Source organism: Perissodus microlepis, chromosome 9, assembly GCF_051167445.1.
Source record: "Perissodus microlepis isolate ML-2025 ecotype Zambia chromosome 9, ASM5116744v1, whole genome shotgun sequence".
Classification (NCBI taxonomy): domain Eukaryota; kingdom Metazoa; phylum Chordata; class Actinopteri; order Cichliformes; family Cichlidae; genus Perissodus; species Perissodus microlepis.
The window spans coordinates 5,144,154-5,250,277 of record NC_140469.1 but is presented as its reverse complement, the minus strand read 5'-3'; the positions used below and the strand labels follow the sequence as shown (position 1 = coordinate 5,250,277).

Below are 106,124 nucleotides of genomic sequence, written 5' to 3'. Positions count from 1 at the left end.
CTGCCATCTATGTTACTTTGACACGTACCACTTGCCGAAGCATTGTTGCAAATCATGTACACCCTTTCATGGAAACAGTACTCAGTGATGGCTGTGGCATCTTCCAGCAGGATAATGCAGCCTGCCACAAAACAAAAAGGGTTCAGAATTGGTTTGAGAAGCACAACAATGAGTTTGAAGTGTGGACTTGGCTCCAAATTCCCCAGATCTCAACCCAATCGAGTAACTGTGGGACTGTGCTGGAAAAACATGGAGACCCCACCTCACAACTTACAGGACTTAAAGGATCTGTCGCAAACATCTTGGTGCAGATACCACAGCACACCTTCAGGGGTCTAGTGGAGTCCATGCCTCGATGGGTCAGGGCTGTTTTAGCAACAAAAGGGGAACCAACAAAATATTAGGCATAGGGCATCGTGTTATGTCTAACTAGAAGACTGCCCAGAGAGCACATGCTCCGTCGATGTGAGTGCTCACTTGTGCTGTTTCCCAAAGAATAATCCAGCTTGGTGTTTCTTCCTCAAAGACAAACAGACAAAAGCACAACACGTGATGATCACATCCAGCGCTTACTATAAGGACAGTTTTTAAAATCTAAGCTTTACATTTTTTTGTTTTCATTTGCATCTGTAAAACTTTACTTCAAGTCTGAGCTGAACACATGCATGTACAAGTCCAATTTTATAACATCACAGCTAGCTTGGAAGCCAGTCGTAATCCAGAAAGCAACTTAAATAAACTCCCAGCGACACATCCACCTACTGATACCATATCGGACAGATTATTGTTCAAAGCAAAGTATTTTTAAATGTTTTAAAAGATGTCTGGAGGGGATCTTTAATGCGCGCCGCTCACCTCAGTCTAAATGGAGACATCCTGTTTCACAGGAAGGTGTCACTCACAAATTATACAGCTCGCAGTAATCAGGAATCGGGCCAGCACCAGCATCCTCCAGAACAGATCTTCTTTTTTTTCCCTTTTTTTTTTGAATCTCACTCTTTCTGTAAAACAGTGTGTATACGTGTGTTTTGACACCTTCTACTAATTTATGCATTTGTTATTAGAGCTGTCCATCAGTGTGTAATTAGACGTTAGCCCTGAGAAAGATCTGATGATACATCGTATACCATAAATACTATGCTGTCATGTTATGAAGGGAATAAGTCACGGGGATACATTTCCACAAACATGTCAGTCAGTAGAAAAGCTGTTTAATGAAAGATGACAGAGAGAACTCCTCAGGCAAAAGAAGCAATAGCATACCCAAATTAACATAAGCATCATTCCAGTTGTCAAGCTCGCTCCCCACTTTACTGGTATTTTTAAGTCAGGATAAACCTGAGGAATGGAACAACCATTAAAACAAACACTGATTCTGTTTTCTCTGGCACCGGGCTGCATTTCACAGGGAGGGAGAAGAAAAAGAGAAGAGAAAAGAGGGGGAAAGAAAACAACCACGGCTGCTTTTCTGGCAGGAGCATGAGATGCGGTGGTAGAGAGCCGAGAGCGGCGTCTCGTGCCAGCACATCCACATGTCATTTCTGTTTAGACACACCTTGGAGAATGTGACCTCTTTCCAAGCCTGGCCTGGCAAGGGGTCTGCGGTGGAGGGGAGGCAGAGCCCCGGATTGTGGTGAACCTGTGCCAGACAGCTGCCTCCCACCATGTGAATACATGCGTGTGCGCACTCATGACTCACTACATGCAAGGTATGTGTGCACTGCAACTTTGCAGCTCAGTGACGTTGGTTCTGGCACGCCAGCCGCTCACTGGCTCCACCGCTCGTCTGTGATCTGTTGGTTGGCCCCGTTGGTGTCGCCACCACAATCTCAGCTCAAAAATCCCTCCTCCGTGCCAACGTACACTAGGTTTCAGCTTTTACTGAGCTTGTTTGGGGGCAGAGTTGGCGAGAGTGAACACACCACATAGATCACGGCTGTAGGGGTACAATAACAGGTGGCCGAACCCTCCCTTGCATCGGCTACTACGGTGTATCAAGGTGGACACAAGGACCAGCCGACCTCAAAGTTGATGGGTAATTTATTTATCGTGACTTCATAGAAATCTGATCAGTTTGACTTGCTGATGAAAAAAAAAAATCAACATTTTATTGCTGTGTCTACAAAGCTTACTTAAATAGTAAAATGACAATACATTAATATTGCTGTTACACAATGTAAATCCCTATATGAAAAGACCCTGTTCTGAACTGGGCCTCATTTACTCTACGTCTTAAAAAATGGATAAGTCAGACCTGAGCAGTTTCTTTTTTCTCAGACTTTGTGCTCGTCTCTCTAAAGCTGAATTCCGACTCACTCCTAATCAGTTTCTGACTCTTTTTCGCCTTCATCTTCTTCTTTAAACCTTCACTCATTTGCACCTTATTAACTTACTCTTTGATTCTGTCTCCACTGTTGCATCCCGAGTTTCTCCCTCTCAGCCCTTCTTTCACTGTCTGAGATCATAAAACTACTCTTTTTTTCTTTTTAAGTCTCGCACGGCATCGAGAAGTCCCGGTATAGTGTGATTAGGAGCCAAAAAGTTAATATGCTTTAAAGTTAATTTGAAACAGGTCAGCAGCAATAACAGGTCTAATCAACCGAATGGATAAAATAATGATGTGCCAAAATAAGTCACCGAAGCGCTCAGGAATACAATCTTTCCCAAAAGAACATCATGTTTAATAGGAACTGAAACTAGTGATTGAGACCATAAACTCATCAGGAAAGTGTTTACTGAGATCATGAATCAAAAGAGACACGAGCTTTTCCCACAGACTTCTAAACATCCAGACATCTTTCACAGTACTCGTAATTAGAAAGAATCCAGGATACTGCACTTCCTCACTGGTGTCACTTATACATCTTTGTGATGTTATAGACAGGAGATATTCCCAATATGGTCGTCTCAGGGACATATTATAACATTAGGAACAAGTCAATGTAGCACATCCATGGACAGAGCCTGATCAGTGCTTTGTTTATGGCTTATTTATAGTGAGTCACAAATAGATTACGAGTTTGACAATTTTACTACCGTTTACATTCCCTCCCCCCATCTTGGATTGAATTGTTAACTCGGGATTGGTGGGTTTTCTTTTGGCTTTCCGAGTACAAATTCCTAGTTGAAAGGGCTTGAAAATTCCGACCAGGAACTGGAACAAACCAATAGTTCAGAACTGGGAGTACAGAACCCCGACCAATAAGAATAAAGATTAAAGCTGGCGTAACTAGAGAGCGACCCAGAGGGAGAGAAGCTAAAATGGCATGTTTTAAATTTAAATGGAAAGGCCTAGACCAAAGAACAGTATAAGGCAGGATTATTCTGAACTGGGAATCATGCAAAGCTACTCTAGCTGTTCTAAAATCAGGCTGTGTTTGACATGCAAAATAAACCGTTTGACAGGAGGTTGTCATGTAAGGAATTAATATACGATTGAAAGCCACACAGGGAAGAAAAAGCTTTAAAAAAAGAAACCATTAGTGTGCTGAAGAACAAAGGAGTTAACAGAGAAGGACAATGTTTTCCCCAATTTGTTCAGTACTGCTTCCATAGTATTAATGTGTTTGTGTATTTTGACTCTGTCATAATTTTTAAATAAAGTTGGATTGGATTATTTAGGTAGCAATAGGGCCCTTTTAGGGTGTTTTTATGAATACAAACACTTTTGTAGAGTTTCTATTCATCAGTGGCATCAGTTTTCGCCCTGATGCCAACGGTAATATTCCTAAGGGGAAGCGTGTCACACATTACCCGTCACAATAGTGGATTTAAGGCGGCAGCTTAGCAGCGAGGGGGCACCCAGGTTGTGTCGAGGTTGTGTGGAGACAGGGAGGGGGGATGTGGAGGGGTTGAGTAGACAGGCATGCAAAAAGACACTCACCTATGTACGGCAGGGATAAGCAAGCCGACAGCCACACAAAGCACAGACACAGCAGAATCCTACTCCCTGCTCGCCATTTGGCCTCCGGCAGTGAGGGGTAACTGAATTACAGCAGCAGCAAAAAAGCTAATCTCACTTCCTCTGTGGGGGTCGCGCGCGTGTGCACTTGTACGCCTGTCTGTGGGGTGTCGCGAGCGTTCATTTGTGGGTCCACGCCCATTCGTTCAGACTCAGCATGCATTTTGGAAAGCGTGTCATCCCGACAGTGAGAGTGTATGTTTACTAGATGAAGATGAAGGCCCACATCCAACTGTCCTGCAGGCACCAGAAGGTGAGCCGTAACAGAGGTGAGGAGCGTGCGAGCATGCTTATATGTGTGTGACAACTCGAGTATGCATGAAGCTTGTTTACATCGTCTGAGCATGTGTCCACTTGTTAAAGACACCCGTACCCCGCCCCCGACACTCAACTTGAGAAGCTATCGTCTAACATCAGGCAGATACAACCAGTATTTGCAAAGCCTCCGCAGACTCCCAGGAAACAGATGGAAAACCTGAAAAACGGATTAAAATAGTGATTTCGAGCAGGCTCTGTTTGCTTTGAGCCGACTAACATACTCTTGTTGTTGGCTGCTAAGTTCACAAGTTAAATGTTTTTTGGCAGGCAGGAGCAAAAAGCAATGACAGAGTGTACAGTTACACCAGCTGACACAGCTGATAACACCAACTTGAAGCACCTGTTTAATGAGTTATTTTGTTATAGCGAGTGCTGAAAACAAAGTACAGCAGAGGTTGATGAGAACAGAATGTTAATAAGAATCAATTTTCTTAAAAGCTTATCCAGCTTAGAGTGTGGGTGGCTGGAGTCTGTCCCTGTTGTCACAGAGCGAGAGGCAGAGTACACCTGCGACAAGTCACCAGCCCGTCACGGATCTAAGAAATCAAGACACATGGCCCCACACTCTCACATCCTTAGCTACACTCAATGTAGACTCACCAGTTAACCTAAGATGTATGCTTTTGTACTGTGGGTGGACACTCATACAAGCACAGGCAGAAGTTACAATCTCCCCAACCTGATGAATGGCATTAATTTAGCTAATCAAGCACCAAAGTAACCTTTGTTAGCCTCATGGACATTTCTTTAAAAAAGCCTTCAAAATCAGTAGGACTCATTCTCAAAGGACTACAACGCCCTCTTGCATAGTCTCATGGTTAATGGGTATGGAGCTAAAGTTTTAAAAATTACAAAAATTTGTGCATAACACATCCCACACCTGTGCGATTTAGCAACAGCATGGGGCCGTTTCGAATGGAGAAACAAATAATAGTGTCCATCCGTCCTCTTCCACTTATCCTCGTCAGGGTCGCAGGGGGACTGGATCCTACCCCAGCTACCATAGAGCGAGAGGCAGGGTACATTCTGGACAGGTCGCCAGTCTGTCACGGGGCTAACACATAGAGACAGACAACCATTCACACCTATTATCAATGAACCTATCCCCACTAACTGCATGTATTTGGACTGTGGGAGGAAGCCAGAGTACCCGGAGAGAACCCACACAAACACGGGGAGAACATGCAACCTCCACACAGAAAGGCCCCACCAGGTGGTGGAATCAAACTCAGGACCTTCTTGCTGTGAGGCAACAGTGGTCATAATCGCACCACCGTGCTGCGCCAAATAATGATGTATTGTTTCTTTGGTGTTAAGTTTATTTTGGGGGCAATTTCCTTTTATTCGACTGTTTGGTAATGAAGAGCAGACAGGAATGAGAGGGAGAGAGCAGTAGAAGACACAGAGCCCAGCACCACACTTTAGACTCAAAGCTTGGCTGCTGTACTTCAGCCATGTGGCACATGGACACCTACTCAACCAGTGAGCTAAAGTTGCATCCTGTTAAACGCATTTAAACATTAATTATAAAGGGGAAAAGAAGGGAAACGTAAGAGTCCACCAGGGTTTAAACCTTAATGAATTACTGCTACTTTTGTACCGAGGCCTTGCTAATGTATCTCCTGCCAAATAATTAACTAGGAAATAAATAAAAGCCTTAATAATCCAATCCAGTGAAAGTTTTGTTCATAGTTAAGAAGTCTACTCATTCCAGTGCTAAACATCCTGCCCAGTATTTAAACGGCACTTTGAAACCACTCTATGTACTTATATTTACCTCTACTAACACCCATTTTAGAGCCAGCAGCACAGTCTTATGTACTAACCCAGCGGACCCCAACTCCGGGCCATGGACCGGTACTGGGCGACTCAGTTGAGAGTTGAGTTGTTATTTGTAAATCATTTTTATCGTTAACTTGGTTTCCTTGGGTCTTTTCGTGTGTGTTATGAATAAATCTTTTTTTTTTTTGGTACCGGTACTGGTTTTATTTTGTTGTATTTATCTGCGACACCTTAAAGGCCGGTCCGTGAAAATAATGTCGGACATAAACCGGTCCGTGGTGCAAAAAATGTAGGGGACTAACCTGTACCTATACACTGATACACAGACTTGTATTATTGTAGGATCTTTACCCTACAATGTAAAGTGCCTTGAGGCAACTTTTGCTGTGATTTGTTGTAACTAAAATTGAATTGAATGCATCGGCCTGAGCAATGACAGCAGAAACAGGAGAACTAAACCTGGATGGCTTTAGATAGAAAACATGTTGTTTTGCAATTTGCACAGTCTTAGTGCACACAGAAACCTGAATGGTTATCATGTCCTAGTGTCAGATAAAAAACAAAGTGGATAGAAATACATTTTCATCCAATCTGCAGTTTCAGGTTGAGGCCAGCACAGTTTCACTATCAGCTTTTCTCAGAAATAAGAAAGAAGTAAGCCTAACAGTATTTTGTATTGGTTTAGAAATGAGAAGAAAAAAAAAGAAAAACACCTAGACATCTAAACCAAACAAAACGTTCCCCTGAAATATATTTATCATTTGAGGTCCAGCTACAGCCTCAACCACTAATTCTCTCAATCATCTTCACCTTTCGGAGCTCTTTGTAACACACATGAACGTAAATAAATAAAGTCTACTGCGCCTTAGTCACCGTCGGTCAGCGGGATTGAACTGACTCACAGAGGTGAACGAGTTACACGTCACTCAGAGTAACGTTGTTTTCTCTGGGTGTATTACAAAACAGAACTAAAACAGAACAATACGCCTGAGGCATGACTGGCTGACTAAAAACTTTGCATCCTTCCACTGGTGTGTAGCTGCACGCTGGATACCTTTCATCACCCTTTCTCGGGCATCCAGTCTAGGAGCCATGACAGCCAGTTGTGTTGCCGTTTCCCCGTCTTCCTCCAACAGCATGTTCAGAACCGGCGGACCGGGTTAGGCTGGAGCCCAGGTTCTCTTCCAAGAGCCTGAAAAGCATAGCGTGAGTGTGCGCCGTTCCACTACAATCCTTGCAGTAGTTTTATCTTGGCTTTAGTGTGTGATGTGGTTGCGATGCAGAGGTGGAACACAGAGAGCCCGTGTTTATCTATGCTTGAATGCTTTCTTGTGCATGTTTACATTTGTGTGAACATTCTAACATGTGATGTTTGCTGCTAAATGTCAGCAGCTGGCGGATTGCAGACAGCAGCGAACACCACCTGCACTCCAAACCATCTGACTGGCAGGGATACAGTTGGCCAATGATTTGATGCCAATTAACAAAAATTACACTGTTGTAGCACAAATGTGACAAGGACTAGTTACAGGTTACTTCTGAATAAATAAATGAAAATACAACAAGTTGAAGTCAGTTTACTCTAACGGGGAGCTGACGCCCCAGTTTGTAGCCTGCATTAGAACTTTGAGGGTTAGTGTTTGATGCTTTGCCTCTTTTTTCCAAGTACGTACGGTGGCCCTGAAAGGTCAAATGCACTGCAACTTAAGAAAACAGCAGCAAATAGAAAAATGCTTCACACAAAATAGAGTGGAAGTTGAATAAAACACAATAGAAATTAAAAACAAAATGCCACAAAGGCTCACAAAGACTGTAAAGTGATTGACCAGCTGAGAAAGTGACAAGCTAATAGTAAACAGCTGACTGCAAACAGGTATCTACAGTATTTTACACAACACAGATGACTCAGTGCAATCCTCTGCGTGTTCTGGTTTTTGTCACTCACGCAGCTGTTCTGTCAAAAACACGCATCCCCTGTGTTTTGTGAGTTTTTTCCTACTTCTGTTTTGTTTTTTGTGCTTTTGCAGCATTTTTTTTTATAAAGTTGCAGTTTATTTGACCTCTCCTACATCAGTTGCTCTGGATGCACTCGGAGGGGCCAAAACGTTAAGCTCTGTCCCAAGGCCAAACAACAAAAGTACACGTATTAGGACAAAAAGAAAAAACAGTCCCTCTTTTTGGTTTTTTTAAACTGAAAGGTGAATCTTTGTCGGGGGAAACGTCGCATCATGATTTAATGCTGGGCCAAAAGTGCGGCAAAGTCTTCCTGGAGGTGAGCTTGTATTTATGAACCCGCTGGGTAGATTTTTTTTTTTTAATGCCACACACACACATTGCGTTTACACTGGCTACCATCCCACACTATCCCATGTGTTTTACCTTATCCATATCCAGATACAGATCTCTTGGAGAACACGGAGCTGGATCTGAGTCTACATAAACAGGGCTCAGATTCACTGAACTGAACAATTAAACAGTCTGCAGAGGTAATAATATAGCAAGACTCAACTAAAGCATGTTGCAGACTCTTAAACAGTTTTAATTTTTGCTACATCTGACATTTTGGGCCAATTAATTAAAAGGGGGTTATAAAAAAAATCACACTAATCATGTAGACGTCTCAAACAGGGTTAAGCAGTAAAAAATGCCCATGAGCCCTCAGCACTGTGAGCCTCTAATGGGAAGCAAAAAGGCCACATTCACTTACTGTTGAAAGCAGTTTCCTTGCCTGGGTTTTCATGCATAGAAAACACAGACGTTGACCTCCAGTCTCCTCATCAGCAGGATCAGACCGCTTATCATATGCTTCCACCTGAGTCATGCTTGTTTGCACTGCTGGTCATTTGGACAGAGTCACAGATCTCCAATCTGTTCGACCCATTCTCAGGCCAGAAGGTGAAACTAATGCTTGCGGATCAACACTACATGTTTCTCAGAATTAATTTCATGTGCATGAGAGGCTGTGGCAGATATTATTTAACAACTATGATTTCAGACTTTAGAAGACACCAAATAATAATAATGGTGCATCTACTGTATATGAATTTAATAAAGAGCATCCTCAAAACTGAGTGTAAATACTGGGTAAACTGTGTGATGGAATGTATCTGAAATGACACAAATACACACTGGAAGGATGTATTTGTGTCATTTTTATTTGTCTCCATGCTATAGATGTAGTGTTTCCATTCAGTTTTGTGTACCATGTCACTCTTAGCAGCAACTGCTTTTCACAACATACAAATAGTTACCGAGAGCTGCTTTATATTTTCTTCTGATTCTCATATTAAATCTTACAATCTAATTTTATTCATTTCTCCTTTTTTTAAGATAAAACAGTTTTTACATTCGCACTTCCCTTCTCGCCGGTTGATAGTGGGCTTGGAGTGCCGCTCACAACCTCCTGTGCGTTTCAAACAGCCAGACTGAAGGCAGTGAAATCACCAGAGGAAGAGAGAGCTAAATCCTGCACGATAAAAACGTCCTCTTAATCTTACCTTGAAAGCCACGACAGAGGGGAGCCTCCCCTCGGAAGGAAAAACAGGCGGATTATTTCCATTTGAAAGAACATGCCAAATTACACAAACGTGTTTTCAGCCGCTCTTTTCAAAAGTGGCAACAGATGGAGGCCGGTCGGCGTTGCGAGCGGGTTGGAGTTGACGGTCTGCCGCCGCTGCGTTTCCTGTGTGTTCTGGAGTTTATCAGCACACACAGGTAGCCCATTATACAGAGCACAGATCTTATTCAGAGGCACTCTAAAAAGAAACGCCTGCCCAGGTGTGTGCTGTCTTTCAGATTTTTTTTCTTCCTGTTTTGAATGCAGACTATCAAGTTAAAATGTAGCAGCTGCTGCATAACTTATCTCTACAGGAGTTTGGAACAAAGTGCACCGAGTGATTAGACGACTGAGGAAGGAAGTTGGGAGCTAGGTGAGTGCTGCAGGAGATAAATGGAAGCTGGAGGTTTATTTTAGCTGTTGTCAGATGGCCAAAACATGGGAATCTGAGAGCTCGGGTGCAATACTGACTGAGAACAGTGCTGTTTCCTTTTTCTCTTCTTTTTTTAAACTGACAAATCCTCCAAATGCTTGGACACCCCTAGGTATAGATTTTTAAAGCAAAAAGGAATAAATACAAGGTCTGCAGCAAACACACGCCAAGGGTATTGTGATGTTGGGTTTTCTGTGAAGTGTTTATCAGACAAAATCCAGCCATAGAAAAAGAACAGTACAGCACTGTACTGAAATTGTTAAAATACATATTTACCAATGAAAGCATTATGATGTTGACATTGTCTATACATAGGCTAGAGTGGCTCTTACAAAGTGAGAGATACAGATCAGATTATTACACTGAAGAAACTCAATTCATCTGTCTTTTAATCAGTACATGTTAATGTTTAACATTCACACTCCACATTAGAAAGCAACCTAGGGTTCAGTGTCTTGCCCAAAGAAACTCGCCCACGCAGACTGGAGCAACTATTCGTAAATAGCAGATACTCTGTACCTCCCGAGCCAAAACCACCCGAAACAGGCATGAACAGGCAGCCTCACTGAGGCTTCTCCACATACCCAGACCTGTTTGTAAAACAGTAACCAGCACTTTTAAGCCATTTACATTTATGTATATCTAGAATTCTCATTTGTTTATATGGTGAACTTCATTGTCAGACTGTTATAAATATTGCTTCTCTGTTCCTGATGTCAGCATCATAAACCCAGTGGTGGCACTAGCCAAACATGAAGCTAATTAGCTCAACTATGACTGAAAATGTAGAGAAAAAGACCACCAGGGGAGGATACAAACACTGAAATGTTTGCTTGGGCTCTAAAACCCCATGGAAATACTTTGTCTGCCAAAATCCACAGGATGTGACGACTGAGCTTGTTCCCCGTTGCATTCCCTCGACATCTGTCCTCCACTTCCAGTGACAACAGTTAGCATAAATAAGTTTGTTCCAAACGTTAGCAACAAAGCAGTTGAAATCATTAACAGCAGTGGTCGTTTGAGGTTAGGCAGAGCTCCTTTAAATGAATTTTAGACAGGTCCTAAATGTTCTTACTCGTGTTACTTCAACTACATATCTACATCTTTATACACTCTTCCTCACAGCAAGACAGTCCTGGGTTTTAATCCTACTTGGACTGTTTTTATGCGGCGCTCTGTGTGGGTTTTGCATGTTCTCCCTGTGCCTGCATGGCATGAAGATGTGCATGCTATGTTAGTATTTATATATATCAATACAAAGCTGACGGGACAAAGGAAACAGGAAAACCAGCACAAAGAGACTTTAAAGTGGTCGCCACGGCAATTCTACTTTAGAAATATGAACAAGTAGAAACAGAAGCTGCAGTCTGACTCCTTCAGCAGGTAACAGTTTGTTACCTGTTGAAGTTCAGAGTCTGCCTGCTGCAGTTTTGATGTCTATTTCTATAACAAGTTTAGCCTTAAGACCTTGTAAAAATCTGAACTTGAACTTGCTAATACCCATGGACACTCAGGGGACAGTGAGGGACACGGCAAAAGCTTCAGCGGCATGTGTTTCTGGAAATAGCAGAAGGTGGACTTTGAGATTTGCCCTTAGATCACTATTTGGCGCTAGAAGCCAAGAAACCAGGTAAAATTTCTATGTAATAACTTTTCCATGTAGACCCTCTTGGTCCATCAGTGCTGCGCAGTGGAACCTCTACTCCTGTGTCAGCTGAACCTTCCTGCAGCTCCTCTGCAGTCATATTCAGGGTTTTCCACCTTTCTGCCAAGCAGATACAAACTTTCTTGCTGTTCCAAAGATTATATCTTCACTCCTACATTTCCCTTCACTACTTGCACTACATATCCAAAAATCTGGAAATGTCTGTGAACATCACGTAGTCAGCCAAGAAAGTGCAATTGAAAAGAAGGGTTGGCTTCTGCAACACGAAAATGATCCAAAGCAGGCTTTGAAATGCACCATCAACTACTCCCACAACAACACAAGCTGAAGTATCTGGAATGACCTCCACAGTCCTCTGACTTGAATATCACGAAAAGAAAAACAAATAGCTAAAGATCTTAACCATAATTTATTTGTGAGTCTACCTAAAATAAGTTGAAGCTGAAAAATGATCCATCAAAAACTAAGACAAACTGGTGGTTCACCAGTCAGGACAAGATGCTGAAACCTCAATTGCCCACTATGCATCCATCGAAGTGTGTGTGTTTGTAAAAGCACTTGGGTATAGAAAAAAGTGCTTGTATGAATATGAACTTGTAGTAAAAAGTGTGTAGAAAAGTACCATTTACCATTTAAATTAGACTTAGCAGGGGTTCCCACCAACAACCAGACACGTTCAGGGGCTTTTTCTATTGTAAAGATTACAGACAGAAGTATTCTTCACTTCAATGAAGACCTCATCTGTGCTTCACATCTGTGCTTATTTGATCTTTGGGCATGTGACTTCCTCTTTGTGATGAACTCTGCTTCCCATCATTGTTCAAGCCAACTTTTCCACCTCTAAGTATTCTACCTTTGCATGGTGTCATCATAGTCTACACACTGCTGGCTTGTTGGAAGACTGCAATTGTAACTCTGTAGCCTTTGTGTGGGTTGATTCCCCACAGTTCTGCTCTCTCTGCTACACACACACACCTACACAAATGGATACTAACATGAGACCTATATGTAATGAGAAATAAAATGACTTTAGGGAAAAATTTATATATATATATATATATGTGTGTGTGTGTGTGTGTGTGTGTGTGTGTGTGTGTGTGTGTGTGTGTGTGTATGTGTGTATGTATGTTATGCATATATAATTATGTATATATAATGGTAAAGCCCTCATAATACTGTATCACCCCAATGGAGCCCTTCGCTTTCAGACTGCAGGCTTACTTGATCAAGCTTATAGTTCAGACTGAATCAGGTGACCCTGAACTCTCCTTTAGCGATGCTGCAATAGGCCTAGGCTTCCTGTAATGCACTGAATGTTTCTCCTTCATTTGTCTCTTTTCACTAAGTGTTTATAAAAAAAATGTGCATTTAATTATTAGTTATTATTAATCTCAGGTTCTCTTCCACAGTGTGTCTTTTATCCTGTTTCCCTCCTCTTACCCTGATCCAGGTTCTGTTGAAGGTTTCTTCCTGCTAAAAGGGAGTTTGTCCTTCCCACTGTTGCCAAAGCGCTTGCTCATAGGGGGTCATATGATTGTTGGGTTTTTCTCTCTATTGTTGTAGGGTGTTTACCTTACAATATAAAGAACCTCAAGGCGGCTGTTGTGATTTGGCGCTACACAAATAAAATTTAATTGAAATGAATCATTCATTATAACTATATTTTTATTGCTATATTGCTGCGAAAAGAGAAAAAAAACAGCTAACAAACTTGTCTGGCTCTGGCAGGCCAGTCATAAGGAGGGAACGTCTGCTGCAGATGCCTCTTTGCACCTTCTGGTTTTAATTATTCCAGGCACTCTCATGCAGCTCCCTCTTCTTTGCCCTCGATCCATTCTCCTCGCCATCTCGGATGAAGGGTGGTAATCACGAGCTGCTGGCAGACAAGAGGCCATTTACTCAGGTGAGAAGTGGCGAGATGGGGCCCACTTCAGGAGATGCAAAGCCTTGCCCAAGGGTGCCACTTAATCATCTCCAATCAGGAACAACCCCCCACCCCACCCAAGAGGTCTCAGAGAAACATACAGCGCCCATGTCCAATGTGTCTTTTTTTCCCTAAGGTAAGGAGACATGGAAGAACGCACCGAGGGTGCATTTTTATTCACAAAGCTTGTTTTCAGTATTGCCAACAGAGCCGCAGCAACAGCACCGCAGCAACAGCACCAGACCATGCTGATGAAGATACAATCCTGGAGAGGCCTCTGTTTCTCTAACTCTCTCTCTTTGCTATCCTCCTCTCACTGTGCTATTGCCTGTAGAGGAAAGGAGAAGAAGACGAAGGGGGCATGACACATGCTGAAGTAGATCCCTCTGAATAAAGCAGCCTCTGAATCCAATTTCAGTGAAAAGAGACAGAGTCAGCACGAGGGTGGTGCCGTGAAGAGGCAGGTACAGACAGATTAATCAGGAAGAGGAGAAGCCTTGGGTTGGAGAGATCAAAGATAGTGCAGAAAAGGAGACGAAGGAGAGGCTGTTGAATTATTTTGGAGGTGTTTGAGGGGTATTTTCCATGTAGCGTGTCTAACCTCAGAGGGGCATGTTCTGCCAGCTCTCACCGCATCACACAGAGGCAGTAACACACACACAAAAGAGCTTTAGCTTCTAAGTCTCATTTGCATCAATCTTCTGGAAGACTTTACCTTTCTCTTTGCAGCAAGTCAAATTTCCTGGATGGTGGCAAAGAAGGCTTTTCTCCGAGCCTTTTGAAAGCTCGTTTGACACGCACTTCTTTTGGCTGTAGTCTCTGAACGTTACAATAAATAGTGCAGTCAAATCAAAGCGCGCTGTATACCGACAGTGGGATGGGAGCAGGGTAGGGTGTGTCTGGTTATAGCTTGCTAAATGTGTCTAATCTAATGTTAATGAGAAATGAGGCCCCTCTGAACCCTGAGTGGAGGTGGTGATCCACGACGACCATGTGGCTCCACAAAACACCTATGACCCCGTAGAAGACACAGCCAGCCATCATGACTTCCTGAGTCTGTGTGTGTGTGTGTGCAAACAGACTAACTGTAACAGCTGTCTTCTGCAGAGTGCTCTGGGTAATGGCTGACCTTATGCCTTTCAGGTGGCTTCAGCTCAATTTTGTCATCACTCCCCTCTGCAGGGTGATTGAAGCTGTTACCCCTTTTTCTTTTCTTTTTTTAAGTTAAGCATAAAACACAGGTGGCACAGTAAAAGCAGCAGTCTGCTGCCCACAGTATACAGTGTACTAGTATACATAAATGTGCACTGTGTGTATACATTCACGAGCAAGGGCCACAACCCCCAGCCATGTTTAAGCAATGTTTTTTAAGATGGAAATGGTGGCAGACAAATAAATGAATAGCCCTGGGGAAGACTTCACTGTGGATCAGCAGCACCTCTCAGGACAGCTGGATCAGATGATACCTATAAGACACAGAGAAAGAAGGAGGAAAGCCGGGGCCTGGAAACAAAGGGTTCACCAGTGTGTTAACATTTTTTGTACTGGTCTGAGTGAGTGCATAACCAGTTCTGTAATGGACCTTTTTGCAGAACTAGTCCACCTTTCTAGCTGGTTTGAGAAATAAAAGTTACATAGTCTGCAGATCAGTCACATTAGATGGCTACCCCTCCCTGAGCATCATTCTGCCGGAGCTCTTTTCCTATTAAGAGGGAGTTTTTCCTTGCCACTGTCGCCAAGTGCTTGTTCACTGACTTTTGATGTGTATTGGTGCTAATATCTACATAACACAAGTTGACACCTAACGAGGTCAATGTTGAGATCTTTCCATCACTTCATGCATTATAACCACCATCTTTCATCTTTTTCAGGTGCTGGCAGACCAGCATGATTTAACAAAAAGTAAAATTCACTCAAAACATTCCAGTTTCCAAAGCACAGATGCTTTCTTCTAATTCAATATGAAAAAAATCAAAGATAATTTATAACATGGGGCTGTGGCTTAATTAGACAGAACTGGATATGCTTTGTAAATATATTTTACTAAACATACTTGTGCATCGCCTCCACAGGGTGTCTCTGTGGTGCAGCCTGAAGAAGCTAACTGTAATCTTCGTCATCACAGCTCACAGGCTGTCCATCAAACAGAACACAAAGGGTTAACTGGATGAAAACTGTATGTACTTATCTTGGGGCTGCGACAAAAGAAAAAAAGGCCGGGGATAGAGGTGCTTTGTTTTTGATTCTCAAGTGTGATTTGGGAAAGGGATCCAGTTTCCCAGCCTGGTAGAAAACAGGTGCTCACGCCAGTTGTTCTTTTGTCCCATTACGCAGATTGAAAGCAGAGCTAGCACCTGTTAGCATTCCTCAGCAGTTGTGAAAAAAGACACTGCGATGAAATACAAATGTTTCACACAGGAAGTGACATTCCACAAATCCAATTAAAGAAAAGTTGTTATGAGAATTTTTTTAAAACCTCTTGAAACCTGTTACAACTGAGTTTACTTTGGTCACTAAAAAAGGTTCCTGATTGGCTTACACTGTTAAATTTGATCTTTCGAGACTGGACAGTCTCCTTCAGCCAAAAACAGCAGGATTAGCTAATCGGCAGTTTTCAGTCAAGTAGAATGCAACCATTTACTTACTCTTTTAAAAGCCAGCATTTACCTCTACCATTTTTGTTTTTCAAAACATGTTAAAGAACTGCTTTGATTACACAAAAAGTCAGAAAACAAGGGTTTAAATCAGCTCCACCGATGTTTGGGGATAGCATGGATGGGGTGGATCCTGGGTGTTGCTCAGCTCCACTCTGGCCACAGCTGTGCACGGCTGTCAAGAGGCTCTGATGTCATGTATAATGGGAGTCCACAGGGATGCAGGAATAGAGGGATGGAGGGAAGAGTGAGGTGAGGTGAGGTGAGGGGGGGATGAAACCAGATCCTTGCACTGCGCTTTTGCTGCGCTCCTCAGACTACGGGGCGAGGGTTAATGTGGAGCCACCTGCTGCAAGTACTGCACATCTGATACTGTCCTGCAAACGGAGACAGACGAGGGAAAAAAATTGCGTGTGCTGCTGGATTTCTTTACAGTTTGCATGCAGCAAATGGCAGTTGAATTGAAGTAAATGAAGTGTGCACGCTAATGTGTGAGTGCAGGGGAAAGGAAGGAAGAAGGCTGACAGTTACGGTGACTTAATACCACATGATATTTCATGGCTGGGGTAATGTGGCGGCACTCCCTGCTTTATGGAGCTGGCCTGGATTATTTAGTTGGATGAAGTCCTGCCCAGAGGAACAGCTGAATGATGTCATGCACAAGTATTTTTTTTCTTGTTAAATCAAGCGCTGGATTCGGATTTGAAGGGTTCTGGTTTGCAGAGTGGGATGTTGGGCAATTGGAAAGGTGAGCAGAGTAACCGAGGGTGGGCCTGGGTTGATTTCACAGAGATGGGGGGCAGATGTGTGTTTGGAAAAAGAGATGAGCTATTGAGGTGGGTACCAGTAAGCTGACCTCACAGGGCATATGGCTCTACAGATGTGTGTGTGTGTGTGTGTGTGTGTGTGTGTGTGTGTGTGTGTGTGTGTGTGTGTGTGTGTATGTTTGTTCCATCTGGCCTCATTCTAAATGGCTAGAACAAGGTTCTCCTCTCCTCTCCGCTGCTCAGAGAGGAGTGTGTTAGCATGCAAGACCCTCTCTTCTCTCCTCCTTATAAGAACCTAAATATGGAAACAGTGATTGGAAATTGTTTAGACAACCTGAAATGGTTTATCTTGGGGCTGTGCACAGCTCACAGATCAAAGCAGAGGAAACATGAATCATACAGAGTTTCTGTAGGGAAACAAACCCTTTCTTCCTCCTGACACACACACACTGGCACAAATAAGAACGTTAAGGAAAACAAAGGAAAAAGAGGCAAAGGCATGAGAGAAAAAGCCTGCCTTTCCGAGTTCACACTCACTGACTTTTTCTTTGATCATACTGTACCTGACATCATGTTGCCTGCAACTTCACTCCCCCCCAGTAAATTGCCACGCATTAATAAAGAGTGCAACGTCACCCAGAGCCACTTCTGAAAGCAGCGGAGGAAAATCTCAGGAGAGGAAACTCTTCACATGCCTGTTTTTTCTTTTTCTTTACCTCCTATTCTTTCTTTCCCTCCTCTCCCTAAAGATCAGTTCCACTGCTATTCCAGGGAGCAGCATCTATCACAGGCTCTGCCTGCTCAGCTTTCTAAAAGATCCATCGTCTAAAGAGCATCACTCTCCTCCAGCCATCTCTACTTACTCTCTCTGGGGAAGGGCCAGGAGAAGTAAAGCCCAGCAAGGATTACAAACCACCAAATGACAAGCCCTTCGTAGACGATTCTATGTGACCACACAGTCTGACAAACTACCTAAATGCTGTCTTTCCCTTAAAGGGCTTTGATTAAAATAAAATAAAAAAACAAGTGGAATCACCTTTTTGTCTATGGTGGTGAGGTCCCCTGCCGAGCTCCTTTTTCTAGGCTCAGTCTCTTTGATCTTCTACCTTTAGTTTGATCAGCCACAGTAATCTTTATCTTGCAGGAAAGAGAATGAGGGAAAGGACTAATTGTACACATTTTCAATTCTGATCAACTTTATTTAAATTATTAAAATACTCCTGAATTCAAAGTGAGGGTGCAGCGAAAAACATCCAGTGTTCAATCTCACCGAGCTTGAAAGCATTTCTAAAGGGCACACATATTTGCATCTTAGTTGTTCCTCCTCTTCTTCATCTTCTGCTTTTCCTCTCCCTCCTCTCTGTCAAGCGGACAGGAGCGGCTGACTCACCATTTTCAGGGAGGCAAAGCTGTGCTGATGTCATCCTGTCAGCCAGAGCAGTCCAGTAAACACGGCAGAGATGGCGTCAGACCTCGGACGCGTCACTCTCGGATGACAGAGGTGCAAGGTTGATGTCAGCGTGTGATGAAATCATGATGTGGGCACGGCCCTGGCGTGACTGAGCGCTGTGGAACGTCACAGAAAAATGGAGTAAACCTTGGAAACACATGATGTAAATATCTTCACACCCACCTGTTTAAGTGGTTGTGGAGTTGTAAAAAGACCTCCACCTTCACCCCGACATACACACCCAAATTGTACCAAGAAATAACTAGATAAATGACTGCAGTGAGGCTGAACTTCTATTTAACTTGATTCCAATGCAACATGTTTGATCACTAACCTTTGCACTGGAACATAGTGCAAAGGTTGTTATTAATATTTCCATCCATCCATCCATCTTCTGCTTATCCGGGGCCGGGTCACGGGGGCAGCAGCCTAAGCAGAGAAGCCCAGACCTGAATCTCCCCAGCCACCTCCTCCAGCTTGTCCAAGGTGTTCCCAGGCCACCCGAGAGACATAATCTCTCCAGAGTGTCCTGGGTCTGCCCTGGGGCCTCCTCCCGGTGGGTCAGGCCCGGAACACCTCACCCAGGAGGTGCCCAGGGGGCATCCTTATTAGATACCCGAACCACCTCAAGTGGCTCCTTTCAATGTGGAGGAGAAGCAGCTCTACTCTCAACAACAACAATCCTCAAGGCACTTTATATTGTACAATATTCTACAATAACAGAGAGAAGACTCCAAAAATCTCTTATGAGCAAGCACTTGGCAACAGCGGGAAGGAAAAACTCCCTTTTAACAGGAAGAAACCTCCACCAGAATGAGGCTCTGGTTGGGGTGAGTCAGTGATCCAATATATGGCCCTTCACCAGTCTTTCAACAGCTGGTCCAGTGCTCATATTGCTGAAGACACACCCATCAAACATTAGGTGTTCCAGATGTCCATTAGGATAAACTATGGGAGATAAAACAATCAGCTGTCATACACAATGCCAATTTTCATTCTAAACTTAAATCAGACCTCCTTTATGTCATCCAGGCCATAATTGGATCGATACTATACAGAGAGATTATGAAGAAAAAACACCCTCTTTTTGGGTGGGAAACTGCAGTCTGAGTCACATGTGGTTTCACTTTAACTTTCACTTTCAATCACTGTTTACTTGCGCTTTAGGCACAAAGACGATTTGGACAAGGTTAAGAAAAGATTATGTTTTGGGTTAAAGTACATTCTTTTATAATGTTGACATGGTTAAAAAGCACCACCCTCCAGCTTTCCTGGGTTCCACCCCACCTACAGGTGATGACAGCAAAGGACACATTACATGCGAGTGTTGGAGATCCCTTAACTTTAGAATGAAACTATAGTTTGTTGTAACAGCTGCTTGCACATACAACCTGTCTGTTCATTTTCTGGCGATGGACAGTCTCAGTAACCAGTCTCCTTCTAAATTAGACCAAAAAATATACTGTTTAATTAATTTGCACACATTTATCCAAATCACACATTTAACATGACAGTAGCTCTTTTGGAAGGCTATCCCAGTACCAACTACATAAACCAGCACCTTTCAAAATCTGTAAAATAAATGAAATATGGCTTTTGTGCCAATAAACAGAGCAGATACCTTCGGTTTGTAGTTACTGCTAATATCAGGCTGCACCTCGTGGATGGGCTCTCTCTTTGAGCATATCAGGTGTCGCTTTAAATATACCTCTGCGGATGGTTCATTTCATGGTCACTTGAACATACAAGGCATGCAGGGTTTAGCGCCCGATTGTGTCACTTCCCGTGTTGCTCAACTGAAGCAGGTTGAGCTCTAACCGGCTTAACATGGAGGAGAATTTCTCCTTTGTCTCCTCACGCCTGGCGTCTGGATGTAGCTGAGACCTACTGAGGCTCAACTCTGACCCTGGACAGGTGCGTAGGCTGCCCAACCCAACCCTCCACAGTCACACACTTATTCACACACCTACTACACGCGCACACATGCTGTACATATTCACTTTAGAGGTGCTCAAGTTGCCCTGAAATAAGAGACTGGCAAAAGATCTATCAACAGAAAAATCACAAGGTAATGACATACTTAACTCCCCTGTGTGCAGCTATGTGTGTGTCTGTGTGAGTGTGTGTGCTGGCACATTCTCGTGTGAACTCACTCATATTTCACATGTGCACAAAATGCAGCCGGGGCAGCCCCCCTCCATCCCTCTTCTCCTCCAACCACTCGGCAACTTTTACCTCGCCTCATTTGCTTCACGGTGAAGGGGCTGATTAAATATTTAAAGTATGGAGTACTTTCCATTGGCATCAGGTGTAACTCACTTCTGTAATCTCAGATAGCCTGCTGCACGGTGCAGTAATTATAGTCGAGTTAACAGTGTGAGGCTGAGAGAGGCTCAGCGACAGGCACAGCTTTGTTGTTTATGCCTGCTTACCATTTTATAGGCCTGTTTCTGCTTTCACTCGCTCCACTGTGCAGACATGGGGCCCTTTTTACATTAATTCTTGTAGGAGTAACTGTATGCCTTCCAAGGAGTAAGAGGGTGTAAACGCTGTGTTAATGTTAGGAAAAGATGAGATTCTGTATATTTTAACGAACAAGAACAGTAACTTGTTCGTTACTGTTTATAATGTCGTGCAGAACCAGTGACCCTGAACTGAATTGAACTGAATTTTTATTTCACCCCAAATGCTGATTTGTGAAATACCTCTTTTGTATTTAAATATGCACATTGAACTATATCATAACCTGAAAGTTACTTGCTGAAAAGAAAATCACAACATCAGACAAGGAAAGAATACAGACCTAATGTGTGGAAGCATTTTAAAGTCAAAAGCACTATTATTAGTGAAGTCAGGCAACACAATGAATAAAAATTTAATCCATAATATGTTTAAATAATACAATTTTATGAATTTAAACAAATGACACCCTGAATTTTTTCTTCTTTTCAAATGCTAGATACTAGAATAGCTAAGTAAGCTAGCGTATCTCATTAGCTTAATGTTGCCATTACCTGCTATGAGAACTAAGCAAAAAAGATTAAACCAGTCAAGTGTAATAACTTCATACTTTTTTTATCTGTTCAGTTTGTAACTGTTCACTTGTTTCCCCTCATTGCAGGTTACAGTAAATAATCTTTAACATACATGAAAAGGTTAGCAGAGAGTTGATGCTGTCATTGATATAGTCTACATGTAAGTAAATACTTTAAAAGGCCTTTCTGTCAAGTTTATAGTCTTAAATGTGGTCCAGAATCTTTACTACCTGTTCTTTCCCCACAACAAAGTGGCTAAAGGAGCCATTTGAGTATTCATTCTGATGGACTGAAAGCTAGCTAAAAAGGAAGCTAAATTAGCTTGTCGCTGGACTGAAAAAGATACGGTGAAACAAATTCAGAGCGCTCAGAATGCTATGAAGCTAAAAGAACACAAATTTTGTCTTTGACCTTTCTAAATTTATTTAATGATTACTTATCTCTTAATAAAATGCGCTTACATTAAAAGAAATAAATAAGCAGTGGCTTTTTTGTTTACTATTATGCCCCTTTTCCACTAGCACCTACTTGGCTTGACTCGACTTAACTCAATGTGGTTTTTAGTCATTCCCATTTGGTGGTAGTACCTGGTACCAGGTACTTTTTATACCTACTCAGCCTTGCACTCAAAAAATAACTCTTTGAATGAACATTTAAAAAAATCATGGAAGGAATTTCCAAGTGATTAAATTGCTTCTGTTATTCCAACTTACTGTACTTTAGTTAGACCGACCTAATTAATTAATGATGACGCAACTTATTCATCTCCAGTTGAGTCGAACTTAATTTAATTGAGTTGATCCAACCCATGCAAATTACGTTAGTCCTTAAAAAAAAAACACTTAATGCTAATAGAAAGCCATTTATTAATGTGGAAATCCTTTCCATTCCGTTTATTTAAAGAGTTATTTTTTGGAGTGTTCAACAAAGTGTAGAGTCTGGTAAAAATACCCTTACCATGGTTGCAGGGAGGCTGGGGCCTATCCCAGACATGATGCACCCTGAACAGTTTGCCAGTCTATCGCAGGACTAACAGAGAGACAGACAACCATTAGCACTCACGGGTAATTTAGAAACACCAGTTAACCTAACCCTAATAACTGTATGACTTTAAACTGTGGGAGTTTAAAGTTATACAGCAGTCATACATTAATGTGAATGTGAATATAAACAATAGGGTTTTGTTTTTTTTTTGGAAAATGACTGAAATTGAGTAGAGTTGAATTGAGCTGAGTAGGTGCTACTGGAAAAGAGAACGGAAATCACTTTAACGATCTACTGGAAATGAAAACTACATCTTTATAAAAATGTTTCTTTCAAACGTTGCATTTTGGAGATAACTTGACATTTACAGGAGCCTGTAATGTATGCACAATTAAATATATATATATATATATATATATATATAATAAGAAACTCATAAAATCCTAAACTCCCAGGAAAAAGAAAGAAAAGAAAAACTTTAAGACACATACGAGGTGTCGTGTCAAACAAAAGCACTTTTACAAAACATATACCCTGAGCTGTGAGGCCTCGTGGACAGCCTCTTTTAATCTGTAAAAACAATGCACTACCAACAGTTCTGCAGAAGCACAGAGCCTTTAGAGGAAGAACAATAGGTGGCAGTCTTAGGCACCTCCAAACGTCTGAGCCTAAGCTATGCTGAACAGACAATTCAGCAGCTGGAAGAAAGTCACAGTGGGCGGCTGGTTGAACATCAAAGCATCCAGTCACAAAGATACAGTGAAGAGGATATATGCCTAAATGTCTGTTTATACAAGGACTGAATTGTGACTTTAATCCATTTAGGTGCGTACCTCCTCCAAAAAAGATGCCTTGAATGTGAGATGAGTAATAAAGCAAAAAGAAGCCGCATCCGTGCTTTACCTTAATCCCACACACTCTCATTTTGTCACTAATCTGACAGATTTACACCCTTTTATTACCTGAATATGCCGCCCTCTACATCTTTCACCTCATGGAGAATCCTGTTTGAGAATGTTTAAGTTGTAGGAGCATTTCTTCATGGTTTCTGAGAACGTGTTATCTCAAACAACAGCTGAATAGGCTCTGAAGAAGAAAGGTGAAACTGACTTTGAACTTTCGGTCATGAAGGCTGCTAAAGCGCAGTCCTAAATAAAGTTTCCTGGATACAGTTATTATTTCGTGTGCGTGAATGGGTGGATGACAGGTTGTGTAAAGCGCTTTGGGGTCCTTAGGGACTAGAAAAGCGCTATACAAATACAGGCCATTTACCATTTACCATTTCACAAGGAACTGAAATGCAAGACCTATAATTATAGTATCCTTCAGCTAATATCGTGACTTTAGGGAAGATGACAGTAATAACCTGCATAAAGAATATGAGAGAGTGACAAATTGTGTTCGTGGACCCCTTCGTGCGGGTGTTTAGATCTTGCGTTTCCATTACACAACACGGATCGTCCTTCTCTCTGTCTTTGCTGTTCTTGTTCTGTGGACTGATTTGTTAATCTGCACCGTTGCCAAGGATATTTATGAGTTTTTGGCCGGTGATGCATTCAAATAAACAAACTCCCTCACTGTTTCCACAGCAGGGAAAGTGCAGCTCGACAGCGTACTGTAATGATCAATGAGGGTTTCTGACCAAACCCAAGGCCTCGTCATGTAGAAGCTGGGCTGCGAGGCCCCTCCAAAACACGGCTCGTGTGGTCGTGTTTGGAAACCCTCTGATTTCTTACATGTGTCTACCAGGGTGTGAATTGACAAACTGTGATTCTTGCTGGCTTGCCTGCTGCAGCTTTTATCTTAGGGATTGATGAACTGATTTTAAGGGAATGAATCCGCAAAGCCGAGATGCTTCAGTGATGTAAGTGTTTGACTCGGGTTCTTTCCAGTGGGAGCGATGAAGAAGCTTTCACTCATCATGTTAGTTTCACCCTCACTTTCTGCATCGCCTCATATGCACTCAGAGGTGTTTTTTTTTTTTTTTTTACATGTGCTTCGAAAAGATGATAGAAAATCTCCCTGGTTGTATCGAGTGGGCGGAGGTGAGTTTTCATGAAACGGCTGTGTGAGAAGTGCTTGTTTTCCCTCAAGTCTCCAGGGGATTCCCCTCTCATCTCTCTGCTGTAAACCAGCATCACCGCACCGCTGATGGACGTCTCTGTTTGGCAGGTGCTCATATACTTGGCGCCTACTGTTGCCCACAGCAATGAGGCTGTCAGGGCAGAATGCCTTCCAAGAGTGCAGGGGAACATTATATTTCACATTATCTCAGAACAATAGGTCATTTCCTGCTCGCTGCAGGCCAGAGAGGCTGATCAGAGGCTGCCAAGCTCCAGGAAGGGAGCACAGACTGCAAGAGAGGTTGGCGTCTAAAGGGGGGAAATGTATGAAGTTGATGAATTGTTAGGTAGGTGGTTCCAGAGTAGGTGCAAGCAGAACTAACCTGCCAGTTACTGTGAGTAAGAACAGCCCAAGTGTAGTTCAGGTATGACTTGAATAGAAACATGTGTCCAAAACTTAACTGCCAGTAGTGTTTTTTTCTTTCTTTTGTGGGGGGGCAGCCCAGGGAAAAATGTCTCAACAACTCCAACTTATAAAGTGGTGTGAGATCCAACAAAGTACAATGAGTATAACACCTAATGACTTAGGTGACCTCAGCTTCTTGTGCCACCCGCAAGCAAAAATTCCCCTAATATTTGTAGTTTTCTGTTAGATACATGAGCATGAAGTTTGTTTAGATATTCACGATAGGCTTGTAATTGGGTGTTTCACAATTGTACAGTTTTTGACAATGCGTTTTAAAAACTGAAGTGCCAATCTTTATTTTATTAATGCCCATTTAAAAAAATAAAAATAATCCAACGGCAGTAATAATCCTAGCACCGAAATACTGAGTGCCTGAAAAGTTAAGCTAGTAGAGGTTCAGACAGTCCTGTAGAAAGAGTTTTTCTTCTTCCACTTATCCAATTCCTGCTCTATTGCAGGGCTAACAGACAGATAAACCATTTGTTATTATTTTGGCTGTTATAATGGTATAATGAAAGTAGGGTATTGTGGCAGCCCTGCTTTAGCCCCTCTATCAGCCATAAGAAGCTAAACTCTGTGATAAATAATACATGTTAATCACCTCTTTAACATGCTAACAGAAAAGATGTCACAGCGTCACATCACATCCTTACAGAGCCACAGTGGTCCTTCTTCGACCTGGGATTGGTTGGAAGTAGTTAATGTACTGCTGTCGCTTTTGGAGCAGCTGAACAAATTGTTAAATGCATAGATTACAACACACTGTTATTCCATGAAAAACAACTCTGAGGGTCAGTTTAGGTCACTTGCTAACCCTAAACCCCACCCAGATCTATCCAGCTACTTGACTCGGGTGCCAAATGCTTCGCAACCTCTGGAAATACCTTCTCACTGAGTGCTCCTTCTCTCCCTCTCAACCCTTTCTTTGGGTTGCGTAACAGCTCTTGTGTTGTATTATTGAAACGTTTGGCTCTGATTAGTGCAGCAGATGAAACGGCTAAATGCTAATGTGTGATTTCCCAGGGGGCCGCCCAGCTTCATGGGCTGCAGGTGTTTGGAGAGCAGGAGGAGGAGGAGGGCTTTTAAAGCGCATCAGTGCCAATTACACCTTGCATTGTTTGTATTTTATGTTACTCATCGGGGCAGGTAAACACTCCAGGTTTGCTTCTGAGGTATTTTAGGTGTCGACAGATGCCAGCTGATATCAGACCCCTCCTCCATCCCCCCCTGCCCACGAGGAGTGTAAGCTATTAAAATCAGCCAGGCATTAAATATGAGAAATGTAGGGAGCACCAGAACCCCTTCTTGGCTCTGCTCTAGAGAATAACATGGTATTGATTATCTTGATGGACACAAACCCTCCCACATATCAGCCCCAGGTCACATTTCTGTTGTTTTCTTCTCTACAAGACCTGTAATACCTGAGTATTTATTTCAGCAGCAGAGCTTAACATGTCTAAGGTGATGCTGCTTTGCATTGATGTTGAAAGATGTTTTTACAGTTCTTGCTCAAGGGGCGTGCTGAGGGCTTCCAGCTGTATGATACCCTGTGAGCAAACTCAGCTGCCTTTAGAATCGTGCATCCAGTGTCCAAGGTGAGTAACTCTCTTTTACTGTCCTGTTTCACTCTGCCACACCTAACCACCCCCACTCCCCATCTCCATCCTTCTGCGAAAGCCTGTGCTTTTTTCCCCATTGTGCTGAGCAGGCAGGCAGTAGCACAGAGCCTCCCGGCTTCCTTTCTCTTCTCCTTCATTTAATTTTTTTCTACAGTACATCACTGCAGATTTATCACCTTGTGCTGTTTTCCTCCCAAAAGCGTTGGAAAAGCAGGGGAATTATTCCTCGGCCCTGACAGGATGGGGGGCCTCAGGGTGGTGGATGGGGGTGGACGTTGTTAAGAAAGAATGGAAGTAGATGCTCTAGATGGGGTCTGAAAAATGTGAGTCATGTAAACGCTGCTGAGGAGGAAAAAGGGAGCTGAGGATAATTGATTCTGACGACCCGAGTCAGACGGCGCTCCACCCCAAGGGGGAGATGGTGAGCAGATCCCAGACATAGTCTTCAATGTGAAGCTGGGGACAAGGGGATGAGCTGGAGAGGAGGTGGAGGTGTGTTTTCTACACAGATTGTTGATTTGGAAGTCACTTCACCTACAATACAACACTTGCTTTCCACTTAATGTTTAACCCTCTCAGGCTCAAATTAAACTTTTTGTTGCTAATGCACAACCAAGTCCTGCAGTGGTACTCCTGAGTAAAAAAAACTCATAAAATATGTATGTGGGGTAATCAGGTTGTTAGTTTTTAACTGTTGCAAATCGGCAACGCCTGCCTCGAGAGGGTTAATGCCACCTTCTTTAATCAGGCCAAATGCATATTACATTACATATGCTTGGACTAATCAACCTATCAGGTCAGTAATGCAGATTTCCCCATTTCTTGTTCTTACCTATCTTAACTGTAGGCAGGACAGAATAAAAACAATGTGAGGATGATAACTCTAAAGCAAAATTTCTCTTTTCCTCACATGCACGACACTCTGCAGAAGAACCCCCTTCCTCTTATTAGCCCACGCCCACGGCTCCTTGGAGCCAGACTAAATAAATTCATTACAGATTCAGATGCCTGCTTACTCGCTAACCTTGTTAGCTTTTGCGCTCCAGCAAACAGAGTCCTACTTGTTTGAGTGTGTGCGTCTGGAATGTTTGTATTGATGATTGTTGTATCTGTGTGTGCGTGCTCATATAAAGCCCTGATTCATTTAACCTTATGTGTAAGAATGCTCAGTAAATGTAGGTTACAGCTCAGGCAAACATAATTCCCCAAAGGCAAAGAGCAGCATTAGCATCCGGCTGTTTCGCCACATTCCCTGGAGCTAAGATGACTCCGGAAAGATGCTCTATGTCTTGTTTGAATCCTTTCGGACGCACACACTTAACTCTGCCACACACTCGCATAGCAGAAATAGAAGCTGATGTGAGGGTGAGAAATGAGGACAAGACACAGGTAAAAAAAAAAGGCATATTGTTACAGTATAAAGACAACCATGGAAAAATACTAGATGGGACGGAATCTGACCTTTATCCTTTATCTGTGTCTTTACATTCACTGCGTTGAGGCCTAGAGAGTTGGAGTTATATGAGAAGATAGGGGAGGATCAGAACAGATGGCACAAGTCCCCCTGGGCAAATGCCGCCTACCCTGCTGAACACTGGGAGCTCTTGACCATCTGGACCAAGAGGCAATGAGTAGAATCCCCCTAGCAGATTCCCCATCGAAGCGACATGGAAAAGTAGAGGCGGACTCACTTGGAGCAATGTCACCAATATGGTTTCCAATCAGCTCCATGTCGGAATAAAGTGTCCCACATTTGGAAGTCAGTGACCAGATAGACCTGCTGTGTAGGGATATAGCAGAGTAGTGTGTTGCGCTTCCTCTGCAGACATTAATGAAATGCCTGCTGAGTTCAAAGTTGCAATAAAATGCATTTGTTATCCCGAGAAAAGAAGTCTGTCTTGAAGTCCAGGTAGCGTGTATGTAAATCATGGAGGGAAAGGTCCTGTATTTCTAAAGAAGGGAATGTACAGGGAGGCTAGAGATTTCTTAAAACTTTATGAGCTGTCCATCCTTCGTGTAGACAGTTTCTGGACCAAACTGCATGCAGTCAGAAAGGTTGGCTAACCCTGCCTCCCTGGCAGAATAATGTCTCTTCTACAAATCAAAAGCATATTTTTGGTTTGGCTTGATACGCTGTGCAGTCATCTCTCCTGCTGAAGAGTATGAGACTATTGGATCCAGACTGGTAATGGAATAGGAGAGTTGGGCAAGTTCTACATTTAGTTACTGAACTCTGAGCAGGAAAAAAAAAAATGGATTTCAGAAGAAGATTGCAGCATTAATGGGTCTTAAGGTGGCTAACTCCACTAGAAGGAAAGTGATATCCCTGAATCTCTCATACATGAGATCAACGAGCTAAGAGGGAAGTACACAAAGGAAAAGACTAGCAGTATTGACCAGACACCATGGAATTCCAGTGATATTTGGTGACACGTAGAAATGACAAGTAAAATAACCATAGGCAGTACTGACAGTCAGCTATGAGGACTGAAACACGTATCAGTGTTAGGAATACCACTCATTGACTGATAGGTTGGGAAATATACAAGAAGGTTGCCTCCATATCATGAAACTTTGTGTCGGAGCAACATGTTACTGGAGGCAGGGAACATCAGTAGTTTTCCGAATCTGGATGCATGTCACATATTTTTACTTTTAGCATCAGAATCCGTGTTCCAAAAGAAAACTAAACCCTTTAAGCAGAGTTGCTCTATACTGTACTTATCCAATACATCTGTGGTTTGCATCCTGAGGGATTAAAGATTCAAATCTATGTTGTAACTGAGTACATGAACAGTGGAGAAGAAAAGCATAATGGAAACAAACCCCTCCAGAAATGAAGGCAATCCGATAATGCTGCAGCTGCTTGTGTCACAATATAAAGGTTTTTAGCCCTACTTAATTCGGCCTAGCTACACTGGATAGCTCAAGAAAGAGCAGTCACTGTTGTTGTTGTTGTTGGGCTTTTTTGTTTTGTTTTTTGAACTGCCTTAGAGTGAAAGTCAAAATCAGATGCTATCATTTCCTTCCTTAGTAAAACAAGACAAAAAGGAATATATAGGCAAAGTAAACTTTGCAGAGTTTTGTATGTCTGTCGGGTAGTTTAGCAAATCTGAAACTGCCTACAGCACCTGATCTAATAATTCCTAATAGTAATTAAAGTTTTTGTTTTTACACCGAGCCAAAAAGACACCATGAAATTTCAAATTTGTCAGATGCAAATTTGTTGTGTAATATTATTAATTGCATTGCAATTTTGCAAAAAATTTGTCCTCAAAAATGCTCTACAAGACTAGTCTTACTAGATCATTTGTTCAGATGTGACAAATCAGGAAAATTGAAAATACTGAGCATGATCCCAGAAAATAAATCTGTCTGGTAGGTATGAACAGCTGCATAAAGAACAGGTGGGTCCAAAAAATATTTTTAACACACAACATATTTGCATGAATTTTATATATTCTGGTGTGTAAAGGCCTTTGGTCTTTAGTTTATGAGGAAGAATAGCAGCCATCAAAGCAACTGTACGCTCAAAGCTCGAGGAGCTGCTGGCACATTTCAGTCCTTTGCACACACAGGGGTGGCGGTTCTAAGAACAACACTCAACAACAAGATCAGACTGGAGGTTGAGTGGCTCAGGGAAGCTATCACCCCCCAAAAAACTTTGGTGGTTGCTATAAAAAAATTTTGACCTCTTGCCATACCTCCATTCGCCTTGTTGTTAGCTCAGGAAGAGGAAGGAGAAACTGATGAATTGGGCTTCAGTCACCTTCTGTCCCAGCAATGTTCCTCTGAGTTTTCATTACATGACCTCACCCAACATTTGTTATCAGTCATTAACAATAAAAAATGATCTATGCTGAGTTTTAATGTAATAAAGGTCAGCGCGATAGCATCAGCAAAACCTTTTTGGTTTGTTTTCCTCTATAAGTCATTTTCATTGAACTTAGTTTAACACCCTCCCCTCCCTGATCATGCATGAGCCCACTAACAGTGAAGATCTACTGTGGCAACTGGTATTCAAGTACATCTCTTACGGTTATCATCTGCATGCTGCAGCAGTGCAGGTATTTTTATACCTGCACTGCTGCGAGGTGGAATTTATTTACTGTTAAGGTTATAATGGAACCCCCATAATTTTAATGGGTAAGTTATAAAATAATCCACCCTCTGTACTGTCACCATGAATGAAAAAATAGGTACAGAGACCAAAAGTGTTTCTTGTACCGGGCTGTAAACTACATTGGACATTTTAACTTGCTAGTTTAGTCGGATTTGCTCGCTTTGGGTGCCAGCCTCAAGTGGCCATTAGAGGTAATGCACTTTTTGGCACTTCTACAATCTTTTTAAATCAGTTCTTTGTGTTCTAACAGATCTATTGCAATGCTAATAATTAAATAAATTAAAGCCTACTTATAAGGAAGAGGCCTCCCTTACTACATTTATTTATATTCTATTATCTGTATAGCACTTTAGAGCACACCTTTCACTTTATCAAAAGCACCTTATCAAGCATTTTATTCAGCATCACACTTTAAGCATGGATTTGCACAGTAAAACATTTGCACACAAGAAGTTTAATTATTTATTGAATATTTATTGGGAATCAGTTGTTAGCCTTGTTTCAGATCCTGCACAGCTGCTCCTCATCAAGCAATGTGTTGGTTGTCTGTGAGGAGAAAAGAATGGTGATTGAGATTGTGATTAAGGTTTACCAGTAAGGAAAACTAACGCAAATGTGTGTGGGAAATCTAGGACTACAAGTGGTGCAAATAAGTGTTTGTAAGCTATGATTACTCACTTTTCTTGCCTGTGTCCTCTTCAAAGTGTTTGGGTAAATGTTTCCCTGGGGGGTTCAGACACCATATAAAGGTTCCAGGAGAGACCATGGGCTGAAAGTGTGGTGAATCTTTTTATGCTTGGGTTTTTATAATATTGGGTTTGGTGTAAAATTAAAGTGTGAAATATTTATTAATATAAAAATGTGCAATGTATTTATGTATTTATTTATTCAAATTGATATATTGTATACTGTGAGTGGAATAATGGTTTAGTCTGTGACCGGTTGTCATTAGATAGGGTTGATTGTGCTGTGAAGAAGCTTGACGAGTGAATTCTTTGTAAGGGGAGCTGTATGGCAAATAAATACTTTTTGTTCCACTACACTTGCCTTGGTCCATCTCACTGTGATTCCAGCCGCTAAGGGCCGCCCTGTTACACTACTGCAACAATGAGATTATAAATTTCAGTGGAGGTATTATTGTAATCAAAGGCTTTACCTCAGTATTATCACAAATTCACATTCAGAGGTTTTATCAAGATTTATCAAGTTGGTCTTCCTACAAACTTTGTTGTCCAGAAGTGGCTCTTTAGCCTTTTCCTATTTGTGAATCAGGCAAGAATACTGAATCTACATCCTAATCAACTGAGCACAGAGTGTTGCAGTGGTGTACCTGCGCCTGCTTATCCTCCTGAGGTGTCTCCTTCCCTGTTCCATTTAGAGCCACAGCCCAGCTCGGATCGATCCCTTTCTCCAGCCGCCCGTCATCAATTATTCACCTGATCAGCACTGCTGCTCATTAGATGACTAATCTGGGAGGAGTGAAGAGAGATGAGGTGCTTTGAAACCTGAGACCAAGAGGCAGCAGGGAAGGAGGGGAAGGGTTGGGTCACATCTCCACATCGAGAGGAGAGAGATGGAGGGAGAGTTCATAGATGTGGGATTATCAATTTGTTCGCCTAAGTCCTGACATCCAGGAGAGTTTATAAATCTTTGATGAAACCATAGAATCACTTTGATGAACGTGCACATGGATCACCAACACGGCACACGTGCTGACAGAAGCTTCACGGGTGTTGGCTTATTGAGACAGAGTGGCAGCAGAGCGTGCGTCGACACTGAAAACTGAGAAAGTGGGAGTGGAGCCGGCCAGAAAGATTGCATGTTGCCCTGTCATTACACCCCACCTTAGCTGTTCACGAGAACATCTGTGGTCAGCGTGGGTCACATTTTTACTGTCCTATAAATCTCCCTCAGCTTTCTCCCGGTGACGCCAGTTGTTATTCCAAGTCTTCCTGCCTGTTGTTTTGTGCTCTTGTTTCGACCCAGCCAGGCATGCACATCAGGGTCAGATGGAAGAGAAACAGGTACACACACCAACTAAGTACATAAGTGGATCAACGTGTCCAATATGAATAGGATTGAAAAAGCGATGTTTAGAAGCTGCTCAACCTCAACACTTCCAGGATTGTTAACGGAGGTTTTGCTCAAAGGCCCGAAGAAAGAAAGAAAGAAAGAAAGAAAGAAAGAAAGAAAGAAAGAGGCAGCCCCCAGCTCTCCTCCTTTCCCACTGATCATATACAAGCAAGGTTGGGGTAGGTGTGTGTGTGTGTGTGTGTGTTGTGGGAGGCGGGGGGTCGTGGGGAGGGGGTGGCTTTGATCTCCCCTGTCCCCCTGAGAGCCACAGTGAGGTGGGAGTGCGGCGTGATGGCTGTGGTGTGCGTTTGATTAAAGGGAAATATGCATCAGCGTACAGCGCTTTCCTTTTTATCTGCGCCTGCGATGTGGTGCGATGGTGACGATAATGTAGCAATGTCGCAGCTCTATCAGGCTGAAATCCACCTGAAGTCAAGTGCTTGTAAAGCAGTTTGGAGAAGTTGAGGCACCAATACAAAACCTGACAGAGGCTGTCGTTGTTTTGTGTTGTTTGTTTGAGTTCGTAGCGGCCGAATCAATTAGAGCCCAGGACCTGCATTCCACACCGGTGTGGCAATGGGTAGCATGGCTAGGTCCCAGGACACATCAGAGACAGTTTGAGCCTGACAGCATGGAAACTACTATAACGTCAGCATCTCTGTGTTGTGTGTGAATTTGTCGTCTAACAAAGCAGGCAAAGGGGTAAAAGATGGAGATCAATACTCATGACTGGAAGTCCAAAAGCTAGAAGCGTTTGCACACATGTATCTGTAGAGTACATCAAGACTCTAAAACAGACAGATGGAGAGTCTGCTGGGAGGGGAGGAGCACTGAGGTAAGGCATATGCAGGCTCACAAACGCCTTTTGGGTAACCCACTTTACTTGACCTTTATATCCATACATACGTGCACATTTCCAAAGAGAAATATCAATTAATGTCATTGTCTAAATCTCTTCTGGTGAGAATCCTGCAATGCCTCTCTTCTGTTTTTGCTCCAGTGCATTCCTGCAGAATGGTTTCAGGCAATTAAAATCAGTTTCATTATTTATGTGATCATCTTTGCAAAACTTTTGACATTCCCATCAGTGTCAGTTTTAGTTTGGGATTAGTGCTAATTAGCAAATATTAGCATGTCAACACATGTAAGATTGTGACAATAGTAAACATGCATGCAAAACAGCACGTTAGCATATCGATGGCAGTTCTGAGCACTGAGCCCGTGTCATGCATGACTATCTTGTCACCAGTGCCGATGTCTTTCACGTGCAGCCGGCTGCTGGTGAGGTGCCAGAGGTAGGAGCTTAGCAAAATGAACAATGTCTTTTCCAAACAAGTGGTTTCAAACAAAATCAATCATGACCTTTCTAAAGCTGAGATTTTGGGTTCTGTTTTCAATGATAACCCCGGTAATCATGTCAGGGTTTAGAGCTTTTCAATTCAATTCAGTTTTATTTATACATTGTAAGGTAAAGACCCTGCAATAATACAGAGAAAACCCCAATGATCAGATGACCGCTTATGAGCAAGCACTTGGCGACAGTGGGAAGGAAAAACTCCTTTTTAACAGGAAGAACCTCCAGCAGAACCAGACTCAGGGATGAACTGTCAGCTATGACTGTTTGAGGGTGATTGGAGGGAGACGGGACAAGAGACATGGTGTGGAAGCAGGGTTTTAATAGTTTTGCAATTTTCATTAGTTTTTATTTTTATTTAGTTTTGACTTCAGATTTTCAATTTTATATCAGTTTTAATTAGTTTTTACCAATTGTTTGCTAGTTTAGTTTAGTTTTTATTTTTTTTAAAAAAAACCTTAGTTTCAGTTTAGTTTTGATTAGTTTCAGTTATAGTTTTAGTTTTGTTTGCAATAATTAAGTGTAACAAAATCCCAGTTTCATCATATCAGTCATTCTCTTCTGCTTATCCTTGGGTATGTTGCTATTCCAGCTACCATACCCTGCACCCTGGACAGGTCGCCTGTCTGTCGCAGGACTAACACGCAGAGACAGACAACTCACATTCCCACCTATGGGTTCTTTAAATAAATAAATAAATAAATAAAGGCAGATGAACAACCATTGATACCAGGCAACTATAAAATGTATATCTTGGCCCCAATGAGACTATTAACTCTTGCAGCACCGGGTGTTCGTAATTTTGGTTCAAGTGAATTGATACTTTTTGAAGGCAATTGACTCACACAGTTGTGTAGATATCCCAGTCCTGTTGTCTCGGGATGCATCACGCTGCCTTGCCTGGGGTTAGCTTCTGTTTCTGGGGATGAGGGTTGAGTGTGCTCCCTTACCTTCTCAAGGTAAGCTAGATTAGCCTTCTTGTGTGAGCTTTTCAAGTGCACTTTAAGGTTTGTGGGATTTTTTTCCCTTTAGAAATGTCCCTCATAATTTGTCTCTTTCCACTACAAGACACTTGCTTTATCCAAAACACAGTCATATTCAAAGTAATCCCAAATTGGACTCTGGCGCTTTCTCCCGACTTTTCCTGACATGATTCTGCGCGAGGACGGAGCAGCAACACAGACGACTCGACTAACGTACTGCCACCTGCTGGCATAATGAGACAGCAAGAAATAAATCTGGAAACTAAACTTCATTTTCACCCTTGACTATTGTATGACACACACACATCAACGAAAACTAAACACATTTTTGCTATAAATTCAGTTAATTTTAGTTAGTTTTGTGAACACTCATTACAGTTTTAGTTAGTTTTCCTTTTTTCGTAAAGTCTCGTTTTTATTTTTATTTCCGTTAACGAAAATGTTTTTTCACTTCTAGTTTTCGTCATTTCGTTAGTTTTCGTTAACGATAATAACCTTGTGTGGAAGACAGTCAGAGATTAATAATAACTAATGATTATTAGTGATTGTTATTCTTTATTGATATAAATAATGCAAGTTATGTATCAGCCACACCCAACCACTCAGCGTCATTACATAAATGAAGTAATGCAAACTTCTTTTTAATAAATCCTGTCCTGTGTGGAAGCTTTTGCAATCAGAACTGTGATCTGAATGCATTTTGGTGCCGAACACATTTTGCTTTTGCAAGAACAGCCGCACAGAATCTCTACAGGCTCCTCTTGTTCAGCTTTTATGTTTATTTATTCGTTTCTTTTTGTGTTCATTTTGATATTACATTGTAAGTGGAATAGTATGAAGATGTCTAAGGCAAGACAGGCAAGAGAAACAAGCTAGAAATGGTTGATGGAAACAAATAGAAATGCACAATGTATCGCCAAGTACTGCACCAGGAACCCGACACTCCCCTAGTGGCCAACCCAAGCCACCAGGGGAGCGGGCCAATGACCACACTAGAACATCCAGCCACGCACCTCAGAAACAACAAGAACCCCAATCCCAGGGAGGGGCAGAAGCGTCCAGACGGGAGCAGTGACCATGTCCCATCTTAAACAAGGCCCAGCAAGCCCCAGCCCCATTATTGTAAAGAGCTAATGTTAAACCTTCACAGTGGGTGGCATAATGGCGGCTCTGTCCATTGTTTTCAAATACAGTCTATGCTTCCTACAAGTTTAGCATTCTGAACTTTAACTTTTCCTGAGTTACTGACTCTTTAGTTAAAAAAAGAAGAAGAAAAAAAACATCCACACACACACACACAGTGTCCTGAACAAAGCATATCTTTATTCTCATAAACATCAGGTTCTTCAGGTACATAAACAGCCACAAGCACGAACACTTTCAGTCTTTTGTTATTTTTTTTGTTTCTGACAGCCAACATATCATGTGAGCCAAACACATTACATCGCCTAATGTGAGATTTTTCACTTTCTGACTTTTGCTGACAGTCATACACGCACGTATCTGAGGAGAGAAGAGACTGACCCTTAAGCCTGCCACTTCCTGGTTTGCGTTGAGGGCTTGAAAGCGAAGAACAAGTCACTGATGAACACCCAGACACATCAGATTACTCTCTCAGTGCTTTGGCCTTCATTCAGTCCCCTGTTTGTGTCAGACACATAAGGACAGCTCTACATGGCTTTTTGTTGCCAGTGCTGGCAATGATATATGCATCTTGTTTCCCCTCCTTCACTGACAGAACAAAGCAGCTGATTCACTAGTTACTCTATGTAAATATATATATATATATATTTATTCTCATTATATCTATATATTCTATCTATAGAATAAGTCTATGTAGCATATATATACTTTTGGTAGGTCTTAAAAGATTCAGGTACATTCACTTGACCCTGTGATTTTTTTCTTTTCTTCTTCATATGAAAGATACAGACAGACAGACGTTAACAGAGCTACTGTGCCCCCCAACCAAGAGCAAGACATTTAAGCACCCCCACCCCCAAAAAAGAAGCAAACACAACAAATGTCTCAGTGCTGGTTCTTTAAGGACCAATAACAAGCATAAATATTCTCAGAGACCTCTTTAATAATCTATATAGTATAAAATAGCATATTTTCTGGACTTGACAACAGTTTATATTAACTCTATTCAGAGTCTAGGTGCACACAATTCCACAGGTGCGTACATGAGCTGGCAACAACAGGTAGGCGATTCAATGGTTTTCCTTTGCGTATTTACTAAACCGATGGTATTCTGTCAGTGGTTGAAAAAGCTTCAATGCAAACCTCACTTCTACAATCACAAGTGTGAATAGACCCTTGGCATATCACAGAATACACATATAGGCATTAATCGACAAGTCAAGAAGATAGAACTCGGCTTACTGAGGACCATACCAATGATAAGTCACGTTACGCATGAACACCAACATTTTTTTCCGTTTATTTTTTTTTCTCAGAAGGCCACAAGGATGTCACTTGGGTGCTGGTTAAGAAAAGTGTTCCTTCATGGGTCCAGGTGGATAATGAACCCCAATACCGCCCTTAATCGGACTCTGTTACACGAGCAATACTACACTGAGGATTGTACAGTTACAGAACACTTTTAAACTGTTATGACGCAAAGGCCAGTGGTTAAATTGTCAGCCACTGAGATGGTACCCAATGAACTACTTTTAATTCAGCCGTCCCCGAATAAAATGATCTCCTCAATGCTCTGTTGTAGTATCTAGCCATGCAGACCTGGTAGCTTGAGTCATCTTTAAGATGTCTGACTCTATCTGATAAATGGAGGTGACTAGAATTAGTTTGTGCTCACATTTTACATATCCACAGTAATGTTTTGCTCATAAAAATAGCAAAATGAATGGGAAATAATGAGTAGGAAGCTGCAGGAGCTATTGTGACTTATGAACAACAAACTTGGAGCTACAGCAGTTGACTGCTAAACTTTTGTCCTCTGAAAAATGTGCCTGGTGTTACATGGAAAGGATGATCTGGCTACAAAAAAATGTTTTGCTTTTAAACATTTGATCGTGTGTGGTGTCACTTTTCGTTTTGGTTCGGCACGTTTTAAAAAAAAAGAAAAAGATAAGAAAATCTGATCTTATCTGCATGGCTAGATATATTAAAGGGTGAAATGACCCCTCGACTATTTCAGTTGGGTCATGGATGACCTCTAATAACTTTTAAATAAACAATAGATAGAAAATAATCATTTGCATTTCCAACGAGATATTAAATACATACTTCCAAACAAAACAAAGTCCAAAAACAGAACAGTGCAATCAAAATAACATGAAAAATGATATTGTGTATAAAACTGGATTCTCTGACCTAGCGAGAGCATCTCTTGCAAATCTTAACACAAAGATCACTTTTCACCACAGGCTTGATTTTATCTTTACTGTTTTTCCTCTTTTGCACAAGGTCAGATTTCTCCAGTGGTGAAAGATGAAACTAGTGCTATAAGAGAACATCTCTATCCCTGTGCTGCTGATTGTTAGAACTGAGTGTGTATGAGGAGGAGCCCACGCCAACCCAAAGGGCCAGTCGGCTAACGCGGGCTTGGAGCGGGAGTTTCCAGATCCCGGTCGGCCTCGCCCTCTTCCTGGCCAGAGTATGAGCTCAGGGCATCCCACAGCAGGCTCGGACGCTCACAGTGGTGGTGACACCTCCAGTGCTCCATGACCAGCTCTTTAGTGTCTAGCACCTCACTGCAAAGCACACAGTTAAAAACTGCACCTGTGGCAAGAATGCCGAGGCCTCCGCTGCTTTCTGGTGATGGGAGGACCCCGCTGTCATCTCCTTCCCTTCCTCGGTGGTGGGACATGATGTGCTTCTTAAGCTTGGAGAAAGAAAAGAATTCTTCGTCGCAGCTTCCACACTTGACCAGATTGCGCTTCTCATTTAACTGTCGCCAGTAGTGGGCAGCGTGCTTTACCAGTTCGTTCTCGGCCTCACGGCCTCCCCTTGGGGGTTGGCCCTCACAGAGTTGAATGTGGACCTCCTCCCCGTGCACATATCGCAAATGCATCTTCATGTCTGCAAAGGTGGGAGTGATTGCCTGACAGCGGCCACATTTGATCTGCAGCTCCACAGGATCTTCACAATCCTGTTCATCTGATGGTTCCGGCAAGCTGCCCCTGCAGAGAAATAAAAGGAATAAGGTGCAGTCAGTCAGTATCTTTGGCTGTTTAATTCACCTTGCTAGAAGTTAAAGATCAAAAATGAGGTTGCAGCATATATTCATTAGTTATCTCAATCGCTAATAATCTTACCCCTCTACAAGCACGTCTTCCTCATGATGACTGACTGACGGCTCCACGGTTAGCACCACCTTATGGACCTCTCTCAGATGACTGAAGTATACCCCAACATATCCAAAGGCCTTTTCGCAGAACTCGCAGGATAGAGAACGACGTGGCCGTACCTCAGAGTGATGAAGCTTCTTGTGGGTGCTCAGGCTGCTTGAGTGAGCATACGTCTTGCGGCAGATGGGGCAGATGTGCGGCCGATTGTTGGCGTGACTGTTCATGTGGCTCTGAAGGTGATGCTTGAATTTGAAGCAGCGGCTGCAGGTGGGGCAGCGGTGGGGCGGTCGGCTTCCTATGAACACTCTAGGATGGGAGCCCCCTCTGAGGTGGAGGGTTACCGGGGTTGGCTGAGGTGGACAGTCCAATGCTTTTGTTGTGGTAGAGGTGGAGAGCTGATGACCAAGTATGAGCTCCTGTTCTTGGCCATCTGGCGTAATAGCAGGCAGACTAACCAACTGGGGAACTGTCTCCATCACCAACATGGGCTTGGGTCGAATGCTGCGGTATTTTTTTGAAATATCAACTTCCTTTTGTTTGGATCCTGGAACAACTGCCGGCTGTTTCTCCGGGACCCTTCTACGGAAGAAGGATAAAGACCTTTTCTTGCGGGCTTCAAAAGCTAAGATGTCTTCCATTGTTTTTCTCTTCCTTCCTCTCTTCTTGCCAGGTGGCTTCTGGAGTGTTCCTACAACAGGCATTAATGTGGGCTGGGCCTGAGGCTCTAGACTGGAGTTAGGCACCCGGTTGTGACTCAAGGTTTCAGCTGTGTCGTGGGACTTGGATGTAGAATCTAAAGGGCTGGTGAGTCCTTTCAGGCCAGGTAAACTTTTCTTTTCTGGAGATAAATTATTGAGCTTGGCAGCTGGGATGAGGGTGCTCTTCATTTTAGAGTAGGGCAAAATGGGTAATTTCCCCTTAGGTGGGGATGGGATAATCTGGACTGCTTTACTGAAGATAGCTGGAGAAAGGACAGTGATACTGCCCTGGGTCTGGGCTGCAGCCAGCTTAGATTGGCACACTCTCACTGTAGTCTTATTGTCCTCCGGTGATTTGCTCTGGGAGCTTTTGATGGAAGCAGGGGGGCACTGCAGGTTCTGAATGAGACCAGTGGTGGTAGGTCGTTCTGAGCCATCTGGTACTCGCTCCAACTGAGAACCCGGGTAGAGGACAGCATTATCTGGTAGAAGAGCAGTAACAGAGATGTCAGAGGAGGCTGGGTCTATTAGAATTAGCTGCTCTGAAGGCTCTTCTTTGGGCACTAGGGTTTCCTTTGTGTGCTTGGTCTCTTGTAGATTCTTCTTAATAGCTGTTGATGCTCCACAACCCACTGATTTGGTCTGTGCTAAGTCAGAAACTCTGGAGGCTGTTTTCACCCTGGCAGGTAGTGGAGGAGATTTGACCTTATCTGTGGTCCCCTTGCTCCTCATTGGCTGGTATCTGGGAATGGGTAGTTTAAGGTTCTTCTGATGCTGCGGCGACTGAGAAGAAACAGAAGGTGGGAGCGCCACCAGGGAGAATGTGCCATCTTGACCTGCTATTTGCATGAGTGCATAGTTTTGGGTGGGCACAATGATGGACTTGGGGCTTGAGGCAGTGGTAGCCTCAGGCAGAGCAGATGAGGGCTGACAGGACTGGACCGCAGGGGAAGGAGAGGGCACCACAGCCGGGGCCTTGGGGGCAATGCTCCGAAACTGAAGGCTCTTCATCTGATGGTCTGCAGTCACTACCAACTGAAACACAAGCATAAAAAACATGCATATAAGTTCATGCACTGAGGGCCTTCAGCTTTTCCAGTGTTAAATCCCCCTTAAACCCCGAACAGGCAACCCATCAGCTAGCCTGCATGCTGATGCTCTGACAGGAACAGCCAATAACGAACATCAAGGTCAAGACGTCCTGATCGTATTTACAAATGCAGATATACTTTAAAAATCTCATAAAAACTAAATCGTTTTCCTACTTCTACGTGAAATACTTACCAGCATGCTGCCAAAATGTGCATTGCTGGTGACTAGAACTTGAACTAATAGTCCTTTCAAGTATCACATTTACAAAGCAAAGACGTCTTTGCTTTGTGTCTAGGTGTTCATCAGTGACTTCAAGTATTGTAAATCTTGCCCCGTGGATGCAGATTTTGTCTATGAACGAGGCAAGATTTTTCCTCATGAACAATGAAAGTCAACACTGCAACACGTAGCACGTGCGCAGGCTTAAACTGGTTTGGTCTACAGACGGCAACAAGATGTGGTCAGAATGGGCGGGAGATATATTTTGGATGCATTTTTTACTCCTCATGCAAGAACAATTTTCAGAAGCCAAAATTTAAGAATTCTCACTGCACTGTTAGTGAGAACTGGTTAGAGTTCATGTCATTGTGGTTGATAGTTCGGACCTTAATATAAATGCAACCCCTCTGCATACGGTCTCCTTTTCTTTCTTTCTTTTTTTGTGGTGTCGCTACTTTGCAACCCAAGCAAGACAGCAGCAACGTGCAGTGTGTAAAATGCAGGCATATGCACAAGTGTGACAAGCTGTCCTATTGCCCATGTCTCTCTAGACCCAAACAGCAGACTCTCTCTCCCCCAGGCTACGGACAGAGTGCCCCCTTTGATATGGGCTCAGCATGTAGTCAAGGTACATGCTGAGGATCTGTGGTGAAGGAACTCCTTTTACCCCCCCACTTCCTGTAAGGATCAGTCAATGGAGCGTGAAAGCTGCTCCCTACTCAACCTGGCCAAAGGCAACGAGGATGTCCCTGAAAAAAAAAAAGACCTGGGTTTATTTTATCATCCCTTGTTCACAAATAACAATTCATGGTAGCCCAGTGGGGATGAGGCTTTGCACTCCGTGTTTCACCTTTCTGACTATGTTGATACAGTGGGGGAAACTATAACCTCAGAGTGAGGTTTTAAGCAAGTCTTTATTATCTCAATCTACCATAGCGTTTCCATCCATCAATCAAAAGCCACAGGTATGGTTTTAAAAACAAAGGCAGAATTCCCTTCATTTATATCAATACTCTATCTTTATATCAAAAGCAGGGACAGATTACACTGGAATGCTTCAAAAGGCCTAACTGTAAACAGACTCTGGGATTTCAATTTCACATTATGACCTGAACCTTAATAGCACCGTTTGATACAGGCAATGTTCCAGCTCCACTCTGTAATACCAAACAGCATAAAGTGCAACAATCTGGAGGTGTTACAAAAGGCAAATATTTAAACAAAACAATTTCTCCATACAAAACCCCCTGCCTGCTTTCACGCTCAAAGCCCTGCACACTCAAAAGGAGGAGAGGAAAAGAAAAACGGCAAAGGGCATATTGTTTAACAGCTGGAAGTGTTTCTGTGCACAGATTATTTATACAGTACCCCTACCGCATTACGACTCCATAAAGCTGGAGATATTCCTCCTCTGTGTGGATAGTTGATTTCAATTTGACTGTGACTTTGGCAGAACACAGAGTGGAATAAAACTGTGGGATGTGCGTTCCTCTGGGTGCTTTATGTAGGTATAAAAAGTGAGAGAATAGACTTGAGGCAATACCTGTTGATTAATTCTGCAATGTGTACATTAATTAAGTTTCTATCTGTGGTGTTATTGCGTTGCTGTGTTTTATAAGACCATATTCACTGCAGGAAGAAGAAGTAGGAACAGAAAGAAAGGGGGAAACTTCCTCATGATTTTTGTTCAGGGAATTTATCCTTGGGCAACTTTGTACACAAAGAAAGGAGAAGGCTCAACCTATGTAGGCAGCTGAAGCACAACTGCACAGTCACTAGGCAAACAGAGCAGCGCCAGCGGTGGGAGATCAGGAGGGTTATGAAAACTGTCCTGGTGTAAGATGGCCCCAGTGAGTCGAGCTGAAAGTTGATGACCACCGTTTATGTTCATAAGCTTAAAACAGTATAAATTTACACTCTAAAAATTACCTATCCAAAACCTGAAAACTGAATACCTACCTAACGATCAGCCACCTGATCGTTAGGTAGGTATATATGAATGTTTTCCAGAGCTGCCATTGTCACTTAGCATGCTAACTTTCACTCATTTGTGGGACTCATTTTAGCTCATTTCAGGATTTAATCTCTGACTGTTTCTTTTGTCCAGACTCCCTCTCCACATCAAACGGCTGTCCCTCCCTGAGTCTTGTTCAGCTGGAGGTTTCTTCCTGTTAAAAGGGGAGTTTTTCCTCCCCACTGTCACCAATTTGCTTGCTCGTATGGGATGATCTAATTGTTGAAGTTTTCTCTGTATTATTATAGTGTCTTTAACTTACAATATCATCTGGAGGCCATGATAAAACCATATTAAACTGAACTGAATGTACTGTTATCACAATTAAGACTTGTTCTCATTTTAAGAGGCCCTAAAGACAACACTTTAAAAAAAAACAACTTTCGGGCCACATCTGCTAATTCACTTCACTGAATGGGTCAATGACACAACACAGACCCCTTTACTGTTGCACAGAAGGCAATACAGATATATGTCAAAGTGCTACTTTTAAACTTCCAGCTATTTTTGTAACCCTTCTACAGTTTGTTAATTTCCCTCTGTGTGTTCCTGCTCATAATTTGATTCAGGTCTCAGTATGTGCCTCTATCTACATAACCTGCATTTTAAAAACTCACTTCTTCCACTTCAGGCACATTGGAGAGGGAAGAGACAAAAATGATGAGAAATTCAATTCAATTCAATTCAATTTTATTTATATAGCGCCAAATCACAACAAAAGTCGCCTCAAGGCGCTTCATAGATACAGAGAAAAACCCAACAATCATATGACCCCCTATGAGCAAGCACTTTGGCGACAGTGGGAAGGAAAAACTCCCTTTTAACAGGAAGAAACCTCCGGCAGAACCAGGCTCAGGGAGGGGCGGGGCCATCTGCTGCGACCGGTTGGGGTGAGAGAAGGAAGACAGGATAAAAGACATGCTGTGGAAGAGAGACAGAGGTTAATAACAGATATGATTCAATGCAGAGAGGTCTATTAATACATAGTGAGTGAGAAAGGTGACTGGAAAGGAAAAACTCAATGCATCATGGGAATCCCCCGGCAGCCTACGTCTATTGCAGCATAACTAAGGGAGGATTCAGGGTCACCTGGTCCAGCCCTAACTATATGCTTTAGCAAAAAGGAAAGTTTTAAGCCTAATCTTAAAAGTAGAGATAGTGTCTGTCTCCCGAATCCAAACTGGAAGCTGGTTCCACAGAAGAGGGGCCTGAAAACTGAAGGCTCTGCCTCCCATTCTACTTTTAAATACTCTAGGAACAACAAGTAGGCCTGCAGAGTGAGAGCGAAGTGCTCTAATAGGGTGATATGGTACTACAAGGTCATTAAGATAAGATGGGGCCTGATTATTTAAGACCTTGTATGTGAGGAGCAGGATTTTGAATTCAATTCTGGACTTAACAGGAAGCCAATGAAGGGAAGCCAAAACAGGAGAAATATGCTCTCTCCTTCTAGTCCCTGTCAGGACTCTTGCTGCAGCATTTTGGATTAGCTGAAGGCTTTTCAGTGAGTTTTTTGGACTTCCTGATAATAATGAATTACAGTAGTCCAGCCTGGAAGTAATAAATGCATGAACTAGTTTTTCAGCGTCACTCTGAGACAGGATATTTCTAATTTTAGAGATGTTGCGCAAATGGAAGAAAGCAGTCTTACATATTTGTTTAATATGTGCGTTGAAGGACATGTCCTGGTCAAAAATGACTCCAAGGTTCCTCACAGCGTTACTGGAGGCCAAGGTAATACCATCCAGAGTATGAATCTGGTTAGATACCATATTTCTAAGATTTTCAGGGCCGAGTACAATAACCTCAGTTTTATCTGAATTAAGAAGCAGAAAGTTAGCGGCCATCCAGGTCTTTATGTCTTTAAGACATTCCTGCAGTTTAACTAATTGGTGTGTGTTATCTGGCTTCATGGACAGATAGAGCTGGGTGTCATCTGCATAGCAGTGAAAATGTATGCTATGTCTTCTAATGATGCTGCCTAAGGGAAGCATGTATAATGTAAACAGAATTGGTCCTAGCACTGAACCCTGTGGAACTCCATAATTAACCTCAGTGTGTGAAGAGGACTCTCCATTTACATGCACAAATTGGAGTCTATTAGATAGATATGATACAAACCACTGCAGTGCAGTACCTGTAATACCTACAGCATGTTCTAATCGCTCTAATAGGATATTATGGTCAACAGTATCGAACGCTGCACTGAGGTCTAGCAGGACAAGCACAGAGATGAGTCCACTGTCAGAGGCCATAAGAAGATCATTTGTAACCTTCACTAAAGCTGTTTCTGTGCTGTGATGAGCTCTGAAACCTGACTGAAACTCTTCAAATAAACCATTCCTCTGCAGATGATCTGTTAGCTGTTTGACAACTACTCTTTCAAGGATGTTTGATATGAAAGGAAGGTTGGAGATTGGCCTATAATTAGCTAAGACTGCTGGGTCTAGAGATGGCTTTTTGAGTAAAGGTTTAACTACAGCCAGCTTGAAGGCCTGTGGTACATAGCCGACCATTAGAGATAGGTTGATCATATTTAAGATCGAAGAATTAATTAATGGCAGGACTTCTTTGAGCAGTTTTGTAGGAATGGGGTCTAAAAGACACGTTGATGGTTTGGAGGAAGTAATTATTGAAGTTAACTCAGAAAGATCAATTGGAGAAAAAGAGTCTAAATTAACATCAATGGTACTAAGAGTAGCTGTAGATAATATTACATCTGTGGGATGATTACTGGTAATTTTTTCTCTAATGATAAAAATTTTATTTGTGAAGAAGTTCATGAAGTCATTACTAGTTAACGTTAAAGGGATGGTTGTCTCAACAGAGCTCTGACTCTTTGTCAGCCTGGCTACAGAGCTGAAGAGAAACCTGGGGTTGTTCTTATTTTCTTCAATCAGTGATGAATAGTAAGATGTTCTGGCTTTGCGGAGGGCTTTCTTATAAAGCAGCAAACTATTTCTCCAGGCTAAATGATGATCCTCTAAATTTGTGACACGCCATTTCCTCTCCAGATTACGAGTCATCTGCTTTAGGGTACGTGTTTGAGAATTATACCACGGAGTCAGGTACTTCTGATTAGAGACCTTAGTTTTCACTGGAGCTACAGTATCCAGAGTCGTACGTAGTGAGGAGGTGAAATTATTAACAAGATAATCGACCTCTGTTGGGGTAGCGTTCAGATAGCTGCTCTGCTCTGTGTTGGTACAGGGCATTGAAGATGATAACAGTGGGTGGATTATATTCTTAAACTTAGTTACAGCGCTTTCAGAAAGACATCTACTTTGATAAAATCTACTCTCCACCGCTGTGTAATCAATTATTGTAAATGTAAATGTTATCAGGAAATGATCAGACAGGAGAGGGTTTTCAGGAAACACTGTTAAATGTTCAGTTTCTATGCCATATGTTAAAACAAGATCTAGAGTGTGATTAAAGTGGTGGGTGGGTTCTTTTACATTTTGAGAGAAGCCAATTGAGTCTAATAACAGACTAAATGCCATGTTGAGGCTGTCATTTTTAGCATCTACATGGATGTTAAAATCACCCACAATAATTATTTTATTTGAGCTCAGAACTAAATTAGATATAAAGTCTGAGAAATCAGACAGAAACTCTGTGTAAGGCCCAGGTGGACGATAGATGATAACAAGTAAGACTGGTTTCTGAGTTTCACAGCTGGGGTGGACAATGTTAAGCATCAGGCTTTCAAATGAATTAAAAGTCTGTCTTGGTCTTTCATTAATTAATAGGCTGGTGTGAAAAATTGCTGCCACACCGCCCCCTCGGCCTGTGCTTCGAGGTTTCTGGTAGTTAGAATGACTCGGGGGTGTTGATTCATTTAAACTAACATAATCATCCTGCTGCAACCAGGTTTCTGTAAGGCAGAGTAAATCAATTTGTTGATCAATTATTAAGTCATGTACTAACAGAGACTTGGAGGAGAGAGACCTAATATTTAATAATCCACATTTCACTGTTTTACTCTTTGGTTCAGATGTGGATACTGTATTGTTCTTTCTTTTTGATTGTTTATGTTTAAGTTGTTTGTTGCTGGTTTTTAGTTTGTTTTTTGTCTTTTTGGAAGCTGACACAGTCTCTATGGAGATGGGTTTTTGGGGGGGTAGCAGGAGGAGAGAAGCTGCAGAGAGGCGTGTAAGACTGCAACTCTGCTTCCTGGTCCCAACTCTGGATAGTCATATTTTGGGGGTTTAATAAATTTGTCCATATTTCTAGAAATGAGAGCTGCTCCATCCAAAGTGGGATGGATGCCGTCTCTCCTAACAAGACCAGGTTTCCTCCAGAAGGTTTGCCAATTATCTATGAAGCCCACATCGTTTCTGGGACACCACTCAGACAGCCAGCAATTTAAGGAGAACATGCGGCTAAACATGTCACTCCTGGTCTGATTGGGGAGGGGACCAGAGAAAACTACAGAGTCCGACATTGTTTTAGCAAAGTTGCACATCGATTCAATATTGATTTTAGTGACCTCCGATTGGCGTAACCGGGTGTCATTACTGCCGACGTGAATTATGATTTTACTGAATTTACGTTTACCCTTAGCCAGCAGTTTTAAATTTCCTTCAATGTCGCCTGCTCTGGCCCCTGGAAGACAATTGACTATGGTTGCCGGTGTCTCTAGCTTCACATGTCTGAGAACAGAATCACCAATTACCAGAGTTTGACCCCCAGCGGGTGTGTCACCGAGTGGGGAAAAACGGTTAGACACATGAACGGGTTGGTGGTGTACCTGGGGCTTCTGTTTAGGACTATGCTTCCTCCTCACCGTGACCCAGCCGCCCTCTTTCCCCAGCTGCTTGGGGTCTGCCGGGGAACAGCTAGCGGGGCCTACGCTATCTTCGGCTGCACCAGCTACAGGGGCCTGGCTAGCTACGGGTGAATGAAGGGTGCGAAGCCGAGTCTCCAATTCAGTAATCCTGGCCTCCAGAGCTGCAAATATGCTACATTTGTTACAGATATCATTACTGCTAAAGGAGGCCGAGGAGTAACTAAACATCTGACACAATGAGCAAGAAAGTGCAGGAGGGACAGGTGAAGTAGCCATGGTGCTAACGAGTCGGCTACGAGCTAAGCTAAGCTAGCGAAACAGTACAGAGACAGTGAGTGAATACTTTGGCTATAAATTAGGTAGTGAGTACACAGAAAGTGTGCTTCGGATGAAGCACGTGAAGATTATACTAGTGGGCAAGGGTTTGATTTCTTGTTGATGTAACAGCAGCGGTCAACTTGCCCTGTCATCATTCTCTATTCTCCCCAGAAGGTTATTTTGGTGTTCAAACACAAAAAGACACCAAATGAACAGAAATCAAGAGCAACGGTTGTTTAAAAGCTAGACCTGCAGCCCTTTGCAATGTCCAGTTACAATCAAGCACAAGCTATAATAAAATCCAGCTAGTGTAACTAGAATTTTTAATAGTTTTGTTGTTGTTGTTTTCTGTTTCACAGGTCAAAGCATTTCAAGGCTCAACATCTGATCAAAGAAGACAACAGAATGCAAGGAGAAGTCTGTCATTTTCAGTAGCCACACAAATGATAGCCAAAGCTTTCAGATACCTTTAGTTGTTATTTTACACATGACAGGATGATGCTGGCACCAGCGTACTTAACCAAATATCCCATTAGGCCCAGTGATGAGCAGTATCTGGATCCTGCCAGATTTTGTCTGTCCACTCTAGGTCTGATCAGCTATGAGTTTTTGAGATGGCTGCTCTGCTTACAGTTTCTCCAGACTAGTGGAGCTCTGCAACAAATGGAGATGGTGTTTCTTGACCATTTTATTGGTGAAAGCCTTTTTCAGTCTGGTTACATCACTTTGTTTGGCCATCTGCCTTGGATCTTTGAGGGATGATTAGAAAAATCCTAACAGAAAGATGGATCTTAATTCAAGGATGATCCTGCTACGTGCCCACTCTTTGTCTACGTATAGAGAATGGATAAACTCCAACAAAGCACAGGCTACAGAAGTGCACTTATGTGCAGTCCTCCAAAAAAAAAGGAAAGAAAAAGGAGGAGTTGGGTGATTATGCCATATGTAAATTGGAAAGATAATATTTTTTAATATGTTATTTTTTGGGCCTTTCCTTTTTATAGACAGTGGAGAGTGGACAGGAAAGTCGGAGAAGATGAACAGCAGAGGGCTTTGGATCGGTCGCTCCATTTCACCTTTGCGCCATGTTCGCCTGCTAATCATGTGATCTAAGCTAGCATCAATGTAAACCAGACTCACCTCAGTAAAGCTCAGATTAGTGTGCCGTGACAAAGATTGCTCATTAAATAAAATTCACAGTAATTACAAAGAAGTCTTTGCTTTGTAAATGTGATTTTTTTGTGTGCAGAAAAATAAGCAAGAAGTGCATTTAATTCATAAAACGTGAAGGGCCTGTGAACACTTTCCGAAATAACTCATCCACACACTGATGGCCGACATGCTCCCGTAAAGAAAAATGTCTTCGAATGCGAACCCCATTCACTTTAACTGTTACGCAGCTTTGACTCGAGGGGGCATAACACAACAAAGCTAAGAGACAAATGTGCAAGCAGGTCACTGATGCTACTCAAACTGCTGCTGGATTCAAAACGCCAACTGCTCCGATCTGACTGGGGTCAGAGGTCACTGCTAGGGTGATGCAGAAATCTGGTTTCTGGAGAGAATGTAAGAAACTAAGGAAGAAAGAAGAAAAACGATAGTGTGTGTGTGAGAAAGAGGGGGGTTGCTCCACAGAGACAGATTATCAGGTAAAGCCAGAGGGGTGAGAGGTGAGGATCTGGTGTTTATGCTGGAAACAGGTCAGGGGTGAGCAGCAGGGCAGAGTGGGGACGGGCCAGGCATCCACCTGGAATGGAATGACATGGTATGAACTGCAGACGCTTTACTCACACACACAAAAACGTCAGCTCACGCTCTCAAAGCTGAACGTTGGTCACATGAAGATCTGGTCCAGCCAAGACCGACTGGCCGACCAGCCAAAACAACCCACCTATTGTTAGGCAGTAATGCAATTTAGTGAGAGCTGAAAGCGCCACTTTGTTCAGTGTCAAAACATGAAGAGCACCGTGTTTGGGGAGCATCCCCGATGCGTTCTGTGATTCTGCTTTGTCTCGCTTTTAGCCAAACAACTACTGTTTAAAACTGCAGAGTGCAGCATTTTGCTTCCTATCTATGAAGGCGGTGGCAAGGACCCAAACATAACAACAACCACATCTAGAAAAAAGAAAAAAAAACATTAAAAAAAAACAATTCTCACATGAAAACGAAGCAGACAATAAGGAAGGGAGAAAGGGGAGGTAATTTCTTTTTTTTTTCCCCTCACAGTGAGTTTTGAAGAAATCAAATCTGAAGTATTTTGGGGAAAGGAGAGCAGAGGAGTGTGAGGTTTGTTATCTCTTCTTGTAGGTGAGAGCAATGCTCATCTGGGACTCACAGATAGAGTCTGGAGATGGAGGGGGTCTGGAATGAGACTGCGTGTGTGTGTGTGTGTGTGTGTGTGTGTGTGTGAGAGTGTGAGTGAGAGAGAGAGAGAAGACTTAAAAAACAGCAGAGGCCAAGCTCCCCCAGGTTTTAGCCCAGATGAAAGGCCAGGATCTGGACTAGATAAGAGAGTAGATCATGGGGGGTCGGGGCCAGTCGGCTGTGAGAAGCCATGTCCAGCGGCCATCTCTCAGCAGCCCCCTCTCTCTTGCACGCACACACACACACATTATGTGTGGGATAAGTAAATGTGAGAGAGTTAGTTAAAAAGATAAACCTTTCTTGCCTTTGTTAAGATGCAAAAACATAAAAAAAAAAAAAAAAAAAAATGCATCCAAGAGGAAATGACATCATTCCCTCCTGTGTAAAGTTATCTGTGCTCCATTGCTTCTGCCTGCATGCATGCTAACTACTCATTTTTGCGCACCAGCTTGTATATGCATGTGTGTGTGGGTGAAAGCATGAAAGCAGTCATGGGGTAATGAAGTCAGTGTTCTTGCTTTATCTCAGAGTGCTGCTGAATGAGAGAGCCAAAGAAGAGGCGCACACGCTGCCAACATCCAGCTGCTCCTTTTCACCTCTTCACCGGACAACAAACAGCGAAAGGTGTTGTAAGACAGAACATCAGAACACCATATGGTATTCAGCGCACGCACACACACATATGTCATCCACTGTCACCTGAGCAAATCAATGCAAGAGAGAAATCCATTCCAATTAGGATCCGGCTGCTCTGCCCTGCATGTGGATGTAGATTAATCAATAAAGAAATCCCACCACTGATCTGCCATTCACCGTACAGAACACACTGAACTCAGACTCTGGGTGTTTTGCTTTCATTCACTTGCAAAATAAGGAAGTGTACGCACTCGTCCTTTTTATATGAATCCAAATAATTTTCTATTCAAAGGATTCCAAAGTGGTCAGTAAAAAAATGGAGGTCCTGCCCTTTAAAAGCAGGATCCTGTAAACCCCCGACAGCCAGCGACCTGTGACCCGATGTCCACAGCGAGGCCATGCGTCATTCCCCGGGAAGCCATAGTGTCCTCAATCATCCGTGCTTGCAGATGACCCAAATGAGCGTACGAGCACACATAAACAGACGCGGCCACGTGCACGCAGCTGATGTGGCTCCCGGCTCTGAGCTGAGTGACGTCGACACGGATGCGAGGTGACAGCAGTGTGTCAAAGTGCATGTAATTGTGTAGAGGTAGGTGTGTGTGTATTCAAGGTCGGAAGTGTTAACGTGGCCCTCCTCCCCCGCCTCGACGCCCTCGGGCATCCAGCGCTGTGTTAGCCATCCAGACTTTGCTCAGCACTAAAACCTTTACCTGACCTTTCCCTCTGCTGTGACATTTGGGCCCTTCTGAGCAGGTCAAACAGCACTAAACAGTGGTGGAAAAGCAGAGGGGAGCTGGAGGAGAAAAGGAAAGAAGAGAGGGATGAGAGCTGTCAGAGATGACAAGACGTGTTACAGGACAGCCACTTGGGACCATTTTAGTTAAGAAACTGCCATCCAAGACTGTACATAACTGCACTATTTGCACTGACATCCACAAAGAAGAACCGGCATTGACGAGATCTCTTAGCTTTGTTTACCTGGTAGTAGGCACAGGTACAGTAGGTTAAACACATAAAAGTATTGATACTCGTAGATGTACAACAGCAGAAGCTGCCTTCACCAGTAAGGAAGCAAACCAGGATTTGGCAAGCCCCACTGTGGACACCAATCTCCAACAAGTATACAGGGTGGGCCATTTATATGGATACACCGTAATAACATGGGAATGGTTGGTGATATTAAAGTCCTGTTTGTGGCACATTAGTATATGTGAGGGGGCAAACTCCTCAAGATGGGTGGTGACCATGGTGGCCATTTAGAAGTCGGCCATCTTGGATACAACTTTTGTTTTTCCAATAGGAAGAGGGCCATGTGACACATCAAACTTATTGGTAATGTCACAAGAAAAACAATGGTGTGCTTGGTTTCAATGTAACTTTATTCTTTCATGAGTTATTTACAAGTTTCTCTGTGTTCACAGCCATTGACATGTCGAAGAGGTTAACACGTGAGGAGCGGATCGAAATTGTGTTGATATCTGGTGAACGCAGTAACCGGGTCATTGCAGCAGATTTCAATGCAAGACACCCTACGAGACCACCCATCTCCCATGCTACAGTTAGCAAACTGCTTGCTAAGTTTCGTGAAACTGGTTCAGTGTTGGATTTGCCAAAATGTGAACGCAAGAAAACTGTCACTAATGAAAAAACATCAGTGGCTGTCCTAGCTTCATTCAGCAAGAGCCCACAGCGCCACTCGCCGCATGTCACTGGAGAGTGGCATTAGTTGAACATCCCTTCAGCGGATATTAGCTACTCACAAATGGCACCCTTACAAACTCCAGCTACTGCAGCATCTCAACGAGGATGACCCAGATCAGCGTACAGAATTTGCAGAATGGGCAAAACAAAAATTGGAACAGGACCCTCAGTTCACGCAGAAGATTTTGTTCAGTGATGAGGCAAACTTGTATGTGAATGGTGAAGTTAACAAACAAAACCACCGCTATTGGTCTGACACTAACCCACATTGGATGGATCCCTCCAAGACTGTTGGAACAACAAAAGTGATGGTTTGGTGTGGTATATGGGGTACAATGATAGTGGGTCCATTCTTCATCAATGGAAACCTCAAGGCCACTGGATATTTGAAATTGCTACATGATGATGTGTTTCCCTCTTTATGCACTGAAGCTGGCACATTCCCTGAGTTTTTCCAGCAAGATGGTGCACCACCACATTATGGGTGCCAGGTCCGAGCATTCCTAGATGAACAGTTTCCTGGAAAGTGGATTGGTCGTCGTGGGCCAGTTAAATGGCCCCCAAGGTCTCCCAATCTGACCCCCTTAGACTTTTATCTTTGGGGTCATCTGAAGGCAATTGTCTATGGTGTGAAGATACAAGATGTGCAAGTAGTCCTGAAACTACGGATACTGGATGCCTGTGCTGGCATTTCTCCTGCGGTTTTGCTATCAGTGTGTGAAGAGTGGGAGGAGAGGGTTGCATTGACAATCCAACACAATGGGCAGCACATTGAACACATTTTATAAGTGGTCAGAAACTTGTAAATAACTCATGAAAGAATAAAGTTATGTTGAAACCAAGCACACCATTGTTTTTCTTGTGACATTACCAATAAGTTTGATGTGTCACATGGCCCTCTTCCTATTGAAAAAACAAAAGTTGTATCCAAGATGGCCGACTTCTAAATGGCCACCATGGTCACCACCCATCTTGAGGAGTTTGCCCCCTCACATATACTAATGTGCCACAAACAGGACTTTAATATTACCAACCATTCCCATGTTATTACGGTGTATCCATATAAATGGCCCACCCTGTACTAGAAGGTCGCCTAGGTGGCTGCTGTGGCATCAGATCTCTCTTTTGCTTACTCTGAGTCGTCTAGTTTGAAATAGAAATTAGATAAACTGTTGTTCTGTGACACCAGAAAATTGACCTGCAACATTCAAGAAAAAAAGATTTGAAAAGTGCTTAAAAAAACCTCTATACATTGAATGCATCCTCAGGTAAGTGTGCACAAAGATGAACTATTCTCTCTAGTCTTTGTACTAAGGAGACGGCCGGTTAAAGACTGTTTAGTGTCCAGTGGAACATTTGTGTTGCCACATGCACCTCTGTTGGGTAAGTCCAATAAAAGTTCAGGGATGTAGCGTGAAAGCGGCTTTAGTCATGCAACAAAGAGCCAGCTGGAACTGGTGCAACTGAGGCCGCAGTGTTCGAAATTTCAAAATCGCTAAGCTGCACAGTCAAGTAGGTTTACAGTGAATCGGGCACAAGCAAAAACAGACGTCCAGCGAAGTGGGTGTCAAATCCTTTAACCTTCACCTGGTGACCTCGCAACACCACAATCATACCCAGTGCCTGGCAGACTGCAAAGACTTGTTAAAGCATGAAGGCTTTGAACTTTGAGCTTTCTTTTTTTTATCTAATTCTTTTTAAAAGGAAAGACTACCCATCTTGTGAGATTATGTACAATCCAGTCAATTTAAGCAGCAATCTGAGCCCTGACATCTCACAGATATTCACTGGCGGATGGATAACGGTGCACGACACAGAGCATTAAGGGGTAGGGTAACATGACCAAAGAACAAGACACTGAGTGCAAGATTTGTACAACCGCCTGATTGTCAAACACATAGATGTTCAAACAACAAGGCCTGTCCAGTTCTATCTATTCTCTGCTGATCCTTTGTCCATTGTTTATTAATATGCTCCTCCATCCTTGCTGACAGACTGAGTGATGTTCATAACTCACAAGGAGAAAGCTCAAACACTCCTGCAAATGAAGACTGCACAGAGTTTTTGCTCACGCTGGCCCCGATGAAGAAAAGTGATGCCACTGCAGCCTTGACTGGGGTACTAAGAAAACACCTGCACTCCCAGACCCACCTTAATGATCACTCGACGCAATGGGAGAACTTTAATGGGGCCCTGGAAGGGAGGAAGGAAGGAAGCTGCCAGCTTGCTAATTTTAGGCACTCTGCATCTCAGATGAAACACTGGAAATGGCAGAGAGGAGGCGTGGAGAGGCGGGAAAGATTTCTGTCTCTCACTTTTGACTTTCTGCATCACGTCTCTCTAACCATCATTACTCCATGCATCCGGTATGAGAGAGTCTCAGAGCTCTTTGATTCTCTGAATCATTTCTCCCTCTCTTCCTGTTTCCTAGCCCTCTCTTTCCCTCCCTCACTTCCCAGCTTTCTCTGCCTCATCCTTCCTTTTTCCAACTCTCCCTTTCATTCGCACCTCCCTCCCCTTCTGCCAGTACCTGAGTAAATAAACAGTGTTGTGTGGGATGCTAATTAGAGCAGGTTCAGGGACGCGAAGAGCCCAGAGATGGATAAATAGCAAGGTGGGGAGGAGAAGAGATGAGATGGAGGGGGTGGAGGTGGAGGTAACCCACCCCAAGGGCAACACAACACACGAACACGTCAGATTAGCGGTGAAGGACAGACAAGAATGGTTTTGGCTTTCAACCCAACTGAAGCACTGAAGCAAAGGGAGCGTAGCAAAGCAGAGGACTTTAAGGGGCTTGCAGGGGAGTAAAGGGCACTGCCAGAGAAGGGTTCACATACTGGAGCTTTGGCCATGTTGAGAGGAAGAAAAAATGTTGTGTAAACCTTCTTAATGACGCCTGCTCCTAGAGACCCAGTGTGAGATCAAAAGAAATGCAGATGAATCCAACAGTTAAAACAAAAACAGGTCAATGTGAGGCAGCTTTTCCATATTTAACGTTGAATTGTCTTTCTGGTCGGGGGGAGGGGGGGGTAAGCTGCAGGATGTGTAGGTAAGAAGGTAATGTTACAAAGGAGAGGTAAACGCAAACAAGTACACTCACACAAGTGATGAATGTACCTCATTCATCACTTAAAACATTGCATCCCAACCTTTGGGATTCAACAAACACGTCACATGGGCTCAGGAACGCTGTTACTAACAACAACTGTGACTTTCAAATGTGCTCATTATAAACTGGATCCAGCCTACTGTCCGCTTTCCATTTACAGTTACAAATTAGGAATAAATAAAGAAACTGCCTTTTAGTTACTGCTACATATAACAGGTAATCTTTGTCTGTAGGGACCATTCGCGGCACACCTTTGCATCATTTGCAACCAGAAGTTGTAACAATTCATCCATTCATCTTGTTAGCCAGGTCCACTATTTGATGCTTAGCTGGCAAATGTAACCATTTATACTTTTAGCTAGCCAAACACACTTTATGCTAATAATTCCAGTTTATCCTCTTTGTTCGGCTGATAATTCATTTTTTTATCCACATTAAAGCTAACAAATTGACCTGCATCCTTTAAAATTTAAACTTCTATTATATTATTTTACGTACAGTAACTACTAGCATATAACAGAAACCAAATGGAACCATTTATAAAAGGGACCTGATCTTAAATAAATCTCTAAGTGACCTTTAAAACACAGTATGTGCATTGCTGACTTGTGACTATTGTTTTGTATGAAACCGTCTAATCCAAGGTGAGACAGATCAATGGGTGAATCTGAGTTCTGGTCAGTAGCTTTACTCCCACTGAAAGCTCCTTCTTACAGAAAGGTTCATGATTTTGCTAACAGCAATTGTGACGGAGGTGCCCAAGATTTGATGTCCAACAGACTGAGAAGCCAAAGCAGCCTTTGCAGTCCATTTCTACACAGGCAGGGGGAAAAAACTGAGGTAACTTTATTCTATAGGAAGTTTGATGTCGGAATTCTAATCAGCCTAATGCTTGTTATGTTGGCACACAACTGCATACAGCAACCCACACAGTCATTTTTCAGATTGCTCCGCTGCATGTGATAATTGTTTGTGTGCTATCAGCGCTTGTGCCAGACACTGGGCTTTGTGTTTGCTGTGGGTGCTTTTGTTATGAAATGACAGCGTGTTTGCTTAATCAATCACAATCATCGGCAGCAGCACCCTCCCCTGCAAGAACATTATGGATCATGTTCTGTGGAGACACTATTCCAGAATTTCTGATAGCATGGAATAAAAAAACTGGGATATAAAAATGTTTTTATACTTTCTTATGGACATTTCATGAACTTGTCGAGGTTTTGCATTTTTTTTAAAGCCTCTGAGATAAACCATTTCCTCCTCTGTACTCAGGCTGTGTGGATAATGTGTGTGTGCGTGTAGAAAGCGTGAATGTATGGGCGTACAGTTAATGTAAAACTGAAACCTGAAATGATTTCAAAATACTCAGAATGAGGCGTTTTTAAAAATTCAAAAGGAAAATCATTATTTAATCAACACTACTCGAAACTCAAAGCAGCCAGAGATCCACGAGGAGAAAAGAAGATCTTTCTGTCTGCAAAAAGCTACTGCGCTCGAACATCAGCTCAGATTTCATTCTTCGACCTATGATTGTGTGTTTTAAAGCTTAGCATTCAGATTCAAAGTGACAGACTTTGTGACAAAAGACTTACTAGATAAGGTTCATATTTCCTAAGTTTGTTAAACTGTTTGATTTCTTTATTACACACACTCTTTAAGTGTTAAATGCACCAGAAATTAGTTTCCTGAGAAACAGTAATTTTGCAATGTTTAAGTACACTATAACTCTGTTTCTAAAAAAAAATAACAAACTGTAGAACAAAGTGATTTGTAATCATTTGCACTCTAATTATTATTCCTGCAGTAGCCTAAGCTGCTCCAGCAGAGTGGCTCAGTGGCTGACAGTGCTGTGCTCGAACAAACATCTCCCACTGGTGACCGTGTTTAACTGTGAGCTTTACTAAACCTCAGCAGGAATGGTCAAATCGCCTTTATCTCCATGTATGATGTCTTCAGAAATTGTCTGTCTATCTCAGTCTTTGTTCACAGTCCATAAATCGAGCATCTGCTAAGGAGTCTCTGTTGGATTATAAAACCCAACTAAGACAAATGCTGTCTGGCAGGATCAAAGGCGAACTCGGACTGTAATAATCACTGATGCTGCTGTTAAATTAACCAGACGCTGCTCACTCCAGTGGGAGGGATTCCTCTCTTCTGGCAGAGCAGGCGGTGGACCAGGTAAAAGAAAAGACAGGAAGTCTGTGGAAAAACGTCAAAACAGCTTGGAATCTCTACCCTACCAAGAAGCAGCGTTAACTGATTATGTAATACGCAATCTTTAATGTTGCTCTGAGATGTTGCATGATTAAAAGACATCCCTGGATTAGGGACACATCACTAATGACAGGGGAAGGAAACCTTGGCGTTACACGGACTTGCATAAGCTTTTAATCTCACGTTAAGTCCACCTCAAACACTGATGAAGAGATGAGAAAGAGGAAGGTAGGGAGGACTGCCACGTATCTAAGAGGCCGAGGAAGAGAGGGGAAATGTGGGATATGTGATGGCTGGATGGACGAGCTATTTTTATAATGAGGTCAGTGTGAGCTGGGGGATTTCATTCCCCTGGGATGGACACACACACATACACACACACACAAGAACTGTGGTGCTGTGATGCTTCTGCTGAGTGAGACCGTCTCTGTCCACAGGAAGATGAGGAGGAGGAAACCCAGAGCTACCCAGGTCTTTCAGGGATTTTTGCCATACCCTGATTAATCCATCTCTGCTACTAGAATGAGAGCCGATCTTTAATTATGGAACATGACTGACATTTTCTGATATCTCTAAAATGTTTTAAAATCCTAACATAATGACAGTAAACCCTGCTCTCTACAGCCATCACATAATTTCATTCTCTAGTCCAATTTTTAATTCTAACTTTCCTTAACTTCTTAGTGTTTTTAATTCATCGGCTGAAAGCAGCAGGTACAATGTTTTGCTGTGTGCTGGTGTAGCACTTCAATGTCTCTGCATGGGGTCAATAAAGTTTATCTTAAAACAACTGACGTAGACTTGAGGTGTTTACCGATTGGATGATCTTTCCTTCCTTTTCAGCTGCTCACTTTCTGGTTGGTGCCCAGGTTGTGGTCCCCTCCCCCCCAGTCTCCGCACTCCTCCTGTGAAGACACATCAACCCTTTCACTCATTTTTTTCCCAAATAGTCAAAGTCAAAGCAATCACAAAATTTTGGTAAACGCTGACACAGATGTGGTGGATTATGGAGTCCCAAAGGGATCAAAATTATAATGTGGGATAAAAATAATAAAAATAACAGGAAATAAAGAATAAAGTTTAAAGAATTATTTTTAAAAAATAAAATAAAATGAGAAAAATAAGCCAATCAACAATTAATAATAATAATTACCCCACCTAATAACACAGTAGTTCAGAATATGCTAACTGGCAAGCTAACTAGCAAGGTCGAAACTGTATTATTACTCTGCATCAAAAATAAAGAACCCATCTTAGCAGACAGCTAATTCAGTTTTGCTGTAGTACCAGTACCCTGCTAACTAGCAGGGTTGAAACTGTCTTAGCTTTAAAATATTTTAATTAGCATTAAAACAAACACAACAATCACCCTTCTTGTTTCTAATCTGTGATTATGGTGTAAAAAAAAAAAAAAAAAAAAAAGTTATTATATCTAGAGACAATAAAAATAATTAGTGAGAATACCTTGAGTAAAATTAATCTATAAATTGCAATTATTTTAATTACTTTAACTTATTTTAACTACTAAAAAAAAATACATGAAATATTTAAAATCCCATTGATTTAATTTAATGTTGAAAAAGCATAAATGTATTCCATTAATCACCTGGAGAAATGTTGAGGTAGCTGATCAGAAATTTAAAGAGCAAACTGGTGTGATAACAGACTGTACAGGAGTGACAAGGTTTACACCCTAGCATGGCTCTGCATGACCTGTTTCAGAAGTTTGCGCGCACACACACACACACACACTATATCAACAAATTCTCTCTTGCAACCCCTCGCTCACTCTAAACGCCTGTCGCTTTGACCCTCCATTAAGCTGAGCGAGGGCTCGTTTAGCCAACAGTGTCTCAGCAGTTGGGGACGCAGGCTGCCCACTCAGTCAGATCCAGCCGTATTAAATAAATAAGGAGCGCTCTTCTGTGTAAATTATTCATTTAACACGCCTTATCCTCCTCCAACAACCTTGTTAGAGCAACTCAGGAGTCGGAGGGGGGGAATGGGGCAGGGGTGGGGCAAAAGGAGGAGGAGGGGAGCAGACACCGCGGCTCATGTGCGACTCAGCAGAACCTGTGGTGCATCTCTAAGCTCTCTGGGCGTTCAGTTGTAGGGGGGCTAATTCGCTCTGACACCTCCTTTGTTTCAGGCGGAAAAGTGCTGCATACACACAGCTCCGTGTTCGCTCGCACGCGCGCACTCTCTACACACTGACATGCACAAACTTGGAGAGAAAGAGCACAAGAATGGAATTTTTAGTGCATATTCATATAATAATCATTCTAGTTGTCTGGATAAATTATTGAGAAATAGGAGGCCGGGACACGCGATGCTGGAACGTGAGGGCTGCATTTGTTTTCTTGCTGCCTCAACTCGAATCAGACAACACAGCGAGTCATCCGCTCTAAACAAGCTGATTCTAATGAGCCGGGATGCTAACCTTGAGGACAAATACGCGACAGTACAGAACACCTCATATCTCAAGAGTGCACTCATGGCACGTCTGAGAAAACGTTTATGCAAGCTGGAGTAAAGCGCACAATAAGCATCTTTAGCATTTTCTTCATATATATTTTAGAATATAAATATCACACTGACCCTTTATTTTCAACTCAAAGTCAGCTGCACTCAAAGAACAGTTAATTCCTTCTGATTAGGTGGTCTAAAAGCTTAAGTAATAAGCTTCAAAGCAGAGTGTAATTCTTTCCAGGTATGGGGGAATTAAAAGTAAAGTCTTTCATACTTTAAGTCTGAGTTTTAACGCCATTTAAGTCTAACCTCACACCATGTGTCACAGTTTGTAGAAAAGAAAGTCAGAATTTAAAGGAGACGGGGGTTTTTATTAGCACACATTACACTAGACTGGTGAGTTCTGACCGTCAGTCTGCAGCTGAATCAGGATCAGCCCGGCGCAGACCGACACACTCACTCTCTCACTCTCTCTCTGACTCCAGCGTTCAGGCCCAGAGCGGGAGGTTGTTATGTCAGCTCTGACAGTGCTCATTACCAGCCTCTACGCTCTGGATTGGAGTTAACAGGCTTTGGCGCAGGCGTAGGCCAGTTAGACCCGACTGGTACAATGGAATCAGTGTGTGTATGCGTGCGTGCCTGTGCCGAGAGTTAATCACAAAACATTCTTTCATTTCTAAATCGCACCTCGGGGCCACTGTACATTACAGAGGCACCGATATGCTATGTGCAATGACATCTACTGCTTATTTCCATTCTCACTTGAGAAAAGTGCTCCATACACCGCTCAGCTTCCGCATGCCAAAAAGCTTCTGTTGAAGTGTTGGTGCACTGCTGTGCATCATTTCTGATTTATCGTGGAGAAGTTCTCACTCGAGTGTTTGGATGACTGAATGAAAACGAGATGCTTTTGCTCCCTTATCAGGGAGACAAGAAGTTAAACAAAGTTGTTTTAAAATCTAAATAGTCTGTGGAGGAGTATTAGGACCACGTTCAGCAGACGACAACTGTAATCTTCACATTTCGACTAATCTTGAAATTAAGATAAAATGACGCTGCAGTTTAAAAATAATCTTGTCACAACAAGTCACAGATTACTCATTTACACTCTGCCCGACTCTGCTTGGATCAGCTGGGTGTTGGTCATGATGGACCTACTACACAACCCTCACAGCGTGGTTCCTCCCATCTCTTCTTTACCTTTCTTGTCTGATATAAATGGCAATACCGACAAAATCATGCAATAAACTCTTTGTCTGTCCGGGTATACAGCCTACTGTGGTGACTGTTGTTCAGCAGGTGGGTAGGTTAGTGGGTCGGTCTCTTGCTTGTTCCAGTCCACATGCTTTAGTAGAGCTACTTCAGCAGCGACTGATCTCTGATGGGGGTCACCGCCCCTCGAGGAGTAGCATCGGGAATTGAAGCGTGGATTTCTTGCTCATTAGACAAATGTATAAACCACTACACTATGAAGGTTCTTAGTCTATACAGTCAATCAACCAATCAACCACTTACAAATAGATCTGATCTGAACTTTGGGTATAAACCACACCTGTCCACAGAAAAAAATTCTTCCATTCTAGCCACCATGGGCAAGACCAAAGAGCTGACAAAGGACATGACAGGACTGTAGACCTGCACGAGGCCGGACAGAGGTACGAGCCATCGACAAGAACCTTGGTGAGAAGGTGAAAAATGTTGCGATCATTTAGAAATAGAAGAAATTTCAATGTCAAACTCTGTGTTGTGTTGAAGTTCCAGTTCAAATATGCAATAAGTTTGAACAACTGTTCCTTGAAATAAAAATGCAGAAGCTTCTTACTGTGAAATCAACCGCTGTCACCCATGAAACAATATGTTAAGGAGTGGTTTGCTCTACGTGATCAAAGTCTTTTGGAACTTACAAATTTTCTTGCACGCTTAAATTTGCAGGTTGCAGAAGGGGGGGATTATCCAACCAGTTCTATACATGCCACCAACGTGCGCCACCTAGAGGAAAGAAAAGCAGCACAAGTCAAGATTTAAACATTTCTCATTTATGTCCACAGACATTACAGCTTAGAAGCTTAATACGTAAAAGCAAAGAGATTTACATAATAGTTGTTTTGGTGTTAGCAGTTATCTGTTGCTGTCATATGGATCATTACACCGGCTCTGGTCTATCCTGCTGCTTTCAGGTCTCTATGCAGGTCTTGCCCTCCTTCTCTGCCCGTCCCCTCGCAGCCCAGTAACCAGCAAGTGATGCCGGTGATTACACTTGATTAAGGCCTTCTACTTCAAACAGACTTGATGTTTATACAGCCCCTGATATGGCAGATAGGATAAAGAGCAGGTTGAGTTCTGTGTTTGTGTCGGCGTGCATGTGTATTTGTGTTTGCCTAGATGGGAGGATGAACACCATTACACCTAGGCTTTGTGTACATACGATTGTAATGACAGCCTGTATAACACATGCGGTGTTGTGTTGTTTATCATTAGGGGTGACTGTAGTTCATCGATGCAGTGTTTCTTCCCAGCCTAATTTTAAAAAGTTGTGGAAAACCTACTACCTTAACTTTGATTTAAAAGTCCAATTTTTAGACATGAGTGTGCCCCAACTCAACTACACCTAAATGCACCTACCTATGAGGCGGTGCCTCCTCATATGAGCTCTGCTGTATGTCTAAACCTGGGCATTGCCAAGCCCGTCATATTACTTTCCATATTTTTCTAATCTCTAGGCAGAAAGAGGAGGACAAAAGTGTGAGGTGTCCCGCAGCTGCAGCACTGCAGCCTGAATTAGCCCCGACCACATGACAAGCTTTCGTCTCTATTCCAGGCCAGGGCGGGAAAATTACAGCCCTACTCGCTTTACTCTAGCATTAAACCTCAATTAGTGCACAAGTACGCCGATGATGTCATCACCCAGGGACCCAAGAGCCCTGGAAAGAAGGGGCGCTGAACAGTGAGATACGCTCACAAACCACGTTGCTTCGAACTTTCGGGCCCTTCTTCTCAGCCGCTGAGAAACTCAGCTCAGTTTGGCGAGGAATAAGGTGACGCTCATGCGATACGGCCTGGAAAAACAAACATGCAAAAGAGGCTTGTGGCCTGGTTTGGCTAAATTTACCAGGAATTTTAATCCTGAGATGTAACTGGAGGTTTCCCAAGAGGAGAGAGAGGTCAGCGAGGTAGGACAAGAAAAACTCTGGTTTGACCCTCGGTGACCTGGCAGGAGACAGAGGAGGAGGTGGATGAGGAGGAGGGTGACGAGGCCTGGCTTCTATCCAAAAAACACACCGAGAGTTCACGCTGCCCTTCTCTCAGCAAACCACTTACATTACACAACAAACTTACATAATCATATGGAGGACTACAAAAACCCAGCTGTAACAGCACCACATCACAATGATACTACATTTCATTATTGCTGTCACATATCTGAGCATTATTTCTGTTAATATAACTGACACTGGCCTTTATTACAGGTTTTGGAACGAGCTTTTTGGATACAGTTTTTTACTTTCAACTGGGAATCAGAGAACGTTTCCTTAAAGGACTGAAAAAGCCGTATCTGGAATTGATCAAATCGAAATCTTAATTAGAACCTATCCTGTGACAAGTGGTATAGTAACCAAACCTGACGTTTCTGCTTCTTGCTCCACCACCATTAACTGAATCAAATAAAATTTGAGAAAAACAATAAGAAATTCTAAAAGTAAGACCCAAGCTCTAATAAAGTAATTCCCTTTTATCAAAAACCCTAGACACAGCACTCCCTGGATGTTTATTGTAATCTAAGGTAGTCCCCATGCTGTGGGGTCAATGTTCCTTCATGTCCTACAAAGAGGGGAGCGACTTCAGTGCAGCTCAGCATGGGATCACTCGCGGGCATCGCCTTGTACCCTTCTCTTTGTAACACCCTGTGAATAATGCATCGCAGCTCCCAGCAACTTCTCACAGGTTGTTTGAGCGAGCTGCTCGAGGACTTAGGTGTACCTCCACCTGAAGAGATGGATCACTCTCACATCTTCAAAGAGAAGTCAGTCAAACCATAGATTGTTAGTACCACCCCGTGGGTTTACAAAATGTTACTCAGTCTCTCACAGGTGCAGAGAAAGAGGATGGGGCCAGCATTTCTCAGAAAGTAGAACAAAAATTTTTTTCCCCTCTCCCATAGAGCCAAGCTCTGACAAAAACTTTGAGCAGCGGTGGGGGTGATGACGGGGGTGGTTGAGATCAAAAGCCTGCAAGTTCCTGGCGAGCGGACCCAATCAGCCGAGAGGGCCAAGGAGAGGAGGAGAGACAAGTGCTTCCCTTTTAAATTGATCCCACTGAGACCCTCAAGGTTCCCCTCGCAGGACTCGCAGAAAAGCGATAAAAATCTGGCCCTGTGGATCTGATGAGAGACTGGGAGGGGAGAAGGCTGAGAAGAAAGACTGTTTCGGGGGGGAAAGAGCGGCACAGAAAGAACAGAGAGGCACAGCGAGAGGAGATCAAGGAGAGACGAGAAGGGTGGGCTCATCCTCTGAAGGTGCATCCAGGCGGCGCCGTCGTGTGCCAGCGAAGAACCAGAGCAGTGAGGACCGGCACTATCAGCTATCTAAACCCATGTTACACGTCTGATCAAGTGCTCAACCAATCAACCGTGGGTGTATCTTTATTATGCTCGGGTCCTGGCAGCCTGAAATATTGGCTCCTTCCGAGCTGGCCTGAGATCAGACTCTGGATGAGGCCGGTGTCGTTATCCGCAGCATGCTGGGGCCTCAAAGGAACACGCGCTATCAGAGCAACCCAGAGACCCCACAGCGTGCCAGACTCACCACAGACCTGCCCGAGTCGCCAACACAAACACCCAAATGTGCTCAATAAGGTGCTGTGAATTTGCATTTCCTTTCCAGATCCACTGGATGTAGTTCATAGTAGAATAGAAAAGTTATTATCAGCAGGGGGTCCCAGTTATCAAAAGCGGCAAATGCGTGCGTCTTGTCAAATGTGACAGAAAAAAATAAAGAAAATAATCATCTGCAAATCTCATTTATCACAAATTAGACTATATAGATTCTGAAACGTCCACAGGAAGCTCTTGGTCTTCATTAGATGATGTGTATGAAATAAAGCATACCTGGTTACAACTGAATAACTGAAATATATAGTTTATAATTTAAATTCAGATCCTAGACTGTGCTCACAGGTTTTTCCCCTGCTTGTGCCTTAAAACAAACACAAAATGAAAATAAATAACAGAAACAGTCACCCAAAGAGCCAGTTTATAGCGCCAACATGTTATGGAAGTCCTGTGACGGGTATGTTTCCTGCAGGGTCATCCTGATAAAAACTGGGGATGTCTGAAAAAGATTTAAATTGCAGTGACAGAGCCATGAGTTTAAAGGTTGTAAACTTCTATCCAATAATATACGAGAAGAATTTACTCTATCATAATTAGCTTCTTTTTTTGTGGGCAGTTAATGCTATATGTAGACTCACTGCATACCAAGTATTTCATTTCATAAACCTTTTCAATTAAATATAAACTTTATGTATTTGATTGGCAAGCACAGTAGGATCTGGATGGCACTGTGTGCACTATACTGCTCTTTGCTACTCCACCAACAGCTGCATACGAGTGTGAACCCTCAGGCTCAAAGTGTGCTTGAAAACAACTAGTTTATATGACGTGCCTCTGGCCGTCAGACGGAAACATTTTGCACCTTTTTTTCTCAAATGGTGGCACTCGAATGTGGGGTGGCATTGCGGCTGTCGTGGAGAGGCGATACGGGATAATTGTGTAACTGTGGGGATAATGACACACGTTTTCACACGGCTTCGCACGGAAGCCACTTGTGGTGATGCCCGTGGTTGTAAACATGAAAACTGAACAGCCATGTGCAGTGCTGCGAGCTGAGAGTGCTGCAGAAAGCTGCAGAAATGTTCGGACACCACGTAGCAAGAGGTGTGGAGAAAGGAAGGTTCAGATGCCGTCCGACCTGCCCACAGCCTTCTGTTTTTTGAAGAGCACACCGGCTCCTTTATTTCCATCTCTGTGACTCACTGCATCAAGCACATAAAAAGACAGGAGCTCTTGGAAAGAGACTTAGGAGGCAGTGGGATGCTGCCTGGAGGATGATGGCATGCTCTCTGCACCACTTTCAACTTTGGACATTTAGAACAGCTATAAACACTTTTGCCTTTAGACATGGTCAGACACACTGTATGAAGCATGAAGTATTTAATTTTAGGCATTCTGCGCCTGTTAGCGGGAGCAGGAGGCGGCAGGTGAGTGGTGAAGTCAGAAGGAAGCAGGCGGAGGAAACGTGAGCAGAGAAAAAGAAACATTCCTTGACTCGGCCAGAAAGAGGCCTGGTGGGCTAACTCTGAGCAGTTTACCCCAGCGTCATGATGTGAGTGACTAGATAACAGAGCTCCATCTGATAATCACATACTCTGCTATTACACTTCTTAGCTGTGTGACTGTAGCAGGCCAGAATAAGACAACCAAACTGTGATGGATAGCCCACGCTGAGCAAGAATAACTTACAGCCTCATAAATAAGCAGATCTCTACTAATATGATTACAGTAGCCCTGAGGCTGACAGCCCCCCTCTACCAGCCACGCTCCTCCTCTCCTTATGACAAGCACCCTGAAATCACGTCAGCGTTCGACATCAATATTTTGACATTTCATTCAGCTGACTCTCCAGACGGAGCCATTTATTTAATTAGCTGAATCAAAATTGGCAGGAGCGGCAAATTCAAAGTTAACGTGACTGGGGCTCAGTTGCCACAGGTAACCTTTTTGGAAGGACTTACTGTGGCAAATTGATTGCTGAGAGCGCAGACTCATCATGAGTGCTAATTTTCAGAAGCGGCGCACGGCGGAGCAGGGAAATAAGAGGCTCTATTTATAACAGAAGGAAACAGCAGAGGGGGATTAGCCTGTCATTAGAATAAAAGAACCCAGAAGAAGAATCAATTTCAAGGTTTAAAAAGCTGACAAACTCAGTTCACTCGCTCGCTCGCTCGCTCTCCATCCTTCGCTGCTTCTGTCTCTGAGCTCACCTCGGACAGACCAGCCTACAGTCGACCACATATGAGCTTTCATTGAGGCGCCAAGCTCGGATTTCTCCCTGTTCTGCCTAAATGGAAAACTAAAACAGTTGTGTTGTTTTATTCTAACAACGCCGTTGCTGCAGTCACCTGAAAAGTATTACACGGCTGCTTTTTGATTTAAGGAAATATTCCATCATTTTACTTTCTGTGGGTTTGACTTTGTGGGGAACAAATAGCATTGAAAGCTTGGTTAATCCACACTCAGTATTTTGTTTTTCAAAAATATCATCCAGCCAGATAATCCTAGCAGAGCTGTCACTATCACTACATTAAATCTCTTTGGCGTGAGCCGCTTTGTTTACAGATTTCATGCTGCTCATTTCAGTGTTCGCCTCCTACAGAGGGAAGTGAGTGTGTTTGATTTAGAGGCAGATGAAATACTAAAGATGGCATAACCGAACGTGTGCGGTTCACCTCTTATTGCAGATGAAAATAAGGAGGAGGACAATGACGACTCCCGTGCCAAAATCTTTCATCGAAGGTGATGATAGTCCTGCGCTGCCAGGATGCTGTGACAGCATCCAGGAGACAATATAATAAAACTAAACTGCACGGCAACAACAAAGAAAGTCTCACTTTTAGCAAGTCATGCTCACTAATTTTACTCTTGGTCTTTAAAAGAGCAGCTTTGCACGACAGTTCAAACTAATTAATATTTATCTCATGCTGGGCCTTAGTTCATCCACTGTATGAAACCAGCTGTTTTAGGTCTTGTCCCTGTGTGTCTAGGACACAATTTTAGGTTTAGCATTCTTATACAGGGCTTTCTATATGTAAGGGCACATGTAAGAATCACGTTTCTAGGCTTTTAGTCCATTTTCAACCAACAAATCATTGAGTTGCCCTTCAAGGCCTTGGTGGATTGTAAGCCTGACTTTACCGGATTGTTAACATGACCCCACTCTACACCTCTACAAAATTTGATCACAGTATATCTGAAACTTTTCCAGCTACTTGTTTGCGAATAGAATGTCAGCAAAAACTACCAAAAAAACCTCCTTGGCAGAGATAAGAATAGAGAAGCTGTCTAAAACTCTGAATTCACCACTGTAACAGTGTATTTCAGAAAATAAATAAGGCCACCTTAGATAAGACACTGAGGCACTATAAGCGTCATATGATTTGCATTGTTGTAGCTGTAAAACTGTGAGGATGACCACCATCACTGTGAAATATACACTCTAAAATCCCAGAGTTGCTCAGCGAGGTCACAGCATCCAACTCCTGTGCTGCCAGTGACTTTGTCACCTCTCCTTTCCATCAACAGCTCACTGAATTATGTGACATTTTCATTACTGGCACACTACCTGGTCTACCTCCAGGTGTGCATAATGGAGACAGCCTTGGAAAACCACCATCTCCCAGCATGCCGTTGGGAATTGGACCAGGAAGGAAGCTTAGAGCCGATTACCAGGCTGAGAGGCAACCCAAACTGTGTCATCTTCCCACTCCCTCAGCACAGAGCCCTCACCCCCCTGACCCAGGCCATCATGTGCCCGGGTGAAACACGGGGCACGTCTCTGGGACAGGAACCGCACAGGAAGCAGCGCAACTCGACAAGGACGGAAACTCGCGCAGGGGGGGAGAGGGCTGGGGGTGAGAACAAATCGCAGAAAAGTAAACTTTTCCACCAACGCCACATCGCAGCAGAGGAGAGGCAAGCGGGGCGGGGGCACCGGCGCATTCCTCATTTGGGGAAGCAGCTAAGCTGGCTGTAGGAGGCAGCAGCGGAGGGATTTAGCGGGCCTCAATAGCGAGGATGAAATGAAGACGGGCTCGCAGTGTCGCTTTCAGAGGATGCTGCCAAGAGTCGTTACATTACTGATACAGAGGCAGGAAAACAGATTCAATTAATACACTGCAGCAGACAGTAATGCTGGACTCTTCAATCCAATCCGCTTAGAGAACATCTTAATAGCGCATGAGAAGGAAGAATATTGTGCTAATCTGTCTTGTCTGCGGAGCGCTCCGACATCCCCCATTGATGTTGACATCCCTTTAACATGAGGTTAGTGGGTGTTTGGCCTCCCCTCCAGTCATTTGTGAGCTGCAGAGCCTGGAAATGATTAGGCCTGGGAGGGCAATTAGCCGGAGCATCGCCGAGCTAAATATAGTCCAGCTTGGCCCGGTGTTGCTCCTGGGTCACATCTACACTGCAGCCTCTACGCAGGCATGTTAGCGCAATCTGGATCCCGTTTTGTTTTATGACTGATGCGAAGGCCGCGCTGACTCAGGCCAGATAACATAACTCAGCCGTCGATCAGGTGTCTCCAGGGGAAAGGGAGTGGGAAGGAATCGCGTAAGGAAGAATAAAGAGATGAAGTTTAAAAGAGAAGCACATGTTAACCGTGATGTTCAGAAAATACCAGTCGACTCTATGAGCTGTACAATCGAAACCTTTTGGACTTATTTCGTAACAAGCTGCCTCAAATGAAGCATGGTTGGGAAAACATGCTTTCCCACAGCCTTACAGCAGCTAAACGGTATGCAGGGAAAGAATTCTTTCCCATCGCACAGCTCCCTGCTCCGCCAGTCCCCTCTAGTATCTCCAACCCCGAGTGAAGAAAAAAAAAAAAGAAGAAAAAAAGGGGGAGATTTTATCCTTAAAAACAGGACGTTCGCCCACTCGTTCACCTGGGACGGCTCTTGGATGGAGGAGGCAAGCTAGAGGGTTATAAGAGCCTGGGAATGTTTAACATCAAGAAAGCAATCAGAACGTAGCCGGAGCTCTGGGAATTAAGACAGGAAACATGGAGAGTAACCCCTTCCAGACCGAGAGGAAGGAGAAGAGGAAGTGATTTAGGTTTGGTGGCAAATTCATACTGTTACCTGAAAGTGTAAACTTCATTTCCGCCGATCTAAATGAAGCCATTTCACAGAAGGACTTTTTAAGGACCTGAAAAGTTTCACTTGTGCCTTCTTAGCCAGATCTCTGCTGCCTACATCAGTGATCACAAGGCTGATGAGGGGCTCAAACATAATACAAGAAAAGCACTGGAAAAATTAAAAAAAAAGCTCAACATAGGCTCTGCTTCAACTTCCCCATCACTGGTTTGACCTGGTGTATCCTTCAGCACAGTATACTTGTGTAGACCGAGGTGAAACATAAGTGGAAATGTTCTGGCACTACACTGAGCTCAGCACAAATTGTACAAGACAGCTCAGGAAATAGAGGTTTGCTTTGTGCCCTGAGCAGAGAGCATTTATCATCCAATAAAACCTGCAGTAAGAGACCTATTCCTGCACTGCCCTCTGACCCACAAGTGGCATCAAACAAGACCGAGTGCCCATAGGAACTCAGGAAATACATGATAGCGAGAATTTTTTTGGTTAAATTTAACTTATAATTGGGAAAATAAGTTGAAAATCAACACGTAAATTTTTTTTTAAACTCGGTCAAAATCCTCCCAGCTGTATAGAGTATTTTCTTGGGTCTCCGTATCAACTTTGAAATTCTAGTATCGTGACAACCCTATTAACTATATCAGTGGCCTCACCCCCAGACTCTGTTTTCATTATGGAAAGCATGACAGTGGGATTGAGGAGATCCTTAAAGTGTTCCTTCCATCACTTGACCGTATCATCAGTTGAGGTCAACAGCATTCCCACTGTATCGTGTATAAGTAGAGCACTGATTCCCCCTCTGACAATTTGCAAGAATCATTTTGAGGCTGACAAAAGTGTTGATCCATGGTCTTAAACTAATCCCAGGGGAGTGGACCTTCCGGTATCTGACCTGGTACCTCTCCCAGCATCTGTCAGCTACCTCTAGGGTCCCACAGGCTAACCAAGTCCAATAAGACCCCTCCTTCAGCCTGACAGATCCCTTCTGGTGTTCATCACCTGGATCTGGGCTTACAGGCACTAATGATTTGGACTCCCTCAGATTGCAATCGAAGCTCTACTGGGAATTAAAGATCTCATGGACGGGCACCTCAAGCAGACGTACCCATGCTATATAGTAGGGGTGGGGGAAAAAATCGATACTGTGTAGTATCGTGATATTTTGTTTGCTAATAATGTATCGATACAGGGACAGCAGAAATCGATATTTTGTTACAAAAAAAGTTTTTGTGGACTGGAACATGCTCTGACTTCAGATCATGTTGATCAGCTCCTTTTTCTGAGCAAGAATCCTGACATTCCTTCGCTGTCCAAATGTGTTTAACTTGTTTTTTGGCAGCAATAAACATGACAGTTTACTAATTTTAATTTAAGACATGTTTTATTTTAATTAAGTTTAAAACTTTTTTATTTAATGTAAAATTATATTTTGTTTTAATTTACTTTCAAATTCTTCAGTTTCTGAATGGGCTGCATAGTTTTCATAAATTGCATAGTTCAGAATAGCTATAATTGTACCAGATGGTTGCATTCAGTTAAGTTGGACTAGACTGTAATACAAACCGTTCAAGTTTGTCAACAATAAAACTGACTGAAATGAGAGAAAGACTGAGTGTGAGACTTTGATATTAGATAAAATGAATATTAATAAAGTTTACCTTTATGTACAGAATCTGAATATTGCAAAATATTTTAAACAATTGCAATAATATCGTATCGTGCGTTAAGTATTGTGATAATATCGTATCGTGGGATGTATGGTGATTCCCACCTCTACTATATAGCTCCACCCACTTGTTCTTTTAAACCTTTTGTAAGCTGCAAACAATCACTAGAAATATAGCTGCTAGTGGCTGGTAGCAATAGGTCTCTAACTTTTTCTGACATGCCCCACTTTCCAATTTTTATGAATTATTAATACTAAAAAACCATCCAATCTGAATTTTTGTTGACCCACAGTTTGAGACTTACGGGCTTAAAGTGAGGATGAGGAAAGCTAAATGCCTTTATGAGCAGAAATGTGTTTTTCAAGCAATCACTGTCTTGTTTGATTTTCACAGTTGACAAGCTGCGATTTCTAATAATGGTCAGACTAGAAATCTGCCCAAAGCAGCAACATTATTGATTACTTTTAAAGATGAATCAGTCATTTGTTGTGTCCATAAAATGTCAGAACATAGTGAAAAATGGCTGTACTCTCATCAAAGCCTCTCATTAATAATGCCATCACCAGTAATTATTGGGTATTATTATTAAATTAGCCATTTTTTTCAGTTGCTTGCCCAATTATTCTAACTGCTAACTGCTTATACACCTACAGTACATTCACAGTATTCAGTAGATCTCAAGATATTTTTCTTGGAATCACAGACTTGCTGATGGTGCAAGAAAAAAGTAAAGACATTCACAAAGTAATAAAGATTTAACATTTTGAAACATAACACATATATGCAATTCTGTCCCAGTTCAAGTAGGAAAACCTCAGGTCCGGGAAACAAATAGTTTGAAGGAGAAAAACTGTACATAGCAGTGTACCAAGCAGTAACTTCCAGAACAGGAAAATAAAGCCAATACTGTAGTTAATCAAATACCCACTTGAGGGTGTCTTCAAATGTGAATCAATGGGTTTTGGGGAGTTGGAAGCCCGATGGACTGAAAGTCGTTCCTGTTCCACTTCTTTTAGGTCTTTTTGAAGTCCACCGCCTGAGGTGCATGCGCAGTTGGTTCATTGTAATATAAAGTGCCTGTGGATGAGCGTCTGCGTTCGAAACAAACTGGCACGGACGTGGACATCCACATGAATCCTCATTGACACAGTCTGATGACAGAATTAAAAACACTTGGACCCAAAAATGGACCCAAGCGGACTCTAGCAGACTAGGGAGACACGTGAAGTATAACGCAGGCCATGTTAAAATTACCAAGATCAGTGACAAAATAAGCATGTTTAGGGTCAGGTACAAAAATTTGTTATGGTCTCAATAGCCAATTTCCCTTTTCATCAAAACTGTACAGGAAGGTAGCCATCTGCTGGACTCACCTCCATTAAGTCTCATCTTGAACTGTGCACACTCTGTGCTGCTGCCTTTGAGCCTTTTGATCGAACAATCTCATAATAAAAACAACATGCTGTGCGGTACAGCCTGCCCAAGAAGCTCATGCTTCAGTTTTAGTGAATGAAATTTTAGTATTTCATTTGTCAGATATGTTCATCTGTGTGTTCCACTTGTACAGTTTATGGACCTATCTTGCTAACCAAGCGTTAGCTCAGGGTTCCCAAACTTTTTTTGCTGGGCCCCCTTTGTTTTACAAGAAAAATGTTCGTCCCCCCCCCTCCCGCGCGTGCACGCGCACAAACACATCCTCCAACCACACACACCCTTATTTTGCTCCATTTCAGTTTATTTCACACCTCAAACATTTAGTAAACAATTAAGCAAATACAAGTAATCTGCAATAAATTACAGGTAGTAAGAAAATAAACTACTAACTTTTTTACACTACGTCCACACCTACACGAGTATCTTTGAAAACGCAGCTGTTTCGTCCACACGTAAACGGCGTTTCGAATTACCGAAAACGGAGATTTTTTAAAACTCCTTTTTTGCGTTTACCTGTGGACGAGGAATACAGAGTTCGTCACACAACGTCAAAGGTATGTGCCTTCCACGTCCCGCTGTGCGCCACGTTATTGTTTACATGAGATGAATTGCAGAATGGCAGATAGAGACAAAATACTGTTAATCTGACTATCTGCAGGTTTTACACGCTTACACATACGCGCAGTTAATGTCCCTCTATTTAGAAAGGCAGAGGCGTCACGGTGTGATTATTTTATGTGTAGTTGTTTTTTTTCCTGTGTAATAATATTCAACATTGCTATCAATACATTTTTCAAAAAATGTCTCTCTGTGCAAAATGGGTTTAAAAACATAAACAGCTGTGGGATACTGTTTGTCCGTGATTTAGACGGGGGGAACAAATCGTGGCAGGATCAGCCTGATATTATTTGTATCCCACTGTAACTTTACTGTATAAAGAGCTAACATCTCCAAAATGTCAGGAGTAGTTAGTCATTACAAGAAGTGTTTGTGAACTAAAAATCAAGAATGTGGGATCCTGTTTGTCCGTGATTTGAAGAGCCCAGCGAAAACCAATTCTGCAGGGGAGACCTACCTTGGCACTTGTGCAGGTGAAACCAAAGGGAAGATATGCTTCACTATATTTTCTAGTCTTTGGCTTAGAATGAAGTTGGTTTGGAAACATATTCAGCGATGCTTCATCTCCTGCTTTGCGTTTCTGTGGCCGCCCCGTGCTAGCAGTGTCCAAGCGTTTTGTTTTTTTCTCCCCCTTTTTATTCCGCGCCCCCCCCACTGCAATGGCTCTGCGCCCCCCCCCCTAGGGGGCGGGCCCCACACTTTGGGAAGGTCTGCGTTAGCTGGTGACTCAGCACTCCAACCCCCCCTTGCTCAAAAAAAAAACAAAAAAAAACAACTAAACTAAACTAACTGCAGCTAAACCACAGAGTTCAAAATCCTTAGAGACACTGCAGGGAAACAATGCTACAAAATGCCCTTTTTTCATGAATGAGTTTCACAATAGAGGTCAACCAGTCAACCACTGACCAATCCACGATCTCTTTTACACTTCCCTTTAACTCCCAACAAGCTTTCTACTTCTAGAAGAAACTCAGGAAAGAGACAGGCATAGGGAAAAGTCTAAACAGTACATGCTAGCACCACCTAAATAGCACCTACCAGAAAAAGCACACTGGACATAATCCCAGCCATAAATCGTATCCACTTCTTGCCCACCATATGAAATTCCCTGTAAGCCCTAACATTATGGCCATACCTAAAGATAGCAGTCCAGCTTGTAGGAGCAGAATAAAACTGGAAAATACATCCATCATAAAGAGGAGGAGGTTATTTTGGCAGTGTGCGGAGATGATAAAAGTGCAGACATGCTCAGTGCCCCATTTCTAAACTGTTTGTTAATCTATCATTTGGCACAAGGAGGAATGAGATAACAATACGGCGTGGCTTACGGTGAGCGTGGCCGCCGTGCAAAGATCGAAGCGTGTCCTTGGAGTGACATTATTTATTGAAATAAATTCACTCAAGCTGAAATGTGTATAGCGAATGCATTATGAACAGCGCTTCTGATGGAGTGGAGAGCGCATTAACTCACCGTAACATTGCCTTGCTCTTTTCAACAGATGTCCCTTGTGTGACACACGGCGGGGAAAAATGGAGAGGAAAAGGTCTGAACGCTTTAAATTAGCCCTTTCACAAATGGAAGGGATTTTCCATTTGATGGCCTATTTGAACGTATAGACAATTCTGTGAGCCGAGATTCCGATCTTAATTACTTCGTTAATTAGCTGTGATTCATGGGGAAAAGCCTTGCCCTACCCAAAGTCCCTCTGTATTGCTTAGGGGGTTTCCGAGAAGCTCTCACATCCTCACTGACTTTTTAAAGCACCAATCTTGCACTTGTGACACTGTCTGCCTTTGCTGAAGGGCCCCCTCCCCAAAAAAGAAAATGTCAGCAAACCCCACAGAGCCAGAGAGCCTTCGAATTCTACTGCCTGAGGAAGGCGAAGCAGATCGGGCCTTCTGCTACTCCCCATCATTCCCTGATCCACCACGGACTCAGATCACAGGGATGCATTCCACAGATTTATGTTTATCGTTTTCCAATGAAAGAGTGATAGCCGGTGCAACTGCCCTGCATTGCTCCTCTCTCTCTGTGTGATAAATATAAAATATGGCCACTCGTGCTGGCTGCTTAAACTTGGCAGATCGTTGGAGCATTTAGTTAATCGGAGAAAAGCAGCATGAATAAAAAATAAATTTAAAAAAACCCTCTCAGGACAAAACGACAAGGCTTTGTCCAAACACCCCAACAAGAAGTTCTCACTCAACAAGGTGGATCAAGCCTTTTCCCTGTCATGCTGCATCCGGATTACGTGCCACCTACAGCGCTTAGTATCTCGGACAGCCAGGGCAGAACTTGGGGGGGGGGAGTAGGCGTTCTGGCATGCAGGTTAGCTTTCAGAGAGCAGCAGGCTAACAAAAAGGAAAGGTAAGGTCCAGCTGAGGCAGCTGCTTGCTATTACTCCATCCCAACCCCCCCAACTCCACTCTTCTCTGGCAGGAAATAAGCAATCATTTAGTACTGACAGGTACATGCTGAACCGCTGCTATCTCTGCTCTGAATCCAACCAAAAACTGGATTACAGCAGTTTAGTATTAACCTTAAGCGTCTTAAATATCTGTGCCGAGGTTAGCCTCATGGCTTTTAGAGTGTGAGCATATATTTTCCTGAGAAGGATAATACGTGAAGTAACGCTGGTGTTCCACACTGAAGTGAGAGAGATCCAACTTCTGCTTTTAACAGAAAAAAGCATCTTGCACAAGGAAAGATATCAGATTTAAGTGTTTTTGGTGCGTGCGTTTGTGTAGTTGCCACTGAGACAGAAAAACATAACTGCAAACAAAGAAAAAGAAAACAGAAGGGGAAAAAAAGCTCTTCTCAAACGTGCAAGGTGCTGTTCTGGTTGTGAAAAGCAGTAATTTAGAGGTCTCTGGTGAGCCGCACAGGGTTCAGCGTGTCCAACAGGATTCAAAGTGTAGCTGCAGATCTGCCTTAATGCACTGCCAGGTCACCGTTTCTGTGTGAAAATGGCAATGCAAGGACAGTGTGACTGCTTGTAGCTTGGGGCAAATAAACAAGGTGGTAGTAGAACGAGGGGGGGGGGAGGCAAGAATGACTGCCATGCTGCAGTGTAAATCCATGTCTGTTAAGACTCATTATGGGGACTTCAAAGAATTTAAGAGATGGGAACGACAGCTTCAAGCTGCCATTTCATTATTGAACCAAATGGGAAAATGTGATCACAGATCCCTCTTTGTTCCTCCTTATGGCATCAAAGAAAACATTACAGTGTTTGCCACTGAGCTAGATTGAGTAGATCTAACTTGTAAATATTAGTTTACAAGTTTCTCCTCTTGTCTCAGTAGTAAGCTGCAATTAACTCCAACTCCGATGTCACGGAGTTACTGTTCTGCAGCCTCAGCACAGAGGAGCGTAGCTCTCCAACTCACAGCTGACCTCCAGAGCCCAACGACTACAGCTGCCAGCTGCAGTCCATGACAGTGGAGTAAGGGACCACATCCGTCTGCAGCAGCAACAACATGGACAGGTGAGCCAGCCGGTAGATTTAAAAAACAGAAGAACAACTGAACTTTCAGATTCAGGGAGGGTTGCCCACCAGGAATCACAGACGACTTGGGAGAAAAGAATGATAAAAATAAAAACACGCACGTACGGTCTTAGCAAAGAAAGTGTATGTGTGCAAAACAATATGTCGTTATCATTACATTATCATTTTAACCAGTTAGATCACTACCAGATGTGCTATGATTACCAAGTGAAATCTTGAGAAATCTAATCAGTTCATCCTCGAGTACAAATGGATCTCCTCCTGGTGTTCCTGAGACATCACATCCAGAAGAATAGGATGGACATGAAGTCACTGTGGGAAAGTTCTTCCTTTCCCTAAAGACAATGTTTAAGAGGTGAAGAGAATAGGATCGATGCACCAAAAGGGAAGGAACAAGCTCAAGTTTACAAGGTTACAAGACTCCCTTGGAAATATTAAAAATATCTAGACAGAACTAGTTATAGCTCACAACAAACAATGGAAGGAAAATTAAAAATAAAACCATATGCAAACACTTACTTAGATTGGTGGTAGATCAAGAAATTACACACGAACAGAAAAAGCACCCATATAGTTCTCTTATATGACTGCTTGGATCAGCCTGCTCTTATACTAGCTGTAGCCTATGGACAAACATCCACTACTCTACTCAAATCAATGGGGAAAAAATCATAATAAACGCTGGGTGGCATAAAATTATATACTTACATACGGTATAAACTGCTAAGTGCTTTCAGCCTACATGGAGAAAATCAGTTGAGTTGCAGTCAAAACTGCAGAACCTGAGAACATGTCAAACTTTGGTCAATTTCAACTAAACTATAAGCTCACGAGGAACATCAGTGTGGTTGAAAAGAAGAAAAAGGTTTCTCTTACTCTCCTCATAAACAGTGAGGCTATACTGAGGGCCAACCTGGAGCTATAAGTGACTGAGTGACACTATGACACCCACAGTGCCCAGCCTGCAAGGTTTTTGTTTTAGGCCTGCTGCTCTTCACCATCTAACTAACAGAAACCCATTTTATTCTTCAATACACAAACTACAGCCAACACACAATATAAATAATAAGTAAATACATTTGAAGTAAAACAGAACTTCAGTTTGTACTGAAGCTAAAAAAAACCTATAGTCAAATTATACCTTAAGTGACAGCCTCTTGGCAGCTTTATATTCAGAATAACAGGCTACAGACCAACACAGGAGATGTAGAGAATGCAAACTTAATATTAGAAGACAGGGCAATGAAACATCCTCCCTTTCACTTAAATAGCCTCATCCTTGTCCTAAATTTCCCAAATGTATTATTCTTTCCAAAGAAATAAATCAAATCTAACATTAGCATGGCTGATGACACCGTGCCAAGGCGGCTAGGGCAAAATAAAAATGCCCACATACAGATAGGAGCAAACAAGCAGTCAGCTCTGTTGTTCTGTCTGCGAAAGCCCTGCAGGCCCTCGGGCTCGGGAACCACTTCTCCCACTACAAACAGCTCTGCACTCGGGCCCCAGATGTCTCATTACTGTAAAACAAGCAGAAAGATGAGCGACGTACAAGCCACTGGCCCACAACGCTGCCTCCCTTTCAATTAGAAAGGATTAGCCTAGCCTGAGCGGGCCTTCCTGTGCTGTGATATGCTACCTTGCCTCGTGCAGGACAGCCATATGTCAGAGTTAAATAAATTACAGAGGAGCTGAAAAGCTTGGCGATAGCAGAAAGGGAGTTATGGCTCCACTGAAGTGCACAACAGGCTTAATGGGAGTAGGATGCTATAGCCTCTATAAAACTTTACACCCAATGAAAGGGGGCGTGGGCAGAGAAACAGGTATACACCTTCCCCCAGTGACTGCCATAAATTAGACCTATAGGATCCCACAATTCCTCGGTGGATTTAGCAGTTTTACTCAGCGTGCATTAATCAAGTGATAAAGCCAAGCCTGTGAAATTTCTGCAGCGTCATGTTTTGGCTACACAAGCTGGACAGCTCTCATCCAGGCCCCATGACACGCTGTCTAGGATGGGAGACCAAACCTAACGGGATAGCCAGGCCCTCATACTGCCTGCATCAGTCACTTTTATGGGCACAGGGCGGTGTGGGCTTTAACAAGACATTTTACTCGTCAAAGGAACCGACATTACATAACCATAAAACGATGAGGCCCACAAATCACCCGTCGACTTGTGACGCATGGAAGGGCTGGGCTTGTTGTGTGGCTCACAGCCCACTGCCGGTACACAGTCTGCACAGTCTAGTGTTTGCGGGTGAACTGGTAACGACAACAACAAAAGATCCCCAATGCAGCCCGTTTGCTCTGCGAGCCAGGCGAAAGCAGCCCAAGTGCTGGAGTTACGACAGCGTCCCACATAGAAACCAAAGTAAAACTACACTAACCCCTCTGCCCACCACGCCACATCATTTTCCAGGGAGTCTGTGCCATAGCTGGAGAGACTCCACTGACCAGGGGCGTCTGTGGTTGAACTGAGCTAGTCTGCAGGTCTGGAGAGGCAGGCAGGCTCTGCTACACCCCTGACATGGAGCACCATCGCAGGGGGAACGTCTGAGTAATGGCGGGGTAACTTGATCCAGGGCTGGGAGCAGCCCTGACGCCTAAATCATAGCTGTGGGATGGAGGCAGGGAGACACACAAATGTGTCTGGAGGAAAGATATGCCGAGAGATGAGAGGCTGAGGAGACAGTGGGTAGGGCAGGCAGAGAAATGAGCAGCAAGAGGAGAGCGGAGGGGAGGGAAGGTGAGATGGTATATCTGGGAAATGGCCAAATGACAGGGGATGAAAGCGAACGCCTCTCTTCTAACTTTCATGCGAGCGCCGTGCCCGCCGCCGGAGTGGGAGGGGCCTCGGAGGGACGACAAGGCGTGGGTTTGGGTTTCAAATTCTCAAGCCCGTCTCAAACAGAATAAACACGCGTAGGCCCAAAATGACTTCCATTTTCCCTGATGTCTGGAGCTAAGTGAGATACTTAGACTGGCAGACATAAATAAATATATCCCTCTTCATATAGGCCAAAACATTTAACCGGGAATTAACCTGCTCTACGGAGCAGAAAGCAAAGAATCACTTTAACACTTACAGAGGCTAGCATAAAATAACGTGCATCATTTTGCAGTAACTTCACCAACTAACAGGACATAATTGGCCTCTACAAGTTTCCTCATAACTGCTTGGATCGTTTGCTCATACCGAGGCTGCTAGCTTGTGGCTAACTATGAACTCCAGCGTTAGCCCCTTTTCCTTTATCGGCTTCTTTAAAATGCTCACGTTCAGCTTGGTGAGCATTTTAAAGAAGCTGATATCTTTAGCCCCATTTTATTTTTTTAGAACAACTCCTATACTCTCTGTTTCTCATAAAAACATGACATAATATCAACATTTGGAACAAGAGAAGACCAGACATATTTCACATTTTATATCAAGGAAAATAAGACACTGTAACACCGGTAACAACACAAGAAAGTGTGTTAGCTCTGCTACTCTAGTAGAGTTAAAAATCAGCACTGTGTATGGGCATTCAAACTCTTAAACTGCAAGATTAAACTGCCTGCTAGTCCCTAAAGAATGCTTCTTACACAACATTAGTGATAATTTTAAGTGTCATGACTTGGGTCCTGCTTTTTTGCGAGATGTGTAGAAAAACAGAACAGGGTTCACACAGAGTGGAGGATTGAGGGGGGGGGGATAGTAGGAGCACTATGCCTTGTTTTTGTAGGGGCCAACAAGAACCAGAACAAATGAAACCTACTTGATTCATGCTTATGGATTTATGCCCAAAGTAACCAGTTTAAATGTCATTTATTTCCTCTTAAGACTTAATGAAACTGAGACTTTTTTTTAAATAACTTTAAACTTCAAAAATACTCTTGTTCTTCTTTAGCAACCATCGGTATTTGCAAAACATTGCAGCAAAATTAGACCTTTAAAAATACCCTGCTATACACATTTAAAAAACTCCAATACAAAAATAGAGAATGATGAGAAAACCCCATGACTGCACCAACTCATAGCAGGGCTAGGCCACTAAACCACTTCTTCATGATCGTGGCAGAACGCAGCTTCCTTTTCCTAAAACCTTTATATACAAACAGAGAGAACATCCTGCTACACATTTTAAGAGCTGTTTTCAGTTGGAGGTTAAGCTTGGGGTTAAGGGCTTTGATCAAGGGCACCCCAGTGTGGAGGTATTGCAGAAAAAGGTATATACACTTTCTCACTAGATCTGTAAGAGCTGTAACTGAAACTCGTTATCATAAAGCACCTGATTTGACTTGTGACGCATCACACTGACAAATCTAAAAAGTACCACCCTGTAACCGTTACCGTACAGGGTCGGTACTGAAGTCTACTCTCATCAAAGCACTCGGTGGCATTTTTGACCAAAATGGTTTGCTAGAAGTGGAACACAGCCAGGAACTATGCTAATACTCAGAGGGGCAGCCTAATATAATAATATACCTTAGCTGCCTGCAGCCTACAAATCCTGTAACAGTCAGTCATTAGACTTCACATGTAATTTTCATTAACTTTTCTTGGAAACAAGAGTCTAGCAAGACCAACAATTTAGCCGAGAAAGAAATGCTCACCAGACTATTACTGAACCACATCCTCCTTTTTTTCCCCCCCATCCACAATATGGTCGCCTATTCATTATTCAGGCTAGAGATGCACTTTCCTTGTTCTTCAATCCGCCACTCTTGACTTCTTTGGGCAGCACTTAACAGATGCAATGCATATCATCTGCACAGAATTCAGATAGAACTAAAAAAAATGGGGGGAAAGTGGGCTAAATGGGATGAGAAACTTTAAGGTTTTCGTTTCAAAACTCACACAGGAGAGTTCTATCTTTTTAGGAAAAGAGCTGCATTTTAATTCAGTTTTGCAGGGTCTATATTGGGCCCATAATATAGACGCACCATAACTGAGAAAGTAGGCCAAGCCTTCCAGCAAGTTTCAGCTCAGAAAAACACAATTATTAGCAGCTACACAGTCCGACCTGCGAGCTAATCCATGCAGAATGACGGGCGGAATGTTAGGCTGTATTATCATATCCCTCGTGTAAAATGTCACCAAGTTTTGGGAATGCTCTCAGCTTCTTCTTTGTCTTTTTTTGTTACTCTACTACTTAGGCTGTTACTTCAAAGCTTGGAAACAGAATGATGCCTGAGTGCAGAAATCTGGTGTGTGCATGTGTGTGTGTTTGTGCGTTATGGTAACCTGATCTTGGTTATGATTGAGCGGAAATGTTAGACAAGCATCTAAGTTTCCTCTGCCTGCTTCCACCATCCTCATCTAGCCACATGTGAAACCACAGCTAAGCTGCGCGCCGGCTAGAACTAAATGCTCCGGTTGTTGGCGCTCAAACATGTTTACACGCTGGATGCTGGGCTTTGCATGCCAGCCCCTCGCTCATATTCTGGGAGCAGGGGGTGGTGGGAGATGTTATCATGTAGCACAATTCTTTTTTTTTTTTTAATTGTTGAACCTTAAAAGTGTGAGACGTTTCCCACAGTGAGTTGTGTGATAAAGGAGGTTGTGCGTGTGTGCGTGCGTGTAGGAAGACAGAGAGGGTGTTCCTCATGCTGAGTCATCTGTAGGCCAGAGTGTGGCTCTGAGTCGGCGAAAAAAAGAAAAATCTTTAAAAGAAAAATGTGTAGGCTAACCAATTTTCCAAGTGAGCAGAAAGCTGCTCTGTGAAATGAACAATAAAAGAAAATGCAAGTCATTTCCCAGATTTACCAAAGCCACAATCAAAGCTGATTTATGAGTACGTCATTAGCTTTATAAGTGGATATGTCACATAATCTGGCAGCTAGCCTAAATGAAGTGCACACTCAGTTTACGCTGCCGTGCTCAGCTGGAGTGACCTGCGCTCACGTCACATGAGACAGTCCTTGCAAGGCAAACATAAAGCAGCCACTTAAAGGCAGAGAGCGCCATTCTGCACATCGCAAAAGGGCCACTTCACTCGAATTAGGTCAAATCAAAACATTTTGCCACTTATCTAGCCATGCAGGTCTGATGTCTATTAGCTCAGATTCTACTGTTCGAGGGGATCCTGGGTGCCCGTGCCATAGCCCTATGATTCTTCTATGTGGCATCTTACTGATATTCCAGGAAGTCCCACAACAGTTACCCACAGGAAAGATACACAACAGAGCAAACTTTAGGGGAATGTCCTAATTAAATTAGTCTAGCTACGAGACGCAGCCATCATATACATTTCTAAATCCTGGTGACTTCCTTTTTGAGTTACTGCATTTACAGAGATTTTCAGAAAACTTGACCTCTGACCTTGAATATGAGGTCACACGTAATTGGAATTTTTAATACATACACTACTGGTCAAACGTTTTAGAAAACCCCAGTTTTTCCAGTTATTCATTGCAATTCAAGTCATTCAAGTTTAGTGAATAGTTAAGTTAAACCCTACAACCATAACGGGTGGCTGTGGCTCAGGTGGTAGAGCAGATCAGCAACCGATTGGAAGGTTGGTGGTTCGATCCTTGGCTTCCCCAGTCTGCATGCCAAATATCCTTGGGCAAGATACTAACCCCAAGTTGCCCTCCGATGTGTTCATCGGAGTGTGAATATGTGTGAACGTAGATTAGTTTGCACTTGTGTTTAGAAGTGCTTGTGTGAATGAGGCATGTTGTATACAGCGCTTTGAGTACTCTGGGAGAGTAGAAAAGCGCTATATAAGAATCAGTCCACTTACCATAAACCACCTATCTAAATGTATTTATTTTATTGAGACCTTTCCTCTTTCTTTTCACTTTTCCTTACACTTAATTCTTTGTACAGCATACAAATACTCATTTTCTTATGCAAATATTGGCAGGGTGCTGCCATCACACCTCACTGCTTGGGTTAACAGCGCCTGCAGCTTTGATCGGGGATCCTGACCATTTTGGTGATCAGATAATAGCCTTGTGTTTACAACATCAGAAATCATTGAAATACATTCATTACAATACTGAGTGAGAGTGGAGGAGATCACCAAATGTTCTGTTCAGCTCACAAGAAACCAAAAACTACATTTGCTATAATATGTAATATATCGACTACTGTCTCTATGCTGTCTGTGGCAGCTTTGCTATAAAAACTACTTTCAGTAATGTATCCATTATGTTTAATTAGTCAACTGACTAACCTTCACAGACATAGTCAACTGACTAATTGTCAGGAATTTCTTCTCCAGTAGAAAGCAGTTCCAGAGAAATCTTCAGATTTTCCCATAGAAATAATGGCCAGGGACGCACACAGCAAGGATTTCACAAATATTCAGGTCACTAAGAGTGAAAGGCAGCCAGCTGCTCTGCTGCCTTTAATGCTTCATTTAAGTTCACAATAAATATGCTGCGCTCGTCTCCGTGGGCATTTTTTTTTATTTATTCTAAAGAAGAGAGTAAAGAAAATGGCAAGTGCAGCATATTCATTATTACTTTAAATTAGCTGGAAGTCCAGCAGTGCTTATATACATTTTTTTTATTTTAATTTTTCCTTTTTCAGAGTTTTTCCTTCCATAAAAGACGTTATTACCCAGGGCCAAAGGAAACACATTAGCACCGTAAATGTTTGATTGACAGGGTTTATTTAGATAGAATGGAGTATTTATTCTTATGATACAGTCATAAATAACAGGAAAATACACATTCTGATGACATTCTGGGGACACGTTTATTCCTTTTAAATAAGGGAGTGATTCATTTAAAATGTTAGCATATTTCTTTCTCCATCAATCCGAGAGAACATTGCATATACTATCAGTTTAACAGTGGACTGTCCTCCTAACTTTTGTTGCTGTTAGCTGGCTAGCCCCTGCCAACTGCATGTTTTCACTGCCAGCTACCTCAGCTGCCACATGGGTGGATAAATTCCTGTGACCCGTCAGATCTCTTTACTATGATCAGCTGTGAAGTGGACAATCACACTAACCAGAACCTGCATCTGATGGAGAGCTGATGGCATCGAGTACATCATGTTCAGCAAAGCAGCAGCGTAGGGATGAAAGAGAAAATTCCTCTGTTCATCTATTTGCCAAAAGCTACTGGATAGTTTGAATATCTGCAGACAACTACCTGCTAAAAAGTATTAATTAATAACTTGGTAGCTCGCGTTTTATATTATACATACACACGTAGACAGGACAGAATTATTAGTGGTGTTAAACAGAGCAAGGAATTAAACACAGCTTTTCCAAGCATCCTAGTTATATTTTGGATGCTTATATTATTCTACTAGAAATAAAAATTTTCCACAGCAACAATAACAATAATTATTTGTTTTTTGCCCGTTACAGTTCAAACTTTTCCTGAAGTTTGTATACTGTGTATAAACTCGAAGCTCACTCTCAGTTTTAACTTGATTTTACAAACTTTGAGCATTACAAAGTTAAATACTCAGCATTGGTCAGTTTTTCAGGGGGGCTAGTATTTTGTCAGGCTAAAAGAGGTGATGATAATGATGACTCCCTCCTGGCTACTCCATGCTTTCATTCACACTAGGGCTGCCACAAACGATTATTTTGATAGTCGACTAGTCACCGATTATTTTTGCGATTAGTCGACTAATCAGATCATCATCCACTGGACGTAAAACGTACAGTTTATTGCACCAGCAGCATCTGCTCTTATATAACTATCATTAGCTTACAGCTTTAAGTGTTTAAGGTATGTGCTAACTAAAAATAAAGACAAGATGATAGTTTATTAAATTTTAATGACATTTGCACATTGTTTCGGTGAAGTTTAATAAACTCCTTGCTATCTAAAATATAACAGGACACGGAGTAAATTCTTGAGCATCTCACACTTCTGATAATCAGCTGTCTGCTCGATGTTTATTCAGCTGTGTAAAAACTATAACTTTAATCTCAGCCAAACCGATTTACTCAGGAACAAATAAAATACTAAAAAAAAGCCAAACAATAACATTTTTAAGTTATCTAAGTGACTTATATATATTTAACCTGAGTAGCGAAAGACGGCGGTGGGTTTGAAAACGATTTGCCGGGAGTCCGGTGTTCTCAGGGCTCTAGTGAGCCTTGCCCCCGGCTAACTATCGAGCTGGTGGGTAACAGACGTCTCCGAAAACGTCGGAGCGCTTTTGAAAATATGTGGTGTCCTGATAAACTGAGCAGATATTTGAGGTTTACACAGCTACATTCTCGCCTGAAAATATGTTAAACGTTTATTTTGTGACCCAGAAATAATAATAAGAGTAACATTAAAACTAACTAGCTGCCGCCATTGTTGGAAACTGAGCTGGGCCGCGCTATGAATTCTGGGACACTGCTTCTTCTTCTTCTTCGGGGTTTAACGGCAGCTGGCATCCTTGTACATGCAGTGCTGCCATCTTCTGTTTCAGTCCGTTATTACACTCTTAAATCCTACTACTTATTCCTGCGTCTTTTGTGATCTTACAAAGCTTCAAACGACGCGTCGACTATTAAATCAGTCGTCGACGATTTTGATAGTCGACGTAATCGTGACTAGTCAACTAATCGTGGCAGCCCTAATTCACACACTATAAAGCTGCATGGCCTGGATATGACATCCAGGTCCTAGGCTAGGACACTGTTTGCAGGGCGAGAGATTTTTCTTTTTTTGGTTTCATTGTTTTTTCTGTGAGCCAGCCAATCAGAACAGAAACAGAATGCAGGATTTCCAGTGATGACAACAAGCTCAATCACACTGGAGAGGCTGGTGGTAGGAAACTGAGTGGTGGCGGTTACTGTTTGTGAAGCATGTGTTGGAGGAGTTTTGTTATGAGTGTAAGACCTCCACCAAATGCAGAAAGTCATCTTCTGATTTGAGTGGCATGACCTGTTTTCCATCATCAGCACAAATATCGCTGAAACAGCGATTTCTGTGAATAAAGGGTTTTCCAGTGAAAACATTTTTTCTGTTAATGTGCCACCACATGAGATATTCTGCACTTCTGAATTAGTTCTCACTGGCATCAAATCAAGCAGACCAGCAAGAGGAGAAAAAAAGCTCTTCTCTAAAACACTGCCAGCCAGGTGCTCTTGAGCAAGGCACTGAACTGAAGTTTCAGACTTTCCCACAGTAAAGATAGACTGTTACAGCATCTTTATTATGTATAAATAAATAAATAATGGGCTGCTGTAGATGGTGACCATAATATATAGCTGTGTCTAGAAAGAAAGACCAAGAATACTGGCTGGAACATGTATACCACAGCAAGACAGATTTCCAGCTCCAAATAGATGGCTCTGACTGGCGGGGAATTTTCTCCCTCGATCCTCTCCAAAATCTGTCATTAAAACATCTTTAAAAGCGTTTAATATCCACTTTCCATTTTCTGTGAAAGAACTGAAAAGGGCATCAACAGCAGCCAGCCCATCGGCCTGTTTACTGAGATCAGAACTGGAACCAAAAATCTAAAAACCACATGACGGTGTAACAAAGATTTCATTCCACTTCTAGTACATGTCTCATTGTTGTCATACTACAAATTCTCTGACTCTTCCACAGCTCCCATAAGCAGACAGCTGATCTAAAACTGAAGCCTGCAAATCACAGGTCTATTAAAGACGCCAACCCTCCTCCAGCCTTGGATTTCCACTGTGTGAAAATGTCACTAAGCAATGCCAATTAAGTCAAGAACCTTGACTTCCACATCAAACAGCATGCCTGAAAGAAAAAACAAAAAGAAGCCCTCTGTGGCTCTACAAACGAGCAGCGGGAAGGTTTTGCTGACTCAGGAGTGATGGTTCCACTGTGACGCATGGATGCGTAAACCGGGCCGACATTGGAAGAGTGATCAGAGGGAAACCTTACCTGCCATCTCATCACAAAAATCAACATCTGGATAAGCGAGACTGCACTTGGAAACAAGCGCTCTGGACACATGCAGGTAAACTGAGCTCTTCTGGGACCATCACCAGAGGTATGTTTGGAGGGGGGAAAATGAGCAGCATTTGATGAAAAGAACAGCTTGTCAGCTGTTAAGCACAGAGGTAGAAACATTTTTGGGGGTTGGACAGCAGCCACTGGCACTTAAAACAATGCACAGAGAGTGGGGAGAATGGATTCCCCTAAACACCGTTTCAGAAATACTCAGTACTGCTGATTTCATCTGCTTTTATTCCAAAGCAGGAATACCACCATCTCCTGTGCCACTGCCCAAGATCGCAGAGTTGAACTGCAGGATGACAGACTCAGTGAGCGCCCATGATAACAATCAGTTATTTTTCAGAAGATTCATGCAAAATAAGTGTTCACAGAGGGTGAATGTATAATCACATCACATGTGCACATTCCAATCTCCACTACAAATCACAGACAGTTCTGTGTCAAGCACTGTACACAGTTTCACATAAAAAAGTGATTAAAAACCGATTAAAACACTCTGAAACAAATGGTGTGCATGTTGCAGATGTTCTTTAGTTCTGATCATCTTTTGGGAACCTCTTGAATAAACACCGCAGCTCTTAATCTGCAAAGGGCCTGAGGTGGAAAATATACAAGTACGTCTATTATTATCTACTTTAAAAATCACATATGGTATAATAAAATCACAACTTCTGACAATTAAGAAATGTTTTGGGGGCTGCATCTCATTGCACTGCTCCAAAAGGTCCTATAAATTCTTGGCAGCATGACTTGCAGTGTTCTTTATTTTAGATATTTGACACACATATTTGTATAAATGACAAAATCTCTGCCAGCCACTAAATGTCAGCTGGCATTATACTGCATATCCTGGCTAAACCCCTGACCCATCTGCACAGCCTTAGTTATAACGTCTACAGCAATCAAGACTGATATCCATCAAATTTATACACACTGGGGCTCCAGCTCGATCCTCCACTCACACGTTAAAAGCCCAGGAACTGAGCTGAGGGCAGACGTTGGGTTGCATTCAAAACAATATGAATCAGCCTAGTATCTGCTTCCACATGTCTCGGGTCTGCTTTGTGTCAGTGTACACATCTCACTGCAGGGAATCCTATCCTGATGACGTATTTGTGCACAGCACAGCTGCAGGGTTAGCCGCAGGCCTGCTCTGCATTAGCTACACACAGCCTGTATGACATCGTAGTTACATTTCCTCTACCCACCGTGTGATGCATGAGTACTTTTACACCAAATTCCACACTTTCTGGAGACTGTTATTTCAGTTTGAAGCCGCTATCCACACTATAAATCAACACCAGAGCCAGGGATTGTTCCCGCTGCAACATTGCAAAGCGAGCCGTTTTCGGCCTTGTTTTTCCCCCCTGTAAGCTACGGGTCGGGTGCAAATGTTGAATAACCTTTAAACGTGTCTCACCTGGATCCCCAGTTATGTGGCGGATGTGCCCTCAAACTACAGGGTGGCTCATTTTTCTTAAAAACCTGGCAAAAGCGTCGATCCTCAAAACTGTTTCTCTACAGCCATTTTGAGCCAAACCATCCGCTTGATCCGGCGAGGGGTGATGAATGTGTGTGACTTATCAAACGCTTACGTTTCTCGACGTTCCCACACTTCAACTATATTTTAAAAGTTAAATAACAAACAATTATTCCACTCTGCAACTGGCAGTGTCAGTCTGAGTGAAAAGGGAAGAACATAATACAGTCGCCCATTTCTTTTATCACCCCGTTTAGGCATAAATAGTACGGCCCGTTAAATTCTGGGGACCTACTTTCCTCTGTTCTGTCAGAGCAGCCAATGAGTAGCCGTGTAATAACCTGTAGCAGCGCAGCACAGCACTGAAGCTGTCAGACAACTCAGACACATCAAACATATAAGAGCGGGCTGGTGGGGGTCACTGCAGGACACGTTAACAGACGCATAACGGTGTTTCAAAACTTTAGACGAAAGCACGTAACCACACATACAACTACTGTATGTGTGCAGTATGCAACAGGGTATTTTATTTAAGGCTGCAGTGACACAAGGGACCCCATTCCTTTGGAGGGGCCTCAGTCTTGCCTTGTAAGAAGTGTGTGCATATACCTTCTTACATATATTTTTGTTTAACTGAGTTTTTACTTATTAGTATTAGTAGTATATAAAGGTAGCATCTAAAACAACTATAATTCTGCATCAAAAAAATCACAGTAAAGATTGGGATGTCTCAAACACTGATGAAAAATACTGTTTTATTTTAATTTTATTTTGAAATTACTTAATTCACTTCGGTTTCCTACAGATTTTCTGTTGCATCTGAGTGTCTTTTCAATCAGTTAAATTCCATATGTAATGCAGTGCAAAAGTCTTGAGCCACACGTTTTTGTTTTCTTTGTATTTTACCAGTAAAGCACTAAATAGGTGGAGTGATTTTTTTGAAACTGCACAAATTTAAACGGCAACACAAAACAAAAAGCAAAAACATTTTGTACAATTCTAGCAAGCTTGAAAGTGGATACGTGGTTTGACCACCTCTATTACTTTATCAACACAGCCAATTCATTTGTTTATTCCTTGATAATTTTGCACTTATAATGATTGCTTTAAACTGTTCTTTTTCCAGGGTGGAATGATTGTACAGCATACATGTTTAATGACTTTTATAAACAAAAATTGAGTTCACCAATTTGAATTTATTTTTGATTTAATATAATATATATATTTTAAGTGGTGCTGAAGCTTATACAATATCCTATTAACTTCTTGTTATTGATCATAAATGACTATAATTGGTAGTTTCACTTACACAGCGCAAAAAAGTATTAGTCACTCATCAGAATGACTAATACTCAGAACAATGGGGAAGTCCAAGGAACTCAAGGAGGGTGTCTTGGGGCTATTTCTAAACAAATGCAAATTCCAAGATCCTTGGTTTAAACAATTGTAACTAAGTACAAGTTATATAAACCTGGTAATTTGTTAGGAACAAAAGGATCCCACGCCGTTTGATGGAAATGACACCCTGAAAATGAAAGTCAAAAAATGATGCAGCAAGCTAGTCCATTTAGCTGAAATTTCATTGGAGCAACTCAAAATGGTACTCAGTAGTTTGTATGACCCCTACATGCTAGTATTCCTGCACCTAATAAGATTATGGATGGTGTCCTGGGGGATCTCCTCCTAGATCTGGACCAGGGTCTCACTGAGCTCCTGGACAGTCTAAGGTTCAACCTGGTGGTGCTGGATAGACCACAACATAATGTCCCACAGATGTTCCATTGGATTTAGGTCAGGCGAGCATGGGGGCCAGTCAATGGTGTCAATTCCTTTATCCTCCACGAACTGCCTGCATACTCTCACCGTATGAGGCCGGACATTGTCGTGCACCAGGAGAAACCCAGGACTACTCGCACAAGCGCAGGGTCTGACAATGGGTCCAAGAATCTCATCCTGATACTTAATGGCAGTCAGGGTGCCATTGCCTGTAGAGGTCTGCATGTGCCTCCATTCCTGACCCACCACCAATCTGGTCGAGCTGAACAATGTTAGAGGCAGCATAACGTTCTCTACAACTTCTCCAGACCCTTCTACATCTGTCACATGTGCTCAGGGTGAACCTGCTCTCATCTGTGAAAAGCACAGGGCGCCAGTGGTGGAACTGCCAATTCTGGTATTCTATGGAAAATGTCTGTTGGGCTCCATGGTGCCAGGGAGTGAGCACAAGGCCCACTAAAGGACGTTGGGCCTCAGGTCACCCTCATGAAGTCTGTTTCTAGTTGTTTGGTCAGAGATTGTGACCTGCTGAAGGTCATTTTGTAGCTCTGGCAGTGCTCATAATGTTCCTCTTTATACAATTGAGCAGATACTGGTCCTGCTGATGGGTTAAGGACCCTCTCCAGCTCAGTGAATAACTGTCCGTCTCCTGGAATCTCCTCCATGTTCTTGAGAGTGTAGGAGACACAGCAAACCTCACGGCAATGACACATATTGATGTACTATCCTGGTTGAGGTGGACTACCTGTGTAACCTCTGTAGGGTCCAGGTTTCCTTCATGCTACCAGTAGTGACACTGACCCTCGCTGAGCATAAAACTAGTAAAAACACAGTCATAAGGAGTGGCCTCCACCTTAAAACCCTTCCTGTGTTGGGGTAAGCTCATTGTTGCTTCTCTAATGCAGCTGTTGTTAATTTCATTATAACACCAAAGCAGCTGAAACTGATCAACAACCCCCTCCGCTACTTAACTGATCACATCAATATCCCACAAGTTTAACTTACTTGATGCTGTCCTCTGATTAAAACGTCTTCCTTTAATTATTATTATTATTTGAATAGTGAAGATAGACTGAGTTCTTAGTGTAGTGTTCTCTATATAAATGTATTTGATCCTTCAATAATAGAGGACAAGATAACAAGTACACTCAGAGCAGTTAGTCTTAATGATAGCAATACTTCTGCATTATCTAGTTCGTGTTTGTTGATGCTTCGGGCTCCTTTAAGAATTCTAATGAAGTCCATATTAATTGCTGCATTACATTACTGGATGAATCAGTCATGACACTTATGCATAACCAAAAACATACACATTCAGACATACATGTAAATTGATGCGCACACGGACACACACACACACACACACACACACACACACACACACACACACACACACACACACACACACACACACAGCCTATCTGCTGGTGTTTCACACTGCATTCTTGGTGCAATGAAGCATGCTGTTGTTAGTTTTGCAATTTGAGTCACCTGGGGCTACACATGTCCCATTCTGTTAACCGCTGTCAAAGGCCGCAGTGTATAGTCTGTGGCAGGTGGCGATGCTGTCTGCTTGTGCATGCTTGTGTGTGTGGATGACAGACAGAAAAAGAAGCATTCGGTTACATGTTACTTCAGATTTCTCCATCTTTTTTTCTTTCTTTTTTGTGTGTCTCTGTTCTTCTCCTGCACACACATGCATGCTCAGACACACACAGCTTTGAGAACAAAGGCATGTAATCAGGAACTTCAGTACAGGTGTTGTCACTGCTGCTTTTACTGAAAGCCTCTGTTTCATGCTGATAGTGCTCGGCGAGTGATATCAATATTTCTCATCTCCCAAAACAGGATATGAAAGAGAGCTGCCTTTTTCGATGAAACACAAAGGTACCACTCTCGAGCATTTGTGTCTCATAACTGTAACGCTTGATGAAATCATCAGGTATCACTGTGAAACGTATGATTAAACATCCAAAATTACATTCTGTGGCTGCATCTTTCCCTCTGGGCTGTGCATAGGAGCTGCTGAAGCTTTTATTATTAACAACACATAGAGGTCTTAACTATGGAAAAAAGTTGTTGTGGCATCCCTACTTTGTGATCAATACAAGGATCTTTAGCTCAGGGCCAAATAGAATTAAGAATTGCTTTAGGATAATGACAGTATCGACCAGCGCTCAGCAAAGCGTTTCAAGTCATGGCAGGTTAATTCCCTTCTATGAAGGTGTATGGGGAGCCAGTCAGAGGCAGGTTTGGTGGTCAAAGTAATCCTCTCTAGCGTGGTGCTGCTGCTATAGGTCTATGCGCAGCCACTACCCCCGCTAAAAACCACTGCAAAATGATTTATGACATATTCTTTGGAAGCTGAGACCTTTCAGAACCTCTGTGCCATCACAAAAGTGAAGAAATTCTGGCAAACTCTGACATAGACCGCACTAGTAAAATTTAACCACTGCAAGGTTATGGAATAATTTATCCTCTTCTTTGGCATGCGCACACATACCTGCGAAACCAAAAGTCCTGAGGCGACTCATGGATGACATGTCATGAATTACAGGTCAGAGTGAGTTATAGCCGGATCCGCCTACAAAACATTAAGGCTGACATTGTAATATAACATAATAACACAATTGCAGATGAGAAAAAATGGTTCGGCAACATTCGTAGGAAAGAATGAGCTCTTTACGTGAGCTTAAAGAACCGAGTACAAGAACTCAACCTAAGAAAAAAGAGCAGTATAAGGCCTCCCTCTCCTTTTCCAGCTGATATATTTTTCAGCAAGGTACTCTGAGCATTCCTTGTTGCATATTCCCTCTATGAATAAAAGTATTTTACCTTGCTCATTATGTGAGACGTTGAGGTGTTTTGATGTTTGGAGATGAAAATGCTTTGAGATGAAATATTCATTTTTTTTTAGTTGGCTTAATTATGTATGTGTCCACTGTCAAGTTGGAAACTGCTGCTCCTATGAGGGATGTTTCAAGCGTACCTTTTTGCCATTGGCACAGAATACATTACTTCCTTATTACAGGGACTGCCTGGCATACACTCATATGCAACCTTATGGAAATATTAAATGAAGAGGCTGCACACCTCAATGGACACACTGAATAAGCATGAGCATCTCTCGGTCGTGACTCATAATGCGAAGATTGGGCTGATTGTTGCTTTTGGCTCACCTATTGCGTCATCCATTGTTTTACCAAGGCTTACAGTGAAAAAGTAAACCTGAGCTCCTTGGTCCTTTATTTCAATTAACCCTTTCCGTTCAATAAATAATGACTTCTGTGTTTTAACTCATAAACCAGTGGTGGTGGTGGTGCCTTAGGTGCAATACGGTTGCATTGAAGTCACATCCAATTGCGTGTGGCCAAGCTAGGGGGAATTTCCCAAGAAGCCACATCAAAAGGAACAGGCCAGCTTTTGAGGAAATGCTCAAAATGGAAAGTAGATGAGAAGATCAATACCACACTTATGTCAGTACAGTGAAGCTATATTTAGTAGCCTCTTAGCTTAGCACAAACATTTGAAAAAGGCGAAACCATCTAAAGCCATAACCCATACAAATATAAGAATGTACAGTTGGCAGAGTTTATCAGACAAGTCTTCAATTATTGAGATGCAGATGTGCTGATGGGCAGATTTTGTTTCCCTGGAGATAGCATCGCTGTTTTCCTGTAATGTTATGCTAAACCCCATGCTAGTGCTAAACCCTAGCTTATGTTAGCTGCACTATCACGGCATTTAGCTATTGAACAACAAATATTAAAAGAGAGATTACTATTTTCAGCTCTTCGTTTTTGTTCTGGGAGTCATGTATAGTAGTTTTGCATGAGCTGTTGTTAAAAAAAAAGTATATATCTTAAGTTGACCCTTTCGCAGCCTCCTAACCCTAGAATGCTAACATCAGGTGATTTTCACCCACGCAATTGTAGTCACAAACACATTTCCAGTTCTATCATTTTTTATTACAAACTTTAGAACTATTAGAAACTGTTTCACTAATTTTAGAACCTTTTCATGTTCCCTTTTTTCGTGTTATTAAATTAAACAAACAGAAAACTTCAATTTGCCATGTAGTGTTGCACTTAAATATATTTTGATGGAAAGTATGTTTTATCTTATATTAAATATATTACGTTGACTAAAATAAACCCAAGATTAAGGATAGTGTTAGAAAAATGCACATTAGTAGCCCATACTGTGCTGCAGACACAGACAACTGGAGACATCATGGCATAAGCATTCCTGTTAGGCTTCTTAGGAGTTGGCTAATAGACTGTTACTCAAATGATTTGTATGTTTCTGTAATCTTTCATCCAGCAATATGTGCAAACAAATATTTTTTGATTAAATGTATCACACAGATACATTTGCTGTAATGGTTCAGTGTTATGCTCCATTGATTTCTTTACATTTTAGAGAAATCCAATGTGCCGGCTCAGATTTGGGTTTATAATATCACAAATTTAGTTTAGTGAATTTAGTAACTTTTAATTTTAAACAGAGTTTACAGGTGTCCTGTATCTGGCAGCTTGGTATTCAACATTCTTTATCCAAACCATTTCAGCCTTACCTCTCCAACTTTGTCTCCAAACTGCTCATCCTGATCTTCTGATATGCTCACTTCTTCCATCAACTCCATCCTGAATTCTTTGCAACATTCTTCCTTCTTTGACTTCCACCATTTAATCCTGGCCTCTGCCTTCACTTGCTTCTTCATATTCTTGATTTCCAAACCCAGACAAACATCTAATGTTACATCTACCTGCACCATGATAGAATAGTTTGAATCTACCTCAGATGCTCCTGGCCTCACCTCCCTTCCACACGGTCACCTACATACACAATAAATCTGCCTTCCTTCTCTCCAACATATCAGCCAGATCGCTCCATTTACCAGTCACAGTCCCTCCATTTTTTGTCCCTAATTTCACCTCCACATTCCCTTCCTTTCTTTCTCCTTCACTGTCTCCTCACTCCTTCCCTGTCTCCTGCTCCCTTGTCTTCAACCAAAGTAGCACAGTTGCCACTGTTGTTAAACCAGGCCCGACCGCTCCTCTGTGGAAATCTCATTCTTTACGATCCACATGCATGATTTTATGCCAGATGCACTTCCTTCCAGGCTTGGGACCAAAACTGGGAGTAGACAGCCTTGGCCCCCCCATGGCTGGTTTGTGGGTGTCCTTGCATTTGTGGCTATTTAAAGTTTCCAACAGCCTAACTTCTGCCTGGCTTTGTTGCTCCTCTCCCTTCCAAAGCACTGAAGTCAAGACTATTTGGCTCCTTTCAAAGCTGTAAACCATGAAAATGAAACACTAGTCTATCTGACTTTCAGTTTTGTCCAGATGTCGCTTTGAGTACAGATGTGTAATGTTCTCCACGTGTTTCTAATATGGAGTTTCACTGCACACTTGGCTTACACCTTCGGGGTGAATACTCAAGAGGTGATTGAGGTGAAGAGATTGGTTCAACTACATGAATATACTGTATATAAATTGCCACTCTTGTCAGTACACCTTAAAGGACCAGTAAGCTAAATTAGCGATTTGGTATTAAGTTCTACACGTGGTATCGTCATATAATCTTCCCCAGCAAAAAACACACAGTTTATTTAGGCTAACAACATGAGCATTACACTATATTCTAAACAGTATACTGTCCTTTCAAGTACTGCCAGCAAAGGCTTAGAATAAATCAGTGTTTAACCAAATCTTGCAATGCGTCATTGATAATTTCCATAACTACAAGAATCCTACTGTATTTCTTAAAACCTTTCCCCATCAAAAACAGCACCCGCTGCTGAGTGAGTTTCCTCGTCCTAAACACCCCATTACGACACGAAACGCGCTCTATCTCTGTACATGTTTATTTCCAAAGCCTCGCTGGTTGTTATGTTATTATTACAGTCATTTCCTGTGCTGGAATTTCATTTTGGGGCTCCCCTTTTGCTCTTAAAACTTACTAGCAGCCCGTCACCCTTTCAGCACCTCTGGCTGGCTCTTGTAAAGGTGTGGGTGGCCATGCTTGGACCCTGAAGTGGTCGCACGGACGCTGAGCTGTGAAATTACATTAAGCCGCCAGGCTAAGGCCCATGGCAATCCTCCCTTAATGAAAACTGTTTCGCAGCGCAGGCTGCTCGGAGCACCGGAGACAATCTGTTTGACAAGCGGGGTTTAATATGGAGAGGTTGAGTAAAGGGACACCATAGTAATTGCTGGCATTTTGGATGTTCATTTATAGTGCTCCGCCGCTATTCATGTGCACAGAAAAATGTTCTGATGTTCTGTGAGTGTGTGTGGGAAAGGAGTAGGTGTGCGGTATTCATATTCATCCAGTGAAAACATCAGTGGCCTATCACAGATTGAAACATAAGCACATACACAAACATAAACCACCCACGCGCTATTTACTCATAGAGCCTCACCATTGTACCTGTAACTGCATACTCGCAGATGTGTTTCCTTGTAATGGAACTGTGACATATAGATTCATATCATCAGTTGGGGGAATGACGTGTAGAAGTGGGTATTAAAAGGTCACACAATCAGCGAAAAGTACACCGTTATATTATGGGAGCCACCGCATTTAATTTTAGTAACATGAAGAGGAAAATCAGGAGAAAATGTTCTAAATAAAAACATTTGCTAAAAGAGATGTTCGCCTTTTTGCTAACAGAAGTGGTTGAAATGAAAAGCTTTTGACATGACGTACAATTTGCACCTAATTTTAAACTATCAAACCATGCAGAGTGGAGCAGCATTACTTGTTTTGTGTGTAGATTACCAAAAAGATAAAGGTAAACAAACTTCAGGGACAGCAGCATGAAGGAGATGAGACTCTGAGCCAAATGACTCATTTGCAGCTTTCACTTCAGCTCAGACGTTGAGAGGACACTAAACTAAGTTTAACGATAAGTTATAAGTTATCCTATTAGTTTTTACATTTTACAGCTGTTTTTTTTTCTACAGCGGGACATCCCCCCAAAACAACTGCAGAGTCATAATGATCATTTTAAACATTATATCATACACCGATCAGGCATAACATTATGAGCCCTGACAGATGAAGTCAGTAACACTGATTTTCTCTTTATCATGGCACCTGTTAGTGGGTGGGATTGATTAGGTAGCATTTTGTCCTCAGAACGAGAAATAGAGTTTGACACAGGCCAAATTGTGATGGTTAGATGACTGGATCACAGCATCTCTGAAACTGCATCTTTGTGGGGTGTTAGAATAAAGGTGTTAGAATAAAATGAACATCAGTTTGTTGTGTATCGGGCTGGAAAGCCGCAAACCAGTCAGGGTCCCTATGATGATCTCTGTACACTCCTGAAAGCACTAGCAGTGGACATGTCAGCATCAGAACTGGACCACGGAGCAATTCAATTCAATTCAATTCTATTCAATTCAATTCAGTTATATTTATACAGCGCTAAATCACAACAATAGTTGCCTCAAGGCGATTTATATTGTAAGGTAGACCCTACAATAATACATACAGAGAAAACCCCAACAATGATATGACCCCCTATGAGCAAGCACTTTGGCGAAAGTGGGAAGGAAAAACTCCCTTTTAACAGGAAGAAACCTCCGACAGAACCAGGCTCAGGGAAGGGCGGGGCCATCTGCTGCGACTGGTTGGGGTGAGAGAAGGAAGACAGGATATAAGACATGCTGTGGAAGAGAGCCAGAGATTAATAGTGGCTATGGAAGAAGGTGGGCTGGTCTGATGAATCGCATTTTCTTTTACATTACCTGGATGCTGTGAAAGGATGTACTATGGGAAGATAACCAGCCAGTGGCAGCAGTGTGATGCTTTTGGGCAATGTTCTCCTGGGAAGCCCTGGGTCCTGCCATCAATGTAGATGTTCTTTTGACACCTACCTAAGCATTGTTGCAGACCATGTACACCATTTCATGGAAACAGTACTCCCTGATGGCTGTGGCCTGTTTCAGCAGGATAATTCACCTTGACACAAATCAAAAATGGTTTGGGAATAGTTGAAGGAGCACAAAAGAATGAGCTTGAGATGTTGGCTTGGCCCCCGAATTCGCCAGATAGGCAGGTGTTCATATTGTTACGCCAGATTATTGCAGGTCTGCAAAGCGCTGTGGGGCACCTGTGGCTCACTTTGGAGGTGCAAACATAGAGAGACTGAGTAGAAAGAAGTTCCAGTGTAATAAAATTCCATAATATCTCCAGTTTTCAGTTACCTCTACTCTAACAGACATGTTCTGAAAGCTTGGCCACATAAAATAGAAGTTGCCACCAGTGATAGATCAAGTAGACATGAATGGAAAAAATTAGAAAAACTGGCAAACCAAATTTATCTTTGCCGTATCACCCAGTTAATAACATCTTCTTTTCACTGCAGTGCACCTCATTTCACATTTGTTCCTTCACCACAGATTGCCTTTGAACTGTGAGAGAAGATGCCTTCAAAAAATAACACCTTGATGGACCAAGTTTGACGTCTTCCCAGAGAACTGAAACGCTGTTCCAGCCGCAAGGACAAATGAACAGTAAAATGCAACGGGAGTTCCAATAAATACAGTATAAATTTAAACTGGGCTTTCCACAGTGTGGCTGTCTCCTCTTGACAGTCACAGGAGGAGGGGGAAGACTGGAGCAAGCATGTCTGGAGCAAGGAGGTGTGCGTTCATGTGTGTGCACGTGCACGTGCGGGGATAAGTTCACACACACGTCTTCCTGGCCAAAACAAGTATATTTCTTGGCCTGGTGTCTAGACAGGCAGCGTTACTTTTACCCACGGGTCAAAAGCTCTCTGCCCCGTGGCCACCCACCCCTGTGTAATCATGGGAGCAAAGGGAGTTTGTGTCTGTGAGGGGTCTTAACTCCTGCTGCATGCTAATCCTGCGTGAGTTATTATCTAATGGTGATACTTGAGAAAGAAAGAAAATACAATAAAGGGACTTTTTATTGCTCACACTTCCCTCCAGTTGTGTCTCAGGTAAAAAGGTGCACGTATTAATTTAACGAGAAACAAAAACCTGCTTATTAGCCATGATGAGAGCTACTCGACCTCTGAAAACATGTGTATGATGTTATTTGTGGCTCTGAAAGGAAAGTTGAGATGTGTCTCACATGAACTCTGGAGAGTATCAGGAGTTGTCCGCTCTCACATGTAGCAGGCAACGGGAGAAGACTTCCAAACGCTGGAAATATATGTGCTATTCACACACGGATGGAATCGGACAATATGCAGACTTTGTATGGCATCAAGGGTCAGGACGATTTTTAGCACAGGGAGGAATAAAAAGAAATGGAAATAAAGTAGCTGCAACCAGAAGGGTGTACTATGAAGCAACACTAATGGGTTAGCAAGCTACATTGTGCTTAAAGTCAGACCTAGCACTCTCTTTTAGCCTGCCTAATATCGTAATATTAGTCAGTATGCCTGATAAGCATGATCAGATTATAATTCTAAGGTTCTAATTCTTTATATTTAGAAAATCCTGTAGGTGCATAAATGCAACTTTTGAAGCCTTACCTTACTAATAACGCTGAACAAAGCTCAGCTGTAAAGTCACATGGTCACCGGAGTTTGGAAATGCCATATCTAGAGATACAATGGTTCAGGAATGGTTCTAGGAGCATAACAATGAGTTTGAGGTGTTGACTTGGCATCCAAAATTCTCCAGATCAGACCAACACAGCAGAATACACAGACCCATCATCGGAGGACCGAGCAGTGAGTGTGATAATATGAGGCTACATAAGAGGAAAAGTTGTTGGGCACATGACATTTATAGATGGCCTGTAGTTATACCAAAATACAGGCTAACAAGCTGCTTCCCAGTCTCCTGAAGTCTGGCAGAAAATGAACATTTCAGTGTGATAATGGTCCAAACCAACACTGCCAAAATCACACAAGTCTTTTTAGAGATGATGAAAACTAGGACCAAGTCACTTGGCTTAAATCCAAGAAGAAAACCTTCAGGGTAGCAGAGTAGAGCAACACAACCCTTTCAGCAAAGAACAGCAGAGAAATGGCTTCCTAAAGATGGAGTCTGACATCAGAAATAAAAGTGACACGCAACTCGAATGACATTTAGGTGACATTGCACTGCAGTGTACTGACATTTATTTTACAGAGATTAAACAGCCTTTTGTAGTCTGTCAGAGCTGCTTTTAGCCACTATATACACTGGTGTGTTCAATCTTTATCAGTTCACCATTATTAACTGCCTGCTATTTACAGTTGTAGTGTGTAGTTTTTGTTACAGCACACAAATGCATTTAGAGTTTGGCATCTAGGATCCAGCTCATCATTCAGGTGGATGCTGGGCTGGTGGATCTTCTGCAGCTCCTTAAAGAGGTGTGTTTGGTATATGCTGTGATGAGAGTTTGGCAAAAAATCCTCTTTATCAAAGTACATTTTCAGACTGGAGCTGTACATCAGTATTCACAGGGTAAGCACCATGACAGTAGAAAGTAGGTGGAGAAAGTGTAATCAGATTCTTTGGGGGGTCTGACAGCTGTTCTTGCTCCGTCCTCCTCACCTTTCTCTCAACTCAAACATCTGAGGCGTGGCTCACTCCAGCAAGCATGTCAGCTACTTCCTGTCTTGAGGGGGGAACAAAATAAAAAAAAAATCCATGGAAGGAGACGGAAGCGAGCTGAGAATACTGTGCCCGAGATTGACATCTAGCCCTCAAAACACTGCATTGTTGTCTCTGAGAGCCTGACAGCTTGCATTGAGCCACCGCTGAATACTTCAGCCCATATTTGTTTTAGGAGTTTTCCCCACGGGGGCCGACTTGACCTCAGAAGAGAGACATGAGAAAATTCTCAGGCTCTGTTGATTCACGACGAGCCAGATTGTTAAAAGCAGCAGCTTTTATAAATCAACAAACTCTGCTCACTCGTGCAGTGCTTACTCACAAGGATGTGTGGCACTGAAATGGATCTTTTCTCATCTCCACAGTATCGCTTTGCACTGAAGGCTCAACCTCAGGACTTTTAAACTGTGTGTATATGTGTGCGTGTCTGTCAGCCCTGGCTGTAGCTGAGCAGAATGGCTGTGATAGTGTTTTGTTGGGGGGGGAGGTCTGAAAGGGGGAGGGGGGACCTCACATTTAGGCTGGCGTCTCTTGGGAGAGATTAAGCAGTTTAGTCTCTGCTGCGTCTCTCTCTCTATCACTGCCTCCAGCCTGTCCCCTGTATTCGGAGCGAGGCAGGCTGCGCATTTTCTGTCGTCCTTTTGTTTTGTTTTTGTTTGTGGCAGTTTCTGTTCCTCTCTTTCGCTCTCATTTCCTCTGCTCCTTCTCTTGCTTGTTCTCCTTCCCTCTATTCTGCCTGCTCGTGATACTCTTTCGCTTTCCTTCAGACTCTTTCTCTATTTTATAACCTCCCCCCCCCTCCCCTTTTATGTTTTTCACCCTTTCGACCTCTGGACATCCAGCTGATTCTCTTAGCTGACAGCCCAGATGGCACACACACACACACCAAACCACCCCCAAAACACAAACTGAATACTGTCAGCCCCTCACTCACCGATAGGCTGCTTCAGCTGGGCCATCCTGCCGAGCTGATCCCCCTTGTCCTGTGTGGAGTACTGTGGAGTTCAACCACTACTCACATTAATCTCCTAAACGATCCTGGACCTAAGAGGATCAATACTCATTTTCAGGGAGCAGCATGATCCCTTAATGTAGTGGAGGATGGCTGCTTATCCCTCCCGCCCCCCCTTCATTCACCCCCTCCCCTCCTCTATTTTAATTCCCCATTGGATGAGCAAGAGTCAGCCTTTCATTTCATTTCATGGGCCACTTTATTTAAGGCAAGATCGTGCTTTTATTGCTGTTGTCATTTCTCAGGTGACTGGCACCTGTATGTCCTGGTCATAGAGGGGATAAAAATGGCCTCCATCTTCATTAGGGTTTTACTCTGAGGAGCTTGTTTTTATGACATTCGATCTGTCTCTTGTAATAGACTCTCTTCCCTCCCCAACATTCATCCCAATCACGGTGGGGTCACACAGGGTGCCTACGTATAACTGAGAGCGTGCGTTTCCCATTTGCGTGAATTCGCTGCAGTGCAAACTTTGCAGAGGTTTGCAAGAGCAAATAAATCGCTCTGGTTTTACTCCACTTACTTTGAAACACATCAGAGGCGTCTTCGGTCTATTTCGTATTAGCGGTCCTCATGTAATTGTTATTCTTTGTTTTCCACAGACGTTGAGAAAAAGAAAAAAATGACTTCATGCTATAATAGCGGCGTGATCCAAGGAAAATGGGAAAGATCTGACTTTCCACTGGATAACAAGCATCCTATTTTTCCAGACTCTGTGTGCAGCTCCGACCGCACGCTTAGCTTAGTGTCTCATCATTGATCTTTGCTGATGCAGACTGTTTCTGGGGCCTTTTTCATCAGGAGAGGTAGCCACAGTGCAATGAAAGGCAGGCTGCCTATTGGTGGAAGAGGCCACCTAGAGCAAGTTTGTAGGTGTTGTTTATGCTAAAGCTATTACTCTGCGTCTGGGCAGCCTGCCCCGAGAGCTGGACCGCTCTGCTGCTACTGAATTATTCACCTCAGAGGTCTGCCATGCCGTGTATACAAGTTGTCACATGTAGCTGAGTGATAAGCTGATTGTCCTGCAATGTGGGGTTTGTTACACTGTGTGTGTAAATACTGTACGGGCAGATTTATATGCTGAAATGTTGTGTGTGGTTAAATGATGAAATCTGCAAAGTCTAACCCCAATATATCTCTGAGACTTCTGCTTGCTTCTTAAAGCACTAGCAGCTCAAAATCGTTGCATCCTCCTTAAAACAGTCTGCCTTGACAATGCGGGATACCCCAAACTGATGCAAAACCGGGGTTATGCAGTCAGTATGGGCTGAAAGATGATAACATCTCAGATACAAGAAGTCCAGGCGTGAGAAACCAATTACAGCCCACTTTGATCCTGAGTGGCCCCGACCACTAAAATTATTGCCAAAAGACGTGGTTTTTTTTGGGGTTTTTTTCTAAAATGCCTTCTTCTTTTTGCTGTTAACAAGTTAATGTACATTCCGCACTTATTCATGTTTTATAAAACATCTATCTAGAACTTAAAAGCTTACTAGGAGAAACCCTCGAAGCTGTTTTCTGAACTGTCATATTTCAGGGCTGCTGAGGTGTCAAAGCTCATCATTAAGGGTGAAGGGGAGGTCATCAAATGTCATCTTTATGGGGAAAAGAGTTAAGAAAAGCGCTAGAAAGACTGATGATTAGGATATCCAACTCTGTTGATAACTCTCAAGATGTGATCCATTCTCTCTGCTGAAAAATCGAGTGAAAAAAAAGTATGCCATCTTATTTTTGCAATTTTTACTCTGCAAAGCCGTTGACTTGTTCTGGCCCCTGGGCCCTACATTTGACACTTCTGGCTTGTAGTCATCTGCTTCAAGAATAGCCACGACTCTAACACACTGCTGCAAGTCATGGGATAGCGAGCATCATATAAACTTCATCTTTCCCCATCACTACAAGCATCCAGAGGAATTCACCTCAAACATGTGATCCTGGATATTTCTCTTCTGTTTACACAGTGTGGTTCGCCCTGTGTGTGTGTGTGTGCATGTGTGGTTGAGTGTGTGTGTGTGTGCCCGTGTGTGTGTGAAGGTTTTAGGTCTGATTGGATACAGTCTGAA

The 106,124-nt window shown here is 42.7% G+C and overlaps 1 protein-coding gene across 2 annotated transcripts; it reads right to left on the bottom strand.

Annotated features, from left to right (window-relative positions):
* Nucleotides 1-36,509: 36,509 nt before the first annotated feature.
* On the bottom strand, nucleotides 36,510-90,754 carry znf438 (zinc finger protein 438). 2 transcript variants are annotated; one of them, XM_084938794.1, is made up of 5 exons: nucleotides 90,625-90,754; nucleotides 63,058-63,142; nucleotides 59,499-59,589; nucleotides 39,492-41,257; nucleotides 36,510-39,356 (listed from the first exon to the last, which is right to left on the bottom strand). In XM_084938794.1, exons 4-5 carry the CDS (start codon nucleotides 41,231-41,233, stop codon nucleotides 38,768-38,770), a joined length of 2,331 nt encoding a protein of 776 aa, XP_084794920.1. In that variant the 5' UTR covers nucleotides 41,234-41,257; nucleotides 59,499-59,589; nucleotides 63,058-63,142; nucleotides 90,625-90,754; the 3' UTR covers nucleotides 36,510-38,767. The 2 variants fall into 2 exon arrangements, with proteins under 2 accessions (XP_084794920.1, XP_084794921.1); XM_084938795.1 differs by lacking the exon at nucleotides 59,499-59,589.
* Between the last annotated feature and the right edge of the window lie 15,370 nt (nucleotides 90,755-106,124).

Excerpts from the sequence above, each read along its gene's own strand:
- znf438 (XM_084938794.1), bottom strand. The coding sequence starts at position 41,233 with ATGAAGAGCCTTCAGTTTCGGAGCATTGCCCCCAAGGCCCCGGCTGTG. Across the intron at positions 39,357-39,491 it reads GAAGACGTGCTTGTAGAGGG|GGGCAGCTTGCCGGAACCAT; the intron begins GTAAGATTATTA and ends ATTTCTCTGCAG.